General features: G+C 53.4%; 1 protein-coding gene across 3 annotated transcripts; it reads right to left on the bottom strand.

The window, feature by feature from the left end:
* Nucleotides 1-9,957: 9,957 nt before the first annotated feature.
* SHF (Src homology 2 domain containing F) lies at nt 9,958-84,058 on the bottom strand. 3 transcript variants are annotated; one of them, XM_084641454.1, is made up of 7 exons: nt 83,499-84,054; nt 54,570-54,699; nt 40,897-41,115; nt 37,315-37,452; nt 26,175-26,328; nt 24,579-24,698; nt 9,958-11,060 (listed from the first exon to the last, which is right to left on the bottom strand). In XM_084641454.1, exons 1-7 carry the CDS (start codon nt 83,919-83,921, stop codon nt 10,874-10,876), a joined length of 1,371 nt encoding a protein of 456 aa, XP_084497580.1. In that variant the 5' UTR covers nt 83,922-84,054; the 3' UTR covers nt 9,958-10,873. The 3 variants fall into 3 exon arrangements, with proteins under 3 accessions (XP_084497580.1, XP_084497582.1, XP_084497581.1); XM_084641456.1 differs by lacking the exon at nt 40,897-41,115 and having other exon boundaries at nt 83,499-84,058; XM_084641455.1 differs by lacking the exon at nt 37,315-37,452 and having other exon boundaries at nt 83,499-84,057.
* Between the last annotated feature and the right edge of the window lie 37,838 nt (nt 84,059-121,896).

Raw genomic sequence — 121,896 nt, 5'->3', positions numbered from 1 at the left:
GTGGGGACGGGGATTTTATGAGAGAGCTGGTCTCTGGGACCAGTGTCCCCTGGAACTAGCTCAGATTTGATTTAGTTTATTTACCTAGAAATTACCTGAGATCTGGATGGCCAGCTGCTTGGCCAGATCCTCTTCCAGCCTACACAGCCCTTCCTGCCTCGCCCCAGTCACATTTCCTCCTTTGCTCGACCATGACCGTTCCTGCAGCCCCATCTACCTTGGCCCCCTACCCTGACACCTGTCTAAGAGGGACAGTGCAGAAGGATCCCAGCAACACGATCTGGGTTCTGCCCGCCATATCTGTTGTCACAGAGTCACAGGGTCTGGTCTATGCCCCAGTCTGTCACCAGTCTCCTGATAGTGACCCCTCTAGCCCTATGGTTCCACCAGGGCAGGCTGGTGGCCTCCAAGACTGGGCCTTCAGCACCAGCATTCCCTGCAGCGAATCCAGCCAAGCCAGACCCCTGCGGGAGACATGTACGGTCCCCCTTCAGGGGGTGATATATTCTCAGGGAGTATTTACAGCAACACAGGAAGCTTTTGCAAAATATGGGAACAATTTATCAGTCACCTAGCCAGAGAATCTGATGGCCCTTGGGTTAGCAGAAAGAGGCAGAAGTTAAGCCACAGTCCAGCCTGGTCAAACCAGTGCCATGATGGGCCATCCAAGCTGTGATGGACTCCAGGTCTGGTTCGCTCTCTTTGTTCTCCCCTTTGTCTTCCAACTCCGGGACACCCTTCTTGGGGGATGATATCCCTGGGGCGTGGCTGTGCGACCCCTGCTGAGCACCGCTCCCTGCCACCCTGGGATATTTAACTGATGGGAAATGCCACCCTGGTGCGCAAAGAGCCAGACCTGGCACCCTGTCCTGTTCATAACCCGCACATCCGCAACAGGAGCAGATAAGAAGCGTCAGCTGTTCCATAATGGCCCTGAGCTGGCATGAGGCAGATATGTTGTGTCCAAGGAGTGTATGTCCCAGTCTCCACTTCCATACAACTCAAGCCACAGCAATGGAGTGGCTAAGGAATTCAAGGAGAGATGGAGAAGCAATTTCCAGCGTATTTGTCTCTCCTGCTGAGCCCAACCCAGTGCACCACAGAAATCTCCCCATACCCTTCCCTCTGACACCCTGTCTGTAACGTGGTAATAGTGGGGGGAAGAACACAGAGACACACTTTTTGGATGAGAGCCCACAGCTGATTGGCCCAGTTTTGCATTGGCCTGCACAGCACTTTGTGACCCTGCACGCTCTGTCCTGGCCTTGCTTGCACAGGTAGGAGCTCGTTGGATCCAGGGTGCTGGACGGCTGGCTCCCAGTCTGCAGTGTTCTTTGCATGTGAAAATGCAAGGATTGTGCATACACAAAACTCTGCATGCTCAGACATGCAAGCATAGGCTTAGAGGTGGGGCTGGGACTCTGGGCCAAAGCGTGGCCAGCTGGGACTCCGGCTAGGCACACAGTGAAGGAGTAGCTCATGCAAGCAGGAGCTGTTGTTACTGGTGAGGAGCTTAAAGATACTCGGTGGAAACTGAGGAATGCCCTTGTCCCCACAGCAGCCCCACGGGCCACTCCCCCATCACCTGCCAAGAGAAGGCCCGCTGAGTTCCTTCCTCTTCATTTCCCCGTCCCTCTCCAGGGAGCCGGAGCCGGAGCCGTTCTGTAGGAGAGAGGGATTCAATTGCCAGAGTCCAGGGAGTTCAGAATGAAGCTTGCCATGCGCGGGTGGCGCGTGGCTCCGGCACTTGGGGAGGCTGGCCCGAGGGCTCGAAGCTCCCCCCGCGCCCGCACTGCGGCCCCGCCCTATGCTCCCCCCGGGGCCCTGCCCCCACTCAGCCTCTTCCCCCCGAGGCCCTGCCCCCACTCCACCCCCGCTTCGCCCCAGGCCGCATCTACACGCGGCCCCCCCTCGCCACATCCCTCCTCCCCTCCAACCCCTCCCGCAAAGGCCCCCTCGCATGCCGAATCGCTCCCCCCCCCCGCCCCGCAAGGCCGCAACTGCCCGCTCGCCACATCCCTCCCCTCCTCCCCCCGCTCCCCCCCCCGCCCGCTGAATTGCTCCAACCCCTGCACCCCCGAGACCCCCCCGGCACCTGCTGCTAACCGCATCTCCCCTCCCCCCCCCGAGCCCCCAGTGGAGGAGAGGAGCGACTCGGCAAGCGGCGGGGGCCTCAGCGGAGGTGGGGAGCAGGGCTGGGCATTGGGGGGGGCGGGGGGCTGGGGGTGAAGCGCGGGCAGGGCCACCGCAGCCCAGGCGCCCATGAGCTCAAAAGCAGCGGGGCGGCGGCGGGGCCACAGGGGAGGCTTCGCCGCCCCTCTCCTCTTATACCGGCCACCTTGCCATAGCAATATGACCCGTGCCCCTTGCGCGGCCCCGCTCGGGCGGGGGCTCCTTACCCAGCACGGGGCTCCGTCACCGGCTCCCAAGCGCCGACCCTGTTTGCTGAAGGGGGCTCAACGCTCCAGGCCGGCAGAGCCGCGGCAGCCGCTGTCCCGGGAGCGCGGGCGCCGGGCCGGGGGCGCCGGGCGTGCGTGTCGCTTCGTCGCGAAAGCAGCCGACACGCTTCCTCAGCGGGATGGGCCGGGCCGTCCCCGCGCCCAGGAGCAACCCAGGGGCGCGCTCGGACTGCGGGGGAGAAACGGGCCAGGCCAGCTGCAGCCCCCCCCCCCCCCTTCACTGCACTTCACCGGGGACCGAGAATGCTTTGAATCGGCCCTGGGGCCCCAACTCAGCCCTGGGAGCAGGGAAAAGACCGCTGCCAACCCCAGCTGTGGCGGGGGGGAGCTCAATGGTTGGAGCATTGGCCTGCTAAACCCAGGGTTGCGAGTTCAATCCCTGAGGGGGTCATTTAGGGATCTGGGGCAAAAATTGGGGGTCGGCCCTGCTTTGAGCAGGGGGTTGGACTAGATGACCGCCTGAGGTCCCTTCCAACCCTGAGATTCCAGGATTCTGTGATTCTGTCCAGTCCAAGCGGCGCATCCCTGTGTGCCCACACCCTGCACCCCGGGGCTGGGTAGCTTCATGGCCACAGCGCCACCTATCCGTGAAGCTGCGCAGTGAAGTTGACGGGCCAGCCCGGCCCGTGGGAGTTTGGCTGGGCTCCAGTTCAGCTCCCTTTGACCTCAAGGCTAAGAGGTCCTGTTCGGTCCTTTAGGTGGGATGAAAGCAGCTCGCCTCACACTGGTGGCCATGCGCAACTGCAGCGCGATTCTGGGGGAAGACCCGGAGAGGCCAAGAGTGTCCTTGGCAGGGCTGGCCATGGAGGAGCTCAGAGAGCCTTGACTCAGAGGGCTCCCCACTCCTGCGAAGAATCCCCCTGATGAAGCACTTTGTCCCATTGGCAGCCATCAGGGAAGAAGCAGGCAGGCTGGGGCTCGTCAGCTGTCAGGGAGGGTTTGCTACTCATCTGAAGGGCCCTGGCAGGTGCAGGGCCTTTTCTTTTCAGATTGACGCACTAACCAGTGTGGACCCCCGTGCCCCCAACCCTGTCCCCAGCAGAAGCTGCAGGGCTGCAGGGGAAGCCCCCACACCCGACCCCGCTCTCCAACAGAAGCACTGGGGATGGCAGGGGAAGCCCCAGCACCCACACCCCCGCTGTGGCCCCAGGACTGGAGGATCTTTCTCTACCTGCAGCAGCTTCAGGGCTGGGGGAGATCTCAATCCGTGCTGCAGCCTGGGGTCGTGGCGGGGGGTGGGGTGGGGACAGAACTTCTATGGTCTTGGGGCCACAGTGAGGGGGGGCAGAATGGGGGGGACACTGGGTGGAATAGGGGCAGGCCCCAGAAAGGGGCAGAAAGGGGTGGGGCCATGGGTGGGGCCACAGGCAGAAAGGGTGGAATGGGGGCCTGACCATAGGCTGAAGGGGTGGGGAGGGGCCAGGGGCTCTGGCCCAGGGCCACAGGAAACCATAATCCACCTCTGTGTGTGGCTGAGGCTGGGATCTGCCCCAGGAAGGCAGAAGGGCCCTGGTGCCACCAGAGGGCTGCTCTGAGAGTTGTTACATACTGGGGTGCCTGCTGGTCCCCTGGCCCCATGGCAGGCCCTAGCACAAACCCTGCTACACCTGACCTCTCCCTGTGCAGCCTCCAAAATGCTATGGCAGCTCCTGTGGCTCAGACTGCACCTGGCTGGGTGGGCAAAAGCCATTTCCCTGGGCCCCCAAGGGATTTTGGCCCCAAAGCATCTGTCTGTCCATGCTCCCTGAAGGAAGTGGGGGTTGTTACAGCATTCTGCAGGCACCCAGGGTGGAGCCCTAGGCTGACCACTTTGCATTGCAAGGACCCATCACCACCCCCAAGATCCTGCTGTCCTGATGAATGAGTTTACAGTTACTCATAGAACCCCCTGGGATTCCTTCTTCCCCGCCCCTTGCTCAGTGTCTGCAGCTCTGACCCCCAGTCTCTACCCAGCACCCAGAGCCCTCACACACACACACACCGCGCCAAGCCCGTGGCCCCCTTCACGTCCATGCATGGCAGCTGGGGTGCTCAGTGTGATTCATCCACATGCTGGTTTTGTGTTGGCTCCTTGGCTCTTTGCCATCAGATCAGCTTCCGTTCCTGGGAGGGTGTGGGTCCTGGGGCGGGGAGGTTGACTCATCCCAGTGAGGTCAGCCTCTCTTCCCTGCAATTGCAGCAAATCCACCCGCTAGCTGCTGCCTTGATTGTGGCGATCACAGAGTGGCCCCCTTATGTTACTCCCAAAGCCAGACCCCATCCCATGCGTGCACCAGTACCCAATCCAACACTCAGGTCTGAACCCATAGGGGACACCCAGCGATTCATGGATGGCTCATGGCCCATTCCTCCTTGTGCCTCCCTGTCTACCCAAATTCAAGACCTTGCCCCCTGGATCAGCAGCACGAGCTTTGGCCACAAGCCACCAAGTTATTCTCACACTCAGGGGTCAGTGTGTTCGGGTGGTCGGTAGGAAACCCAGGTTCAAATCTGCTAGTCTACAGCAGGCAGAGGACGGAATTACACCTGTGGCTTCACATGTGAGGTAAGTGCTCTAAGTATGGGGCTAAAGGCTCCCAAGGAGGCCACTACCTGGCAAAACATGTTCTCAAGGCCCAAACTATGCAGCAAATTTGCCAACAGTTTGAGAGAGCCACAGATGCATTTTTCAGTGACTAATTATTTTTCTGAAAAAGTGTTGCCCAGCTGTAGCGGGGCCCCTGCTGGCATGCTCCCTGAGCCTCTCCCTGCAGGTTGGGTGCATTCACCAACCCATGCCCCTCCAATGCCACAGCCATGGCAGGGACAGTGCACCCTGGCAGCTGGAGTCCACTGCCCTTTAAGAGCCAACTGTTCACTCTTTATCCCACACATGGTTTGTTATTGTAAGGTTGCTGATGATCTCTAAGCTGCACATACAGGTTTGTTATTGTAGGGATGCTGAGGAGCCCTAGGTTGTGCACGCAGGTTTGTTATTGTAGGGTTGCTGATGAGCACTGAGGTTTCGCCCTGATTTCATTTTACAAGAAGACTAGAAGTGTGTGCTGAGGGCAAATGCTACGTTAATGAAGGACAATGCGGGAGAATGGGCAGGCTTGCCCTTTGAGCTGGCAGCATCTCCAGCTGGGTGTTTTGTGAGCAGTGCCCAGCCTCTAGACAGCACCTGAGACCAGCATCTGTCATGCAGCTCCAGGGACTGGCTTGGCCAAAACACTGCGCTCTGGGGCTGGTGATGGCTCAGCCTCTCTGGAATGGCCTGGCTGGTGACCCTTATGCTGCTGGGACACCTGGCACTGGCTGGCCCCCCAGGGAAGGCCAGGGCAGTAGCACAGCCCACTCAGTATCAGCTAGTAAATCCAGGTACTGGTGTCAGGAACGGTATTTGCATATTGGTTCAGGCGATAGCTTGTGTCCCAACATTGCCATCTGTTGGGCTCTCCCGCAGCGACACCCCCAGACTCCCACCAGAGAGCAAAGGGAACCATCAGTCTCCACAGCTGGGGCATTCTGTTAGCCTGGCCCATGGCCCTGCACACCCAAGGTATGTCTACACTGCAGTTCAAAACTCATGGCTGGCCCGTGCCAGCTGACTTGGGTGGTTCAGGCTAAGGGGGCTGGTTCATTGCCGAGTTCAGTCCCGGGCGCTAGGATCCTGCGAGGTGGGAGAGTCCCAGAGCTCGGCCTGCAGCCCAAGTGGGAACATTTATACAGCAATTAAACAGCTTCTTAGCCTGGGCCAGCCATGGGTGTCTAATGCCAGGCAGATCAGCAAGATTTGCTTGTGGGGTTCTGCAGCTGCCTGGCCCAGCTGTGAGCGTGTGTGGCGGGAGTGGGAGTGGGTCAGCAAGTCAGTGACTTGGTGGAGGGAGTGTCAGTAACTGGGTGGCCCTGGCTGGGGGGAGAATCAGGGACTGACTAGCCTAGGTTGGCGGGGGGGAGGAGAGGATCAGGGACTAACTGGCCCACATGGGGGTGGGGAGGGAGGGAAATCAGGGACTAACTGGCCTAGGTTGAGGGTGGGGGGTCAGGGACTGACTGGCCTGGGAGTTTGCATTTCTGTCCCGGTGTCCTGCCCCCCACCCCATGTGCTGGGCACCCAGCAGGGGGGGTCAGCGGGGGCTGTGACTGCCGCTTGTATTTCTGCTTGTCTTCCCCCGTGGCACCCTCACCAGAGCAGGACTCTGTGCACGGGACATGGAGCAGAACTCCACCATGCAGTGCGCCTGCCATGGACACTTGCCCTGCTCACACACTACAGCCCGTTCGCAGGCAGAACACCAGCAGCTGCCCCGCCCCATGTCCCTAACGGATTTCTGAGCACAGATGAGGTTGGCTGCTTCCTCACGTAGCTGTTGCTATGCTGCCATGAGTATTCACTAATGCCCGCACAGCTCCACAACGCATGGTCGCGGGAGGGGGCTCATGAACATTGCCTGGGATTCTCTGCCATTTTCTTTCCTAGATACCAAGGCCAGAAAGCCCAGTGTGATCATCTAGGCTGTGCCCAGCACAAGCCAGAGACTCTCCCCAGAGATTCCTACATCCCCCCAAGTGCTAAAAAGAAGCCCAGTCTTCACTGAGCACCCCCACATGATGGAGACTCCCAGTGTCCCTAGAGGAGCTGCTCCAGTGTTTAATTCTCCTCCCTGTTCAACATTTGGGCCTTGTTTCCTGTTCAAGTCCATCCAGCTTCACCTCCCAGCCGCTGGCCCTCACTCTGTCTCTGGCCATGAGATTAAAGAGCCCTCAGCTGCTAGAAAGCTTCCCTATGTGGGTACATGCCTCTGCTGAGCTAACCCACTGGCGCTTCATTAGTCCCTCCTATCCAATCTGGTTTCCCACCACCTCTCAGTCCCATGGCTCCCTCAGCAATTTGTCCCAGTGCTCTTTGAAGTGCCACATGGAGCTGCATGGAGGTTGGCATCAAAATGTTCTCTCGTTGGGAAATGGTGATTCGTCAAAACCAACTTTCTGTTTCAACCAAACTTTCTCAGGGCTAGGGTGGAATTTGTGGGCAAAACCAGAGAGATGCACCGCAGATGAGCCAACAGCTCTGCCTGACTTGGAGTAAGGCCTTCAACCTGGGGCTCCCATGTCCCAGGCAAGTACTGGGCTGCAGAATCATTTGCTTGCTGCCTTTTGCTTGTGGCCAATGACTATAGAGTGATTTACACAGGAAACAGCTTCAACAAGAAAGATTTGGCTCTATAGCCTGGGGGTGCATGCACTCACCTGGGATATGGAAGATGCAGGTTTAAATCGCTCCTCTGCCTGATTCAAGGGTGTTCACGGGGCTAGTGGCCATGCTGTGGTTTTTGTTTTGTTTTTTTTTTTGTTTGCTGTGACAAATTCTGAAAGGGCTGCTTCATTCTGATGCAGAACAAAACCTCAATGTGTTTTGTGAAGCAGCGGTCTTATTTTCCAAGCAGCCCGCCCCAATACTGGTCTCCCTAACCCCTTGGTTGGAGGCCACACCAGCTCCCTGCTGGTGTTCAGCATTCCCTTGTTAGTGCAGCCAGCTTTCCCGGCAGTGGGAGCTCATGTTCAGCTGTTTGCAACAATGGCTCTTTTCCATTGTCCCTCGTGACTGGGCTACAGGCCCCCATTCTGCAGGGATGGCTGGTGTTCCTAGATGGATGACCTGGCATTTGGCCCTATTGAGACACATTTGCGTCCCGCTTGCTGGGCTCAGTAGAACTGGCTAGCTGTTGCTGTTATTTATCACCTCGGCATCAGCTGCGCCCTTTGCCAGCAATGAGTTGGTGTTTCCTTCCAGACCATCGATGAAGATATTGAATAGCACTGGGCTGAGAACACATCCCTGGGAGGCACCACCAGAAACATCCCGGCTGACGATTCCCCATTGGCCACGTTTGGGGATCTCTCAGCTGGCTTTTATTCCAGGTAACATGGGCTACAATGTTTGGAGTCAGCTGCTTCAGCAGGCAGTCGTGCATGCTCCGTCCCACAAACTTTAGTTGCTCCTGGACAGTAAGTGAAGAAGGATGCAGGCCCTGTGGCAGGCCTGGTGATGATGGACCAGCTGTCCCTGTGGGCTCATAGTAGTGGATGTGGGTGTGCCCCTGGCCACACGGTCTCTGTCCGGTCCTTGCACAGCAGTTAGATGAATGCTTGTGTTCAGAAACAATCATCGGCTTTACTGCTTGCTGTACCAGTGATGAGCAAGCTGCCCATCTTGACTGTGTAGCTATCGGAGCATGGTCCATCAGCCAGACAGTTTCATTGCTGTTCATCAGCTTCCTACGCAGGGAGCACTAGCTGAGCGGGGCGGTGAGGAAGAGCCTGGAGAGCACTGTGAGGGCTAACTCGTTGCCCTGTGGGGGGTGGCTGCAGGATGGGGGTGGGGTGGGCAGAGAACCCCCTGACCCAGCACAGGGCTCTGGCAGGGCAGGGGTCAGTACCAGACAGCCCCTCCTGGACCCCTGCACTGCCCGTGACTTTGCATGCAGAGTCAAGCTTGCAGTGGCGAGGAGACTGGCAGCAGTGCAACAGCCAGGAGACCCCTGATGTATCCAGCCCTGGGATCTGCCAGCCCAGGAATGCCCGGCCCAGGAGACAGGCCAGAAACCCCCTTGCATCTCCCAGACCCAGAGACTGAGTGGGTTCCCTTCTGAGTTCACCCCCAACTGTCCCTAGCCTCCCAGTGCACCCCCATTTGTGCCATCTTGACCCTGGCTGGACATGGGGTGGGAAGCCCATCTTGAGGGGTGTCTGGAGGTGCAGTGCTGCAAGGGATGGGGAGTGGGACCCTTGAGCCAGCAGATGCAAGGAGGTCTCAGTTGTTGCAAAGCTTGGGCTCAGCCCCCCAACCTCCAGCCCTGAGAACTCACTGGGGGCTGTCTGTAGAGGTCAGGCTGATGTGGTCAGGTGCTTCCACAGCAGCCAGCAGGTTGGGCCCTGTCTCCCCAGGCCAGGCTGGGCACACACCCAGGGCAAATCCTGCACCAGATGCACATACCTGCAGTTCTGCCCCATGCTTGGGGGTTGCTCCTCAGCATGGACCTGGCTGGAGTCTGGCTCGGCCCAAGGTTGGAGTTAGCTCCTGCTCAATCCCACTGACAGGCTGCAAGGTGTCCAGGCTGCCTCCTGTCCAGAGTTGGGTCTCCTAGCCAACAGCCTGTTGGCTCCTCTCCATCCTCACAACGGGAACAGCTGGAGGAGCTTGGCCATCGGTCCTGGGGAGGAGGACCCTCAACACTACGGGGCCGAGTGTGCACTGACGGTGACCCAGGCCTTTCCACCCTCCAAAGGGAAGGGCTGGCAGCCTCCCTCTTGGCCAGGTGATGCTGCAGGAATAAATCCCCCCCAGCCCCAAACTGGGGGAACAGACGGCCACGCAATGTCAGGGGGAGGGGTAGCAACCTTCTCACAGGTGTCCCCTCCCAGCCCAGCTCCCCGGGAAGCCCCATCATTTGAGACCCCATGAGCTGTAGCTGCATAGGTGCATGCGAGCACCGCGTCTCACAGGGAGGGTGGCTGACAGCTTTGCATGACTTTATTGGGTGCTGGTACGGCACACTCAGTGTGTACATTTGGCCAAGGAGGGTAGCGGATTGTCCTGGGCCCATGGACCCAGCTCTGCAGTGAGCTGTGCCAATTAGCCACCTGGCCTGTCCCGCGGCGTGGTCCTCTTCCAACAACCTCTTCCATGGTGAAACAGTCTCACAGCAGCAGCCCAGCAGGCTCAATCCGGTTTTCACTGCCCCCTCTAATGCAATGGGGGCCGGGGTCAGGTCAGGAGCAGGCCTAGCACCCCCCGCCCCTGGTCTTATTCCTGCTGTGGAAAAATGTGTTAGGAATTTTCTGTGATATCGGGGTGTGGGTGTGTGTAGGCATACACAATGGGCACATCCCCTCAGTTTCTTCACACTGCCTATGGGCAGGCCAGCACTGCCAGGGGTCTCGGCACTTCTGGAAAGGGGCCACTTACCTGCCTTAGCAATAAATTATCTCCCAATTCCCCCCTTGGTCCCTGGGACTCCACCAGGCCCCTGTTCTTTTCCCAGCCCTGGCAACGGGAACCATGGGAGCCAGCTGGGCCAGGCCTGCAGGCAGGAGACCAGCGAGGAGGCGGTGGACACAGTGGTAGTCGGACCTGGGTCTTTCCATGGGGGTATGTACACAAGCTGGTCCCAGAGAAGGGGCGCATCCCCTAGGGTTTGGGAAGCGTCCTACTGTGTTGGCAAGAAGCCAGAGTGCAGCTAGTGGTCCGGCCACTCCCAGCGCCGGGCCCAGAGCCAGCTGTACCAGTGAGTCTGTACTTTGGCCAGCTGTCCGGAGCCCTTCCCTGGCTCTGCCCCAGCCAGGACTGATGGTGGGCCTCCCTGGGAGAGCTGCGCACATGCCAGGCCCAGGCTGGGTGCTCCATGGACACCTCCCTGCTGCGCAGCAGGCTATAGGGTTCGGATAGCCACTGGGTAGAGCAGGGACATGTGCTCAGCCCCCTTGATGGGCAACTTGTGGCTGGTGTAGTGGTGGATGATCTTGGGCACGCTGTCAAACAGGGGGCTGTTCTGGCCCAGCACGTATTTGTTCTCTTGGGTGCGGGAGAGTTTCATGTGCATGAAACCCTGGCTGCTCCTGTCAGGAGAAAGAGACAAAGCCAGGATTAGAGAGGTGCAGTGCCACCCCCCTGCTCTGCCCAGCGCCGGTGCAGCATGCCCTCCACACAGCTCACTAGTGCCACCAGCCAGCTGGCCCTGCCCTCCAGCATGGGACCGTAGTGCAAGGGGGTGCCGAGCTCCACACACCAGGCTGCTTCAGCCCTGGCCGGCTGCTACACCTGCAGCCCCCACGCAGCACTAAACTAATGCAGAAAACAAACATCCCAGTTATCGGGAGCTCCTGCCTGCTGGCCCCCTGCAGCAGGGTCCTGGGTTCAAGTAAGGGCCACTCCTCATTCGTGCCAGGCCTGCTGAGCAGCTGTCTGAGCGAAGGGTGCCTTAGTGCGCCAAAGGCACTAAACAGGACTTTTGGGTTCAGGCACAATCTGCACAGCCTGGCGGCCAGGCAGCCCCAGCAGGTGCTGGGGAGCAGGGCTTTGCCAGGAACACAGGGCTAGCAGCTCTTTGGAAAGCGGCAAATCCCCTTGTCTGGATCCCCGGGGCGGGGGGGGGGGGGAGGAAATCTAAGATCTCCTGGCACCTTCCCACAACCCTCTGCTCCCCCCCCCCCCGTTGGTGATTGGATTACAGTAGCTCTCAGAGGCCCCACTGAGGACCAGGCCCTGGGCACTGGCCAGACACCACTCCCTGTTGTGAGAAGGGCTCCGCAGACCCACGGGCAGTTGTATGGCCCAGCGGCAGAACCACTGGGTCCTGACTTGCTGTGGGACAGCTCGCTGACGGGCACACGCTCTCTTAGCATTCAGGGAGCTCTCTGCGAGCTCGTTCACCTGCTGCCCACGACCCGCCCGGTAGGAGTGGGGAGCGCGCAGTCTGTCACTGCCAGCCTCAGACCCGCATGCCAGGAACACCTTGCCCATTCCAGGGCAGCAGCTTCTTCTCTTTGGGCCTCAGCCTGACCCAGAAAGCAGGTCCCGTCCCGACTCCGCTTCCTGCCTAGGCCTGTGCAAAATCCCATCAGCCTCCCTCAGGAGCAGCGAGGCCCAGCGCCGGCTGAGCCGCATGGGAAGATAATGCCACAGCCGCTGATTCCAAGTGACGGGCTAATGGCCCTGTTGCTATTAATTTGTGTCTCCGAGGAGCGCCACAGCCTGTCTGCAGCATCTGGAATGCACATTACCACAAAATATTGATAGCTTACGAGCAGCCTCGGCAGCTAGGCTGAGCCATCTCCAGCTCTGCGCTGCGGCCAGTCCCCTCCCCCCTGCCGCTGCCGTGCAGCAGCTGCGACTCAAGCGGAGGCCGTGCCCGCGATGGATTGATGGCTGCATTAGTGGAATGGGTTTCAAATCCATTTGCGAGCTCAGGAGCTGAGCCATTCTGGGGTGGGGGCTGTGCTGCTGCAGAGACTGAGCTGAGGCAGGCAGCTCCCAGCGAGGGGAGGCAGGAAGGGCCTGAGGTGAAGCCCAGCTCTGTACCATGTGCTGGGCCAGCTGGGGCTGCACCAGTCCTGCAGGAAACACTAATGCCCAGCCTCTACTCTGCCCGCTTGTGGATCATTACAGTGCTCCAGGCACTGATTGCCTGTCCACATTCGCAGTGCCTTCAGCTGATGCTAGCTGCTCTCTGCCCAGCCCCAGTCAGCCTGGGGGCTGCTCTGAGCTGTGCCAGCTAGGCATGGCCCCGAGGGACTGCGTGCCAGCTGGGGACTGCCGCAGTCCTTTGTGGGCAGGGGTTGTGAGGAGGGAGGTGGGGAAGCAGAGCCTGCCACCTGGGGACTCACCCATGCTGCAGGGCAGAGCAGAGCCACTCTTCCTAGCCAGGCTCTTAGACCATGCAAAGCACCATGGGAGGTGTCTGGGCATCACTGGGAAACCCAACCCCATGCACCTGGCAAGCCACTCTCCTGCAAACCACTGGTGCTGCGGCAGGGCAGGGTAGTGGGAGTGTAGCAGCAAGAGCCTCGTGTGAACACACTGAGCATGCCCAGCAGCAGCCCAGCAGTGTGGTGGAAGGTGCTAAGTCCCAGCCCCTGCCCGCCAGCAGGGGATGCTCGGTTTGCAAAGGGGTATTTTGCCACTCTCCTGCAGGTCAGAACAGCTGCAGCTTCCAACCAATGCTGCTCGGAGCCGAGCCTGGACAACATCAGCCTGAAAGGCGAGTATGGGAATTTTACCCACGACAGAGCCCAAAGCACAGCCATAACTGCAGAATCGCTGGTGCTCCCTCCAGGAGCCGGCAGCAGCAATCCCTGCCCTAATAGCTCCTCGCAGCCAGGATCCACCCTGACCAGGAAACTGACCCCGGAGCAGAATAGTGACTTGTGCCAGGTCACATGGTGGCAAAGGGCAGGCTCTTGGCCGCCCACCCTCCCTCCAGAATGGACCTTCCTCTTCCTTGGGAGGCTCCCAGAGGCAGACAATAAAACCCACTTGTAGAGGTGAAATGGTTCCCATTACAGCAGCCCAACTCCAGCCCGGGTGTGTGGGAGACACTCCTACTAACACCTACGGCAGCTGGAACCGATTCCTAGATGTTAAGGCCAGAAGCGACCATTGTGACCAACCAGAGACTGTCCCCAGCGAGCCCTGCATCCAGCCCAGAATGCCTGGCTCAGCAAAGACATTACCCCAACCACCGTCCGCTCATGCCTGGATCCCTGCTGGCAAACGTGGCACAGAGGGTCCCCAGGACATGGGCAGGCAGCACCAATGCCTACCTCTGGCACGGGGTGGGGGTGGAGAGAGAGAGAGAGAGAGAGAGAGAGAGTGAGTGAGTGAGTGAGTGAGTGAGTGTGTGTGTGTGAGAGAGAGAGAGAGAGAGAGAGAGAGAGATAGAATATGGGCTCCTGCTAACCACAAGGTTTATTCCAAATGGCTCATACAAACTGCTTGCTTAATTCCTGATGGAGGAGAGAGGGGAATGGAAGGCAATGGATTAGCCCTGCAGGCAGCCATCCCACGCAATGACTACCAGATACCTCCGTGGGGACTGACAAAGGGAGCAAAGAGCAGGGCTCAGGCACTGGCTGCTGAGCAGGGGGAGCATTCCTGGTGATCCCTTGCATGGGGGCACATGGAGGAATGCCCCGGGGTCAGGACTAGAGACCATTTAATTGGTCACAAGAGCAACTTCCCATCTCTCCCACTGCCAGAAGACCCTCACCAGCCCCGCTGTCCCTAGCCAGGCTCTGCAGAGACTCACTGCCCAGGTAGGGGCCCGCTCAGCTAGCCTGCCACTGACCCCAGAGCCAGAGGGGAGAAGGAAATCCAAGCACCGAATGCCCCGGGGCTCCAGGCAAGAGTCAGGCCAGAGGAGAGGAGTGGTGCACCTGGAAAGCAGGTGGCCAGAGTCCATGGCCTTGATCCTGGACAGCGCTGAGCACCGGGGTCTCTATACAGCCATAGGCACTCCAGGCAGGAGGAAAGGGATTTCACTGGGCAGGCAGGGAGCCACAGCCAGATGTTGAAGGGTAACACATCCAGGGCACACACTGGAGACTGCTTCTGATACTCAGGGCACCGAGCTAGAGGAAGAGGCACCCAGCCCTGCAGCGACGGGCCTGTGTTGACCGGATGACATGGGCATTCAGGCAGAGATCCCGAACGAGGCCTGCTGGGAGGAACTAGAGGGGGCCCCAGGTGGCTCAGACTCAGCAATTCCAAGGCCAGCAAGCACCATTGTGACCACCTTATCCGAGCCCTGCCCAATACAGGCCACAGGGCCTGCCCCAAATCCATTCTTGGAGCAGATCTGGGCCCTTCTCTAGGGCATGCCACAGCCCTGCTGCTGCCAATCATGCTGACTCACCAAAGCAAGCAGATCAGAACGACACCAGAGTCCTCCTGGTATGTGGGCACACTGTGGCCAGCTCTGATGCTCCAAGCAGCCGAGCAGGGAGGGAGTGACCTGGAGTTCAACCCCTCTGGGGAGCTCCTTCCCCTGCCTGCCCCGCAACAGCCAGAACAGAACGATGCAGCTTGGCAGGGTGGCTTTATTCTGCTCCCCAGCCTGCATTATGTCACCATCCCCCAGCATTGGATGGGGCTGGGCAGGCCTGCAGCCTTCCTGACGCTAACCAGCTCCGCTCCCACCCCAATTCACTCCCCGCTCGCAGGACCACGCCGGGCCTGGAGGAGCAGCGGGGTGAGTGCCTGGGGAGCTGCGCTGCCCCATGCAAATATCGGAGGTAGCCCCCGCACCCTTTGATTGGCTTCAGGCTCAGGAGGCCACAATTGGCGGGTCTTTCGGGGCTGCCTGTGCTCGGTGCCATTTGCTCACACTCAGACCCCGTATCTAGGGCCTTCCTTACCCATCCACAAACTACGCAGCTGCATAGGGCACCAAATGGCCCCAAATTTCCTGGTGCCCTATGCAGCTGTGTACTGCTCCAGCAGCCAGCGCCATCACCCAGCTGGCTGAGCAGGCCAGGAAAGCTGCCCCTGCCCCTGCTCTGCCCCCGCCCCGCCTCTTCCCATCCCTGCTCTGCCCCAGCCCTGCCCCGCTCCACCCCTTCCCCTAAGCTACATCCCGGGGGCCTGCAGCAGGGGTTGGGCACGTCCTGCACTCACTGAAGTGGAGTGCAACCCAGCTCCAGCATGCTCCGCTCCGCTGGCTCCCAGTCGCAGCCGGTGAGTCGGGGGGGGGAGGGGGTGGTTCCCCCCTGCCTCCCAAGTCCCAAGGCTGGGAGCCAGGGGAGCAGAGTGGGCTGCGGCCGGGTCACTCCACTTCCCACCGCCTCATGAGCGTGGGGTCGGGCCCGCCCTGCAATCACCGGGCAGCAGGAAGTGGAGTGACCCGGCACCATCCCGCTCTGCTCTGCCGGCTCGTGCTGGGGGGTGGTTTCCCCCCTGCCCCCCAAGCCTGCTCCTGCCCCTCACAGACCTAGGGTGCAGCCCCCTTCTCCCCTGCGGAGGCCTGGGGCCAGCCCCCTCCCTGGTGCTGCGTAGGGCACTAAAATGTCTAGGGATGGCCCAGCCCGTATCCCTCATTCAGCAGGAGCTGGGAGTTTCCCCTGACTTGGGGCACTGAGGCAGTATGAGAAGCAGGCAATCTTGCAGGAGCTGGCAGCACTAGCCCTGCAGCGTATTGCCAATGGCACAGTGCATGGGGCCCAATAGACACTGCATGCGGAGTCCCTCGCCTCACACATGAGGCCCCCTAGCTCTGTCATGCTCCCATCACCACACTGGTCCCACCTGCCCTACGAGTACAGTCATAGATCTAAGGCTAAAAGGAACCATTGTGATCATCTAGTCTGACCTGTACAACACAGGCCAGAGACCAGTCCCAAAATAATTCCTAGAGCAGAGCTTTGAGAACAGCCAGTCTTGTTTGAAAAATTGCCCATGATGGAGAATCCACCACAACCCTCAGTAAGTTGTTCCAGTGGTTAATGACTCTCACTGTTAAAAATTTACGCCTTATTTCCAGTCTGAATTTGTCTAGCCAACTTCCAGCCATTGGATGGTGTTAGATCTTTCTCTGCTAGATCGGACTACCATTATTAAATATTTGTTTTCCATGTAAGTAGTTATAGACTGTAATCAAGCCACCCCTTAATCTTCTCTTTGTTAAACTAAAGAGATTAAGATCCTTGTATCTACAGAAGGCAGGTTTTCTAATCCTTTAATTATTCTCATGTTTCTTCTCTGAACCCTTCTTCAATTTATCAACATCCTTCTTGAATTGTGGGCATCAGAATGCACGCAGGATGCCATCAGTGGTCACACCAGTGCCAAATACAGAGGTAAAATAGCTTCTCAACTCTTACTCAAGATTCCCAGTTTTGCACATCCCAGGATTGCATCGGATCTTTTGGCCACAGCGCCGCACTGGGAGCTCATGTCCTGCTGATTATCCACCACACCCCCAGATCTTTTTCAGAGTCACTGCTTCCCAGAATAGAATCCTCCACCCTGTAAGGATGGCCTGCATTCTTTGTTCCTAGATGAATCCTTTTACATTTAGCTGTATTAAAACACATCATTTGTTGATACCTGGTTTAACAAGCAATGTAGATCGCTCTGTATCAGTGACCTGTCCTCTTCATTATTTACCACTCCCCCAATTTTTGTCCCATCTGCAAACTTTATCAGTGAGGATTTTGTGTGTTCTTCCAGGTCATTGATAACTATGTTAAACAGCATAGGGCCAAGAACTGATCCCTGTAGGACCCCACTGGAAACACATCTGCTCGATAATTTCCCGTTTACAGTTACATTTTGAGATCTATCAGTTAGCCAGTTTTTAATCCATTTAATGTGTCCTGTTAATTTTATATCATTCTAGATTTTAAATCAAAATGTTATGCAGCCACAAGTCATACGTCCCACAGAAATCTAAATATATTATGTCAACTTTAATATCTTTATCAACCAAACTTGTAATCTCATCAAAAAGAGACATCAAGTTAATTTGACAGGATCTATTTTCCATAAACCCATATTGATTTGCATTAATTACATTACCCTTCTTTAGTTCATTATTAATCAAGTCCCGTATCAGTCACATCATTATCTTCTCCAGGATCAATTCAGACTCTCAGACCTGTAATTACCTGGGTCATCCTGTTTACCCTTTTTAATAATTGGCACAACATCAGCTTACTGCCCTATGCTCCAAGATTTATTGCAAATCAACATTAAACATCCAGCAACCTCCTGAATCAGCTCTTTTCAAACTCTTGGATACACAGTATCTGGACCTGCTGATTTAAAAATGTCTTACTTTAGTAGCTGCTGTTTAACATTCTCCAGAGATACTAGTGGAATGGAAAGAGTGTTCTCACCACCACATTATGAGACTATATCATGTTTTTTCCCCAGATACAGAACAGAAATATTTATTGAACACCTCAGCCTTTTCTGCATTATTATTGATAATTCTACCATTTCCACCTAGTCATGGACTAATATCATTGTCAGGCTATTACAAGCAGGAGAGTGGGGTGGGAGGAGGTATTGTTTCATGGTCTCTGTGTATATAATGTCTTCTGCAGTTTCCACAGTATGCATGTGATGAAGTGAGCTGTACCTCACGAAAGCTCATGCTCAAATAAATTGGTTAGTCTCTAAGGTTCCACAAGTACTCCTTTTCTTTTTGCGAATACAGACTAACACGGCTGTTACTCTGAAAATTGTCAGGATTCTTTTTGTTCCGAATATTGTTTTAAAACAACCTCTTTCTTATTGTCCTTAACTCTTCTGGCCATAGATTTTTCCTTGCGTCTCTTGGCTTCCCTTATCAATTTTCTATAATTCCTAACTTCTGATTTATATTCATTACTATCAACTACTCCTTTCTTCCATTTGTTTTTTTTTATATAGGCAGTTGTAAAATATTTTTAATTTTTTACAGCTGCCTTCACTTTCCCTCTAAACTGGGTTATTTTTTAAACCAGTTCAGCCTTCTGTCCTCAGTTGTGAGATTGTGGCTTTTGGAGCATCTAGTCAGGTGTTTTTAAATGATTCTCAATTATCAGTCATATTTTTCTGACTAAATTCTTCCTCCCAGCTGATTCAGCTCATAATTGTTTTCAGCTCTGTGAAACTGACCCTATTAAAGCACCAAATATATATATCACTTGTCTGGACTTTATTTGGCTTATCATTATAAACGTGATCAAGTCACGGTCATTTACACCTAAGCTACCATTAAGTCTCAGTTCTGTGATCAGTTTGTCTTGAATTGTCAAGATGAGGTTTAATACAGAATTCCCCCCTGTTGGCTTTAATAATTTCTGAGTTAAGAAATTATCATCTATAATGTTTAGACATTCCAAGGATGTTTTAGTACTGGGACCATGAAACCTCCAGTATTTGTCACTCAAACTGAAGTCCCCCATGATCAGCAAGTGCTATTCCTACACATTGTAGATAAGTACATAAGGAGCTGGTCCTCTTGTTCTCTAGTGTGATTTGGTGGTCTGTAGCAGACACCAACTAACATCGCATCTTGTGCTTTATCTGTTAGGACATTGATCCATACGCATTTAAGATAATTTTCTTCCAAGTCATCAGTGACTCGGAAACAGATAATACCATTTTTGACAGAGTGTCCCTTCCCCTCCCCTTTTGCCCACTTGATTCGTCTTGTATAGGTTATAACTGTTGATTTTTAACATTCCAATTGTGTGACTCATCCCACCCGGTCTCAGTAATACCAACTAAACTCAAAGTTATGCTCATAAATGAGCAATTCCAATGTCTCCTGTTTGTTTGCTCTTTGGTAGACCGGTCCAGTGCTGCTCTGCTCTCTCTGCTGTCCACCCGGCAGAACTCTCAGTCCCACTGCTTTCCCTGACATGAGGCACAGCAGCCATGGGTCGGGGAGGCAGGTCGTGGAGCCAGAGCTACTTTGCACGGTGCCACGAGGTTGCGAAACAGGAATTTCCCTACACCCCCCTATGGGGGTGTTTACCCCTCCTGAATTCCCCCCCCCTCAGTTTTGTGAACTAGTTACATGCAGTGTTGCCAATTTAGTGATTGTTTGGAAATCTGAATTGAAATTGAAACATTAATACACACTTTAAAAGCATATACAGTGTATGATAAAATACATGTATCTGAAAAAGTGTAATAGATTTGAAAAGTATGAACATCGATTAGCTTCCTTGTACAGCAGTTTATGACAATGTCAGTGCATTCATTTCGGTGATGTTGGCCAACCTAATAATTTCAAATTATGATTTGTAAGCAAAGTCTAAATGAGCTCTCCCTGACAGTTAGTGATGAGCTGGGGGTTGGGGGGGAAAAGGCTTCAGGACCAGATTGTATTTACATTCACACCTAATCTACCTAGGTATCCAGCAAACAGAGCTGTGTTGCCCAAGTGATAGATTTTGGCTGGGGTTGGGTTACAAATCACTTGAATGCGGGGTGGGGGTGGGGGGAGGGTAACGAAATGTTGTTATTCTTATTGTACGAGTAAAGGACAGCAGAACTGTACTTAGCCTGTGCTGATGGAGGGCATCGAGAGAGAGAGAGAGAGGGTGGGGACAGGTGTTTTGCTTGATGGTCTGCCTGAGTCACAAGTACTATTAAACCTGCCCCTCTCCACTGTTTAAAGACAGAGCTGATTAGGATCCATAGATAGTCTTTGTTCTGTTAAGTGACCACTACAGCTGAAATCACTGATCATGACCTGCTGTGGGACAGTGTTTCTGTGGCAGAGATGGCCCAGTCTGCACAAGCAGCGAGGTTCCCCCACTGAGAGCTCAGCTGAAATCACTGAGAGCTGCTGGAACCTCAAGAGACCAACTCGCAGAGGTCACAGTGGCAGGTGGCAGCAGAAGGTGACGTTGCAGGGCCATTGGCAACAGATCAATGGAGTGAACGGCAGCACAACGAACAACAGTGGCCAGAGCGAACAGTGAACAGCTGGAGGAACGAGCAAGGTGCTTTCTTGCCCCCCACCTGGGAGATGAACTCATGCGAAAGCACCTCTGACCTCTGAGTCTCCACTGACCAAGGACAACACCGGTGAGTGTTAATGAGGCTGTTGAGAATGTTGGAGACACAACACAGTTCATGTGAACAAACATGGCCGTGGCATCGTACTTTCTGTTTAAGCAAGAGATACCACACACTACAAACTGGAGGCCAATGTTAAGTCCATTGTCACTTGTTCATCCTGAAGTTGAACACTGGTTCCGAACAAGACCAGCAAATGCTCACTAGCTTTCTGCAAGAAACTCAACTGACTGGCTAGACACATGTAGTGCAACAGTGAAAGTCTCGACAGTTGAAAAAGTGAAGAACTCTCCCACCACATTCAAAAAATGTGCATACATCGCTGATGAATGCACCAATGCAAATGGGCATCAAGTATTAAGTCATTGTGTACGTTATCTTGATGTCAGTGGTAGGCCAGTGGATGCATTTCTAGATGGTCAAGTTATAGAAGACAGATTGGCTGCATCTGTGACAACCCACATCTTAGAAGAGTTAAATGCATGTCAATGGGACCCCAAACAGAGGGCTGCTTGTGCATTTGATGGAGCTGCAAACTTCTCTGGAAGACATGGTGGAGCACAGTCTTTACTCAGCGAAAAGCGTAACCCTAATCTCTCCTATACACACTGCAGAGGCCATCTACTCCAACTAGCGCTAGTACGAGCTGCAGACTCTTCAAAAGACATTAAAAAGCTATACATTTAATGTCTTCATTATATTCTTTTTTCAGCAAGAGTCCAAAAAGACTGAATATCTTGGAAAATATAGAAGATACACTGGGACTGAAGTTCAAATTAGTCCAACCTGGGAAAACCCTCTAGCTTTCTCATGAGTGATCCTTGGCTGTTGTCTTAAAATTACTCCAGCCGTTATTACTGGCTTTGGAAAGTATCTACCAAGATGGGATGGATCTAAGTAGTGAGGCTGGTGGATTACTTTTGCTACTATGTTCAGAGAAGACTATTGCCATTCTCTCTCTTGTAAGTCTACTGTTGAAACCACTTGGGTCATTAAACAATGCCATCCAGGTATCTGCTACAACAGTAGTAGATCTTTGTCCAGAAATAGAAGCTACATTTGGATCAATCAGAGAGCTATCCATTGAAAAAGTACTGGAAGACGCAAAGATTTGAGTCCAGAAGTTGACTAATGAAGGCATTTATACTGAATCCTTACGTGAAGTGGACAAGAAGTGTTAGTTAAGACAACTGAAAAAGTACACACTTGAGTCTTAAAAACCTACAACAGCGACTTCTAGATTCTACTCAATCTCTATGTAGCTTTTACAGATCCCTGTCCTATAAAACAGCAACAGTTGAGTGGAGTGAGGCACTACCAGCAATGAGGCTGCCATGGGATCAGGACAGAATAGAGAATTTGAACACAGAGTGGAATATCCTACAACAAATGAATGAATGAAGATTTGACTTCAACTTCTTTTTTATCATCACTAGTGGCTTGAATGGATCTTTGTGTTTATGTTTCCTGGGCTGAAAGAAGTAGGAATTCATCTCTTGCTACTCCCAGTCACAACAGCTACAGCTGAGCATTCTTTTTCATCATTGAATAGAATTTTGCATTTTGAAAGAAGTCACCTTCTGCCTGATCATGTGAATGAACTAATGAGCATATCAATTGAAGGAATGGAAGTACTGGACATACAAGAAGCCACCAAAGATGAATGCATTGCATTCAAGAAGTTCATTAACAGAGTTGTGCAAAATTATAACAAGAAACCAAGAAGGATGTAGATGTAGTGCTTCATAGAAGGCTTGAGTAGCCAACTTTAATTCGTGTGATGATTTTAAAATCAAATAAAATGGTCATGAAACATTTTTCAGTTTTTACTATGGTCCCATACAGCCCACCTTCACCCTCACAGTCTCACCCCTCATCGGCCCTGACCCCCACGCCCCGCTGTAAATTTGAACACCCCCCTAATCTCAATTCCTGGGGAAAACACTGTTGCGAAAGCACCTGCTGTAGAGATGGGGAGCGAGGCTGGGCAGGGAGCCCTCCCCAAGGGAGCCAGTACTGTGCTTCAGATTACCCTGCCCAGACTCCATCATGGCTGGTGGCACCAGAGACCCTGATCCAAGCAGCAAAGCCAGCCCACAGGCAGGGATGCTGGCGTGGAAATAGGAAGCCCAAACACGGACGGCAGTGAGTTACTTCTGGAAGCACCCCCTTCAGTCCCCCGTGAGGCCAAGGGGTGCAACAGACCATGTGCTGGCCACTCTGCCCTGGGCTGCATGCAAGGGAGGGAACTGAGCACTTCAGAGACGTGCTGTTAAAATACCACAGCCAGCTGTCATAAGAGTGGGTCAGACCAATGGTCCATCCAGCCCAGTGCCCTGTCTTCTGACAGTGCCCCATGCCAGGTCCCCCAGAGGAAATGAACAGAACAGGTAATTATCAAGTGATCCATCCCCTGTTGCCCATTCCCAGCATCCGGCAGTCACCCAGCACATGGTTTTGCATCCCTGACCATCTAGGCTAATAGCCATTGATGGACCTAGCCTCTGTGAACTTACTGAGTTCTTTTTTGAATTCAGTAATAGTTTTCGCAAAAAGAAAAGGAGGACTTGTGGCACCTTAGAGACTAACAAATTTATTTGAGCATTAGTCTCTAAGGTGCCACAAGTCCTCCTTTTTGCAAATGCAGACTAACACGGCTGCTACTCTGAAACCAGTAATAGTTTTGGCTTTCACAACATCCTCTAGCAAGGAGTTCCACAGGGTGACTGTGCGCTGAGTGAAGAAGTACTTCCTTTTTTTGTTTTAACCCTGCTGCCTATTAATTTTACTGGGTGACCCCTGGTTTGTGTGTCATGTGAAGGGGTAAATAACACTTCCTCATGCACTTTCTCCACCCCATTCATGGAGTGCGTGTTGCGTGTGATTGGTCCAGTCACAAGGGAACTCAGCAAGCCCCCTAAGCAGGCAGATCCAGAGAGCTGTTTTAGCCCTGGCTGTCTTGTCGGAGGCCCTGCCCGGATCCCAACGTCATTAGAGTGGAAATAAGGGGTACATTTTTAACAGTGAGAATAATTAATCATCGGAACAACTTACCAAGGGGTGTGGTGGATTCTCCATCACTGACAACTTTTCAATCACGACTGGATGTTTTTCTAAAAGCCACCTGGCATGGCCCCCTCTCCACCCAGCACAGGGCTGAGCTCACTGCCCCTCAGGATGGCTAAAGCCGGGGTGGGTGGAGGGGGCCATTATAACTGAAAGGCCCGAGGAAGGCGGGGGAGGGATGCCAGGGATGGTTAAAAAAGCTGTCTGTGTGTGCACATCCATGTGTCTATGCGTGTGTGCATGCGTATCCGTGCGTGTCTCCATGTGGAACTACGTGTCAATAACAACAATACACGCTCATTCATTCGTGCCTCCTGCTTTACTGAGTGTGTCATTCTCTGATCCCTCCCTACTCTTTACACCCATACCTCCATCTGTTCTGGGGCTTCCTTCACTCCCCAGAGCAGCAGCGTTCCCAACCTAGGAAGCAGTATCCCGGGGGGTGTGCATGTGTGTAACAAAGTGGGAATGTTCTTAATGTCTTCTTTGAATACTGTGTGCGTGCCTCAGTTTCCCCTATGTGTTACTCAAGTGTTTAGGTGGTGGGATGAGAGTGTGTGATCATTGCAGAGGCAGGTGTGACTGCTGGCTTGCCAGAGGCGCTAGGTGCCGCTGGCGGTATTTGTGCAGAAAGGCCCATCCTGCAGGCATGAAGCAGCAACTGTCCTGGGAGCTCACTGAGCCACATGCTGACAGCACTGCTCTCACGTGTCTCCACACACCCAGCCACTTGGGAGACAGCGCCACCCTGGGGACAGCTGCCAGCAAAGGGCAAGGACATCATCACGGGAAAGGGAAACAACAGCCTCGCTTCCCCTCCCCTCCCGCAGCCCTCAGCCTGCTGCCTCCCCGCACAGGGGACGGATGCAGCCTGGTACACACAGCAGCAGCCTGGCCAGCCACTGGTCCTGCAGCCTCCCACCCCCGCCCGTGCCCTGCCCCAGCACTTCCAGTGGGGGAAGGCCCTGCCCGATGGCCTGGCCAAGCACACTCACTTGAGGGAGAGAGAGAAGTCGTTCTTGCTGGTCTCGCTGTTGCGCACCAGGTAGCTGGCCTCCTTGCACAGCCTCAGCAGGGTCTCAGCGTCCGTCCGGCTGATTGCCCCATGGTACCAGCTGTCAGGGGAGACAGAGGCTGGCTCAGGGGCACTGCCCGGGCATGGAGCATCAAGCGGCAACGTCTATCCAGAGAGGAGCGAGCAGGAGGCATCAGCCAGCAGTGATGGCAGGCGAGCCAAAGCCACAGCAAGTAGCAGGAACAATTTGCTGCAGAACACTGTGGTTCTCTGCGTGGAACTTGCAGCAGCCATGTCAGTGAGTGTCCTGGTGGGTTCTCAAGCATGCTGATGCCCAGGCCCCGTGTAGTGAGCTGCGCAAAGGAGAGGAGAGCTGGGGGGGCAGCGGACTGGGAAAGGCTAGGGAGAGTGCTGCAGAGCTCCAGGAAGGATGGATGGGTGGCTGGCAGCGGGATTCTCTAGACTCACAACAGGCTGAGGGAGGCAGAAGGGAAGGACGCATGGAAGGGGACAGGCTGTGAAGAGGGGTGAAGGAGACTGCTGGGGTTCCCAGAAATAGAGAAGAACATGGAGTGGGGCTGGGCGTGAAAGGAAGTGAAGGGACTATGGAAAGACATTGGAGGGGAAGCAGAGCAGGGCAGTGGGACATAGGGGGGAAGCAGGGCAGGGCGGTGGGAAGTGGGGTAAGGCAGCGGGAGGTGGGGGGGACCAGGGCAGGACGGTGGGATGAGCCGGGGGAGCAGGGCAGGGCAGTGGGACGTAGAGGGGAAGCAGGGCAGGGCAGTGGGAAGCGGGATAAGGCAGCGGAAGGTGGGGGGAGCAGGGCAGGACAGCGGGATGAGTGGGGGGAGCAGGGCAGGGCAGCAGGACAGAAGCAGGGCAGGGTGGCTGGACGTGGCGGGGGAGCAGGGCAGGGCGGCAGGATGCAGGGGGTGAGTGGGGCAGGGCGGCAGGAGTGCCAGCACGGTCGGGCAGTGGGGGGGAACAGGGCAGGGCCGGGGGAATGGGGCAGGAAGCAGGGCAGGACGGTGGGGGGGAGCATGGCAGGGCAGGAGCAGGGCAGAGTGGTGGGGTGGAGTGGGGCAGTGCAGCGGGACACGGGGGGGGGAGCAGGGCAGGGCGGTGGGAGGAACAGGGCAGGTAAGCTGGACGCAGGGGGGGAAGCAGGGCAGAGTGTGGGATGCAGCAGGGGAGCAGGGCAGGGTGGCAGGATGCAGCGGGGGAGCAAAGCAGGGTTGTGGGCTGCAGGGGGGGAAAACAGGGCAGGGTGCTGGGATGCTGCGGGGGAAGCAAGGCAGGGCGGCAGGATGTGGTGGGGAGCATGGCAGGGTGGCGGGGGAAGCGGGGCAGGAAGGAAGCAGGGCAGGGCGGCTGGACACAGGGGGCAGGGGAGGTTATGGAGCATGGTGGAAGGGCACTGTTATGGTTCCCTTGTGCTCAGTCATGGTCCCATGGCCTGGGGCACTAGGGGCAGTGTGATGGATTAATGGCCTGGCCAGTACCCACAGGCCAGGCCCGCAGGATGAGCAGGGCTGGTTGGGGGGCTGGTGGCGTCCCTGACCGGTACAGGACTCACCACTGGCTCTCCAGAGGCAGGGTGGGGTTGATCCTCTCCCCGAGGGCCGGGCTGGGCTCTGTCTTGGGGTTCCCACTCACGTGTCTGTTCGCAGTTCGGGCCTTCTCCTCCCTGCTGGGCGACGAGTGGCCGTGCCCTGGCCCCTCACAATGGCCTGGGAGAGACAGACACAGTGTCAAGGGGCAGCTGGCAGGCACTGGGTACTGCTCCCCTCCCGCGTCCTGCTGCCCTGCCCAGCTTCCCCCCCATTGCGTCCCGCTGCCCTGCCCAGCTTCCCCCCCATTGCGTCCCGCCACCCTGCCCGGCTTCCCCACAGCTGGGGCACTGAGCCAGCCTGCCAGTTCTGGCTCACAGGCCCCAGTGGGGACAGCGTTGCTGGGCGTCCCCTACACACCAAGTGCTGCACTGGGCCTGGGGGCACGAACCCCACACAGGCCTTGGGGCGCATGCATGCCAGTTCCCATGGAGATGTGCTGTGGAGGTAGGGTGACCAGACAGCAAATGTGAAAAATCGGGACAGGGGGTGGGGGGGTAATAGGCACCTATATAAGACAAAGCCCCAAATATCGGGACTGTCCCTATAAAATCGGGACATCTGCTCCCCTTGTCTGGGGTGGAGGGACCTGCTGCCATTATCAGCCTCCCTGCAGGCACAGGGGAGACACAGACCCTGCACAGCGCACCACTGAGGGGGTGCAGTGCAGCTGCCCCCCGTGCCAGGCCAGGCGTGCCCTTGCTCTGGTTTCACACTGCGCCCACATCGCAGTTTGCACTGGAGCGAGGGAGTGAGCTCCCGCAGCCTGAGCGGTGCCGTGTCAGCACGTGGGCAGCATGGCACAGTGCGGCGTGCCAAGGAATATCGCTGCTGAGAGGCTGCAGTCTGAGGGGCATCGGCTCCACGCAGCCCGGCTCCAGCAGGCAGAGGGCAGGCGCAGCGTGGGGTGCAGGGGAACGCAGGCTGTTGAGCAGGGAGATCAGTGCTCGCGCTGCCTGGGCTGGGTGGTGAGCTCAAACCAGGGCTCAGAAGGCGGAAAGAGTGTGGCTGGCTCAGGAGAGGGGGCATGGGAGGGAGTGTGGCAGATGGATTGGGGCACAGAGGCAATATTTCCCAGGGTCCCACGAGGCCTCACTGGGGCGCCTGGCTGCGGAACACAGGAAATAGTCCCAATACAATCATTAAAACTCTCCAGTGCTCTTCAGGGAGGTTTCCTGCCCATTGCAAGGCCCACCCAAGTGGCAACAGGGCAACCTGGGCAGTCTGCAACTCACCCCCCTCAGAGCACAGGCTCCCTGGCCCTGGGCACAGACAGCAAGAACCAGGATCTGGACCAGCGTCCCAACGTCGGAATCTCCCTGCCCAGTGCTGCCCACAACCCCAGGGGCTACGCATGAGCAGCGCTCTGCCCTCCCGGCCTCTTAACACGGTCACACCCAGAACAGTGCATCCTGGCTGAGCTCCATGCAGCCTCACCGGGACGCCCACCCATCCCCACGGCCAGCTGAGCTCCACACAGCCCCACAGCAACACCCGCCTAGCCCACGGCCAGCTGAGCTCCACGCAGCCCCACAGCAACACCCGCCTAGCCCACAGCCAGCTGAGCTCCACTCAGCCCCACAGCAACACCCGCCTAGCCCCACGGCCAGCTGAGCTCCACGCAGCCCCACAGCAACACCCGCCTAGCCCCACGGCCAGCTGAGCTCCACGCAGCGCCCCGGCGACACCCGCCCAGCTGAGCTCCACGCAGCCCCATGGCAATGCCCACCAGGCCCCACAGAGAGGTCTGCCATGGGGCTTGTCTATATGGGACACTCAGGCAAGTTGAGCGGCATTGCCTGGTGATGTGCAGTCAGGGCACAGTAACCCTGGGGGGTGCTCTCTGCCAGCAGTCGGCAGCCATAATTTGCTGTAGCATCCACACAGGGTTGAGGCGCGGTCACCGCACCAGAAGCTAATTTGCCCTCACACCCCTGAGTGTCCCATGCCGGGCTCTGACGAAGCCAGTGTGCAGAACAGACCTGTGGCCAGGGCTGGCGCAGCCCCCACAGCACAGAGCAGGGCATGGCGATAGCACAACACTGTAGGGATCTGCAGCTGCCAGAGCCATCAGCCCCCCTCCCCTGAAATGTTCACTAGCTCCCTGCCTGGGACACACTGGGACACACTGAGCCCCCCATCACCCCCCTAAATGGAGGGGGGGAGGGTAGCTCCATTTTATGGACACCCAGCCAGCCATAAAATCCCTGTTAGTGGCTGTTCTCTACTTGCTTTACCTGTAAAGGGTTAAAAAAGGCCATAGGTAAAAGGAAGGGAGTGGGCACCTGACCAAAAGAGCCAATGGGAAGGCTAGAACTTTTAAAAATTGGGAAAAAACTTCCCCTTTGTCTGTTTTTCTCCAGAGAGAGGGGACAGAGCAGAGACAGGGCTGGAGCGATGCTGTAAAAAGCTGTGGGCCAGGTATGAAATCACCAGATCATACCTAGAAACTACTCATTTGAAACCCCAGGTATGTAAGTAGATCAGGAAATGTCTAGGAAGACGCAAATAGGTATATCTCTTTTATTTCTTTATGGCTTGTGGACTCCTCTGTGCTAACCCCAGGTGCTTCTGTTTTGCTTGTAACCTTTAAGCTGGACCTCAAGAGAGCTATCGTGATGCTTAATCCTTGTAATTGTTTTTTTAAAACCGAGCAAAAAGTCTAAGTTCCAAATGTATTTTCTTTCCTTTTTGTTTTAAATAAAATTTACGTAACAGGTTTATGCATATGTTGTTTAATTAGCTGATGGCAACAGCTGATTTCCTTTGTTTTCTTTCTCAGCTCTTCCCCGGAGGGGGGTGAAAGGGCTTGAGGGTACCCCACAGGAAGGAATTCCCAAGTGCGCCTTCCTGGGTTCTAAAAGGGTTTCTTTGCACTTGGGTGGTGGCAGCATCTACCCATCCAAGGTCAGAGAGAAGCTGTAACCTTGGGAGTTTAATACAAGCCTGGAGTGGCCAGTATTAATTTTTAGAATTCTTGCAGGCCCCCACCTCCTGCACTCGGAGTGCCAGAGTGGGGTATTGGTCTTGACAGCTTCCCCAGAACAGTTCAATTCCACAGCCCCCTCCAGCCGTGCTCAGCCCCCATGGCTCATCCTCCCCACAGCCCCCTCCAGCCATATTTGCCCACACAGCCCCCTTGAGCCGTGCTCACCCCCCACAGTCCCCTCCAGCCACGCTCAATGCCACAGCTCACTGCCTCCATGAGCCATGCTTACCCCCCCACAGCCCCCTCCAGCTGCGTACACACCCCCCGTAGCTCCCTCCAACTGTGCTCACTCCCCACGGCTCATCCTCTCCACAGCCCCCTCCAGCCACACTCACCCCACACAGGCCCCTCGAGCCGTGCTCACCCCCCACAGCTCCCTCCAGCCACACTCAATGCCACAGCTCAGCCCCCACTCCCCGCGGCCTCACTCACTCCCCCCCCACATGCAACTTTGCCCTTCCCATAGCCATTCCAAATGCCCCCGCAAAGATCATTTCCCAGCCTGTCGTTTGACCCATCTTTGCATCCCTCCACGGGCTGCCCCTTCTCTATCGCATGAAAAATAAGCTACTGGTCTTCACTTTCAAGGCCCTGCACCACCTAAAGGTCTCATTCTCTAGCAAGATGTCAGCTCCTGCTTCCATGATGCCAGGCTTCATCGCACCACTTGTTACATTTTCACACAAGCCTCTTGGTGCCCCTCTTTCTTTGGAGTTTGTGATGGAATTGCACCCCCGTGTTCACAACAATACAATGATCTTTGCACATGGTAGCATTTGAAAACTCATTTCCTGGTAACTATCACTCCAATAAAATGTGTGTGGCAACATTGTATGTGATGTTCTAAGATTCCCCAGTGTGATGTTCAAAACTCACGCAGCACCAAACTGGTCACGCAGGCCTGTCTTGGCCAGAGGAGTGTGTGTTTGCCTTAATTTGCATTTAAACAGAGTCACCAAGCAGGAAGGGAAAGCAAAGCAAGGCAAGCTCAAAACAGGTGAAAAAGAAACAGGGAACATCCTTCCGACTCCGTCTTCTAGTGCCCAGCTGGAAATGTTTTTTCAAGAGAGGGACTGAATCTATTAAAAGATGGGGCAAACATCCGAAGAGACCCCTCCCACTCCCTGCCCATTGCATTCTCTGCACCTGAGAAGACAAAAGGAAACAGCCATTCGACTTGGAGGCGGGTGGTTTCTGACTTAAAGAGTTTGGTCGGTAACCTTGATGGAAGCATGTGGTGAGAAATTTTGCTTGAATTTAATATAGTTTGTTAAATTAGGGCCTAGGAAGCATTTTATCTTTATTTTTCTTGTACAACTTCTGATTGTTGTGCCTCATGACTTGTTCTCACTTAAAATCTCTCTTTGTAGTTAACAAACTTGTGTTACTGTTTTATCTAATCCAGTGTGTTTAAACTGAAGTATGTGGGTAACACTATTTAAAATAATAAACTGATATATTATTCCCTTAAAGGAATAACAGACTTGAAATATGTATACTGTCTAGCAGAGGGCTGGGCAATACAGGACATATATTTCTGGGGGGAAATCTGGGACTGGGGGTGGGGTGTGTTGTGCTGCAGTTACACACAGGCACTCAGGGTGTGGCTTGCACGCTGAAAGGCTGTTTGAGTGGCCCAGGTGGAAGCCACTTCAGCAAGGCACCCCAGGTTGCAGGGCAGGGGTGACACAGCCTCCCACTAGTCTGGCTGTCACAGAGTAGCTCCCCATAAACATCCCCCAAAGCTCCCTCATTATCCACCTTCAAATCCCTCCTGAAAACTCTCCTTTGCCGTATGCCTACAGAAAACTAAACAACAGCCAGGCCATGGTGTGCTGAGCTCACTGCCCATTGTGCTGACCAATACAATCTCACTGTTTCTTTGTGCTCCCTCATTGGTCTGTTAGTATCCAAAGTAAGTGGGGGGAAATGGACAGCAATCCATATCAATTAGAAATCAGCAATGGCAGAAAATTAGTAATTGAAGCTAAGGGCATTAGGGAAAAATTCATGGCTGGCAGGGGTAAGGACAATAAGTTTTTAAACTATACTAGCAACAATGAAATCCTAGCATTGGTATGGGCCCATTGTTAGCTGGAGATGGGAACATTCTTTATAATGATGCAGAAAAGGCAGAAGCTTTCCACAAATATTGCTGCTCTCTCTCTTTGGAAAGAAGCAGAATCACCAAATACTTTCTAGTCCATTAGTAATCTAGGAGGATGTTAGAGAATATCTACATAGTCCTGCCTTGAGTGCCGGGGACTGGACTAGAAGACCTCTTGAGGTCCCTTCCAGTGCTACGATTCTACTAGGGATAAACATTATTACACTAGCAGGTCTGGATCACTTGAACCCCAGAGTTCCAAAAGATCTGGCTGAGGGGATCTCTGGCCAGCTGATAATTTTTAATAAATTTTGGAATACTGAGGAAATTCCAGAAAACTAGAAGAGTGCTAATGTTCCAATATTCAAAAATGGCAAGCAGGATGAGCCAGGTAACTATGGGATGATTAATATTGCTGAATGAAAGTTATATATCAAAGAACAATGAGTGCAGGCCATGCCTACAGAATGGGGGACTATATCCTAGAAAGCAGTGATTCTGGAAAGGATTTAGAGATCGTAGTGGACAATAACTGAATGTGAGCTCCCAGTGTGATTCTGTGGCAAAAAGAGTGAATGAGATCCTGGGATGTATAAACAGGGGAGTAGTAAGCATGAGTAGGGCAGTGATTTTTACCTCCATATGCAGCATTAGTCAGACAGACACTGGAATACAGCATCCAGTTCTAGAGCCCACATCTGAAAAATGGGAGAAAAGAGCCACAAAAGGGATGGAGAAAATGCTCTTCAAGGAGAGACTTAAAGATCCCAATCTTCTTATCAAAAAGAAGATTGAGAGGTGACTTGATTATGGTGTATAAGTACCTTCCTGGGGAGAAAAGACTGGATATTCTGGCCCTAGAATCTAGCAGACAAAGGCAGAAAAAGAACCAATAGCTGGAAGCTACCAGACCAATTCAAATCAGAAATCAGACACAAATTGCTAACAGGGAGAGTGATTAGCCACTGGAACAAACCAGCACAGGAATGTTGGTGTCTCTATCTCTTGAGGTCTCTAGATCCGGACTGGGGCCTCTGGGAGATGCTTTAGCCCAACACAAGTTATGGGGTTCAATACAGGGGGAAATGTAATGGCTGGTGTTACACAGCAGGTCAGTCTAGCTATTGGATGGTCCCTTCTGGCCTTAAATGCTATGAATCCACAAATCCGTCACCTCCTGTCTTAGTCTGTAACTGTGCAGGATAGGGACCATCTTTTCCTACTTTCACAGCATCTCAGGGATCATTAGACTGTCGAGTCTGACCTGCTGTATAACACACAGAAAGTTACCCCTGTACTGAGCCCAAGAACTATAGTTAGATCGAAACATTTCAGCCCTCTGGAGACTCAACGGTTGTGAGCCACAGGCAGAGAACAGGAGTGCTGAGGTGAAACAGTGCCTAAGACCCCTGCAATGGCATGAAATTGGTTAGGCGGGATATGCTCAGATGATACTACACCCCATGCAGCAGAGGAGAGCAAAACCCCTCCAAAGTCTCTTGCAATCTGACCTGGGGGGAAATTCCTTCCTGACCCTAATCTGATCACCCTGAGCATGTGAGCAAGACCCGCTATCTTCTAAGAAAGAAGATTCTCTGTGACACCTCAGAATGCTGGTCCACCCCATCCTGTGCCCCATCTCCAGCTGTGGCCAATCTCTGGTGCTTCAGAAGAAAGTGAAATAAAATCCAGAATACATGGAGCCAATTGTGCATGTGGGGAAAATATTCCTTCCTCACCCCTGGCAGTGACTGGCTGAAGCCCTGAAGTGTGAGACCGGGTTACAGAAAGTAGCACAACGAGGTCTTGGCCCGTGACTGGCACTAGGGCAACACAAATCAGAACGATAACTTTTCCCTGCCAGCACATTGCCACTACAAGTGATGTAGTGGTGGGAGTCTGCTATAGACCACCGGACCAGGGGGATGAGGTGGATGAGGCTTTCTTCCGGCAGCTCACGGAAGCTACTAGATCGCATGCCCTGATTCTCATGGGTGACTTTAATTTTCCTGATATCTGCTGGGAGAGCAATACAGCGGTGCATAGACAATCCAGGAAGTTTTTGGAAAGCGTAGGGGACAATTTCCTGGCGCAAGTGCTAGAGGAGCCAACTAGGGGGGGCGCTTTTCTTGACCTGCTGCTCACAAACCGGGTAGAATTAGTGGGGGAAACAAAAGTGGATGGGAATCTGGGAGGCAGTGACCATGAGTTGGTTGAGTTCAGGATCCTGACGCAGGGAAGAAAGGTAAGCAGCAGGATACGGACCCTGGACTTCAGGAAAGCAGACTTCGACTCCTTCAGGGAACGGATGGCCAGGATCCCCTGGGGGACTAACTTGAAGGGGAAAGGAGTCCAGGAGAGCTGGCTGTATTTCAAGGAATCCCTGTTGAGGTTACAGGGACAAACCATCCCGATGAGTCGAAAGAATAGTAAATATGGCAGACGACCAGCTTGGCTTAATGGTGAAATCCTAGCGGATCTTAAACATAAAAAAGAAGCTTACAAGAAGTGGAAGGTTGGACATATGACCAGGGAAGAGTATAAAAATATTGCTCGGGCATGTAGGAATGTTATCAGGAGGGCCAAATCGCACCTGGAGCTGCAGCTAGCCAGAGATGTCAAGAGTAACAAGAGGGGTTTCTTCAGGTATGTTGGCAACAAGAAGAAAGCCAAGGAATGTGTGGGCCCCTTACTGAATGAGGGAGGCAACCTAGTGACAGAGGATGTGGAAAAAGCTAATGTATACTCAATGCTTTTTTTGCCTCTGTTTTCACTAACAAGGTCAGCTCCCAGACTGCTGCGCTGGGCATCACAAAATGCGGAAGAGATGGCCAGCCCTCTGTGGAGATAGAGGCGGTTAGGGACTATTTAGAAAAGCTGGACGTGCACAAGTCCATGGGGCCGGACGAGTTGCATCCGAGAGTGCTGAAGGAATTGGCGGCTGTGATTGCAGAGCCACTGGCCATTATCTTTGAAAACTCATGGCGAACCGGGGAAGTCCCGGATGACTGGAAAAAGGCTAATGTAGTGCCAATCTTTAAAAAAGGGAAGAAGGAAGATCCTGGGAACTACAGGCCAGTCAGCCTCACCTCAGTCCCTGGAAAAATCATGGAGCAGGTCCTCAAAGAATCAATCCTGAAGCACTTGCATTAGAGGAAAGTGATCAGGAACAGCCAGCATGGATTCACCAAGGGAAGGTCATGCCTGACTAATCTAATCGCCTTTTATGATGAGATTACTGGTTCTGTGGATGAAGGGAAAGCAGTGGATGTATTGTTTCTTGACTTTAGCAAAGCTTTTGACACGGTCTCCCATAGTATTCTTGTCAGCAAGTTAAGGAAGTATGGGCTGGATGAATGCACTATAAGGTGGGTAGAAAGCTGGCTAAATTGTCGGGCTCAACGGGTAGTGATCAATGGCTCCATGTCTAGTTGGCAGCCGGTATCAAGTGGAGTGCCCCAAGGGTCGGTCCTGGGGCCGGTTTTATTCAATATCTTCATAAATGATCTGGAGGATGGTGTGGATTGCACTCTCAGCAAATTTGCGGATGATACTAAACTGGGAGGAGTGGTAGATACGCTGGAGGGGAGGGATAGGATACTGAAGGACCTAGACCAATTGGAAGATTGGGCCAAAAGGAATCTGATGAGGTTCAATAAGGATAAGTGCAGGGTCCTGCACTTAGGACGGAAGAACCCAATGCACAGCTACAGACTAGGGACCGAATGGCTAGGCAGCAGTTCTGCGGAAAAGGACCTAGGGGTGACAGTGGACGAGAAGCTGGATATGAGTCAGCAGTGTGCCCTTGTTGCCAAGAAGGCCAATGGCATTTTGGGATGTATAAGTAGGGGCATAGCGAGCAGATCGAGGGACGTGATCGTTCCCCTCTATTCGACATTGGTGAGGCCTCATCTGGAGTACTGTGTCCAGTTTTGGGCCCCACACTTCAAGAAGGATGTGGATAAATTGGAGAGAGTCCAGCGAAGGGCAACAAAAATGATTAGGGGACTGGAACACATGAGTTATGAGGAGAGGCTGAGGGAACTGGGATTGTTTAGCCTGCAGAAGAGAAGAATGAGGGGGGATTTGATAGCTGCTTTCAACTACCTGAAAGGGGGTTCCAAAGAGGATGGCTCTAGACTGTTCTCAGTGGTAGCAGATGACAGAACGAGGAGTAATGGTCTCAAGTTGCAGTGGGGGAGGTTTAGATTGGATATTAGGAAAAACTTTTTCACTAAGAGGGTGGTGAAACACTGGAATGCGTTACCTAGGGAGGTGGTAGAATCTCCTTCCTTAGAGGTTTTTAAGGTCAGGCTTGACAAAGCCCTGGCTGGGATGATTTAACTGGGAATTGGTCCTGCTTTGAGCAGGGGGTTGGACTAGATGACCTTCTGGGGTCCCTTCCAACCCTGATATTCTATGATTCTATGACTTGTGTGTGTGTGTGTGGGGGGGGGGGGGTGGGTACAGCAGCTGTTCTGCACCCACTGCCCCATGCAGCCCAAAGCCAGCTTTTTGCCTACTTTTCTGACAGCCCCACTGGGCATCAGAGAGGCAGGAATGAGCTTAGAGCCACCTCAGAGATCGGCCTGCTGGTGGATATTATTTCCTCACAGGATGATTCTTGCTTCCCTCTCCTCCTGAGGGTTCATTATCGTTACTCAGCAGCACAGCCCTGCTGCACAAGTGCCCTGCTGATCACCCAGCCATGGCAAGATTCCCCTTTGTGCTGTCCTGACACACTGGTCCTGGCAGCCGCACCAGTGGTGCAGAGCAACAGGAAGTGGGACTGCTCACAGGATTAGCCTCCTCCACCACCACTCGGAGCAGGGTTTGGGAAGCCTGCTCCATCACTGCCATCCTCCAGCACAGCACGGCAGGTTCCCCACACCCCCCTGCAGGAACTAACCCCCGCTTCCTGCCTTTCTGCTGGGGCATTGGACAAACACTGCCCCTGTCCACACTGCCTAGCGCGACCGGGGTTCACTCTGCACCAGCCCGCCTCATTCATGGCAGGGCCCTGCAGCCACGCTCAAGCTGCCCTAATCCATCTCCGCTGCCATGCCCTCTGGGTACCGACCCCATAGTTCCCAGCACAGCTACCAGAACAGTGCATTCTGGGGGATTCGGACAGTGCATTTTGAGGAAGCCCGGACGAGGCAGGTCCTGGCCTGGCTGATTGCGCCATTCCCAAGGGACCAGCCCTGGCTGTGCTGCCGGCTCAGCCCGGAAGACAAGGTCGCCTCCCAGCAGGGCCAGTGAGTGTGGCCAGGAGGCAGGGCTTGGGGGAGTGGGTTTGTGGGAAATCTGGGGGGGGGGTGCTGGGCTGTGAAGGGGCAGGGAGGATCTGTGTGCATTGGGGCACTAGGGAATGGGGGTTCTGTGGGGTGCTGGGCAGCTGTGGTGGGGCTGTGGGCAGGGGTGGTGTTGTGCAGAGTGCTGTGCATTTGTGGGTGGAGCTGTGGGGTGCTCGGCATAGTGGATCCAGGGGGTCTCTGGCCATAGGGAGTCGGGGGGTGTTGGGCAGGGGAGAGGGGGGCTGTGTGGTGTGGCAGGGCCTGCCCCAGAGGGGAAGTGGCATGCTGGCAGCACAGGGCTGGGTAGGCCACTGTGCGTCTGGCAACTGCCAGTTTATAAATAGTGCCCTTGCATTGGGCAGAGCAGGGCCGCCCCTGCCATGCATGTCCCATTGCCTCTGGCTGGCCCCTTGCTCTGGGGACCTCCCCGTGCCATGCTCCACTGCCTCCATGGGGGCCTACAAATATGCTTGGCACCAGGCCCACAAAAGATTAATCCGGCCCTGCTCTTGCTGGCACCATTAAGGACGTCCAGCGAGCCCCTATGCCAGGCAGCTGCTGCCGCTCAGCCCCTGAGAATGGGTATGTGTTAGGGGAACCCACACAGCTGCCCATGTGGGGCAGGGAGCCATGCGCTGCACTGGCTGGAGCTTCCCAGCAGCCCCCCAGGTTGTGGGAGCGTGTGGCCCTGGGCACAGTTGAGGGCGACTCACCGTTCATGTCTTCGTGGTTGTGTTGGGGCTGGCTGGGGTGCGCAGGGGCATGGGCCTCGCCATCGGGGGGGCTTGTACCGCTGTCGAGCTGTCCCACAGGGGGAGGCCACGGCAAGTCTTTGATCACTTTGATCTCAACTGGACAGAAGCAGCAGAGGCGGGGAGGTGGGGGGGAGAGAGAGAGAGAGAGCACGCGCACGTGAGCTGGCTGAAGCTGTCCCGGCACCCAGGGTCCAGAGGAGGTAGGCAGGAAGTGGTGTGGGGAGAGCGGAGGATGGGGGGAGATGCTGAGTCCCCACGTGCCCAGCCCCACACTTGGTTTCCAGCTCCTCTCTGCAGGCTGGCACTCCCAGGCTGGTCAAGGCTGCAAACCAGCACCTGCCCTAGATGCCAGTGTGCAGGGCAGTGCCCAGATGGGGCAGGGTGAGAGGCACAAGGTGAGTCACGGGAAATACCTGGATCTTCCTGCTGCACCGTGGGGCCGGGGCCCAGGCAGTTGTTAGGGCAGCGCTACACACGAGAGGAGCTCTGCTGGGGGCACAGCCCTCAGCAAACAGCCCTGCTGCACCCACAGCCTGGCAGCAGCTGCCCCACTACAGACCAGCGCAGGGGGCTGCCTGGGCCAGGGAAGAGACAGGGACAGATCGTCAGCATCCCAGCACACCATACGTCTGGCTCTCGCAGCACTGTGGCCCCTGGGCGGGAGCGTCTGGCCACCCAGACTCAGTGCTCCCAGCTGTGCCCCCGCATCCACCCGGGCTCTTGCCAGAGAGCAGGGGACACCCAGACCTAAAGCCCATTCTGGATAGCCCCAGTGCTGCACCCACCCCTCCCAATCACCCCGTCCTCGTTGGCAGGTGCTCTCCAGCTCCCCATGACAGCCTTGTGACCTCTCCCGGAGCTCTGCACAGACTCCCACAAGCCCACTCTCCTCCCACCTGGCTGGCACCCATCCACATTCCTACCATGCTCCCCCTCCTGGGGTCCTGCCCCCTCCACAGCTCAGTAGCTCCCAATTCTGCCAGCCCCTGAAGCACCCCTGTCTGCCCCTCCTGCCTGCAGCCCAGGCTGGTCCCTGGCTCCTAGCTGAGAGGAAAGGGGGGGCACCTGACTCCCTGGGCTCCCTCTCCTTGGCCTGTCCCGCTCAATTCCATCTCAGCACCTCTTGAATCCTACCTCAGAGCATGGCCATGTCCCCCTCTCCTCAATCTCCTGGCTGGTCTCCCTTTTTCCCAGGCTCTTCCTACCCCAGCACTCCCAGATGGCCAAGGGGGATTGTGCTGTGGTGCTCATGGCTGGTGCATGGCTGCTGCGGGCCAGCAGAGTGGGCAGCAGAATTCGCTGCACCCCAGGCCCGAATGGTGCCCCGCCTCCAGAGACAGCGCAGTGGCCCAGGAAATGGGGCCATGCCCGTGGGATGGCTCGGGGTTAGTGCCAAGCCCTCAGCTCCATGGGGGTGCAGAGCCTGGTGCTAAGGGAGTGAGCACGGAGCAAGCGTTATCACACACACCGAACTCAGCTGAGTGAGCAGAGCCCCGGGGGACTCTGCATAGCACGGGACCAATCCCCTCCTGCCACCCCAGGGTGCTGTTACAATGTGCCATGCCAGCCCCACATCACTCCTCCAGATAATCAGGGACAGCAGCAAGCCAGCCCATGCCCAGGAGGCCAGCCCCTGCACAGCCTGTGCACAGGGGAAACCGCCCACCTCTTCTACTGACATCTCTGCAGGGGGCTTTCCTGGGGGGGGTACTGCTCCAGGACACTGGGGCTTGGGTGTACAGTCCTGGGCTGACAGGACTGCGGGGAGCGGTGGCGTGCACTCGCCCAGCCCCCTGGCTGCAGCTGACATGATGAGCAAGGGACATGGAGGCCACACCCAGCTCCACTGCCATGGCTGGCTGGTCGGGAGGGAGAGGCCCCATGTCCCCCACCCCGACGCAGTGCACAGGAAGAGGTGCTTGCAGGAAGTGCCTGACTTGGGGTGTGGGATTGGGCAGGACAGGCACTAGGTTATATCCTCAGTAGCAGGCCAGCCTTCCCCCTCCCCCTACTTGTGGGACTCAACCCCTGATGCCCCTCTTAACAATACCTATAAGAAAGCACCTGCCTGAGGAGTGAGATCCCGGCCTTGACCGCATGTTAACTGTGGTGCTTAACAATGGCCACTCAGACACTGCCTGTGGGATGCTTCACTGCTGGTCACATGCTCCCAGGATTGATTTATTAAGCACTGGTACCAGCTTGGTGAGGTTGGGCCCTGCCCCACGGACGCATGCTGCCTGATGGAAAGATGGCGAGACAGGGCTTTGAGACCACCCAGGCAGAGCTGGGAGGTAGAGCGGGAGCCCAGAGCTGTGACAGCAGAGGGCTGTGATTGCTGGGCACCAGCAGAGCAGATCCCCACCCCAAGCAGGAGCCAGGAGCTCCAGGGTAGGGCATGCAGCGAGGCACCTGTTCTGCCCCATGCTATGGGGAGTGGGAAGGGTGCAAGCCCAGTGCTAATGGGAGGGCGTTGCCCCAAGGTCTGGACAAAGAATGGGTATCCACCAGGGAGATGGGCTGTGTGGACCCAGAGGGAAGGGGATGGGGTTCTCAGGCAAACCCAAGGAAGCTGGGGAGCCTCCAGCGAAGCCGAGGAATCAGGAATCAGTGAGGCTGGTGCTGAGCCCCAACCCTGGCTCATGCCCGATGCCACTGGCACCCTGCAGCAGAGACGGGTGCCCAGGCCCAGGCAGCCTCGGTCCCCATCACTCACTCACATGACCTGGCACAGCTGAGCTATTGCAATTAAACTGCAGCTAAGATAAGAGTTGGGCAATTAGCGAGCGCTGCTGGGGGAGCCAGGCGCTAATGTGCTGCATGGATTTCCCCATTAGCCAGCCCAAACGTGATCAATCCCCAGCAGGGAGATAAATGGTTGGGGGGAAGGGGGCTGGGACTCCCAAGCCGAAGGCCCAGAGACAGCCAAGGGCAGCGGCTCCAGGGCAGGGAAGCCCAGGAGGTGGAGCAGTGGAGGTCTTGTCCCTGGGGCAGGAGCACTATGCAGGGAAGAAGGGAACAATAACATGGCAGTCAGCAGGGCCCTAGGGATCTGCCATCCCCCCCGACCCCCAACACCAGGGGCTGAAACTCTGGGGTCCACGATCAGCCAGGCAGAACAGACAGGAGTTGGTTCCCAGGGAGGCGCAGAGCAGACGGGCAGCTTCACCGCAGAGACTGACAAAAAGTTTCCTTGCCAGGGCCCAAGTCCAGAATTCCCATGTGAGCGGCATGGGTGCCCATGCCCCACCGCTGGAGGGCTCAGAGCCACACCAGGAAGCCTGGACACTGAGTCAGGCAGCAGAAGGCAATGAGTGCGCATGTGAGCCCAGGGGCGGGGCAGGGCAGGGAAGGCTGGAACTGCCCCATGCCACATGGAAGGGGGGGCCACAGGGAGCCCCTAAGAATGGGGTTCCTGGAGCATGAGACCCAGGGGGGTACTGGCAATGTGAGGCCTTTCCAGGCTGACCCAGCAAGGCTGCCCCTGCCAGGCCAAAGCAGCTGAACGCTATGCCAGGACCCTGCCCCTGCCACCCTCACCTGCAAAGGCCTTGGAGATGCGCTCCTTCTTCCACTCCCAGGGCTGGTCATACTCCTCGGGTGGGCGCTCATCGTCCTGGGGCAGCCGCGACTCCCTGGGCCGGGCACAGGATGGGCGCTCGCTGTCTGGGGGTAGCCCATTGGGCACCGGCTCATAAGGTGTGTCGTACAGGGGCAGCGGCTGGGCAGGGGCCTCGAGGGAGCCCTTCAGGCGGATCTCTGGCAGGAGGGAGAAGGGAGAACACCATGAGCTCTTTTCCAAATCCTGACCATGTCACTGAGCGGCTGAGCCCCCTGCCCCGCATGGCTCAGGGCTCCGTCACCAGCTGCAGTCACAGCTTGCCAAGCTCCCTCCACGCTGGGCCAGGGCTGCCACCTGCAGTGCCAGGGCTGGGGCTGGATACAGAGACCCAGGCGGCGTGAGAGGCTCTCTGGAGCATTGGAGACGTTTCGCTAAACAAGACTGAGTGCCAGAACATAAGAGAGTTACCTGTGATGTGTCGGGCTTGGGCCCCACCTAGTGGGATGCCCAGAATATCCCTGTGCCCTGCATCCCAGCCCCTGATCCCAGGGTTCCCATGCTCCAACTCTGCTTCCCATAATCCCCAGCCTGCAAGGTAAAGAACCCTGTACACACCTTCCAGAGAAGCCAGGAACCGTAGAGAGGAACGACTGGCCCTGGAAGAAGATACAGGGTTTTTCCCCCATAGATTCTAAGGCCAGAAGGGACCACTGTGATCATCTAGTCTGATCTCCTGTATAGCACAGGCCAGAGACCTGCCCCATCATAGTTCCTAGGGCACATCTTGTAGAAGAACATCCAGTCTTGACTGAAAAATTGACAATGATGGAGAATCTACCACGACCCTTGGTAAATTGTTCCAATGGGTAATGACTCTCACTGATAAAAATTTACACCTTATTTTCAATCTGAATTTGTCTAGCTTCAACTTCCATCCATTGGATGGTGTTAGACCTTTCTCTGCTAGATAGAAGAGCCCACTATTAAATATTTGTTCCCCATGTAGATACTTATAGACTGTGATCAAGTCATCCCTTGGCTAAGCTAATCAGTTTGAGCTCCTTCCATCTATCACTAGAAGGCAGGTTTCTAATTCTGTAATCATTCTCCCGGCTCTTCTCTAACCCCTCTCCAATTTATCAACATCCTCCTTGAATTGCGGGCACCAGAACTGGACCCAGGATCCCAGCAGCAGTCACACCAGTGCCAAACACAGAGGCAAAATAACCCCTCTGCTCCTACCTGAGATTTCCATTTCTGCATCCAAGAAGGACATTAGTCCTTTTGGCCACAGCATCATGCTGGGAGCTCATGTTCAGCGGATTATCCACCACACCCTCCAGATCTTTTTCAGTCACTGTTTCCCAGGATAGAGGCCCCATCACATAAATATGACCCACATTCTTTGCTCCCAGATGTATCTATTTACATTTAGCCCTATTAAATGCATATTGTTTGCTAGCATCCAATTTACCAAGCAACCCAGATTCCTCTGTATCAGTGACCTGTCCTCTCTTATTTACCACTCCCCCAACGTGCGTGTCATCTGCAAACTTGATCCATGATGATTTTATGTTTTCTTCCAGGTTATTGATAACGATGATAAATAGTGTAGGGCCAAGGGCCACGAACCAATCCCTGAGGGACCCTATTAGAAACACACCCAACTGATGACGATTCCCCGTTTACAGTTACTTTTTCAGACCTATCAGTTGGCCAGCTTTTAATTCATTCAATGTGTGCCATATTATTTTATAGCTTCCTAATCCAAAGGTCGTGTGATGTCAAGTCAAACACCTTATGGAAGTCTAAGCACGTTAACGTCAACACTGGCACCTTCATCAACCAAATTTATGATCTTATAAAAAAAAAAGATATCAAGCTAGTATGACAGGGATCTATTTCCCATAAACCCATGTTATATTACCCGGTGAGCAATCCCCAGCCCTCGCCAGTGTCAGTGAATCGGAACCTGGCTCTCCAGGCGGAAGCATGGGACAGCCCTGGCGTCACTCCATGCAGAATGACACACTCGTGTCAGAGCGTGCCACCTGTCTGTGGCGCTGGGAACAGGGCCAGGGGCACAGCTCGAGCTCCAGCATCTGCCTGCGACACAGGGCAAATGCTAGCTACCGGGGTTTGAAATACACTTGTGGCCCTTGGCCCTAGTTCTCTCCCTGAGGCCAGAGATGGCACATGCACCCACTATGGAGTGTGGGCAGCCGCGGGGTGGGCAGGCATAGCCGTGCTGAGCAAAGTGCACCTCTGCCTTTCCCTACCCCGCGCTAGACCCAGGAGCAGCTGCAGGTTCAAACAGGGAGGAAACTCTGGACCTGCCAGCAACACAGCAAGGCCTCAGACTGCAGAGCAAAAGTCCCCGTGTAGAGGCTGCCCCCATCTCCAGGGCATCTGGGGCACAGTGACCCAGGAGCAAACAGTGCCAAGCAGGCCCCCAGCCCAGGCTGCTCAGCACAGCGCAAAGGGGCAAAGGGGCAGAGCTCTGCCAGGGAGGAGGAGAGGGGCCTATGTCCCCAGCGCGCTTGCAGTTGCCGGAGCAACTTCACCCCAGTGGAACCAGGAGTGCGTCTGGGCTGCAGGAGACAGGCTGAGTAAGGGCAGCAGGTGAGAAAAGGCCTGTGTGTACAAGTGAGAGGGACCCAATGAACACGGAGCAGCAGTTTCCATCGCCAGCCAGGCAGTTCCCCAAATGCAGCTCCCTCCCCTGGTTCCCTACCCGAGCACTGCGGGCGAAGGCAACAGTCGAGTTTGCCCCACATGTCACCAGGCAGCGCTGACTGACCATGTCCCCAATAAAAATTGCTGATGAAGTTGCCCTGATTTATTAAGTTAGTGGTAATTTGTCTTATGAATTAAAGGAGTAAATGAGATGGGTTTGTTTCAAAATCATAATGCGCTGTTACAGGGCTGCTTGTTAGACAAGTATTCAACAGTCTCTGTGCTGTTTCCTCTAATTGCTTAGTAGACGGATGTATCATTGTTCTTTGTATGAGTGAGGTATGCAAGGGTGTGAGTAAATAAGAGAGGCCAGCTGAGCAGATGGGCCTAATCGCAAAAAGAAGGGAGTGAGAAAATAAGATGCCAGTCCCGGTGTATTGCCTTATTCCCTTTTTAAAAAGATTTGGTGTGCTTCCTGTAAGCATAACAACCAGGGCTACCCATGGAATGGGGTTCCCTCATTGCCGCACCATTCTGGTACATCGCAATGCAGCGTATCGGTCCATGGGGCCCTGTGACGAAGTGGGAATGTTCTTAATGTTTTCTCTGAATCCTGCGTGTGCCTCAGTTTCCCCTATGTATTACTCAAGTATCTGTGGTGGGATAAGGGGGTGTGATCCTTGCAGAGACCCCAAGAGAGCAGGTGTGATGCTGACTGGCTGCCTGGGCACAGAGAATGGCCAACACTGTGTATCCTGGCAACTAATGGCCCGCCCCCTCCTCTGCAAGGAGCCAGCGGAAGGTGTTGGAGAACAAAAAGACCAGGTGACCTGGTGTGACGATGTGACTCAGCAGGGAGGGGGGAGTGTTGACCTGGGAATGTGCCCTGGGGATGGGAGACCTGAGAGCCTGTCACCTGAGCCGGGAGGGGGAGGGGGAGGTAACACCTCTGCCCAGGAATGTGAACAGAGGCTGCAGCAGGGAACCTGCTGGGTGGGTTTAGTTTCAGTTTGGGGCTGGGGAGAGGAACACAGGGAACCCCAGGGCTGGGGTCTAAGCTCCCTGCTCCCCCAGAAGGACGTGATTGAGGGGTCCTGGTTGTACCCACAAGCTCTGTTGTGGACTGTGTTCCTGTTGTCCAATAAACCCTCTGTTTTACTGGCTGGCTGAGAGTCTCAGTGGATCCCGGAAAGAGGGGTGCAGGGCCTGGACTCCCCCACACTCCGTGACAACTGGTGGCAGCGGTGGGATGTACTGCACCCCGTGAACGGCGCTTCCTGCAGTAAGTGACTGGGGAACAGTAAAACGAAGGGGAATTGACAGGGACCAGGCGTGCTGAAGATTCAGAGAGAGACGGTTTCGGGGGGCGGTTAACCCCTGGGAATGTGTGACCAGAGAGAAGGACTTTTGCAGTAACAGGGTCCCCCGGGGGATTGCAGCGAGCGGTCCCAGGGGCGGAGGAGTCTGCAGCTTGACCCTGGCAAAGAGGTGGCGACCTCAAGAAGGACTGGCACACTAAGGGCTTTTCCTGGAAACTGTGGGAAGCTGCCCGGCCTGCGAGTGGCCAGCAGGGAGATGTACGCTAAACGCCTTAAGAGCGACCTGGTGGAGCTGTGCAGGCAGAGGGGGCTGCGCATCGGGAGGTCCACCAAGGAACAGCTGATTGCCCAGTTGGAGGAGAGGGATCGCTTGGATGACCCGATCCCTGTCCATGAGGGAAGCCGCCCGGCAGACGCAGCATGGGCCCTGGGGCCTGACCGGGCTGGGAGGGGTCAGACTGCTGCCGAGGACATCCCGAGACCCTTCCTACCTATGCCTGGGGAAGGGGTTGGGGGAAGCCCAGTGAATACCGAGGGCACCCTGACCCCGGCACCCAGCAGGGGATCCTTCCGGCGGAGCTCCCCATCCCTGGAGCGGATGCAGCTGGAATGGGAGAGGGAGATGAAAATGAGGGAGCTGGAGGATCATGAAAAACAGCGTCAACATGAGGAGAAACAACGTCAACATGAGCAGGAGGAGAAACAACGTCAACATGAGCAGGAGGAGAAGGAGAGGGAGCATCAGGAGAAGGAGAGGGAGCGTCAGGAGAAGGAGAAACAGAGACAGCATGAACTGGAGCTGGCCAGGCTGAGGAGCAGTGGGGCCCCGGCTGTGGTGAGTGCGGGGGGACCCAAGACTGCAAGGAGCTTTGATAAGTGATTTCTGGCCCAGCGGAAGGAGGGGGAGGACATAGATAGCTTCCTGACGGCCTTTGAGAATGCCTGTGAGCTGCACAGGGTTGACCCTGCAGACAGGCTCCAGTTCCTCACCCCCTTACTGGACCCCAAAGCCGTGGAGGTGTACAGCCGGATGACAGGGCCGGAGGCAGGGGACTATGAACTGTTCAAACAGGCCCTGCTCCGTGAGTTTGGGCTGACCCCCGAGATGTACCGGAGAAGGTTCCGGAGTCAGCGTAAAACGCCTGAGGTCACCTACCTACAACTGGTCAACCGGATGCAGGGGTATGCCCGCAAGTGGACAGCTGGGGCCCGAGCTAAAGAGGACCTGCTTGACCTAATCGTACTGGAGCAACTGTATGAACAGTGCCCTTCCGACCTGAGGCTGTGGTTGGTGGACAAAAAGCTAGAGAACCCCCAGCATGCAGGGCAGCTGGCTGACGAGTTTGTGAACAGTCGGTCAGGGGGTAGCCGGGAGGAGCCCCAAAAGAACAGGCCCCCCCCCGATGCAGAGAGAGAGTCACCAGGGGGCCTCCCAGCGGGGAAATAGGGAGAACCCCCTCCCACGGGGAACGCCTGGCGTCGGGCCCCTCCGACCTGCTCGAGGGGACCAACGTGACCTGAGCTGCTATCACTGTGGCCAGAGAGGCCACGTACGGTCCCAGTGCCCCAGGCTCAGGGACAGACTGAGCAGACCCAACCTACCCAGGGTTAACTGGGTAGGGACCCAGCTGGACGAGGGGCAGATGACCCAGAAAAGGGGGGCTGCCAGTTTACCACCTGCTCAGGAGGGAAGAGTACCCCAGGCCAACTCCGCCAGAGGGCTGGAGGCTCTGGACTCAGGGTGCTCGGTTTACAGGGTGGGCGCGGGGCTGTCCCTCCGGAGAGAGTGCCTTGTTCCCCTGGAGGTGGATGGGAGGAAGGTCAATGGATACTGGGATACGGGCGCGGAGGTGACGCTGGCCCGGCCTGAGGTGGTGGCCCCAGATCGGGTGGTGCCCAACACCTACCTGACCCTGACAGGGGTGGGTGGGACCCCATTTAAGGTGCCCGTGGCAAGGGTACACCTGAAATGGGGGGCCAAGGAGGGCCCCAAGGATGTGGGGGTATACCACCATTTGCCCACTGAGGTTTTGATGGGGGGAGACCTAGAGGACTGGCCAAGCAAGCCCCAGACCGCCCTGGTTGTGACGCGTAGCCAGAGCCGGCGAGGGGCACTGCTCCCTGACCTCGGGGAGGGTACCACACCGGAGGCGCAGGACCCTACCCTGGTGGGGAGGGAGTGCCGAGGGGCACGGCTCAGAGAGGCTGAGGCCTCAGACCTGGCCACTGAGGGGGAAACGGTCCCCATCCCTTCCCCAGCCGCTGAGTTCCAGGCCGAGTTGAGGAAAGATCCCTCCTTGCGGAAGCTCAGGGATCTGGCTGACCTCAGTGTGGTACGGACCATGAGGAGAGGCTGTCAGGAGAGGTTCCTGTGGGAGAAGGGGTTCCTGTACCGAGAATGGGCTCCCACAAGGGAAGTAGAGTCCTGTGGGATCAGGAGGCAGCTGGTGGTCCCCCAGAAGTATCGCCGCAAGCTCCTGTACCTGGCCCATGACATCCCCCTCGCAGGGCACCAGGGAATCCGGCGCACCCGGCAGAGGTTGCTACAGAACTTTTACTGGCCCGGGGTCTTTACCACGGTCCGGCAGTATTGCCGATCCTGTGACCCCTGTCAGAGGGTGGGGAAGGCCCGGGACAAGGGGAAAGCGGCTTTGAGACCTTTGCCCATCATAGAGGAGCCTTTCCAGAAGGTGGCCATGGACATCGTGGGGCCTCTCAGCAGGACGACCCGGTCGGGGAAGAAATACATTCTGGTCGTGGTAGATTTTGCCACCCGCTACCCCGAGGCAGTGCCCTTAGCTTCCATTGAAGCAGACACCGTGGCCGATGCACTCCTGACCATTTTCAGCCGAGTGGGGTTCCCCAAGGAAGTCTTGACAGACCAAGGCTCCAACTTCATGTCGGCCCTGCTCCGGTGCTTGTGGGAGAAATGTGGGGTCCGGCACGACTGGGCATCAGCTTATCACCCACAGTCCAACGGGCTGGTGGAGAGGTTTAACGGGACGCTAAAGATGATGCTGAAAACCTTTATGGACCAGCACCCGCAGGATTGGGACAAGTACTTACCTCACCTGCTGTTCGCGTACAGGGAGGTGCCCCAGGAGTCTACCGGATTTTCGCCTTTCGAACTGTTGTATGGAAGGAGGGTGAGGGGCCCCCTGGACCTGATAAGAGATGAGTGGGAGGGGAAGGCCACTCCCGATGGAGAGTCAGTGGTGGAGTATGTCCTGATCTTCCGAGAGAGACTGGCTGAACTCATGGGCCTGGCCAGGGAGAATCTGGCCAGAGCCCAGAGGAAGCAGAAGGTCTGGTATGACCGCACGGCGCGGGCCCGTGCCTACGCCACCGGGGATCCGGTGATGGTTCTCATCCCAGTGAGAAAGAACAAACTACAGGCCGCCTGGGAGGGCCCTTTCAAGGTCGTCAAGCAGCTCAATGAGGTAAACTATGTGGTGGAGCTGTTGAACCGGGCGCACCACCGCCGGGTGTACCATGTGAATATGATGAAGCCATATTATGCCAGGGGGAATGTGGTGTTGGCCGTGTGTGGACAGTGGGAAGAGCAGGGAGATGACCCTTTAGTAGATCTATTCCCTGGGACCAGAGCTGGTTCCCCGCTGGAAACAATTCCCCTCTCGGATCAGCTAACCCCTGCCCAGCAAGCTGAGGTCAGGGAGGTGCTGCATCCGTACCGACAGCTGTTTTCCAACCAGCCTGGACGCACTAATCTGACTGTCCACCGGGTGCAGACAGGGTCGCACCCGCCGATAAGATGCTCCCCCTTCCGAGTCACAGGGAAAACTGCTCAGGACCTGGAAAGAGAGGTCCGGGACATGCTGGCTTTGGGGGTGATCCAGCCATCTGCCAGCCCTTGGGCCTCGCCGGTGGTGCTGGTCCCCAAAAAGGACGGGTCGGTCCGGTTCTGTGTGGACTATCGGAAGCTCAATGCCATCACTGTATCTGATGCCTACCCCATGCCCAGGCCGGACGAGCTCCTAGACAAGCTGGGAGGAGCTCGGTACCTTACCACCATGGACCTTACAAAGGGCTACTGGCAAGTGCCGCTGGATGCAGATGCCCGACTGAAATCGGCCTTTATCACCCCTCTGGGGCTCTATGAGTTCCTGACCCTGCCTTTTGGCCTCAAGGGAGCGCCGGCCACCTTCCAGCGCCTGGTGGACCAGCTACTGAGGGGGATGGAGAGTTTTGCCGTGGCGTATATTGATGACATCTGTGTCTTTAGCCAGACCTGGGAGGACCACGTGTCTCAGGTTAGACAAGTGCTGGACCGACTCCAGGGGGCTGGGCTGACTGTAAAAGCGGAGAAGTGCAAGGTGGGGATGGCGGAAGTATCTTACCTGGGCCATCGGGTGGGGAGCGGCCGCCTAAAGCCGGAACCAGCCAAGGTGGAGGTGATCAGAGACTGGCCCGCTCCCCACACCAAAAAGCAGGTCCAAGCCTTTATTGGGATGGCAGGATACTACCGAAGATTTGTGCCCCACTTTAGCGCCATAGCCACCCCCATCACTGAGCTATGCAAGAAGGGGAAGCCAGACAAGGTGGTCTGGACCGAGCAGTGCCAGGTGGCTTTCCGGGCGCTGAAGGAGGCTCTGGTCAGTGGCCCAGTTCTGGCAAACCCAGACTTTGACAAGCCCTTTGTGGTGTTCACCGACACCTCCGACACGGGACTGGGGGCGGTGTTAATGCAGGAGGATGAAAAGGGGGAGAGACACCCCATCGTGTACCTGAGCAAGAAGTTGCTACCCCGGGAGCAACACTACGCGGCCATCGAGAAGGAGTGCCTGGCCATGGTGTGGGCCCTCAAGAAACTAGAGCCCTATCTCTTCGGGCGACACTTCACCGTCTACACCGACCACTCTCCCCTGACCTGGCTGCACCAGATGAAAGGAGCCAACGCCAAACTCCTGAGATGGAGCCTGCTCCTGCAGGATTACGACATGGACGTGGTCCACGTGAAGGGAAGTGCCAACCTGATAGCGGATGCGCTGTCCCGGAGAGGGGGCCCCGAACTTCCCCAGGTCACTGGTCAGCGTGACCCCGCTCAGTTCAGTCTCGAAGGGGGGAGAGATGTGACGATGTGACTCAGCAGGGAGGGGGGAGTGTTGACCTGGGAATGTGCCCTGGGGATGGGAGACCTGAGAGCCTGTCACCTGAGCCGGGAGGGGGAGGGGGAGGTAACACCTCTGCCCAGGAATGTGAACAGAGGCTGCAGCAGGGAACCTGCTGGGTGGGTTTAGTTTCAGTTTGGGGCTGGGGAGAGGAACACAGGGAACCCCAGGGCTGGGGTCTAAGCTCCCTGCTCCCCCAGAAGGACGTGATTGAGGGGTCCTGGTTGTACCCACAAGCTCTGTTGTGGACTGTGTTCCTGTTGTCCAATAAACCCTCTGTTTTACTGGCTGGCTGAGAGTCTCAGTGGATCCCGGGAAGAGGGGTGCAGGGCCTGGACTCCCCCACACTCCGTGACACCTGGCTGCCCTGGAAAGAGACAAAGGATGAAGGCGGGGCAGCGGGGCATGACTGAGGCTGGGCTGGTGGAAACTGGTCAGTCTGATTTCTGTGCTAAAAAGATCTGTTCTACGCTGTGTTCCCATCAACTAATAAACCTTCTGTTTTACAACACTGGCTGAGTGTCACTGCTGACTGTGACATTGGGAACACCTGGTCCAAAAGGGACCTGGGAAGCTCTGGTGAGCACCTCCAACTGGGCTGTTAAAAGTCCGTTTGGTGCTGCTATGGTGCGAAGGCAGGCCAGTCCCAACCTCCAGCTTCGGCTCTGTGCTGCACCCTGGAAGGGTCCAGCAGGTCCGGCTCATAGGTGTGGGAGCCACGAGGCTGTCCCTGCCCTGAGCACCGGCTCCGCACTCCTATTGGCCAGTTCCCGGAGTGGGGAAGGCAGCGAAGCAGTGAACAATCCCAGAAGATGGCAAAGAGGGCAGAAGACCAGAGGAAAGGGCTCATGGGACCAGACAGGCACGAGTGACAGATGGACGGGGGACCAAGGTGGAGGGCCAGGCAGGGGTGAACAGGGACGTGCCAGAAAGGACATTGGAAGTGACCCAGACAGACCCATTTGCTGGAGGACACGGGGCTCTCTGATCTGGCCCCAGCCCCCAAAACAAGCCAGCTGCTACAAAGCGCAGTGGGTACCAGGTGCCCCTGGTCACTCCCACAACCACACAGGGCAGACAGTGCCCCCCATCCAACGCCGCAAGGACAATTAGAACCCAAACACCCCCATGTTGTGGCATGTTGCTGCTCTGAAGGTGGCACGCTCCCAGCCATTGGCTGAACAGAGCTGGCTGGGAGGGCAGGAGAGAGCAAATTCTCTTCTTCCTTTTTGCCAGAGCATCGGTCACGCCAACGGTGCAGGAGGCATCACGGGAGCACCAGGAGAGCGCTGGTTCTCTGCACAGCTTGGATCTGACCCAGTGAAATAGCCGACGATGCTGCTCTTTCAGCCTGCGTCCGCTTGGTTCCCACTCAAGAGGCGCCCGCTCTGCCTGAACCTCAAGGGCGATCTGTGCAAACGAGACCGCTCGAGGAGCCCTAGTCACTGCCTGTGTTGGCATGCGGTCCCATTTCCTGAAAAGCTAGGGCCAACGCTTTGGAAACAGAGAACGCGAGCAGACGGCGCTTCCCTGGAGGAACATATGCTGGGGCGCTTGCCAAGAAGAGAATTCCCCCTCTAGGTCCCATCCTTGCACCCCCGCTGCATCTCGCCAGCGCTAGTACAAAACAATTTCCCCTCCCAGGAGCAGCTCAACTGTTCCCAATCTGGGGGGGGCCAGGAAGCCACCTGACTGCAGTGCAGTGAGGAGGGCTGGAATATACTCTGGTGCGCAGGCCCAGCATGTGATGAGCACTGTCCATAAGGGGTCTCACACCCACTGGCCTCTCCTGAACCCTGCTCTCAAACTATAAGCCTCCCTGAACCTTGTTCCTGGGGGTCTGGTGGCCCCTCTTCTGGCTGTTCAGAAGGAGCAGGAGGGTCCATCCACCTCCAACCCCAGCCAGCAGTGGCCCGTGACTGTGGGACTCAGGGTCAAACTGCCATTATTCCTCCTGCTGCACCTCGTCCTTCAGTCTCTGCTGAGCACCCGTCCCTCGCCAGTCCAAAGGAGATGCTGCCACTGCCAGCGGGGCAGCATCGGGTGGGACACACCCAGTGCCAGTCACACAGGGCAGAACTCTTGGAGGTCTCCAGCTGTGACGAGACACCTTCACTTTCCTTTCAGATACCTCTCCCTCGCCAGCAATTCTGCAGCTCTGCAGGTCCCTTCACAGCGCCTTCTCCTGGCCACACGAGGGGCCCTATCCGGTGGAAGCGACCACAGCTGGAACCACGACACCATTAATGTCCACGGGAACGTCCACTGCCCTTTCTCATGGCATGAAGCAGGTGAGTTTTTGAGCTCCTGGCATCAGGGGCCAAATGCATGTTAATGACCCTGCCCAGGCAACCTGCCACGCCTGGTAGGACATGGAGCAACACCCCTTTCTGTAAATGAACTCCAAAGCCTGGAGGGGGAGAAAATAACATGCATCTGGGTCCCAGCAATGGCCCCGTGTGACACTTGTCAGGGTTACTTCAGATCTGAGGTGAACTGCTACCATCTGCTCATAGCAGGAGGGAGCCCGTCTGTGCCCCCCACAAGGAAACTCTCCCCAGCCATTGGCTGTGGTCAACACAGGCACTTCTCTCCAGGCTCTGCTAACCCCGACTCTTTCTGTCTGCAGGCTAGCAATATACACCTGCTCTCGCTCTGTTACACTCGCGTGGCCAGTCCCCCTTCTTCTGGACGCCCGCAAGGTACACCGACCCGCTGTCTCCGCAGAAGCAGTGCACCCCACTTCACCAACTTCAGCTCAGTTCAACGTCTCCTCAGCATGAGGGACTCAGACATGTCTCTAGTGACATTTGCTTAAGAGAGCTCCAAGTGCAGATTCAAAATAAAGGCGAGGAAAAGATCTGGACAAATCAGGTTCCAAGTAAAAGAAAAATGTAAGACACACACTAGCGCCTCCTCTTATTAACAAGTTCCTTTCCTGTATACTCCGGGATTTCTCACCCCAACCGGTTCTAAACAGCGCTTGTCCGGCGAGGAGGCTGGGAGCCACCGTTCCTGAGATGGCCCTCGCTGCCACAGTCACCTCAATGGATACCGCCTTGTGCTCTTTGTCTCCTCTGACACAGTGACGGACCATTGTCCTTCAACCCGAGGTCGACTGGGGAGATATTCTACGTTACATACCTCTAAAATTGTTGTAGCTTTCAGCAGAGACCCCATCCAGCCCCTTCAGTCACACACTGAAAACACAGCTAGATCCGGGGGTAATATACCCGCCTGGGCAGGTCTGTGTCACTCCCCTACACATGTTGGGAACCCCAAGAGCTCACAGCTGCCACCCTCCTGTGCATTGCTTGGGCAGCAGCCCATGCTCCCCGCCAGCAGCCCCGATACCTGTTTTACCAACATCAAAGCAATTGGCTACTGACCAGGAGCAACTGGGAGCTGGGGCTTCATCACGGTAACAGCCATGCGCAGCCCCTCACAGAGGAGGACCCTTGTGTTGATGCCTGGAGCTGCAGCTCCGAGGCGGGGTGGGGTGGGGCGGGGCGGGGCAAGGGACACTGCACAGCACAGCCGTGCAGGGCAGTGGCCTTCTGCAGCCCCTGCTGCTCATCCCAGCTCTGCCCCATGAGCCCCCCCACCCTGCCCCTGCTGCTCATCCCAGCTCTGCCCCCATGAGCCCTCCCCGCCCCGCCCCTGCTGCTCATCCCAGCTCTGCCCCCATGAGCCCGCCCCGCTCCTGCTGCTCATCCCAGCTCTGCCCCCATGAGTCCGCCCTGCCCCTGCTGCTCATCCCAGCTCTGCCCCATGAGCCTGCCAAGCCCGCCCCTACTTGTCACCCAGGCCAAGAAACATTGCTCCACCAACTGCAGCTGGTCTAGGAATACATCAAGGAGCATCTGCCTGGGTGCATGTGTCTCCCCTGGGGGTAGCTGCCTGGGGTGGCACCGTCATGGTGATCGACAATCTCACCCTATGCCACCCAGCTACAGATTGGCAGGAGTCAGCATCCCAGTGCCCAGCAGAGACTCCTGTGTGCTGCTTGCAGCTGTTTGAACATGGCCTGGGCTGCTGGGAACCAGAAGAATGATGGGATGCAGCAGGAGGAACAATGGGAGTTTGTCTCAGAGTCCCAGACAGCGCCGGCAAGCACCCCCGAATGTGTGAAAACCACCCAGAACGCACAGCCTGGAAGCAGCCTCCTGCGCCCCCCCCACTCCGAGTGCCCTGTGCCCCTACCAAACCAGCACCGCACTGCATGGACACAGCAGTCCCTGTGCAGAGTAGCTGAGCAGGGCATGCCTGGCAGCACGGGCTCTGCCCATCAGGCTAGATATAGCCATGATAGGAAAGCCGTGCGCTAGACCAGTGCAGCCCTCGCTGCACAGCCAGGCCTACGTCCCTGCAGCGAGGGCCAAAGTCTATGCAATGCCAAGGACCCTTCTCCCCTACAGCCCAGCACAGGCCCTTGTCCCAGGCTGCGTGAAGAGAGGTCAGCGGGGACAGCCTGCAGCCAGCAAAGCTCAGCAGCACTGCTCCAGTGTTACAAAACACTGCCCTTACCGGCCATCATCTTCTGGGCCTCATAGGGCTCCATGTACCCATCGTTTTCTGCCACCTTCTCCTGCCCTGGCTGGCAGCTGGCTGCTTGCTTGGCATCGAAGGGATCCGCATAGTCCTCAAGGACAATCACCTGCCAGCAGGGAGAAGACAAGAAGGGTTAGAGACCAGGACTCTGCAACAGCCTGCTCCACTCTACCTAGCATGGACACTCCCCAAGGAGAGGCCAGGTGGGGTTTACCCTCAGGCTGGGTAAACTCTCTACGCCTGCACAGGTCACAGAATACACTCATAGGCCACTGGTCAGCAAGCTGCTGAAATGTCCAAGTCAGTTCCGGGCAGCTAGGCAGCTGCCCTCTCCTGCTCCATTCCAGCTGCCTGGCATTTCTCTGTTGAAGATCGCAACCTGCCCCTCCCCCTCAAGCCCACAGGGTCTCCTGACCGCCATGGGAACCGAGCAGGGTGGGGCAGTATGTGCAGTGTAGGATGAGAGATGCTGCCAGCAGTGGTTCATACCAGCCCTGCTGACGGTACATGGGATCAGGCAGCTAGCTGCCGGGGGAGGGCCCCTGGGAAGGGGGAGGGATAGGGGCTGGCCTCTAAATGGTCAGTATCCAGCAGAGTGAACCTCCTCCCTGCAGTATCTCAGTGCCCACAGGGGGATGGGGACAGAGGAAAAGCCTTGGAACATCCTGTCTCATGAACATTAATGTGTATGTCTCTCTCCATCCCTGCAAATCCAGCGAGCTTCTACCCAAGGGCTTGGGTCGCTCCCACTGGCTCTGCCGCCCCTGTGCCAGTGATGTGGGGAGCCGTGCTTGAAAGAGGCCCTGGCTCACACCACTAGCCACGATCCTGGCCCCAAGGAAGTCACTGGCCAAATGCCCAGAGTGTCCCTAAGCCCTACTTGGAGCAGACTGAACCTCTGCCCAGCAAGGAGTGAGCTGGTGAATGAAAGGTGGTAGGGGGCCTGGGCAGGGATGCATGGCCTGGAGAATGGCCAGCAAAGTGCTCAGCGCATCAGGGAGCTAACAGGTCACAGATCAGGAACTGTTGAGAACACAGGTACATTTGTGGGCAGAATACGCCTATCACCCACTGATCTGGGCAAATGGGGCGCTCCCACCTGTCTCTGGCTCTGAGCCAGGAGCCGGGCTGGCTCCATGAACCAAGCGGCAGGGCAGATCAGGACACCTTGTAGCCAGACTGCATTCCCAGATGCCAGCCAGAGGCCCCACCCATGGGAACCATCCAGTCTTTGTCCCTCAGCATTCGGACTTGGGAGTCCAAACAGATTAAGGCACTTTTATTAATCAGATGCTCACTAATGATATAACTGTCAATCATACAGCACCAGCACTGGGCTTTCCCGAGCACACTCGCTACAGCGCTTACCTGCCTGGGGGTGCACAAGGCTGGGTTACTGACTGACCTACCATGGGGGGCTGCAGCACCAGGAGCTGGGCAAGTTGCTTCCCAGGGACTACCCAGAGTTATTATGTGCAACTTATCATATGCAAACGCACCTTGCTGCTGCCCCACAACTGACACAGAGCACACTCCTCTTGCACACACTGTGGGACAGGCAGCTCCAAAACAAGAATACTGTAAACACCGGTTAGGAGAGGTGGCAGGTCAACAATGTTCTCACTGGGTATTTTCTAGGGCTCCCTCCAGATCAGCTATGAATATCCCAGCATTTGCACCATTTTGGGACAAGTAGGTATGAATAGGCCTCATGACAAAGGCAGCAGAGCCCATGAATGTGTTTTTATTTGCGTCCCTGGGCAGCAAGAAGGTGGGAGATGTGGGAGCTCCCAGACCCCGAGTTCTGGATAACACAGACCAGAGAGCCCACAAGGGGAGGTATTCACAAAGACAGTCCGAGAGTTTTATCAGCAACAGAAGAGATGGCGAGACACCCAGGAGCCAAATTACAGGGACAGAGCCAAAGAACCAGATAGACAGAGCCTGGCCAAAGAGCACTGCTAGCAGTACCTGAAGGGCAAAAACAGCCAAGAGATAGGGTAATTACAAGGGGGTTAACTGGGACTAATGGGATGGATCTGAAGCTGGGAACCTTTAGACTAATTAGCAAGGGGCGCTCTGTGCCAGGAGGCTGCAGACAAACTGCTCTAGGCAAGTAATGGAAGCCCCAAGGCTTGGGATTCTTAAACTCAGACAAGCCAGTGTGCTGTGAGGACGGATTCTGCCCTGGGCTCTGGCCAGCTCAGGCATCACCTGCTACTCAGAGCAGGCTCCACCGCACTAGCCCCTCAGGCAGCTGTGGAACACGGCCAGCCACCGCTTGTCGCTTGCACAACAAAACCAATAGCTGCCAAGCCCAGGCAGAGCTGAGGGCGTGGGGGCCACAAGCCTCGCTCCTGGATGCAGAGACAGGGGAGATGCTATGTTAGTGTGAGGAAGGGGACAGGAGCCTGAGCCCCAGCATTATTCCTGGCTGGGGCTGAAAGCCCTGGCTGTCCCCTCCGCTCTCCTACAGGCGAGGCTCTCGCAGAGCTCCGCTGAACACTGCACCTGATGGGAGGGACGCTGCACAGAGCAGACAGAGGAATCCGTGCCTTGGCACATGCAGCCTGGGTTGGGGCAGGGAAACCCCGAGCTGAATGAGGGGCTGCAGACATGCGGTTCTGCTCCAGACACTGCAGGCTGCAGACCCCCCATCTCCCTCTCCTCACAGGCTGGCAGAACCCGCCGCCCAGCGCACACAAGACAGGATCCCCCCTGCCAAGGTCTGTCGGCAAACTGCTGCATGGAGCAACAGGCCCACTGGGAACTCCCCCGCCACAGAGGCCTTTGCCAAGAGACAGAACTGGGGGGGGGGAGGGGGGCTACAGGGTGGAGGGCAGGGCCCAGGCCCTGGGCCCTAAGGACCACAGGGGCAGGCACAGCCAAGAAGCGAGTTGGAGCAGCCCTGGATGGGAAGGCGGATTCATCCGCTTAGCCCCTGCACATGGGGCCTGAGCAGCAGCCACACCCTCTTGGGCTATAGCCTCAGTGGGTGTGGCTGAGCCCAGAGCAGAATCCAATATCTGTGGCGCATCCAGACTGGCACTGAAAATGGTGTTAGGCAACTCAACTACACCCCTCCGCCAAACTCTAGCCTAGCCAGGCTGAAGCCAAGCCCTGACAATGAACTGGGCTGGGCTGTGGAATCACCACCACCACCCTGCCGCCCAGGAAAGGGTTGAAGCCCCCACCCAGGTCCCCAGCACAGGAGACCTGCAGTGACACATTGTAAGGACCAGGCCTGCCCAGGACCCAGGGTGGGAGCTGATGGGTCTATTCCAACTCTGGTTCTTCAGCCTGTATCCACCCTGGGCTGGCAGTGCCAGCCAGTGCCCCCAGACTTGGCGCGCAGTCCCCCCTCCTCAGACACCTGACACTGGGATCTTCCATCGTCCCAGGCAGAGGCTGGATACAGGGGTCACACCTGTCCACACACGATGCTGCATTGGCTCGTTCCAGGGCTGAGCACAGGCCAGGGCTCTGTGCTCAGAGTCCCATTTCCTGCAGAGCCTTCCTTCAGTCAGAAGCCCACGCTCAGCACTGTCAGGACCATGGCCCCTTTTGTCCCATGACCAGATGCCTCTGAAGAGCCCAACATAAAGTGACCAGTCCCAGGGCCAAAGGGCCACACAATCCTGAGCCCAGATAGCCCCAACATCAGTTTGAAACCCCACCCTGACCCAAACCTGCCTCATCTTCCCACACCATGAATACGACTTGTCCTCCCTCTCTAGAAGATCAAACCCCATCGCCTCCCACCTCAGGGACTGTGCCCCCATCCTTCCAGATTCCCTGATTCTCCATTGTCCCCTGCGAGCTGTGCAGAGCAGTATCTGACCTGCCTTGCCACCTCCACTGGTCCCCCGAGCATGATGTGCTTCATTTCCACTTCTCATCTTCATCTCCAGGTGCAGCACACACTGGATCTCCTACAGTATCACCACTGCACAGTCACCCCAGCCCCACAGCGCTCACTGGATCTTCTGCGGTATAAGCTCTGTGCTGTCATCCCAGACCCGCAGTGCTCACTGGATCTCCAGCAGTATCAGCACTGTGCAGTCACCCCTGCCCCTTGTGTGCAGTGTCATATTTGTTCCAGCATTTCGACTTCAGACAGTTCTCTCCCTAGGGACCAATGCTGCATTCAGAGGATGCATGTGGATGAGGCCCCTGGGTGCTACAGCGCCATCCCACAGTCACTTACTGCATGACAGTCCATTCATTATAATCTGTTTAAAACAAACCCTTTCCCTCCTTCCTGTCCTGTGAACCAAGCAACAATAGCCAGAGCCTAGGAACACAGCAGGAAAGTGAGCAGGGCCCCGCAGATGGGAATACCTCCCATGCTGTCCATTCTGAGCCATGCAGCTCCTACCCTCCTCACAAAGGGCCCCCAGCTCACCATGGGATTCACCCGCCCCAGAGCGCATGGGGACATCCACATTAGTGCAGGAAATGAGTTTTCTGTCAGTGCAGGAATATTTACATGCAAACATGTTCTGTCCGTGATGTGGCAAAACACAACAAAAAGAAGACTGACAATTAACTATGATTATAAACAATATCTTACATTTCTCTAGTGTTTTCCCTGCCAGACAATCCTAAAGCCCTTTACAGAGAACAGTAAGGAATCATTCTACTCGCAGCTATCATTGCTGCAATGCAGCCGTGCCTGGGGAGGAGCACAGCCACTCTTTAGCAGCGCACAACACTTCTGAATAATTGGCCACACGTACATCAGAATGGAAGCTTGTGGCTCAGCCGCATGGCCAAAAGTGGTCGGATGGAACTGCAGCTGCGACAGGCTCTGGATCTAGAGCATCCGTGACTCACTCTGTCTCTATCCAGAGAAGCAACATTGGCAGGAAGAACCCCCATTGTTTGCTGGTGGACTGAAGTGGCGATTTCACTTCAAAACTCTTGGGTGAATAACATCTGGTCCTGGTGACTTATCACTGTTTAATTTACCAATTTGTTCCAAAATCTCCTCTAATGACACCTCAATCTGGGACAGTTCCTCAGATTTGTCACCTAAATAGAATGGCTCAGGTGTAGGAATCTCCCTCATATCCTCTGCAGTGAAGACCAATGCGAAGAATCCATTTAGCTTCCCTGCAATGGCCTTGGGTTTCTTTAGCATCTCGATTGTCCATTGGCCCCCATGATTGGTTTGGCAGGCTTTCTGCTTCTGACGTACTTAAAAAATTTTGCTGTTAGTTTTTGTCTTTTGCTAGTTGCTCTTCAAATTCTTTTTTGGCCTGCCTAATTATACTTGCCAGTTTATGTTCCTTCCTATTTTCCTCAGTAGGATTTGACTTCCATGTGACAGGTTATGCCCCTTAGGAAGCCATCTGATGTGCTGAGATAGCACTGAGTCTACCTGTTCTTCCAGCATGGACCCCCTTTAACCTGTCTTGCTGAGCCAGGCTATTAAAGCCTCCTCTAACACACACGCAACCCAGCTGCAGATCAGCTCCAGGAAGACTCAGCTTAAGGGACTTACTAAGTGTCCACCTCCCTTGGAGTGCAGACCCAAAGGTATATTATGAAATCTGCCTCCTCCCTCAATGTGAAGGAAGGGTATGCACAATTTTTCCCCTCCTCCCCCTCCCCCAGTTAGAAATTAAAGAAACTGGGTTATATTATAAACAAAACAAATTTTATTAACTATAAAAGGCAGATGTTAAGTGGTAAAAGGGGTAGAAAACAGAATAAAGCAGATTACTAAGCAAATGAAACCAAACCCACAAACTAAGCTAGTTTCACTAAAGAAATTGGTTATAAATAGTATTTCTCACCCTAGATATTGTTGCAGGCAGATTACAGAAGGTCCTGAAAGGCAGCTGCACTGGTCTCCCTCTTGAGACCTCAGATATTATTATTCACAAGCTAGATGCCCTTCCACCTTGGGTTCAACCCTTCACCCCTCAGTTCAGTTTTTGCTTCCAGGTCTTTTTCAGTGTCTTTTTGGATGAGGAAGCAGAGAAGAACCACGATGATGTCACTCCCCTGCCTTATATAACTCTTGTGTAAGGTGGGAACCCCTTGTCTTCTAGTGGAAAACCACTGGCATTCCAAAAGGGGAGGAGGGGTATCCAGTACCAGGTGACTTGGACCCTGGTCTCTGAATGGCCGTGGCAGCCATTGCTCGTAGACTGTCTCCAGCGTCCACAGGAAGACTAAGCTCTTTCACAGTCCATTGTCTCTGCTAATGGCACATTAGCCCAGTCTGGCTTTCCATTGTTGTACCTGAAGGGCTGGTTGGGGTTGACACCCAAAGTAACACATTTGAAATACTGATATGTAGTTAATATTCCTAAGTTCAGATACAGAAATGATACAGGCTGGATAATTGGATAATCACATTCAGTAAATCATAACCTTTCCAAGGATACCTTACATGAGCCATCTTGCATGAAGTATATCTCAGTTATGTCATTCATATCATAACCATATTTACATAAGGAATGTCACATTCCAATTTGTAAAGCATGGCTTTTTGCCTCTAACCATCTCTTTCATGCTGTTATTTAGCCATGGTGGCATTTTTTCAGTCCTCTTACTGTTTTTTCTTTTATTTGAGGTAAACATTTAATTTAAGCCTCTATTATGGTGTTTTTAAAATGTTTCCATGCAGCTTGCAGGCATTTCGCTCTTGTGACTGTTCCTTTTAATTTCCATTTAACTAGCCATTTGTGGTGGGCTTCTTTGGTATTTCCCCTTGCCCAAAGATGTTAAATTTAATTACATTATGATCACCATTACCTAGTAGTTCGGCTTTGTTCACTTCTCTGCCATGACAACTTGGACCGAGATCCAGTTTGTCTCAAGCTTTTTGGCATGAAAATCCTCTGCATACCACCTCCAAACAGATGGACACAGAGAGAAACCAGCACTAGAGCAATACCTAACGTGCTTTATCAACTGCCATCAAGATAACTGGTTCTCCCTCCTGCTTTGTACCGAGTTCTCATACAACAATGCTGACAAGGCCTCCAAGGAGCAGAACAGTCGTCATCTTCTTTTTATTTTATTTTGCAAATTACAGATTCCACTATGGCTTCCGCCCGGCCTTGCCAGAAGCCTCCCCGAACCTAGCAGCCACCAACTGGATCCAATGAATTCATCATATTCAGGTGCTTATGGACAACCTCGAAGATGCGAAAAAGGACTACAAGCAGTAGGTGAACCGTTAACACCGGGAAGGCCCTTACAGTGGGCTGTTTGCAGCCAAACACTGGCCTACAAACAGGCCATCATGCAAACTAGACCACCTGTTCCTCGCACCATTCTGGATCTGTCAACAAATCAACACTGTCACCTTCAAACTGCAGCTCCTTCGGTTCCTTAAGCTACATCCTGCTTTTCATGTATTCCTTCTGAAGCCTTACATGGAGGATTCCTTTCCCAGCTGGTTCCAACAGCCACCCCTGCCATACTATGTCCAAGGGCATGAGGAACATAGTCCATACTATGCTAGACTCTAAACTGCAGAGAGGGAGACTACTACCTCATCCCTTGGGAGGGATGAAGAGTGAAGAGTGCTCTTGGGAACCTGCTGCCCATGTCCATGCACCGGACCTGGTAAAAAGGTTTTATCAAGACCATCTGGCGAAACCAGGCCTGGGACCAACCCAGAGGAAAGGCAACCCTGAAGGGAGTGAGTAAAGCAAGGATCTGTGAGACTAGAACCCGGGTCTTCCGAACCTGGCAGAGCTGATGTTCCCACATCACCACGAGGAAGCCATGAAGAGCCGCATCCAAGGAGTGCTGTGATATTAGGCGCTGCAGGAAGTACTGCCCAAAGAATCCAGAGGGATAGCACCATGTGGCATTCCGATTGGCCCATACTCACTATTTAACGCGGGGGGGGGGAGAGGGAGGGGGAGGAAACGACTTGTCTGGGCATCCATGCAGACTTCTAGTCTGCAGCAATGCCAGACCTCACCTCACTTTCAGATATCCAGCTCTGACCCTGGCCTGACTCTTGCCTATTGATTCTGGCTCTAGCAATTACCAGCTTGTTTACTGCCACCTCGTGATGGCCTTCGACTTGTGGACACCAGCCCAGCTGTGCCTACTAGGCCAGACTGCCTATGCCCCAGTCCCTTACACAAGCAAAGCCAGGGAGTGGGGTGTGAGCAGGCATCCAGTGAAGGGATGCTTTGCGTCAGCATCAGGGCCACCGCACTTGGGAGCAACAGCCGAGACAGCATGAGAGTAAAGAGGGTTATAGGTGCTCGGCAGGGCAGTTGCCTGTTGCCTTCAACACTAGCGGAGGGGCAAGCCAAAGGCAGAGCAATCCTCACACCCGCCACTGCAGGGCGCCTCCTGTCTAGGCCCACGGGGCTCCATTTGCCCTGGGCAGTGCCTGCACAAGCCAGGCTATGAACCCCAGATGCACCAAGGGTCCCTGGGGCGGGGGCACCACAGCAGCTGCTCTACTGGGGAGCCTGAAGCTAGGCCGAGCAGGCAGGACCAGGCCAGGAGGGAAGGGGCAGGTTGAGTGCCTGAGGAGCTGAGGCTGATCTCAAAGCTGCCCCCCTGCCTCAAGGCAAACACCCTGCCTGGCACAGGCCACCCGGGTGCCAGGAAGTGGAAGTGACTGACCCCCAGGCCCTGCAGCCCTCCAAGAGCCTGACTGGAAACAAAGCAGTAGGGGTGCAACTTACCATGGAGCCTCACCCAGCCTCTCCCCCAAGGAGGGAGCTGGACTGTCCAGGTGGAGCTACCCAGCAGTCCTCAGAGCAAAGCAGCCACAAGCCCGAGGGGAAGGGACTCCACCTGCCCAGGGAGCCACCCCATGTTCAGACACCAGCACTTCCCAGCCCCCTTTGTGCCTGGCCCATCACCCACTCCCCCAGTGACAGAGACAAGCAGACACAGCTACCAAGGCCAGTCAGTCAGTTCTGGGGCTGAGAGCAACTTTGCTGGGAGGAGAGGGGAAGGGGAAATCTCCAGCAGCTTGCACCTCCTGGTCCTGAGCACACAGGGCCCTCTGCAGGGGGAATAAAAATCAATGATTTTAAAAAAAAATTAAATCAGATTTTTTTATTTTGTCATTTAAATGCTAATAATTTTTTCTTTTTAAAAATAAACCTGTTTAAAATGAAATCAGAATTTAATACAAAATATGGTTTGGCCTGAACTTCTTATAACCCCTTAAAACATGTAATTAAAAAAAAAACAAAAACGAATCCATGAGCCTCTATGAAAACACTGAGTTGAAAGCTGCTTTTCTATATAAAGAAAGAATTGGGGGGAAACACCTCACTTTTGAGGTCAAGCTTCATAAACAGGGCGCATAGGTCAGCCTACATAACTTTGCAGTCTGTCTCATTTTCAAGAGACTTTGATGAGACTAGGAATTTAAGCTCCAGTCACTTTCACTCTGGCATATTTGAACATTTGCCCAGGCTGACCTCAATTAATCAGTTTAATTCACTGACTACAGTTAACCCCTCTGTTTCATAAATCATTTAGTTGTAAATGTGAAACATGTTTTGATAAGAGAAGTCCATGTATCCAAAACACTGAAGGTTGTTTTACTTAAAAATACATTTTATATGCTGTGTTGTGTGTTTAATTAAATTCCAGTTACCATGCTAATGCAGCTAGATGTGATATCATGAGCAAAAAGTTCATTATCTAGTAAATAAGCAATATACCATTTCCTAACATACTAAAAAATAACTAAAAAAGTTAATAAGAATGAAAATATGAAGCTATATAATTGCTTAAATAAATGTATATAGTTATAGTGTACTCCCCTACGTAGTAAAAAGCTGTATCAAATCTAGCGTAAAGGCTCTATTTTGCTGTAAGTCAACACATTTGGAGAGTTACAGCAACCATTGAGCATGCACCGTTCTTTAGAAAATAACTTTATTCAAGTAACTGATGCACAAATGGAAACAATGATTTAAATCAATCCAGCCTGGCCCTCTGCCAGCAAGCTGAGCTAGCTCTCCAAGAACAGCCAGCCTCTGGCTTGCATCAGGAGGCAGGAAATTTGCTATCATTGTTCTCTGGCAGCTCAAAGCCATCCTAGGAACAAGCAGCGTACGGCGCTTCCTAGCACAGCGCCTGCCCAGCCACGCTCTATTTACAGCCATTTCCTAAACGCTGGGCTCCCAGCTGGCTAACCAGCACAGAGCTGAGCACAGCCCACAGAGCTGAGCAGCACACAGCTCAAAGCAACATAGGGAGGAAACCCATGGCTCAGCTTGCCACTAAGAAGACACCGGGTTTACCACAGCTGCTGGGCCCTGGGACCATAGCCACAGACTCACCACAGTCAGAGCTGGAGTAGGGCCCACTGTTAGCTTATGGGGGCAGGGCAGAAATGGGCCGTAGGGCGCATTCCCCAGCCAAACTAGAAACTGCTAGAGTCAAGCAGCTTCCAGCCACTGCACAGGAAGCACCATGGGTACTCAGCAGTGCCTAGAACCCAGGGCAAAGGGAACTGTGTCCAGACAGAGGAGCCTGCGTGTCCCTGCCTCTGCTCCACAGACAAGGGGTGGCCTGAGGTGGTGCTGGTTCTTTCGCAGTCAGCAGGACAAAGCCCGGTGCTGGTCAGACTTTGACCCCTGGAGGCCAAAGCCCAAGTCACTAGCATGAGGTGGGGAGACCTGCCAGCCACACAGGATGCGTGAGCACAGATCCTTAAAGAACACGCAGGGGCTGATCCACCCTCTCACCATCAGGGGCCAGTGAGACAAGCATGGGGGCAGGTTACCCCACATCTGGTGCACTCCCTCTGCAGCTGCTGGCGCAGGCCACCGAGCTAGATGGACCTCGGGTCGGATCCAGTCTGGCAATTCCTGTAGCCCTAGAAACAGGGCTGAGATTCAGGGGTGGGGAGTTATATCTTATAAACGTGCATCCCGTTCAAATCAGATGTGCAAATACACAGAGACCCAGACACAATCCCCCTCCCTCTGTTACACACACACACGAGATGTCTACCCGTGCTGTAATCATGCACCCCGATTGCAGTGTGCACACACTCACGCACACGCTCTAACAGGCAGGCATACGTGTGGACATGAACAGACATACAGACATGTGCACACCACACAGGTGGCCAGGGACAAACACAGACACGCCCAGAAGCAAGCGTTTACACACAACCCGCACTCTGCCTGTGCTCCTAGAGAGTGAATCTTCCCTGATCAGCCTTCGGGAGGAAGCCCAGGGCTGGGGTTTCCCAGCGCCCTGGGGGCTCTGAAGCACAGGCATTGCATTTGCTTTGTGGGAGATGCTCAGGCTGTCTGGCTCACCCAGGCCACAGCAGCACCTCAGAGCTCTTTATGGTGGCAGTAAAGTTACAGCCAATACGGCAGCTTCCTAGCAGGGAGAGGAGCCACATCTGTTTTCTTGAAAGTTCAAAGCCTTTCCTTTCACCATGAGCTGGGTCACCACGAGCTGGGCTGCGAAAGCCAGGAAGGCAGGCCAGGGGCTTAGCTGTGAGCAGGGTGGGGGAGGGGATGCAGTGTCTAGGCAGGCAGGCTCCAGGCCCACCTAAAAGCAATAAGGTTCAGAACCCCCATCCCCTCAGGGATGTCCTGGACAGCTGCTCTGAACAGGCCCACCAGCCTCAAACCCATCATGAGCATCGAGTGTCACTGGCAAATGCAAACCACAGCAGACTCGGAGGTACACAGATTCAAAGGCCAGAATTACTCTCCCTGTTAAAAATTTACACCTTATTTCCAGTCCAAATTAGTCTAATGTCAACTTCCAGTGATTGGATGGTGTTAGATCTTTCCTTACTAGACTGAAGGGCCCACTAGTAAATATTTGTTGCCCTTGGAGGTACTTATAGACTTTGATCCAGTCACCCCTTAACCTTCTCTTTGTTAAGCTAAATAGATTGAGCTGCTGGAGTCTCTCTCGAGAAGGCAGGTTTTCTAATCCACTAATCATAGTCATGGCTCTTCTCTGAACCTCTCTCCAATTTATCAACATCCTTCTTGAATTGTGGGCACCAAAACTGGACTCAGCATTCCAGCAGCAGTCCCACCAGTGCAAAATACAGAGGTAAAATAACCGCACTACTCCACCTCAAGATTCCCCTGTTTATACATCCCAGGACGCCTTAGCTCTTTTGGCCGCAGGGTCACACTGGGAGCTCATGTTCAGCTGATTCTCCACCACGACCCTCAAGTCTGTTTCATAGTCACTGAAACAGGACAGAGCTTCCATCCTGTAAGTATGACCAACATTCTTTGTTGCTAGATGTATCCATTTACATTTAGCTGTATTAAAACGCACATTGGTTGCTTGTGCCTAGTTGATCAAGCAATCCAGATCGCTCTGAATCAGAGACCTGTCCTCTTCATTATTTACCACTCCCCCAATTTTTGTGTTATCTGCAAACTTTACCAGTTTTCTTCCAGGTCATTGATAAAAACGTTAAATAGCACAGGACCAAGAACCAATCCTGTGGGACCCCACCAGAAACACAAAGGCTCGTTGACAATTCCCCATTTCCAGTTACGTTTTGAACCCTATCCATTAGCCAGTTTTTAATCCACTTAATGTGTGCCGTGTTAATTTTATATCGTTCTAGCTCTTTTAATTAGAACGTCATGTGGGACCAAGTCAAACGCCTCACAGAAGTCTAAATCTATTACGTCAACACTGTTATCTTTATCAACCAAACCTCATTAAAAAAAAAAAAAGATATTGAGTTAGTTTGACAGAATTTATTTTCCATAAACCCATGTTGATTTGCATTAATTACATCACCCTCCTTTAGCTCACCATTAATCGACCCTACCGCATCATTATCTTGCCCAGGATCAGCATCAGGTTGATAGGCCAACAGTTACCTGGGTCATCCTGTTTACCCTTTTAAAACCCTGGCACATCATCAGCTTTCTTCCAGGACACCATCTTGTGCTTTACCTGTCAGGGCATTGATCCATAGACATTCAAGATCGTTTTTTTTTCAAGTTATCACTGACTTGGAAACGGTGATGCCACTTTTGACACAGAGTGCCACTCCCCCTCCCCTTTTGTCCACTTGATCCTTCATAAATAGGTTATAAGCATTGATTTGACCATTCCAATTGTGCGAATCATCCTGCCAGGTTTCAGCAATACCAACTCGATTGAATTTATGCTCATAAATGAGCAATTCCAATTTCTCTTGTTTGTTACCCAGGCTCCTGGCATTGGCATACACACAATTCAAGAATTTCTTCTCTTTGTGTCCTTTGGTTCCTTAATTATGTTCTCAACATCTTGATTTTGTGCTGAGTGCCCATTTCTTCCCTCTTTTATCCTCCCCTTTTGCTATTAGTTTAATCCACACCTGACTACTCTAGATAGCCTGCCTCTTAGGAGATTGGTCCCGCTTCTACTGAGGTGGAGGCCATCCAACCTATACAGCCTCCTTCCCCTAGAAAGTGGGTCAATTCCCACACACCCGAAGTCCTTCACCCTGCACCACTCACCCGGCCAGCGATTCACTTCCAGAATCTTCAGACACAGCAACCGTGGCATGATACTCCCCATCCGCCCCAGAACCTCAACAGCAGGGAGACATAAATATAAGGAGAAAGACCGTGGCTTCCTCACCCCCTTTGAGGGCACACTCCAGCCCTTCCACTTCATCCCCAATGGCAATCCGGACCCCATCTTCTGCACACTGTCACTCCAAGGTAAAACTGTAGCAGCGCCCTCAGCAGCAGGAGAAAGAATTACTTCCCCACCGCACAGACGGTGGGGCAGTCGGTCGATATCATTGACAGGACAGCACACGAAGTCACTGCTGAAGTTAAGTGTGACTAGAGGAGTGGCCGTCTAACACTTTCACTGTAAATACTCCTCAGGCAGTATTTTTGAACACCTCTGATGCCTCCATGGCTATGAAATTCAGCAGAGGGATAGCCCTGGGGTCAGGGAGGTGCCATTTGCTGAGCCCACCTAAATCCAAACAGATTGGACTGAGTTACCAGCTGCTGAAAATAACCATTTCTCATCTGCACTGTGCCCACTGTAACTTGGACTTGGCTTGCGGCCAAAACCCCTGGACGCTATAACCCCGCACACATACGCACACCTGTGCACACACACGGTCACTGAGCTGCACAGAGCACCTCCGGAGCTCTTCATAACCCTTATAATTGAGCAAAGTCTTCATAGGCCACTGAGCAGTTACCAAGCTGGGAAGAGAGTCCAGGAGTCTAATACAGCAGCCCACTCTCTGCGGCTTAACCACCCTGTGTCTCAGACAGCAAATCTAAGGGCGGGGCTATGTTGCAGGTAAAAGAGGGCTACTTGTGCAGATGTAACCCAGTCAATGTGTTGTGCACCTCCCCTGAAGCGGCTGATCCACAGAGGATAACAGTCTACTCCTGCGTCCAGCTACTGGAGTCCGTGCTGTATCTCCAGTGGTAAGAAGTCTATGCTGAAGGTCCAGAAGGACCAGCCTTACTGATGGGAGCAGGAATTACAGCTGCAACAGAAACTGATTTGGTTTTGGGGGGGATTTTTTTTTTAAACTAGGAAATTACTCACAAAATCTGTTATTTAAATTGCAAAGCCAAGCATTCGCAGTTAGGAAATGCCAGAATGTAGGTTGCCCATTGAACTTTAATTCAAAAGCCTTGCTTGCATGCATTATGACACCCTGTAATTACATGATCACAGACTATTCTTTGCAGAGGCCCCCTGCCTCATTCACTACGCAGGCTGGAGCTGCTGTGGGGATGAATCAGGGCTGTGTCGTGAAGGAGGCTGTGTCCTGTAGGACCCCTGCCACATCTGTTGCAGAAGTTGCAAGGCATGTAGTGAACCAAGTGCGGGATTGAAGAAGAGAAAGGATGGCCTCATGGCTGTGGCAGATGAATGCTAATGAGAACTGGACCACATCCCTGCCTCTGCCACAGAGCTCCTGTGCGATGCTGGGCAAGTCACTTGCACCAAACTTTTCACAGGTGATCACTAGTTGTGTGCAGGTGTGGCAGAAGGTCCCTAAAAGTGGAGGGGGCACTGGCATCCAAACTGTGGCCCTGGCCCCCACATTGCCCCTTCCCCTGAGGTCCCGTGCTTACACTGCCCTGAGGCCCTGCCCACGTGCTGCCCCTTTTCCCTAAGCCCCTACCCTAGCATCACCCCTTCTCCCGGGGCCCTGCGCCCATGCCACCTCTTCCCCTCAAGACCCCGCTCCCCGCTCATTCCTCTCTGTCCCCTCCCCAGCATCGCTCACTCTTATGGCCAGTAAAAGTGTGTGGGGACCATGACCCCCTGGTTCCCACTGTTTTAGCACCCCTGGTTGTGTGCGCCTCATTTATGGGCATCCAGCTCAAGACACCTGGGAGGTCTGCAGGAACAAGCACAGAGCTTGGAGTCAGGAGGCCCCAAGTTCGAATCCTACCTCTCACTGGCCTGTTCTGTGGCCTCATGCACTCGACTCTGCCTATCTATCCGCACCCCCTCTCTCAAATGAAGATGGCCCTTCCTCACCTGCCTCTGGGGATGCGAGGGTTAATTAGTCTCTGCCTATATAGGGCGTGGAACTGCTCACTGCTCTGACACCAGGCCCTCAATGCCACCCATTGGGTACTCAGTCACTGAGGGTCCCAAATTTAGTGAAAACGTGCATCTGAATCTCCCTCTGCCAGTGTCCCATCTGGAGGAATCCAAACCCACCCCCCCTTTGTGTGCGCGTGCACGCACCCACACACGCGCACACGGGTGTTGAGAAGTTACATCCACTAACACCTGAGCTCCTCCGATCCTTCACAGATGAGCAGCAACCCAGAGAAGCCCAGGAGACAATGGATGACAATCCCCCATTCTATGCAGGGTTCACAGGGGGTGCAGTACACAAAGCAGGGGTCTTATGTCACATGTCAAGGATCCAAAGAAATCCTGAGCTGCAGCCCCATTCCTTGAGAGCCGCCCATCCTGTGTGCTGGATGAGGTAGGGGTCCCACCAGTTACAGACCATATCACAACTCTGACACACAAGGGGGTCAAAGGAAGGTTGCCTGGATAACTGCAAAACTGGCATTTTCCCTAGGGCTTTGTGCCTGGCAGGGCGTTCTTTCCTGCATGCGGCACTGCTGGCGTGTAAGACATCATGCAGACACGAAGAACTGGAGCGGAGCTGTCACTCCACTGACCAGCCGCGCAGGATGGCAGAGGTCCAGATAGCTCAGCTCCCAAGTGGCCACCGCACTCGACTACCTCCTGTTATTGGTACATGGTGGCATGAGGCTCAGCTCCTGTTGGTGCTGGGATGCTGTCTTGGCCCAAGAAGCTCCCATGATTTGGAGTACGCTGAGGAGGCTCTGTGGGAGTTCACAAAAGCCCCAGCCCTTCCCCAACACAACACATGGTTAGAACAGTCCCATGCTCCTCTTTGAGCCCAGCCCTGCCACTATTCAGGGAGCGTGTCCAGAGCTGGCCCGGCCACGGAGCTCCTGGGCTAAGGGACAGGGCTGGCCCCAGGACGGCACGGCTGCAGGCAGAGCTAAGACAGTCATTGAGCGGCAGGGACATGGGAGCTGCTCAAAGCTGCACAAGGGCAACATGATGCCCTCACACCCAATCCGGCTCCCAGCCAAGCAGGGAGAACACCGGGTTCTGGGCGGCGCGCAGGATTTGCCCCTCCCTGATGTAGACAGGACCAAGAAGGTGACGACCGCTCTCCACAGAACCCCTTGGGTCTCAGGATTGTTTACTGGCACGTTTATTGGGATTAAGGCCGAGGGTGCGCTTAAAGCACACTGGCTTTTCCAGGACAGCCCCATGTGCAGACAAGCCCGCAGGGTACCACAGGACAAGTAGCTGGGCTCCTATGTCATTCAGGCACTTTCTAAACAACACACACAGTCTATGTTATGGTGTATAAACGTGCGTGTGCTCAGCTCCGTTAGCACAACGGGCAGCCTCGTCTTGCTGGGGTACTTTATGATCACCGTGTGCAAGAACAAACCAAACCAGATGGAGAGAGACGAGACTGAACATTAAATGTGTATCTCACACACACACATGCACCCTGACACAAATGCACAGGCTCACACTACCACACACACACACTGGGCCGGTGCACATGACAACGCAGACATCCCGTCACCCTAACACACACAAGCAGGCTGGTTTGTGCATGTGACGGGCACTATTTTCATCAATACCTGGGAATTGAACTAGGAACCTCCAGAGCTGCTACAGCTTGAGCTGGAGAACTGGTCTCCTGAGCTGGGGCTTTAATAACTCACATCCTGTGTGGATCGGCACAGAGCAAGATATGGACCATGCGTTCACCAGGCGGTTACAGGCACAATCCAACCCAAACACACCGGTACATGTATACTGTAGCACCCTAATGTGCGTGTGCACACACACACACACACTACATTCAACACACACCAGGGTTGTGCACATACCCCGACATACAAACTTATGCAAACGCTCAAATAAAAGAATCTCATTAATTGTGAACAAGTGGTCTGTGTGAAAGTCTGGCCTGCAGAGGGGATACGGAGCAGTGGGCTGAAGAGCGCCAGCGTGCAGTGGCTGCAGATCATGCAGGGGTGCACGGGACTGCAGCTGTCTTGAGTAGGGGCCTTTGTGTCCTAGCGGCAGAGGTCAGAGGTAAGGTTGCTTGTAGAATCTGAACTACAAATGTTCTAACTGCCGGCTCTCTGAGGAATTATTGATACCTCCAAAAGTCCGTGCCAGTTCCCTGATAGACAGTCACCCACCTGGCGCCCAGTCCAGGCAGCCCCGGATACAGTCACGCTTCGCATGGAAAGCAGGATTTTGTTTTAAGGACACTGGCCAGCAGGGTGGGCAGTCAGATTTGTAATGTCAGGGGATCAGCACACAGCACTAACCACCAAGCAACTCCCACAGCTTTATATCCCTGGGGAACGGGCAAGAGTGCCCTCGGCTCTTCAGAACTGTCTCCGACACTTCCTTTTTGGGGCTGACATTTGTCACTGTCAGCCTTAGCCCAAAGGGGAACCACGGGGGCAAGTCGGAAGAGAAGCCGCTGAGCTTTTCAGAGCTGGGGAAACGTAAGCCCAAGCTGCTGTCTGCTCCAAAGGCCATGTCTCTAGCAGTGGTCCCCCTGGAGCAGTTAGTGTTCCTGCGTGTGCTATGCGATCACATAGTGAACACACGCTTAGGGCAGGGGAGCCATAGGAACTGCAGCTTTTCACTTTTGGGGGCAGGTAAAGCTCAGCTGTGAAGGAGGCCAGAGGCCAGCTGTCATAAATTTACAGCTAAGGGTAGCATAAAATCCCTCCTTTACCTGTAAAGGGTTAATCAGTTCCATTAACCTAGTTGGCACCTGACCAGAAGGACCAATGGGGAAAGAAGATACTTTGAAATGGGGGGGGTGTTGTTTGGGCGTTTGTTGTTCTCTCCGGAGACAAAGAGAGAGACCAAGCAAGTAATCAAGCTCCTACTGAATGATACATCTAAAATTACAGAAATAGTAAGTAATAGCAAGGAAATGCATTACAGTATCTTTTGTTTTAGCTTGTGAATTTTCCCTATGCTTAGAGGAAGGTTTATTCCTGTTTTTTTGTAACTTTAAAGTTTTGCCAAGAGGGGAATCCTCTGTGTTTTAAATCTTATTACCCTGTAAAATTATCTTCCATCCTGATTTTACAGAGGTGTTTCTTTTACTTTTTTTTTCTTTATAATAAAAGCTCTGTTTTTAAGAATCTGACCGGGGTTTTTAGTGTCCTAAAACCCCAAAGTTCTGGTCTGTGCTCACCTTGTTTACTCTCAAGCCTCCCCAGGAAAGTGGGTGAAGGGACTTGGGGGGATATTTTTGGGAACAGGAACTCCAAGTGGTCCTTTTCCTAAATCTTTGTCTAATTCACTTGGTGGTAGCAGCGATACCATTCCAAAGACAAGGAAGAATTTGTGCCTTTGGGAAGTTTTTAACCTAAGCTGGTAGAAATAAGCTTAGGGGGTCTTTCATGCAGGTCCCCACATCTGTACCCTAGAGTTCAGAGTGGGGAGGTAACCCTGACACCGGCTTTTCCACACAACACGGCTTCTAGAGCGGAAGGGTGCAGAGGAGCATTGGCCTGGTACCATTACCACAAGTCACAGGTGGGGCTCAGCTATCAGCCGATGAAGTCACATGAGCCTATCGGTTAAAATGAAGCCGCCACAGAAGTGGGTACGGGTGGAATGGAGTGATGACCTGGCAGGTCCCTATGACTGGGCCTGGGTCTTCCCCAAGCAGGTCCTTCACAGCACACTGTTGTCATCCCTGCATACCCAGTCACAAGGATCCCTGCACAGCTGGGCCTCACTCCAGCTGTTCACCTGTGGCACCCATGGGCCCCGGGGCAACACAAGAGAGACTGGCCGGACAGCCAGAGGCCCTTATCCCCCTCCCTCTCTGCATGGCTCCAGGACCAGTCCTGGCCCCTCTGCTAGGGGCTGAGCTCAGTGAGGTGACCAGGGCAAATCCAGCCAGCCAAGTTCCCCAGCAGGGGCAGAAAGGGAGCAGCACTGTAGTGAGCTCTGCTCCAAGCCAAGAACAGAGGGGAATGTGTGCTCATCCCCCCAGCACCAGAGTCCTAATGCAGACAGGGCTCTAGCAGCCGCCAGAGCACTCTCTAAGCTTGCTCAGCACCGGTCTGCACAACGCAGTGTGAGAGATGCCAGCCCCTTGTCTACAAGAGCGTTCCCACCCTTGCTACCTCCAGGGAGCTGCCCTCAGGGAAGACCTCACAGAAATAGGTCTAGTGGAGACAAGCCTGGGAGGGCCCCGCTCCCCAAGGGCAGGCATCCCCAGTGCTCAGCGGGGTATCGAGACTTAGCTTCTCCAACAGAGCCACCAGACCACAAGCCATCAAGGGAAACAGAATAGACCAATGCTAGGAGAAGGAGTCAGGACTCCTGGGTGCTATCCCCACTTGTTCCAGTGACTCACTGTGTAACCCTGGGTGCAGCACTTCACTCCTTTGTGCCTCAGTTTCCTCATCTGTACAAAGGGGCCCATGACGTTGGCCCCATAGCACGATGAGATTGCAGGAACGCTTGCAATGCACTTTGAGATCCTCAGTGGGGCGGGGCTAGAGACAAGCAGAATAAACCTGTCCCTGCAGACAGGCAGAGTCGTCCCCTGTGGGCAGCACCAAGAAGCCAAGCTGCTATTCACAGCCTACCAGGGCAGCTGCTGTCAGCAGCCCAGCAAGCACCCAAGGAAGCCAGCATCTCAAAGGCCTCATGTGTTTCTGAGAAAAATTTCCCCCTCTGTTACTGGAGCTGGGCCGAGCCAGGCCCCCTGCTCCCCCTCCCCATTGCATGGAAGGTGTCTCTGGCAGACCATGCAGAGCTGAGGGAGGGTGAGGGCCTGCTCCGAGCTGCAGAGCAGGAAGCAGCCTGCAAAGCCCGCCCTGCAGCTCAGAGGACAGGCTGCATCCCACACAAGCACAGAGTCCTACCGGTAATTCTGCATTATGCAGGGAGGCGAGGCGGCTCGCCTGGGGACAGGAAACTGCACCCTGCTCCCAGCTCACCAGGCAGAGTGGGCGAGCTACCGCATTCCCTGGAAAAGCACATGCTGGGCACAGAGAGGCTGCCACGCTGGTGCCCTCTCCCCATCAACCTCCACAGGGAAGCAGATACCTTAAGGCCCAAGAAGCCTCTCTATAACCACTACCAACTACACACCTTCCAGCCAAATCTCTGCCACCTCCAGCACTGGGGGTGCCAGCCCTGCCCTGCAGACACAACCCCCTGGCCCCACGCACATCCCGAACAGTAACTTTTCCAGTTCCCTCTCTTCCCTTCGCCCTGTGGCTCCTGGGAAGCCCCTAACCCGAGTGCTTAATTTGTGCCAGCACTGAGCCTCAGCACCTCTGGGCTTGCTGCATATTATCCATGTAAAAAAACTGCTTGAGCCCCGGCACCTCTTCCATTACAAATTAAGCACTGCCTGACCCCAAGGGCTGATGGGCATAGCTGTTGCTGATGCACACACACGCCATCACTAGTGACCCACAGAGTGACTCACTAGCTAGCGACACACGGCGCTCCTGAGCTGTTCTGTCCCTCCCCACCAGCACTTCCTGCTCATGGCCCCTAGGGTGGCACAGTGCGCCCTATGCAATCACAGCCGAGCCAGTGCTGCCAAAGTGCTCTCACCAACCTGCCCAAGGCACAGCTCCCAGACCACGTAGGCCTCTTCCTGCAGCCCCAGCACTGCAAGCGGCTGCACTGGCCATGCTTAGCCAGGCCTCTCAGCCCCGCTCCCACCTGTGCTTGTGATTATCACTCCCTACACGCAGCCCAGCTTCCTCCTCAGGTCCCTTCCCGTCCTCCCTGCTCAGCAGACCTGTGAATTTCATTACCGAGCAGCTCGCGCTGTCGAATCCTTAACAAACACGCCCCAAGCGAGCTCCATGCGACCTCTGCAGCAGCTCGCCCCAAGTGAATGCCAAGCATTGCCTTTAGCACCGTGCTGGCTTCATCCCACCTCTAAGCTTGCAGGCCAGCTGATTGGACTCCATCTGCCAGAGCAGCTCTTCTCAGCCTGTTCCTGCTCCCTCGCCTCTGAGCCAAAGTCCTGGAGCCAGACACAGCACTGACCGTTCAGGACACCAAGGAACACTTCCATTGGCAGACAAGGAGGATGGACCAGTGCACTGCCCTGGGACACAGGAGCCCTGGGTTCAGTTCACAGCTCTGCCACAGACATCATGCATGACCTGGGGCAAGTCACTTAGTCTCTCTGGGGCTCAGTTCCCATCTGTGAAATGGGAACTCCAGCCTTGGGAGGAAGGGCAGCGTTATACAATGGTAAATGCATAAAGACTGTGCACAGCTCAGACACTTTGAGAATGAGGGCAGATAAATACCTTCCAGAAACAGAAAGCCCAGAGCCTTCACTACATCAATTCCAAGACAGATCCTGCCACTGCCTCCACCCCCACCCAGGATTACAGTCACACTGATCTGAGCCTGCCTGCTGACCAGAGGGCAAAGCCCTATCAGTCCAGGGAGAAGCTGAGAGGAGGAACGTGGTCCCAGGATCCATGCCAAGGCCCCATCCCCTGCTGGCTTCCCATTTCCCTTATTCCTGCTGGTCTGCCTGGTGTCTCACATGGCTTTACAGCGTCTTCTCCCTGTAGAGGAGAGAGCTGGGGTCAGAGCCCTGGGCAGTGGGCTCAGCTGTGCAGGGGATCGACCCACACCAAAGCATATTCCGTGGTCTTGCCTTGGTGAGAAGCTGCTGTGCTGGACAGGTACCCAAGTGACCAAGTCTAGTGAGAGGATCTGGAGTGACCCTCCAGGGATTCCTGTCTGGTCTTGCTGGCACTCACAGAGCTCTGTGTGGCTACAAACCCAGCTGGCCCTGCAGAGTCAACAGCTTTTCACTGTAAAGGTCTTGGAGCTGGTTCTTGGTGTCTGGCACTGGATCTCAGCAAAGGCAGCGCCTTCCGTGGGCACTGCCTTCTGCTGCCCTACGTGTCCCCAAGAAAGCCGCACAGGCAGCTGTAACTTAGAAAACAAATCGGGGAGGAGGGAAGGGGGCTATGTTGCATTTCAGGACCCCCTTGACCAAACAACCCCAATTCACATGGCTCCCTGTCCCAGCCCTCGGGCTCCCACACCAACTTGCTAACTGAAGCTGACATGCAACATCAGATTGGAAGTGGGGAGAAAATTGGGCTTTCAGCGGAAACGTTGCTGCCTCCTTTCCTGCCATGTCGCCACTGCTCCTCCTTAATAAACGAACCAGCCTGGGAAGGATGGGATTTCATTTTCATTAATGCATGGAGGAGACTTTTCCACTCCAATCTTCCAGCTGGTTTCTGGGTTTATCTACCCAGGAAACGTAGACAAATGGACCTCGTCCTAGCCTATCATCAGGGACTCCCCTCTCATCCCCACAAGCAGAGGAGCCCTACATGTTGCAGCAAGACTCTGCAGCGCTCTGGGGTACCAGGCCAGGGAGCCTGTGGCAGGTTCATTTAAATCAAAGTGCCAGGTTTTAATTAAATAGGAGGGTGAATAATGCAATCAGCAGAGCACTCTCTCATGTTATTTGGATATTAAATTGAATGCTTCTTACCCTGTGTCTCCCCATCCTCCAAACACACACACACATTCATACTGCACAGCCTAACTACTCCGCAGCAATTGTCATGGGGTAACCAGGGAGGAAATTTAGCTGAATGTTTCTGCTACAATGACCAGCACTAAAATAGTTAATGTTGACAATTAATTTGTCATCTTTAGGATAGAGACTTAAACTATCTAGAGACATGAAGCAGCTCCCCCGTCTCAGAGCGATTGTGTCAGGCTCTCTACAAAGTCAGGCAGATGTTACTGAACACGTAGCACTCAGGGTACCTTGTCAAGGTTCTCTTCACAACCAGGACTAAAAAGGGTTAGTTTATTAAAAAGAAAGCTCAGATTCAGGAGAACAACCTGTGATACCTGCAGTCCGAGCAACACTGCAGCCATGCCGTCATGTGATACACTCCTGCACGCGCTGGCCTCCGGGCAACACTGCAGCCATGCCGTCACGTGATACAGTCCTGCACACGCTGGCCTCCGGGCAATGCTGCAGCCATGCCGTCACGTGATACACTCCTGCACGCGCTGGCCTCCGGGCAACGCTGCAGCCATGCCGTCACGTGATACACTCCTGCACGCGCTGGCCTCCGGGCAACGCTGCAGCCATGCCGTCACATGATACACTCCTGCACGCGCTGGCCTCCGGGCAACACTGCAGCCATGCCGTCACGTGATACAGTCCTGCACACGCTGGCCTCCGGGCAATGCTGCAGCCATGCCGTCACGTGATACACTCCTGCACGCGCTGGCCTCCGGGCAACGCTGCAGCCATGCCGTCACGTGATACAGTCCTGCACGCGCTGGCCTCCGGGCAACGCTGCAGCCATGCCGTCACGTGATACAGTCCTGCACGCGCTGGCCTCCGGGCAACGCTGCAGCCATGCCGTCACATGATACACTCCTGCACGCGCTGGCCTCCGGGCAACGCTGCAGCCATGCCGTCACATGATACACTCCTGCACGCGCTGGCCTCCGGGCAACGCTGCAGCCATGCCGTCACATGATACACTCCTGCACGCGCTGGCCTCCGGGCAACGCTGCAGCCATGCCGTCACGTGATACACTCCTGCACGCGCTGGCCTCCGGGGAACACTGCAGCCATGCCGTCACGTGATACACTCCTGCACGCGCTGGCCTCCGGGCAACACTGCAGCCATGCCGTCATGTGATACAGTCCTGCGTGCGCTGGCCTCCGGGCAACACTGCAGCCATGCCGTCACGTGATACAGTCCTGCACACGCTGGCCTCCGGGCAATGCTGCAGCCATGCCGTCACGTGATACACTCCTGCACGCGCTGGCCTCCGGGCAATGCTGCAGCCATGCCGTCACGTGATACACTCCTGCACGCGCTGGCCTCCGGGCAACGCTGCAGCCATGCCGTCACATGATACACTCCTGCACGCGCTGGCCTCCGGGCAACGCTGCAGCCATGCCGTCACATGATACACTCCTGCACGCGCTGGCCTCCGGGCAACGCTGCAGCCATGCCGTCACATGATACACTCCTGCACGCGCTGGCCTCCGGGCAACGCTGCAGCCATGCCGTCACGTGATACACTCCTGCACGCGCTGGCCTCCGGGGAACACTGCAGCCATGCCGTCACGTGATACACTCCTGCACGCGCTGGCCTCCGGGCAACACTGCAGCCATGCCGTCACGTGATACAGTCCTGCACGCGCTGGCCTCCGGGCAATGCTGCAGCCATGCCGTCACGTGATACACTCCTGCACGCGCTGGCCTCCGGGCAACGCTGCAGCCATGCCGTCACATGATACACTCCTGCACGCGCTGGCCTCCGGGCAACGCTGCAGCCATGCCGTCACGTGATACAGTCCTGCACGCGCTGGCCTCCGGGCAACGCTGCAGCCATGCCGTCACGTGATACACTCCTGCACGCGCTGGCCTCCGGGCAACGCTGCAGCCATGCCGTCACGTGATACACTCCTGCACGCGCTGGCCTCCGGGGAACGCTGCAGCCATGCCGTCATGTGATACACTCCTGCACGCGCTGGCCTCCGGGCAACGCTGCAGCCATGCCGTCACGTGATACACTCCTGCACGCGCTGGCCTCCGGGCAACGCTGCAGCCATGCCGTCACGTGATACACTCCTGCACGCGCTGGCCTCCGGGCAACACTGCAGCCATGCCGTCACGTGATACAGTCCTACATGCGCTGGCCTCTGGGCAACGCTGCAGCCATGCCGTCACGTGATACACTCCTGCACGCGCTGGCCTCCGGGGAACACTGCAGCCATGCCGTCACGTGATACAGTCCTACATGCGCTGGCCTCCGGGCAACGCTGCAGCCATGCCGTCACGTGATACAGTCCTGCACGCGCTGGCCTTCGAGCACAGCCACAGCGGCAGTCTGAAACATCTCTGATCATTCACTCTGACTTCCTGCATCGAGAGGCCAGACAACCTCACCCAGTGAACCCTGTATCAAGCTCAACAGCTGGTGGGTGAGTGACAGTAGATCTTTTAGCAAGAGACACCCAAACCTGCTGTAAAGACTCCAAGTGATCGAGAATCCACCACAACCCTGCTCCCATGGTTAATTATACTCACCACTAAAAATATGCACTGTATTTTCAGTCTGACATTGTCCAGCTTCAACTCCCAGCCTTGCTCTGCCTCTGGCTGCTAGATTAAAGAGCCCTTTGCTAGTGAAAGTCTCCTCCTCGCACAGGTGCTTATAGACCATGAGTTAATCATCTCATACCCTTATCTTTGACAAGACAGACTGCGCTTTAGTCTTGCTTTATAAGGCAGATATTCTTTGCTGAACGTTCTCCAATTTTTCAACTTTTCTTTGTGAAGTGTAGCTCCTAGAACCAGAATACAGTAATGGTCTCACTAGTGCCACATACAGAGGCGATCTCTTCTCAGTATTCTGTTAAAAAAATCCACCCCTCTCCCCACAGATTCACATGGCGAGCTCATGTTCAGTTGTTTATCTACAATGACCCCTAAGTCCTTTCCAGAGTCCCTGCTTTCCAGGATACAGTCCCCATCCTGTTGGTATATGGCCTGCACCCCTTTGTCCTAGAAGCCCGATCTTGCATTAGGCTGGATTATAATGCATGCTGTTTGACTGCACCCTGCTTTACTAAGCAATCCAAATGGTTCTGTCACAGGGACTGGTCCCCTTTGTCATTTACCACCCAACCAAACTTTGTGTGTCTGCAAACTTCCCCAGCAATGATAATTGATAAAGAAATTGAACAGCCCCAGGCCAAGAACACACCCCTGCAGGGACCCACAAGAAACTTCGCACTCATTGCTGATTGTTCGTTAACAACCAATTAGAGAGATCTATCAATTAGCCAGTTTTATTCCATTTAAAATACACCCTCTGGATTTCGTAGAGTGCTTGTTTAATCCAAATGGCATGTGGTGCTAAACCCAAGCATGTTATTACATCCACACAGTTACCTCTATCAACCATACTTGTCATCCTGTCAAAGGGAGATATCAAGTTCATTTGACAAAAGCTATCTCCCGTGAAGCTGTGCTGATTGGCTTTAGTTCCGTTTACTGGGGGAAATCCCGTGTGAGCGGTTCCACTCTGTAGCCCAGGACTGGTGGCAGGCTGGCCCAGCTCCTGTCCCATTTACCCTTCTTAAATACTGGCATGACTGTGGCCAGTCTCAGCAAGTCTCCTCCCGTGCTCTCCCAGGAGTTTGAGGCTCTCTCTTCCCCAGCCTGGGATTATTTCTCCCACACCCAGCCTCTCTGCTCCCTCCCATGTTACCCCAAGAGTTATTCTGTTGCTCCTGCTGTGGCACAAGATGGCTCTGCACTAAGCTCCTGCTGAGCACCATGGTGCAGAGCAGGGTGAAAATGATGGAAGCCTGGGCAGTCCCTGCAAGATCAGAAATAGATGAGGCTGCCCTCTGGGCAGTGGCAACACACTGCTGGGGAGCGTATGTAGAAGGAGGCAGAGTGAAGAGGGTGGGATAGTGGTGACGTCCTGCCTAATTCCAGTCCCTGAGGAACTGGCACAAATGCCATGAAGTACAACACAGGACAATGTAGCGAATGAGGCTGTCCATTGCTTCGCGCCCCTGACACCCTGCCTGGACAGAGCACTAACGCACCCTCCCGGTCAGGATCAAACATGGCCCCACAGCACCGGCAGATGGGGCATGACACAGACAAAACAGGGAAGCTCTTGTGCTACCGAGCAGAGATTAAAGGAAAACCAAAGTGTGACAGGCCACTTGGCTCGCTGCATGGGACAATGCTAACAGAGCGAACCATGCGGCGCTGAGCCTGCTTAGGGTGGAAACCAACACTCAGGCAGGGACAGTGCCTGTCCTTACACTGAGCACACTGCCGGAAACAAACAAGAATACAGTGGGGCTGGTAAAGGGGACCAGCACATGCAAAAATCGAGGCTTCGTCTGCCACCGCACTAAGCAAGGGGGCCACGGGCCCAAGGCACTTGCATTTCATCCAGCACACTTACCCTTCTGGGGAATCTACCCGTTTAAGGCGAGGAGGTGGTGGAGGCTGCCAGAGCCGCTTCTGCCTCACACAGGGAGCTGCTGTTTGACATTTGAGTGGCATGTTCTTGCTGTCAGGACAATGGATGGAAGGCGTGACACTTCCAGCCCTAGCTCACACATAATCTGTGAGCTATTTCGGCACAAGTGCAGCTCTTAATGAGATCTCAAACAATGGGAGGTAGTATCCCTCTGGGGAAAGGCAGCTCTCAGCTTGCCAAAAGGAACCCCACTTGGCCAGGAGAAGGCTCTCTGCCAGGGCAACAGCCCTCAGGTCAGCAGCTGAAAGAGACAAAGCCATGCCCCCTTCCACCACCTCCCTGTACTCCAGGCTGCGCTCAGCAGCACCCAGCAGGCACAGGGGGCTCTGGCAGCTCGAAAAGTTACTTTCACAGAGTGCCCATGAGAAAACAGGGCTGACCTCAAAGAAAATGAAGAGGTGTGACTGGTCAGCAACTATGGAGTTAAGCTGATAAGGAGGGGCTGTTGCAATCCCTTCTCGGACCCACCTCCACGGGCAGACCCGTGCATCACTTCCAACCACCAAGCCCACATGTCATCAAGCAATGACTCACTCTCAGCCCCTATTTGGCAAAGCCCCTCTGTGCAAGATCAGCTGCAGGCTGCGGTATCAAGTAGCCATTAATGGCTTACCCATGTGTGGCACCTATCCCACTCTGCCCCTGCCAGAAGACCTGAGTCCCTGGCGGAGCCTGGCTCCAGGACGGGCACATAGGGGCTGGAACTGGGGGTGCAGCCACACACCCTGGCTTGAAGTGGTTTCCAGCATATACAGGGTTCACAGTTTGGGTCAATGGCTCTCAGCACCCCCACTAGACAAACTGCTCCAGCGCCCTGGGCGGGCACGCTAGGAGCACCTGGCAGGTCGGTGGAGCTCCTAGGTCTTTGCTTCAGAGCGGCTCTGCCTGGCGAGCAAAGGGTTAAGCAATCCTGCCGCTGCTGCAGTCTCTGACGGGACCCCGCCGCCCGGCAGTGCCGGAGCAGGAGCGGAGTAAACAAACGCGCAGAGCAACATGTGGCCTAGCCCGTGCCCCCCGCTCGGCCTCCTTCCCGCAGCTCCCCGCCGGCCGCTCGCTCGGGCCGGATCCCGCTGCAGGGACTCTCCGTCCCTGGGCAGGGCGCCGCGAGGGGCTCACTCCCCCGGCACCGCAGGCTGGCTGCGGGAAGCCACGGGCGCCGCGCCCCCACGAGCCTGGCCCCTGGCCAGGGGCGCCGAGCCAGCGAGCCCCGCTCCCGCACTCAGCGGCGAGCCAGCCGGGGACGGGACGATCCTGGGCAGGGCGCGGGGCTCTCACCTGCTCCGGGGCGGGCTCCTCCGGCGCCTTCTCCGCCGCGTCCACCTTGATGAGCCGGTGCTTGGGCGAGCCGTAGCGGGCGTCGGGCGCGAGGCCCCCCGGGCCAGCCCCCGTGTAGGGGTCCTCGAAGTCCCGGTCCCGCTGCAGCTTGTAGGCGGCCAGGATGTCGGGCTGGGCCGCGGCCGGGCAGAGCGGGGCGGCGGGGGCGCCCCCCGGCGGCGGCGGCGGCGGCTGGGGCAGGCCCGCCCGGTAGTCGGGCTTGGGCGGCGCGGGCGGCGCGGGCTTGGCGCTGCGGAAGCCCAGGTGCTCCCGGAGCCAGCGGGCCATGCTGCCCACGCACTGCGGGGCCCCCCCGGGTCCGGGTCCGTGTCCGGGCCCGGGCCCGGCGCGCTCCGAGCCGGCCGCGGCTCCGCTCAGCAGCATCGGGACGGGCGGACTGAGAGCGCCGAGGCGGTGGCGGCGGAGCCCGGAGCCCGGCGCCGGCCGGGGAGGGGGAAGAGCGGGGGAGGCGGCCAAGGGGAGGCGGCCAGTGCCACCTGCCGGAGCCGTGGCGCCTGCTGCACCGACCTGCGCTGCGCCCTCGTATCCCGCACAGCCCTTCCTGCGTCCCCAGGCTCCTGCGCCCCCCAGTGCCTCCCGCGCGCTCCTCTGCTGCACCCTTAACACCTCCCCTCTCCTGTGCTCCCACACCCCGGTACTTCCCTGCACCTCCGTACTGTACCCCCAGGCTCACCTGTGCCCCACACTGGTCCCTGCATGCCATACACCCCAATGCACTCTCCTGCCCCCTCCCCAAGTTTCTGGGTGTGTCCTATCTATACAACACCCATTTCTCGCACTACCACCTCTGACCTATAACCCTCTCGTCCCCGTGTACCCTGCTGTGCCCCATCCTTGCACCCGCCAACACCCGGCTTCTTGTACCCCCCTACATGCTCTGTACTCAAATACTGCTCTGTGTGCCCCCTGCCTGAATCCAAGTACACTGGGCACCCTGGCGCCCCCTCCACATCTCCCCTCAACCCAAAGCACCCCATCTAAACAATGATTGGTGCAGCCCTGGCACAAGGGTCACTGGCTACCCAGGGCCACACAGGGTCAAGGACAGTGCTAGGGGGTGGGGTGCAATCACTCACAGTGTTAGAAATGCTCCCTCCGCCACAACAGCCCTCCCACTGTGTGCCCCATGCAGGGCAGCTGGCACCGGAGCTGCTATCTAAGGGTCCTGGTTCTGGCTGGGCCACTCCTCTGTCCCCTGCCCCGGAGGTGGTCACTGTTACTCCAGGTGCTGTTGCCTTGGGGAGCTGGCAGGGCTGGTGACTCAGACAAGACATGACGCTGTTCCCTAATCCTTGGGAAAACACCTAACTTGCCCAACATGCTGGTGAGTGAGGGACCAAGAATGTAGGTCTCTGAATCACACTCAGTTTTCACTTGGAAGGGCTTCTGTAACTGCTCCAGTGATGCCTACCTGAGTCTGCCAACAGCCTAGCAAGCGCTGTCAGTCACCTTGATGGGTGTTTATTCTGAAACCTAATGATGGAGATGTCAACCGAGTTAACTAGCAGTTCGCTGCTGAACACTACAGCAGAACATGCTTCTCCCACAACCCCAAACAGCCTCCCAGGGCCGCCCCCTGTACCATGCTGCACCTCAATGTATAAATCTGCCACACATTGAAAATGTGGGAGCAGCATCAAAATAATTGGCCTTGCATATCAGATTACACCAGGGAAGTCTCATGACTGCATCAGTCACTTGCATATTTAGTTCGACCACAACGTGCAGCTGTGGACTTGCCCAAAGCTGCATGCCATTTGCTGCTCGGGAGCACCACAGAATATAGACTCCAAGGGTCCCACTACAGAAGTCACATTGGCCACAGAGTACAGGGTCCCTGTCTCTCCTTCAGTTCTAGAATGCAGGAGTTATGGAGCATGCATGCACACACACAGACACAATAGCTAACTGCTTTGAAATGGGTTCTGTGGCCACCTGCCAAGGCACACAGTCTTGCGGTGGGGCTCTGCAGAGGCACTGGCTTGCAGCAGAACTCCCTTGGGTGTGCCTCTCCGGAGAGCTGCCTTAAAAGTGCTTCTCGAGACGCAATTGAAAATCAGTTTGATGGCATCCTTCTGCTTGGTGTCTGCAAGAATACCATTGTTTGCCACCAGTGGCACATGGCGTCTTCCCACAAGGGAAACCCAGAACTGAAACAGCAGATGTTGCAGAAGATGGGGCATCAGCAGCATTTTAGGGTTGCAAGGGGGGGGCTGTGGGGGAGGTTTGAGGGGCATTGGCGGAGCTGAGGGGGAGCCCAGGGCTGGAATAATAGAGGGGGTGTGGATCTGGATTGAGGAGCACTGGCAGAGCTGGATGGATGGGAGCCTAGGGCTGGAGTAGGAGGGCAGGCAATGCATACAGGGCAGAGATTAAAAGAATTGGCTCAGGAGTGAGGCGCTGCTATTACAGACCCTCCAGGGAAACTCCTCCTTTGAGTCCCCTTCCCTGGTCACTGTCCCAGTGGAGGAGCTGGACTGAGTAGAGCTATTCCAGGGTAGTTTGCACAGCCAGAGCCCCCTGATTCTCAGGAGAGGGGCTCGCAGCTCGAGTCAGGATCATACTGGAGGTGGCTAGCCCCTCCCACCAGCTGTGCCGCAGCAGCTACGCTTCTATTTTTAGTGTGCCCCCTCCATCAAAGCCAGGGCCGGATTAACTTTTTGTGGGCCCGGTGCCAAACATATTTGTGGGCCTTCATGGGGCAAGGTGCAGGGGGGGTGGGATGGTCGGTCTCCAGAGTGAAGGGCGGGCTGGGGGCAATGAAGCACAGCGCAGCGGGAGCAGCCCCGCTCTGCGCAGCCCAGCAGGAGGGCACGGTTTACAAATCTGCAGCTGCCAGAGGCACACTGGTCTGCCCAGCCCTGTGCTACCAGCAAGCCCCTTCCCCTTGAGGGCAGGCCCGCACCACACCTCCCCTGTGCCCAGTGCCCCACCCTTAGCCCAGTGCCTCCTCGCCCAGAGACCTCCACCACAGATCTCTATGCCCAGCCCCCACCCCTCCCAGAGACCTCCCCCGCTGGCCTCCCACCACAACTGCTCAGCACCCTGCACACCACACCGCTCGCCCAGAGCCCCCCACCCATAGACCTTCCCACCACCTTCCTCACAGTCCCGCCATCACAGCTGCACAATACCCCATATTCCTGAGGGGATTCTGCACCAAAAAATTAAAAATACTGTGCACAATATTTTAAAATTCTGCACATTTTATTTGTCAATAAATAAATGTGGAGGCTCCCCCATGGCAGTGGGGAGCACAGGCCACTGGTTGCATGGAGGTGGGAGATCACCCTGCAGCTTCCCCCAACCCTACCCTGGGACAGGGACTCGGCAGTGAGGCTGCACTCAACCCTGACACAGTGCAAGGGCCAGGCCTGCCCCAGAAACACCCTGGGGCCCTGCCCCCCTATGCCAGGCGCACCAGGTGTGGGTGAGCAGGCTCAGCCCGGGAGCAGGATCCAAGTGCAGAGGGACTTCATGTGGGGGGATCCAGGTGGGGGTAAGAGAGTTCTCTGTGGGGCAATCTGGGTGCGGGCGGCTCAGTGGGAGATCTGGATGCACAGAAGCTCATTGCGGGGTTCCAGGTGCAGGGGCAATGGGACTCTGCAGGGGATCCAGGTTAAGGTGTTTGGGGCTCAGTGGGGGGGAGGGGGTCAAGAGGCAGGGGAGGTGGGGTTCATTTGGGTGGGGGTCCAGGTGCAGGTGGTTAGGGCTCAGTGGGGAGGGTGTCTGGGGGGGTCTCATCAGGATCGTACAGATGCAGGGGTGGTGGGGCTTGTCAGGGTGAGGGTTCGATGGGCCTGCTTAACAGGGGAGCCCCAGCTTCTGCCAAGGAGATGCTGCATGCTGGGCTCCAGTGTCCCCCCTGCCCCTGCTTCCCCTATCCCCTGCTCTTCCCCATCCTATGCCCCTTCCCCACTGCTCCATCTCTTCCCCATCCCATCCTCTTCCTTCCCCCCTGCCCGTGCTTCCCCTGTCCCCTTCTCTTCCCCATCCCATGCCCGTTCCCCACCCTCCATCTCCTCCCCATCCCACCCTCTTCCTTCCCCACTGCCTCTTTCCCCCGAGCCCCAGCCCTTCCCCACCATAGGCACTCACTGTTGTACAGAAAACAGGATGGTTCCCAGCACACAGAAGGGGAGCTCAACCAGCACTAGGACCCAGAAAGTGGCATTTTCTGAGCAGCACCCTCTTTCTTTCAGCTGCTTGCAGAAAGCGGGGGAGGCAGTGGCATGTGACTCCATGTGCCCCCATGCCTTGCTTCTGTTCGAGGGCACTGCCCCCCAAACTAAGCTCACGGGCGTTCTCAGCTGCCATCCCCATCCCTTTGCTTCTCCGTCACTTTTGAAAGGGAAGCAAAGAAATCTGCAGGGGATCTGTTTTCATTCCCCCAGGAGTACCCCACTACGCAGTGCCCCTTCCGCCCCCACAGACCCTCCAGAGACCCGCTCCCCCACACCCTTCCTGCCACCCAGCCACACTCACTGGCCTGCTGGAAGCGACTACTTGAGCCTGCAGCACTGCTAGGGCCGGTCACGGATCCCTCTGGCCCCTCAGAAGCGGCTCAATGAACCAGGACAGAGCGGGAGCCCGGCCTGCCCCAGCCAGGCTCCCTCAGGACCCACATGCCTGGAGGGGCCTGGTCCAGGCTCAGCCCACCACTCACACCCCAGGGGTTACGTGGGAGAGAGAGGGATGAAGAGGAGTGAGTGGTGGGTGGGGCCTTGTCTGGGCAGAACCCAGGCAGAGCGGGTTGGAGAGGTGGGACCAAAGTCCGGACACTGGGGCCACTTCTGAGTGTGGGCCTGGCGCCATGGAGCCACGGTAAACCTGGTACTGATCAAAGCTAGTGGGTATATCTACTTGAGCTGGAAATTACACCTCCACCTTGAAGCCTAACCATACTGGCCTGGTCTGCACTAGAAAATTGAATGAAACTATGTCACTGGGATGTGAAAAATCCACACCCCTGAGTTAATTAAACCAACCTAATCCCTAGTGTAGACAGCGCTAGTCAACAGAAGAGTTCTTCCATCCACCTAGCTACGGTCTCTCAGTGAAGTGCCTTACCTATGCCAATGGGAGAGCCCCTCCTGTCAGCCAAGATACTGTCTACACTGAAGCATTTCAAGAGTTACTAGCCCACCCTGAGACAGACCCAAGAGGTGCAAGGAAACCCCGTGTGCAGGTGACATTGTCACACTGCCACCTTTTGGCCAATTTTACTCAGCCCAGAGGGACTGTATTGACTGCAAAGCAAACTAGACAAGTGCCGCCAAAGCAAGAGACCCTCTGTCAGCCTCCGCTACCCCATTTGGTCATTTGCTGCCCTCGGAGGCTGATCCCCAGCCCAGGTGTCACTGGCCCCTGTCCTTCACCAGGCAGCAGGTGACCCCTAGTGCAGCACCACATGCCAAGGCTGGATGCAGCTTTTCCTGCTCCCTCTTTACTGAGACATCTTGCAGTGCCTTGCGTTGGGATGCTGTCTCGGTCTCAGTGGCCCTGCCTGCGCAGTGGCTCCCCGGGCCTGTGCTGCACTTTGTGTCTCCCTCTCCCACCTCTGGGGTATCCCTGAGTCTGTATCTGGTGAGTGCCATCCTCCGTTCTGCCCATCACTGGGGCAAGGTGACAGCTCTGAGTAGTGACCTGGTGCCGGTCACTGCTTTGGATTTGTCCTGAGTGACTCCTGCGTGGATGGTTGAGGTACTGGCTTGGCCTGGCCTGGCCTGGCAGGCGCCTTTTGGTGTTGCTTGCTTGCATCCTGGCTGGGGCCTGTGGGACACAGGAAGCAATCAGCGATGATACAGGAATGGGTCACTCAGTTTCTGATCCCCTGGTGGGAACTTTGTGGTGGAGGGGATGCGTGCAGCTCTGGCTGAGGCGGTCCCAGGAGAGTTGATATGGCACAAACCCCACGTCATCCTACTCCCGAATTCCCTCTCTGCTTTGCTTTTCCCTCCCTCTTTCCCAGCTGGGTATCCGAGCCCCCCTCCCACTCATGGGGACAGCTGGGTATCTGAGCCTGCCTCCCCCTCAGGGGGACAGCTGGGTGAGCCCACAGAAGGGGCGGGGACAGCCGGGTATCTGAGCCTATGGGGTGGGGGTGACTAGATATCTGAGCCCCTGTGGGGAGTCCGAGGGGCCCCACAGTGGCCACCTTTTGCTGGGGAGGGTGACCGTTGGCACCAAGCAGTAGGCATCGCTGCTCAGTGAGACTGGTGGAGCTGGGGTTGGTGCGGGGTTGATAACAGGTTTCCCCGTTTGATAACGGGTTTGATAGCCTGGATTCCAATGCCCTCCCCACCTGGCTGGATACTCAGGGGCACGATTCCCAATGCCAGGGCAGTACAATTTCACCAGAAGGGGGAGGTGCTGCTGGCAGTGGTTCATTCCCCTGGAGGGGGCTCAGCTCTCAGGCATCTGGGATAGGCTGCAATAGCTCCCACTAACAGACTTGGCTGGGGGGAGACAGTCTCCGCACCAGGCTTGGAGCAGAAGGGAATCCGGAAGGGCCTGTGGGGCAAGGTGGAGCGGCATGGGCCGGGTAATCAGGGACTAGGAGGAGGCTGCCTGTGCTCCCTGCCTGACTGAGGAGCACTAATGCCCCAATCAGATGGAGGGACCAGACTGCACTGACTGCAGAACCTACTTCCATTCTCTGCCAGGTCCAGGCATCCTTATTTGCACCTGCCCCAGCCCAGGCAGAGGGCAGCTTGGTGCAGAGACTTTCCCCTGGGACCTGCCACGCACCACCCAGCCCTGCATGGTTATGGTCAGGGACTGTGCTTATGCATTGATGAAGCTAGCACCTCCACAGCCTGAGCAGAGAGAAGCCCTGAGTCAGCCGGCTCCACATGGGCACAGCCTGCTCCAGCACAGGACCTGGTGTGTGGCCATGAGCCAGGAGAAGGCAGTGAGGGGGCCAGAATTGATGTCCTCTCAAGGTCCCTTCCAGCCCTCTGTTTCTATGAATCTATGATTCTAGATGCTGAGAGGACATGCTCATTCCAATGCCAGCAGTGGGGGTGCAAAGAGAGAGAAAACCACGCTCCAGGCAGCTGGTGAGCCCTGTCTCCCCAGGCTCAGCACCCCAGGATAGGTAAGACTATGAAGGTCTCTGGAGCTTGGCTGGGAGGGAGGAACGCGGGAACAAGGATTTGCAGGGCCCCAGGAGGCATGTATGTGGGTAAGGGAGCACTCCTACCTTCCTGTTACGGCACCTCCCCCTCATCTTCCCATGCTCACACCACCCCCATCCCTTGAGAGACAGGCATCATTCAGCACATAGCCAAGAACACAGCCCGGCTCACACGGGGCAAACCCACTGCCGTGTGTTCTCCCCAGAGCAACTGCAGCAAAAGATGGGGGCATACTTGACATTTTGATTTAAAAAACTAGAATATAAAATTAATAGCACCCACTGAATGGATTAAAAACTGGATAACTGATGGTCTCAAAATGTAACAGGGAATTGTCATCTAATGGGTCTGTTTTTAGTGGCCCTGTGCTACTTAACATTTTTATCAATGACTTGGAAGAAAACAAAATCATCACTGATAAAGTTCGTAGATGACACAAAAATTGGGGCAGTGGGAATTAGAGAAGAGGACAGGATCTGGATCAGTTGGTAAATTGGGCACAAGCAAAGAATATGCATTTTAACACAGCCAAATGTAAATGTATACATCTGGGAACAATGTAGGCCATACTTATAGGATGGGGGACTCTATCCTGGGAAGCAGGGACTCTGAAAAAGATTAAAGGGGAGTGGTGGATAATCAGCTGAACATGAGCTCACACTGTGATGCTGTTGTCAGAAGAGCTAATGGGATCCTGGGATGCATAAACAGGGGAATCTTGAGTAGGAATAAAGAGGTTATTTTACTTCCATATTTTTTCTCTGGTGTGACAGCTGCTGGAATAGCGTGTTCAGGTCTGGTGCCCACAATTCAAGAAGTATGTTAACAAATTGGAGAGGGTTCAGGGAAGAACCATGGGAATGGTTAAAGGATTTGAAAACCTGCCTTGTAGTGATAGATTCAAGGAGCTCAGTCTGTTTTTGCTTAACACAGAGAAGGTTCAGGGGTGTCTTGATCACAGTCTAAGTATCCACATGGGGAACAAATATTTAATAATGGGCTCTTCCATCTAGCAGACAAAGGTCTAACACCATCCAGTGGGTGGAAGCTGAAGTTAGACAAATTCAGACTAGATATAAGGTGTACATTTTTTTAACAGCGAGAGTCATTAACCATTGGAGTAAATTACTGAGAGTAGTGGTAGAGTCTCCATCACTGACAATTTTTCAATCAAGACTGGATGTTTTTCTCAGAGATCTGCTCTTGGAATTATCTGGGGGCAGGTCTCTGGCCTGTGTTATACAGGAGGTTAGACTAGATGATCACAATGGTCCCTCCCGGCCTTAGAATCTGTGACTCTATGCCCATGGCTGAGGAATTCTGCATGGGCACACTGTCCCCCAGGGCCAGATGGGCTTTCCCTGGGCTCTGCCGCTTCTTCTCCCATTCAGAGTTCTGCTGCTTGCTTCCCCTCCCACCCACTGAGACAGACCCACTGCGCACACACTGTCCCTCTGGAACAGCATGGCACACACCTGCCACAAGCATCCCTTCTCATCACGTGTATCTGCAGTCTTTAAACCAGTCCCCACCCTGGTCTCAGGCTATACCCCCAGGGCTTCATCCCAGGAGGCAGTGGTTTCACCCTCTTAGTCCATTCTGGCCCCAGCTCTCCAGCTGGGCCTCCTGACGGTTTCATTCCCTTCACAGGGGTGGAGAGGGTGTTGGTTACTACTGTCCAGTTGTAGGCCCTTCCCCAAAGGCCTATGGCCAGGGGGGAAATCCAGGCCTGCCCACTCCTCTGAGTCCCAGCCTAGGGACCCTAATAATAGCAGCTGTGCACCACCATGTCCACCTAGCAAAACTGTCTTCAGTTCCCTGGGCAGCTTCCGCATAGGCCCAGCCTTCACTGATGCCCTACCCTTAACTCAGGGCTTTTCTAAGCTCAGGCCCAGCAGCCAGCCAGGCACTCCCTCCCTCCCTCCCTCTTCACTCCCCTGGTCCCTACTAGCACTGAGCTGTCCATTGTGCTGCAGTTCCCTATAGCCAGCCAGGAGCACCAGCTGTACTCCTCTAGCTCTAGCAAGGAACTGATCTTATGCTAGCCCTGCAGCTCCCTTTCATAGGGCCCTCCTGGGCCCTGACTGGCTGCTCCCTGCAGCCTTTCTGATTAGTTGCTTCCTCTGCAGCCACTCTAGGCTGCCTGGAGGACTTCCCCTTTGCTCTTTTCTGGGGCAGGGTGAGGCAGGCCCCCACTCCAGCAGGGTTCTCTGGACCTAGTCCACCCCATCACACTCACCCACCAAACCACTAGGCTACTGCCTGCTTCACCAGCCAGCCAGCCACCCAATCCCTCTTTCACACACACCCCCCCCCGTATCTTTCCAAGAGCTAATGGGTGCCCTGACGTGGGCCTGATGAACGAGGTTTATAAATAATGACACACAAGAAAGCGTAGATGGCACCAGGGGGCCTCAATGCTGCACTGGAGTGACCAGGCTGCCAGGGCTCTGGACATGTGGGAGTTGAACAGGGCAGGGATGGCTCCAGACTTGCTGGAGGAAAATGCACGTGTCCCGATTCTCCACAGTGACCAAACCAGAGTGGAGAGTGGCACCCCCAGGTGGCGGCTTGAGCAGGTGCCATCTAGTCATCTCCTTTGAAAGGGTATGGATTCCCTCTGGCTGCAGAGGGACAGAAGGGACGTGGGAGTGTTGGACCAAACTGCCACAGTGGGCCAGGCCAGGGGTGCCAATCCAACCTCCTGACTAGGACAGCACCCCGCATAGGGCCAAGTGTGCCATAGCCTGCTGTGGAGACAGAAAAGGGGGAAGGGGCGCTCTCGCCAGCTCCACAGCTGCCACCATTGTCCTCAGGTAGTGGGCATGCCCCATGGAGTGCTCTTGCTTCATTGCTCTCTTCTGCCTCTGCCCCATGGTCAGGCTTGGTTGCCTCCTGCCTACTCTGCTCCTCCCCCACCTCAGGGCCAGAATCAGAGTAGGATGCTTCTGGTGGGATCCCCCCAGGGTAATCCACCCCACTAGTGGGAGTCCAGTGACTCCTGGCCCTGCCTCCTGGTGACTGTGACTACAATCTCCTTCCCTGACTCTGTTCTCTGGCTTGGGGTCAAAGTGGCACAGCCTGAGCATGTTCCAGTGGACCATTGTCTCCGGCCTAGCTGCAGCCTCTGCTCGGGTCCTGCATACCGGCCATTTAAGGTAGGGATCCCACAGACAGCGTGCGGTTTGTGGCCCCAGGCTGCACACAATTTGGAGCGCTTCTGCTGCTTGAATAGGATCCGATCCCCCAGTGCCTATGGCCCGGCTCCAGCATGTCTGTCATAGCTCTGTTTCTGTCTGTCTCGGGCTTGGCCCACATTAGTGGCTAAGATCTGGTCTGGCTCACAAAGGCATTGGTGATCCCCATGGACCTATTCTGGGGCCCCTGGACTCTGGTTCCCTACAGTCCCCAGTTAGATGCCCAGGGTGATGTCTATCAGCAGCCAGCCTTGCTTGCCAAATCTCAGGAAGTAGCAGCTGTATTTAGTGGCGGAGTGCACCATACACGTAGGTCAGCTCCAGCAGGTAGGAAGGCCTGTATCTCTGCTGCATCTCTGACAGAGTTGTTGGCCCCACTAACAGTGTCTGGTTGGCTTGCTCATTGCCTTGTGGGTGGTAGGCTGTTGTCCCTAGCTTGGGGCTACCATGCAGACAGCACAATTCTTTGAACATCTGTGACTTGAAAGGCGTGCCTTGGTCTGTGGGGCAGCTGTAGGACTGGAGAAACTAACGCCAGAAGTCTTCTGTGGTTGCTCTGGCTGTGATCTCCCTGAGGGGTGCGGTGACCTGCTTGTCCTGACCTGAATTTTTTCCTATTTTCCTTCTTTCCTCCTTCTCACTTCCCAGTCCCCTACATTTTATTCTCCTCTTCTTTTATTTTACCACCTCACCTCCTACCCAGCCTCCTGTTCCCCTGCTAGCTCAGCATCTCGATTCTTCTCCTTCTCAAACAGCTTTTTCCAGCTGCCCCTTCGAGTGGATTCCAAGTGCCCTCAGCTCGAGCTGCCCTCTCCTTGGCCATCTCTCTCCCCAGGACAGCATTCTGTGCTGCTGCATCACAGCTGCAGCAGGTGCTAGTGCTACAGGGGACTGCCCCACCCTGGATCTCTAGGCTCAGCCTTTCCCATTCAATGGCTGCCCCATCCCAACTTTTGAATTTCCAGGCCCAGCTTTTTGGTCACTGACTGCCCCATCCTAGGAGCTCCAGGCCTTTCCCTGTCACAGACTGCCCAGTTCTGGGGCTTCAGGCCCAGTCTCAGGCACCTGCAGGGTTGCCAGTTGTCCAGTTTTCAATCGGAACATCTGGTCAAAAAGGGGCCCAGGCGGCTCCAGTCAGCAGTGCTGACAGGGCCGTTAAAAGTTCGGTCAGTGCCAAAGCAGGGCTAAGGCAGGATCCCTGCCTGCTGTGGCTCCGTGTGGCTTCCAGAAGCAGCAGCATGTCCCCTCTCTGGCTCCTACATGTAGGGACAGCCAGGGGGCTCTGCACGCTGCCCCCGCCCCTAGCGCTGACTCCGCAGCTCCCTTTGGCCAGGAACCACAGTCAATGGTAGCTGCTGGGGTGGCACCTGCAGATGGAGCAGTGCGCAGAGCCACCTGGCTGCACCTCTGTGTAGGAGCCGGAAGGGGGACATGCTGCTGCTTCCGGGAGCTGCTTGAGGTAAGCGCCGCCCAGAGCCTGCACCCACTCCCATGCCCCAACCACTTTCCCTAGTCCTGATCCCCCTCCCCTCTTACACCCCAAACCCCTCATCCCCAGCTCCATGCCAGAATCTGCACCCCCAGCCAGAGCCCTCACACACCCCTGCATCTCTGCCCCAGCCCAGAGCCCTCTCCTGCACCCTGAACCTCTCAGCCCCAGCCCAGAGCCCCCTCCTGCACCCCAAATCCCTCATCCCTCGCACCACACCAGAGTCCACACCTGCATCTGGAGCCCTCACCCCCCCACACCCCAACCTCCAGCTCAGAGCCCCCTCCCACACCCTGAACCCCTCATTTCTTGCCCCACCACAAACCCACAACCCCAGCCCAGAGCCCGTACCCCCTCCTACACCCCAACCCCCTGCCTCAGCCTGGAGCCCGCTCCCATACTCTGAACCCCTTGGCTTCACCTCCCAGCCCGGAGCTCCCTCCTGCACCCCAAAACCCTCATCCCTGGCCCCACCCTAGAGCCAGCACCCCCAGCCAGAGCCCTCACCCCCTCCCACACCCCAAATCCCTGAGCCAGACCAGTGAAAATGATCAAGTGAGTGAGGGTGGGGAGAACGAGCAACAGAGGGAGGGGGGATGGGGTGAGCGGGGGGCAGGGCCTCAGAGAAGGGGCGGGGCAGGGGCGAGGCAAGGGTGTTCCGTTTTGTGGGAGTAGAAAGTTGGCAATCCTAGGCACCGGTTATCTGAAAGATGGGGAAGGACTGGCATTGTGCCATCCCCAGCCCTGCAGACTTAGAACTACAAGTTACTGGTATTTGCAATTTACGGCTGTGCTATGTGCGTTCTAGCCGCAATTCTGTGAGAATGACATCCCTGGGTCAGAGGGCAGCATGAGGCCTGTGTACAGGACAGGTATATTCCTAAGTGGAGCATGGGTTCTGGTCCAAGAGGTGCATATAGCTGTACCACTCAGTAATTTCAACCATAATGTAATATCCTTGTAGGTGGAAAAGGCCAAAGAAGCCCACCACAGTAGCATTTAATGTCAAAAAGGGGAACTGCACAAAAATGAGGAAGCTTAGTTAAATGGAAATTTAAGGGAACAGGCACAAAGGTGGAATGCCTGCAGGTGGCCCGGAGTCTATGTAAAAACACCATAATAGAGGCTCAAACTAAATGTATCACCCAAATGAAAAAAAAACAATCAGTAAGAGGACCAAAGAAATGCCACCATGGCTAAAGAATAAAAGAGGAGGCTAGAGGCAAAAATGTGTCCTTTAAAAATTGGAAGTCCAATCCCACTGAGGAAACTAGAAAAGAACATGAACTCTGGCAAGTCAAGTGTCACGGTATAATAAGGCAGGTCAAGAAAGAATGTGAAGAGCTATTAGGCAAAGGCACAAACTAACAGCAAAAAATAATTAAAAAAAAAAAAATTAAGTACATCAGAAGCAGAAAACCTGCCAAAGTGTCAGTGGGGCTATTGGACAATGGAGGTGATCAAGGAGCACTCAGGGAAGACAGTCAATAGAAGGGGGACACCAGGACACACAACAGAGACTACATAGTGCTCTTTCTATAATCATTACTTTCATTAGTCAACCACACACTGCAAGCTGGCAAAGGAGAGTGAGACCAATACAGAAAGCACAGTATTTGCATTACTCACACCACGCCTTGCAGAAAAACCTGAAGTCTTAGTCATCATTCTCACCACCACTGGTTGTCACCCTGGCATCATCCCTCCCAAGGCACACAGGCTGGGATACAGATTTGATAATGTGTTATGCTGATGCCTTTTCCTTATTTGAACTTCTTACACCCCACTGCTTTTGGGGTGCTCTGTTTTTCATAGGCTAACTCATTAATTCTCCTTATACTCAGTAACATTTACCTTCCCTTATCATCATAGTAATAGGCAGTTACCTCGAGGAAGTCTCCAACTTTTCACCCCATCTGCAAAGGTCATCTTATGGTGTCTACTGATCTCTAGTAGACATTATTACCCAAACTCAGCAGCTGTTTTCAAACTATCAACCTGTCACAAACAGCCATGCTTAGCAGATATTAATTTAATTTATATTTATAATATAGCTAATTTAGCCTAATCCTAAAGCCTAATTTGGCTAAACTAAATATTTTACAGGACTAAGACCTCTAGGCCCTGTGTTACAACATGAATTAATACTTATATTTCACCTCTATATCCTCCATATACCTGATCTTTTATCCTTGGCTACAAGTTGTCCCCTTTGATGGGCTGATTAGCTATAAAAAACCCCATCACACATGACTATATTAAGTGCTGGTTGTTTCGTGAGGGACAAATGGAAGCATAGGGATATACATGATAAATATGTATGTGTGTGTGTATATATATAAAAATTACTTTGAGTTGTTTTTAGTGCTGTCAATTAATCACAGTTAACTCATGCAATTAACTCAAAAAAATTAATCGTGGTTTAAAAAATTAATTGCAATTAATTGCACTGTTAAACAATAGAATACCAATTGAAATTTATTAAATATTTTTGGATTTTTTCTACATTTTCAAATATATTGATTTCAATTGCAACGCAGAATACAAAGTGTACAGTGAACACTTTATATTATTATTATTTATTACAAATATTTGCACTGTAAAAATGATAAACAAAAGAAATAGTATTTTTTCAATTCACTTCATACAAGTATTGTAGTGCAATCTCTTTATTATGCAAGTGCAATTTACAAATGTAGATTTTTTTTGTTACATAACTGCACTCCAAAACAAAACAATGTAAAACTTCAGAGCCTACAAGCCCACTCAGTCCTACTTCTTGTTCAGCCAATCACAAAGACAAATAAATGTGTTTATATTTATAGGAGAAAATGCTACCCACTACTTACTTACAATGTCACCTGAAAGTGAGAACAGGTTTTCGTGTGGCAATTTGGTAGTCGGCATTGCAAGGTATTTACGTGCCAGATATGCTAAACATTCGTATGCCCCTTTATGCTTCGGCCACTATTCCAGAGGACATGCTTCCATGCTGATGATGCTTGTTAAAAAAATAATGCATTAATTAAATTTGTGACTAAACTCCTTGGGGGAGAATTGTTTGTCTCCTGCTCCATTTTACCCACATTCTGCCATATATTTCATGTTATAGCAATCTTGGATGATGACCCAGCACATGTTGTTCATTTTAAGATCACCTTCACCGCAGATTTGACAAAACACAAAGAAGGTTCCAATATCAGATTTCTAAAGACAGCTACAGCACTCGACCCAAGGTTTAAGAATTTGAAGTGCCTTCCAAAATCTGAGAGGGACGAGTGTGGAGCATGCTTTAAGAAGTCTTAAAAAAGCAACACTCCGATGTGGAAACTACAGAGTCCGAACCACCAAAAAAGAAAATCAACCTTCTGCTGATGGCATCTGACTCAGATGATGAAAATGAACATCCGTCGGTCCGTATTGGTTTGGATCGTTATTGAGCAAAACCCATCATCAGCATGGACGCATCTCCAGGACATCTAGGATTCTGCAGAGGAGGAACAATGTCACAAGGCACTTTTTGCTGTGACCCAATTCTGACTTTGGCCTCCTCAGAGTACCTTGGATTGTTGTTAGAGACCTGCAAAGACCTTTTTCCTGGTATAACTTTAGTTAATTAGCATGGTAGATTTTATCCAGCTCTCTTTTCCCACCTGTTCTTCTGAATGTATACACTGAGGAAATGAGTTTATTTATGATGTGGTAAAGCCCTCTCCATCGGTTACATAGCCATGCTTTGGCACTAATGTGATAAAAGCATGACTAGATCTCCAACTCCTCACTGGTTTTTTATCAAAGAAGGAGTTTGACTCTCTTGGATTTTCACAATTTTAAACAGCTACATACCAATGCACATTGTACGCCCCCTTGTGTGAGGATTACAAGTATGTATCCATTTTCTTAATTTGGACATCACTGATTTGCCATAATTCCATTTTTTTGGGGGGTCGTCACCTCAAAAAGGTGATCGGCCAAGTGAGGCAGCAGGAGTTACTCTAAAAGCCATTAAAATGACAGGAATTCCAACACCCTAAATTGCCATGGGCATTTATCAGCTTTCAATTTGATAATTGGATTTGTTCTTTCAACTATCTCTGAAAACTGTTGGTGATAAGGGAAGTAGAACTTTTGTTAAATGATATTCTAACCAATTAAGTGGGGAGGGTTTTTTTTTCTTTGATGTTATATTTGATGAGACACCTCAGAGAGAAAACACCAGAGCCTTAGCAGTGGCAGAAGTTGGGTTAACCTTTAAGGGAAAAGTTTTTACCCACTTTGAAAAAGAGATACATTCTTGCATACCTTTTGTGTAAGAGATAGTGGTCCTACAAAATCAGTTTGGAGGATTTAATAAGTTCCCTGGTGTTTTTCAAAAGGAATATCTACACCGAGAGTTTTAACCGCTGAATTGGTTTTACAATATTTTTATTTTCTTTTGCAGGGCTTTCAGATCAGGGACTAAGTCCTTTTGACTTCCGTTAATCAAAGACATTGAACTGGGAGTGATAGGCTGGCTCACAAATGTGAGAGCCTGTTTATGTCACACCTCCTACATCCCTTTCTGGGAGCTAAATTAGCTTTATTTTTTGGCCGTGTAGGCCCTGTGTTAAGACATTAGTTAATGTTCTAGTTCACCTCTGTCTCCTAAATATACCTGATACCGTTGGCCTTGTAGCCAAGGCCAAAATTATAACTGGGTGTGACAAAGTGGGAATTTTTTGTAATATTTTTATGAATCCTATGCGTGCCTTATTTTCTTCCCATTACTTTGCATTGCTACCCAGTGTGGGAAAAAAGGATTACATTTGCTCTCCTGGCAGACTAAGGCTTTGTCTACACTACCAAGTTTTGTTGCCAAAAACTGCCTTTTGGTGACAAAACAGTGAATGCATACACACTGCGATGCAACTTTTGTTGGGAAAAATGCCCGGTTTCAGCGACAAAATACTTCCACCCCTATGAGAGACATTTTTCTTTTCCCTTCCCTTAATGTTGACAAAGAACCAGTGTAGACACCACACCTGCTTTAATCACTTTATTTGGCCTCCAGGAAGTGTCCCACAATGCCCATCCTGACTGCTCTGGTCAGCAGTTTGAACTCCGCTGCCCTGCAGCCAGGTAAACAACAATCCACCCCTCCCCCTTGCAAGCCCTGGGAATTTTAAATTCCATTTCCTGCTTGCTGTCTCGGCATGGGAAGATCTCATCGTGTCTTTCCAGATGACCACGGCACCAAACGCTCTCCTGCCTGGACCACCGTTGAGCTGCTGGATCTGATCAGTGTATGGGGAGAGGAGTCTGTGCAGTCCCAGCTGCACTTGACCCATAGGAACTGGGATACCTATGGACACATTTCTTGAGGCTTGTGCGAAAAGGGCTATGATTGGGACACAGTGCAGTGCAGAGCGAAGATAAAGGAGCTGAGGCAGGTGTACCATAAGGCAAGGGAGGCAAACCGTCGCTCCGGTGCTGCACCTAAGACCTGCCATTACTATAGGGAGCTGGATGGTGTAGTTGGTGGTGACCCCACCTCCACCACCAAGAGCCTCGTGGATACTTCGGCGGGCCTGGAGGTGGCAGAAAGAGGACCTAACCTGGAGGATGAAGTTATTGATGAAGAGGTGGAGCTAGACAAGGATGTGGAGCTCCTGGTGGGATCGCCCGGTGGGGCAGGCAGCCAGGAACTGTTCTCCATTTCAGAGGTGCCCAACCAGTCTCAGCAGTTGCTCTCCGGTGAGCAAGAAGCAGGAGAGGAGACACCTGTTAAGTGGCTGTGGCTTGTGTAGTGCAGAGGTGGGTTCAGGGCATAGAAATGTGAGAGCCTGGCTGTGTTTCTGTGAGCTGGACATTTCCCTGTGTAGCTAATTGGTATGACGAAACAGGGTGTTGATGCATGCTGAGATCTCACGGGAATCCTCCAGAGAGATCTCCAGGAAACTTTCCTGAAAGTACTTGGTAATTCTCCGCCGCAGGTTGCATGGCAGTGCAGTTTTGTTCCTTCCCCCATTGTAGGATGCTGTCCCATGCCATTCAGCAATCACTTGTGCAAGGACCAAAGCGGCACATAGGTTAGCTGCATATAGAGCGGGACGGAAGCCACAAACATGCAGTAGATATACTCTGGTTTCCTTGCTTACCCCCAGCAGTGAGATGTCTGCTAGAATGATCCCTGCCTGTGGAAAAGTGTGGGATAATTTTAAAATTATTTCCCTGTAAAGCTGCACTGCAACCCCTGCAAAAACCACCACAACACCTGTATGTTCTTCTGTCCGGGTCCAGACCCCTTTCCTCCCTCCCCTGGCCAACACTCACTAGGTTTTGAGTGCTTGCAGAGATATGTGCCTGGCAAGGGTCCATGAGAAAGTGATTGGTATGTTGCAAAAGGTGCATATAAGTGAAACGTTTCAATGATGTGCTTGAATTTAACAATCCTACTTCTGTGCATTGTCCCCTGTGCATCACCAGATGTGGCCTTGAAGAACACCTCACGCACCCCTGCCGAGCGTCTCCGCCAGATAAGAGAGAGGCCAAGATGCAGCAAAGAAGACATGTTCCAGGAGGTGCTGCAGTGCTCCAGTACAGAGAAAAGGGAACGAAAGGAGTGCTGGGAAGCCAAAAAGCAGGACAGAAAAGACAATCAAGCATTTGCTAGGGACACAACTGAGCAGATGATAAAAGTAATGAGGAGCAAACAGAAATGTTCAAGTCTTTAAAAATGCTGCAGAGTGAGCAGGTCTGGACTCGGCCTCCACTGCAGCACATGCACAATTTTTTACCAGCCCCCACCCCCCCAGTCCACCTGCACATTCCTTTCCACTTTCTGGGACTCCTCAGTTTCCCCTTCACTACTTTCACAATGATAGCTGGACCTACACACAGTTGTGAGGGCCTGTTCTTTCCCAATTCCTCCTTTCCCAGCAAGTATCTGTGTTTTGGTGAATGTCACTGTGCTTTTTTTTTATCAATAAAGGCAAAGTTTTATAATGATAAATCATCTTTATTTTATTTTCTACAAATTCACATTGCAATCACTACGAGTACATGCACAGGCATTTTAATCATTTTCTTACTGGGATATGCGGCCCCAAATGTCAGCATAGCCTCCTAGGAAAAAAACATGGAATGCACCATGGAAGCTACTCTAAGAAAGATATACTTTACTGCTGCTCATTGTCAAAGTGCTTCCACAAAGCGTCCCTGATTTCAATTGCCACCCTCTGGGCTTCTCTGACAGCCCTGGTATCTGGCTGCTCAAGCCCAGCAGGCAAGTGCTCTGCCTCAGCGCTCCACTCCTGAGCAAACATTTCATCCTTAGATTCACAGACATTATGCAAAGTGCAGCGTGTGGTTATAACTATGGGAATATTCTCCTCATTAAGGTCTAACCTGCCATAAAGGCAGCGCCAGCGTGCCTTTAATCTGCCAAAGGCACATTCAGCTGTCATCCGGCACCTATTCAGCCTGTTGTTGAAATGCTCCTTACTGCTGTCCAGTAAGGTTTCATGAACCATAGCTGTAAGAGGTAAGCTGGGTCTCCCAGGATCACTATGGGCATTTCTACATCCCCCACTGTAATCTTGTGGTCTGGAAAGAAAGTCCCCGCTTGCAGCTTTCTGTACAGGCCGGTGTTCCTGAAGATGCATGTGCCATGCACCTATCTAGACCACCTCGCATTGATGTCTGTGAAATGCCCACGATAATCCACAAGCACCTGCAACACCATGGAGAAGTACGCTTCCTACTGATGTACTCTATTGCAAGGTGGTCTGGTGCTAAAATTGGAATATGTGTGTGAGAGAAGCATGGCTAGAAAGGGCTAAACATCCTGCAAAATAAATAACCCTCAAAAGATATGTGGGGAGATAATGTTTGTTTTTGTGTATTTACATATGTATGAGTAGGGTCGACAGTGTAATCAACAGTCCCTGTCTATGCTGTATTCTGATAATTCAGAGGTCACAAGAACATCCTATCATTTAAATGAATTGTAAACATGGGATATCTTGGTATTCTTCTCTCTTTGAAATGTATTGTGAATGGTGGAGGAACAAGCAAATGGCCGTATGTTAATTCGTATAGCTAAGTAGGAGTGATGGATCTCCTTCAGAGTCGTCCTAATTACCTTTTGTTCCCTGAGGAATTTCAACTTGTCAAAAGACATGAAATTGTATAAAAGATCCTTAAGTCCTGAGTCTGTCATCTCAGACTGCTTAGACTTCATCAGGGGAAGTTTGAGTTGCAAGACTGAGGTCCCGGTTATGCTGGTACACCCTGAATATGAGATTTGGACATTGGACTATGACCTATGAACTGAATTCTAAAGGAACTCTTTGCAACTACAAAGCTCATCATCTGTAATGTGAATATGAACCTCAGTCAACTGAACTCATGTCTGTGTGTATATTGATCTTTTAACCATACACTCTCACTTTTGTTTTTTAATAACATTTATTTTAGTTAATAAGAATTGGCTATAGCACGTATTTGGGTAAAATCTGAAACATTCATTAATCTGGGATGTAATGTGTCCGATCCTTTGGGATTGGTAGAACCTTTTCTTTTATATGATGAAATAAGATTTACAGAAATTTTCATCATGTTTGACGTGGATACCTGTATGGAGGCCCGAGGCTGGATCACTTTAAGGGAACTGTGTTGTTTGGACTTCTGAGTAACCAGTAATGTAATAAAGAAGCTGTTTTATGCTGGCTTGGTGAATCTAAGTATTGGAATATCCACCAGCTTTATGGGGATTGTGTGCCCCATTCTTTGCAGTTCACCCTAATTGAGTGACCACAGCTGGCTCCCCACTAGGACCCCAGTCACATCTATTGTGCCATCTATTGCCCCTCCCCAGTTAGGGAAATCCATCTCTGCAAAGCCGTCTACTGGCACAAAAGAAAGTCAGAAGCCAATGGAGGGCTGAGACACAAAGCAATGCATGATGGGACATTTAGCACGGTTCCAAGATGTGCTGCAATCCACTCCGCCTTCCCACAACATTTAGCGACAGAAGGTGTCACCCTGCACTGTGGGATACATACCCACAGTGCATTACTCACACTGTTGATGATGGTGCCCCCAATGTGAACGTGATCTGTCGCCAGAGGGGGTAGTGTGAACAAGCTTTTCCGATTTTTATTAAGTCGACTTTTGGGTGTCGATATAAGTGTAGTCGACAAAACTTGGTAGTGTAGACAAAGTCTCAGAGGTGTGTGGGGGGGTGTCACCTGCCTCCCTGACTGGGTGGAATGAAGAGAGTCATTAAAGAACTGGCTGAAATCAACCAAGATCAACAAGTGGTCCAGAGAGACAATGCAACCTCCAATGACTCATGAATCAACACTCAACAGCGGGATGCTCTGGCCAAGGGGGGTTGTGAACTCAGCATGGCCTTGCCTGGAGAGCAAAGGGCAGATGTGTCCAGCAGTGAAAACATGGGTTCTGGAAGAAATAGGTTGCTCTTTTTTGGACTGACTAAGGAAGTCAGAGAGAGACACAGAACTTGAAAATGGAGTTCACTACAGCTGCTGGTGACTTGCTCTGGTTTGACCAGAACGGCTTATGCTTTAACCTTCATTTCTCTATCCTAACCTAAGGACTTCCAGTGCCATGTTCCAGCGGACTAATAAATCCTACTCTGATTTGAAAATGGTGTTTGAGTGTCACTGAAAATACTGGCTGGGTGCGTTAGCAGGGCAGGCTCTGGGCATCAGCGAACCAAGCAGGTGCCTGGGGCGGAAAATGTAAAGGGGAGGCAGGAGTTCGGGCTCTGGGGCGGCAATCCTCCCTCGGCGGCAGCGGGAATTTGGCGGCCACACCATCACTTCGCCTCCGTGTTCGGTGGCAAGGTTTTTTTGTTTTGTTTTTTTTTGTTGCTTGAGGCGGCAAAAACACTGGAGCGGGCCCTGGGTGTTAGTCCCAGTGCTTAATTTGTAACGAAAGAGGTGCTGGGGCTCAAGCAAGTTTTTTTACTTTCATAACTGATGTGGCAAGCCCAAAGGCAAGCGCAAATTCTAGAGGTCCCAGGGCTAGGAACTGCCAAGCTTAGAGGTCCCAGGGCTAAGCCCTGGCACAAATTAAGCCCTGAAGAGTGTACAAGACTCTACCAGAAGTCTGTCTCAGCTGGACTTGCTGAACAGAGTTCATGGCATGAAGCAGGGATGCTGGAGCCCTATAGCAAAGTCTAGAAGGCAGGGGTGGCCTACCGTGAAGGAAGTGTGAGACTCCTTGGCACACTAAAGGGGTTCCTCCCAGAGGCTGTTTAAAATCTGGGCATAGCACAGATCCTGTGCATTCATGACATTGGGTTCAACAAAGAAATAGAGCAGTTCATGGAGGATAAGTCCATCAATGGCTAATAGGCAAGGTGATTAGGGCCATGCTGCAGATGTCCCTAAAACTTCCCACTAGTGGAAGTTGGGGCTGGACAACATGGATGGATTTCTCAAAATTGCCGTGTTCTATTAATTCCCTCTGAAGCGTCAGGCACTGGCCACTGTCAGAAGACAGGATTCTGGGCTAGATGGATCACTGGTCTCACCCAGTACAACCATTCTTATGTCTGGGCTGTTCCAGGGGACAGAACAAAACCCTCAAAGTTCTCAGCTTAATCGGTCAGTTTGTACTGAAGCTAAACAAGGAAAAGTGTGTTTTCTACCTATACCAAATCGAGCTTTTAGGACAGACAATAAACAAATATGGAATTAGTCGTAGCCCCCAAGAAAGTTAAAGCAATTTGAGAATTGAATGCACCAACGAATATACCAGAACTGAGACAAGTAGTGGGGATGGTAAATTACATTGGTCAATATCTACAAGAACTTACTACAGTGACAAAAATCACTGAATGATCTGTTGAAGTCCAGCGCATCATGGCTATGGGGGCCAAAGGAAAAATTTGTCTTCAAAAAGGTAAAAGAAATGATTTAAACAGCTCCAGTTCTCAAGTACAATGATGTGAACAAACCCACAATTGTTGGTGTGGATGCAAGCAGCTATGGCCTAGGTGGTGTATTGTTGCAACAACATGGATCTGAGTGGAAGTTAGTTGCATTTTGCTCCCGCACGCGCTCAGAAACAGAAATACAACATGCACAGGTTGAAAAGGAGTGCCTGTCAAGCACAGGGCATACATTCCTTTTGACAGATATCTGTATGAACTGGATTCCTTTACACTGACAACAGACCATAAACTGCTTATCACCTTCATCAATGGAAAGCAGTGCTTGAGCCACGTCCTAAGATGCCCATGTCTATCAATAAGGTTAATGTGATTTAACCCAATTGCTAAATATGTTCCTGGGGAAAATATGGTAATAGCAGACATTGTCACAGAGCCCAACATTGCACTCAATTACCTGTGAGCTCGAAGATGACATGAAGACACGTGGCTGCTGTAGGTGCATCCAGACTAGTGTCACAAAAGACACTACACCAGCTACAATAACTCCCCACTTAACGTCTTCTCACTTAACGTTGTTTCCATCTTATGTCCCTGCTCCATTACAGAACATGCAATGTTCCCCTATAATGTCATTTGGCTGCCAGCTTTGTCCCTGGCTGGCAGCCCCCACGTGCCCCACCCCCAGCGCCTCCCACCCAGCGGCAGACCCCGCAGATCAGCGCCTTCCCCTTGCTCCTCCTGCCTCCTGCCTGCGGCAATCAGCTGTCTTGCAGCGTTGGGGAGGCTGGCGGAACGAGCGAGGACGTGGAGCACAGCCTCCCCCATCCCTCCCCAGCTTCCTGAACACCGCAAATCAGCTGATTGCCATGGGCGGGAGGCAGGGGGGAGGCTGCACGCCACGTCCTCACTCCTCCCCCCAGCCTCCCCAATGCCGCAAGACAGCTGATTGCCACGGGCAGGAGGTGTGGGGAGCAGGGGGAAGGCACTGATCCACGGGGTCCGCCGGCGGGCAGGAGGCGTTGGGGGGGCATTGGGGAACTGATAGGGGGGCTGCCAGCCTGTTTAATACCTGTATTAAATTGCTTGTTTAAAATGTATATAATGTCTTTTGTCTGGCAAAAAAAAATTTCCCTGGAACCTAACCCCCCCTATTTACATTAATTCTTATGGGGAAATTGGATTCACTTAACATTGTTTCACTTAAAGTCGCATTTTTCAGGAACATAACTACAACGTTAAGTGAGGAGTTACTGTACAACAAACAACCTTGACACACAACTTCAAGAAGTTCTAAGTTACATTAGAGCCGCGTGGCCCAAGTATCTCAGGAAGTGACAATTGCGGTACATGGACAATTAAGCAAGTCAAATGGACTCATGATTAAAGGCAAGTGCCTCATAAATTTCAAAATTAAATGAGAAATCCTAAACGTCTTCCATGAAGGACATCAAGGACTAACTGACTGCTGTGAACAGGCCATTCTGTCAGTGTGGTGGCCAGGCATCAGCAAGGACATAAAGAATCTGCAGGTGAACATTGCAGAACTAACAAATCAACATAATACGAAGAACCTTTAAAAACAACACCTTTACCAGACAGATGTTGGAAGAGACCAACTGCAGATGTAAGTGAATTCAGAGGACATCATTACCTGAACACATTGGTCTGTTTTTCCAGGTATATAGCAATAATGTACTTGAAACACACAACACATCACTGTGTTATAGAGAAACTGAAGTGCACTTCTGCTCACTTCGGCATTCCTCAACAACTAGTGACGGACAATGGACCACAATTCCCTGCAGTGGAATTTAAGTAATTCCAAATGAAATATGATTTTGATCATATTATTAGCAGCCCACATTAACCACAAGCAAATGGAGAGGCTGAGAGAGGTATACAGACAACCAAGAAAATCCTACGACAGGAAGAGCCATTCCTTGCTCTTCTGAGCTACAGATCAACACCGATAACAGCTACTGAGTATAGTTCAGCACAGTTCCTGATGGGAAGACAGCTCAGAACTACTGTTCCGATTTGGGACAAGAACCTATCTCCAAAGTGGCCAGACACGAAGAGTGTAGCCAAATTGGATAAAAAGGCAAAAATTGCATATGAACACTTTTACAACAGACGTCAGTCAGAGGGCTGCCGGGTCTAGAACCTGGTGACTGTGTTCATGTCAAATTGGACGGAGAAATGGAGGGAGAACACCAGCTTTGTCACAACAAAAAAGAATTCATCATCCAGATCATATGTGATTGAGACCAAGAGTGGAGAATTCAGCAGAAACTGTCCACATCTACAGTTTGTTCCTCAGAAAGAACCATCAGAGCAAACTCTACAGATGATGGATGCAGAAGAAGAAGATTCAAAGATTCCAAAATGACCACAGCCCATCGTTGCAACTAATGGTCAGCCAGATGACAAAGTTGTTACACTTTCTGGTTGTGTAATTAGAAAACCAGTATGATTCAGAGACACTTAATAGACTGATACATACTGAACTTCAAAGATAGCATGAGTGTACATTTTGAAAAATTTTGTAAATTGTAGGAATCATGGGCAGCAGGTGGGACATGGCAAGCAGTGGGGCCTCATGGAGGAAGGGGATGGAGGAGAGTAGGGACTCAGTGAGCAGCAGAGCCTCGCGGGGGAGGGGGATGGAGGAGAGGAGGGATGCGGCAAGCAGCGGGGACCTCGAAAGGTGAGGGGTAGGGTGGAGTGGAGGAGAGGAGGGACTCAGCCAGGCAGCGGGGGGTCCTTGGGAAGGGGCGAAGCAGGGACGGGAAGAGGCGGAGTGCAGGCAGAGCCACCATGGTCCAGGTGACTGGCAGCGGGTCGGCAGCAGGTACATGAGGGGATGCTTAGCCTCCCTTGTCCTATTATACCTGCCACCTATGGCAGTAATGTAAAACTTAAGGGGGAGGATGTAATGACACGCTAAACTGTATAATACCATTCGCCACTAGGTGGTGCCCTGTGTAGCATTCCTTATCTGAGCTGCTCAGAGCTAGAGCCCGCAGTGTATTAAAGAGCTCTTAAAGAGAACACACCTTCATGAATCTTTCTCTGGGGTGGAAGCTCTGTTACCAGCCCACATGACAACCTGCATTCGGCTTCACTCTTTGTTAATGAAATATGGTGGCAGCATCTCAGCAGCGAGTTCTCAGCAGTGCAGCAGAAGAAAACATGAGGCAGGGAATTCGGTGTAAAGCCCCCTGGACCGGACCCCTGGATTTTGCAGACACAAACCTAGCCCAGCAATGGTGGAGCCAGGGGAAGGAGCAGTTTGAGCCATGCACTCCTATGACCAGGCAGGAGGACAACCACATGGTGGGAATGTGGCTGACAAAGCCCCATTAGCCAGATTTCCTCTGGCAACAAAGCATGCAGGCTTTGCTGTAATTGCTGCTAAACCTGGCTCATGCATGCAGGGATAACTGCTCTCTGCAAACCAATGAAGGAAGCTTAATGCCATTCCTTGAGGCGCAAGATGATGGTTATAATTTGGATTAATTGATAATAAACAGAGAGCTTCATTAATCACACTAGATCCATGGAGAGGTGACACATTGATCCCCTAAACTGCGGGCATTGATTGGAGGTGTTCAGCTCTCTGCTTCCCATTAATTTCTCTCTCAGGGCACCTGCAAACAAATCTGCCTACAGCTAATCTCTGTCTTCCGTGGAGAACTGTGGGATTTGGAAGGGTCTCTTTACTCCTGTGTTCTGACAGTTACAAAGCCCTCACTCTGATCCATACAGCAGAGTAGTTAGGAAATTGTGAGTTTTACAGTATTCTGAGCTCCATAATCATTGCCACAGAGATTCACTGGCTCACATCAGGCTGGAAGGAAGCAGAGCTTATCCAGGCATTTTGATGTAATGTGCCGAGACTACCAGGCTAATTGCTATGGAGTTCTTTGGGGATCCAGGATGAAGGCTCCTACAAAGGGAGAAACCTGTGTGACGGGTTGGATCACAGAAACCCCCTTGGGGCTGCCAACTGATGTGCCAAGACTACTTCTGCCCCTGCTTTCTCTGCCAGCTTGGGCCTCCAGGACCCTGTCTTGCTGAGCCAAACACGCCAGTCTGCTCCAACACAGACCCAGGGTCTGAACCACATGCCCCAAAGCTGCAGACTTAACTGAAAGCAACTTAAGAAGTGTTCCTGCCTTGAACACTCAGATGCCCAACTCCCAGTGGGGTTCAAACCCCAAATAAACCCGTTTTACCCTGTTTAAAGCTTATACTCAAAAATTGTTCACTCTCTGTAACACTGATAGAGAGATATGCACAGGTGTTTGCCCCTGCAGGTATTAATACATACTCTGGGTTAATTAATAAATGAAAAGTGATTTTATTAAATACAGAAAGTAGGATTTAAGTGGTTCCAAGTAGTAACAGACAGAACAAAGTGAATTACCAAGCAAAATAAAATAAAACATGCAAGTCTAAGTCTAGTACTGTAATAAAACTGAATACAGATAAAATCTCACCCTCAGAGATGTTTCAATAAGTTTCTTTCACAGACTGGACACCTTCCTAGTCTGGGCACAATCCTTTCCCCTGGTACAACCCTTGTTCCAGCTCAGGTGGTAGCTAGGGGATTTCTCATGATGGCCGCCCCATTTGTTCTGTTCCACCCACTTATATATCTTTTGCACAAGGAGGGAATCCTTTGTCCCTCTGTTCCCACCCCTCCTTCTCAATGGAAAAACACCAGGTTAAAGATGGATTCCAGTTCAGGTGACATGATCACATGTCGCTGTAGGACCCCAAGCCTTCATTTCTCCCAGCCTGACTCACAGGGAGGCCTGCCTGCAAACAGAGCCAACCACAGTCAATTGTCCTGGTTGATGGGAGCCATCAAGATTCCAAACCACCATTAATGGCCCACACTTTGCATAATTGCAATAGGCCTTCAGAGTTATATTTCATATTTCTAGTTTCAGATACAAGAGTGATACATTTATACAAATAGGATGACCACACTCAGATTATAAGCTTTGTAATGACACCTTACAAGAGACCTTTTGCATGAAGCATATTTTAGTTACATTATATTCACACTCATCAGCATACTTTCATAAAATCATATAGAGTGCAACGTCACAACCTGGAGCTGCATCTCCTTTCACTGCTGTCCTTGTTGGTGTGGGTTGAACATGTGGGGAATACTCTAGGATAAGCAACATGGAGGCCATTCACAGAGAGCTCCTGGACAGCAGATTAGGGTGAGCTGTTGAGCTATTGTGCTAAGCTGAGCATGAGGGGCCGGGAGGTGCATTAGGGAGAGCACATGGGCAGAAGTACTGCAATCAGGTGAGCATGTGAGGAATTGTCCAGGGGGAGCCTCAAGGGACCAGTCTTGGGAGAGCACATGGGGAAGAGTTTAGAGTGAGCACTGACCAAGGGGGGTTAGGAGGTGTGGGAAGGGTCTGGAGAGAATGCAAGGGGCAGATCAGCATGAACGGAGGGGGCACTCTGTGGATGGTGAGCTGTGGGAGCACAGTGAAGGGTGAGGAGCTATTCAGCGTGTGTGTGTGGTGTGGTGGTGGTGGGGATGTAACAGGGCAGGTCCTCATAGACTTTGAGACTAGAAGGGACCCATCATGATCATCTAGTCTGAGCTCCTACACATTGCAGGCCACAGACCCTCACCTTCCCACTCCTTTAATAGACCTCTAACCTCTGGAGAGTTACGGAAGGCCTCAAATCATATGTAATGGGGTGCACTGACCTCTCACGAGCGCCCCCTTTCTCAGTGCGTGTGCCTGCACTCTTGCTCTGTTTGTGGTGGGTCTTCACTGACTCAGCCCTCCCCAGCCAAGGCATACACAGTCTGTCAGTGAGGTAAATGCAAAGCAAACCCCCTCCAGCGTACAAGTTCAATAGGGGCCTCTCTCAGTGCCCTCTAATGTCTCTCTCAAGTTGTCCCTGCTCCAGTATAGAGCGGTGCCCCACGGCTCCGTCCCTGGAGGCAATGTCTTCACCCTCTCAGGGCCTTTCTGGCCCCATCTCTTCAGCAGGGCCACTACAGTTCAGTTCCTCTTCTGGGGTATATCAAAGTCCCAGCCACTTTCCCAGTGACCTGGGGGGAAGGGGGACCCAGGCCTGCCCTCTACTCCAGGTCCCAGCCCAAGGATCCTATAGATAGCAGCCATGCCATGTCCCTTTATGTAAGACGCACCCACTGCTCTAATTCCCTGGGCCACTTCCCCGTGGCTCCAGCACATTCTTCACCCTTCCCTTAGGGCAGGGCTCAGCAACATGTGGCTCTGGAACTGCATGCGGCTTATAGGCTGCCCCCTTGCAGCTCTTCACAGGCTCTACCTGCATGCCATGGCCCCATGCCGCTCCCAGAAGTGGCCAGCTGCTGGCACGTCTCTGCACACCCCTGGCAGGGGGGACGCAGCTCCATGAGCTGCCCCCAGCACCATCCTCACAGCTCCCATTGGCTGGTCCCTGGCCAATGGGAGCTGCGGGGGCAGTGCTTGCGGAAGCAGGCAGCACACAGAGACCCGCTGCCCTCTTCCCCCCCAAGGAGCACGCCAAGACATGCCAGCAGCCAGATGCTTCCGGGAGCAGTGTAGGGCCACAGCATGCAGGCAGCCTGCCTGAGCCCTGCTGCACGACCCACCGGGAGCCGCTTATGGTAAATGACTCCCAGCCAGGGCCTGCAACTCTCACCCAATCCTGCACCCCAACCCCCAGACCCAGGTCAGAACCCCCTCCTGCACCCAAACTCCCTCCCAGACCCCACACACCCTCCTGCACCCCAATCCCCTGCCACAGCCCAGAGCCCCCTCCTGTACCAATCTCCCTCCCAGAGCCCACACCCCTCACACCCTCCTGCACCCCAATCCTCTGCACCAGCCCAGAGCCCCCTCCTGTACCAAACTTCCTCCCAGAGGCCAGTTTATTTCATCACCTATTTTGTTTATTTAAGTCAGAATTTGTTTGTCCCTTGCAGTATATCTGCTATCTTTGTGTATGTGTACAAGTAGTTTTGTGTCTGATGCGGATCTCAAAATATTTTGGTCAAAGACACACACACACACACACAAAAAAATGGCTCTTCTTCTTTGAAAGGTTGCCAACCCCTCAGGGTTTAGGGCCTTGTCCTGGTGCAATCCCAACAGCCAGCCCGGAACGCCTTCCCATTCCCCGGGCCTCTACCAGCACTGCTCTGTCCAAGGTCCTGTAGCTCCCTCAGCCGGCCAAGCACACTATCCACTCTTCTCCAGGTCCAGCAAGGAACTGATCTCACCGAGTCTGCAGCTCTTCTCATACTAGCCAGGTGGGCCCCAATTGGCTGCTGCCTGCTGGGGCGGAGTGTGGCAGGGCCGTGAAGTCCCCAGCAGGGGCCTCTGGACCTAGCCGGCTTGGTGACATCATGGTTTAAAGGCTTCAAGTCACAGAGAGTCCACCATTTACACTAGTGAAAACCTGCAAGTGACCCGTGTCTCACACTGCAGAGGAAGGCAAAAATCCCAACAGTCCCTGCCAATCTGACCCAGGAGGAAATTTCTTCCCAACCCCAAATATGGTGATCAGTTAGACTCTGAGCATATGGGCAAGACCCAGCAGCGAGACACCTAGGAAAGATTTCTGTGTAGTAACTCAGAGCCCTCCCCATCAACTGTCCCATCACTGGCCATTGGGGATATTTGCTACCATCAGTTGCAGATGGGCCACATGCCATTGTAGGCAGTCCCATCCTACCTCCATGCCTTTGTCTTCTGTGCATGCACAGACCACCCAGAGACTGTCTACTGTGGTTTACTTACCGTTCCCTGCCGCCTTTGCAGCTGTGTGCAGCGCTTTATCTACAGTAGGACATAATTCCTGTCCCCTTAGACCAAGGAGAGGAGTGGAAGGAGCCCTCTCCTGGGACTAGCTCTGAGATAATGAGTCTCGCAGCTCACTCCAGCCCATCCCCACCCTGTCAATTAAGCACAACCGTCATCCTCAGGTTTAATCCCAGGCAGGGGTGTTAGAAGTTTCCTAAAAGTGGGGGGGTCACTGGCACCTGAACTGAGGCCACACCCCCTGTGTCTCCCCTTCTCCAAAGGCCCCACCCTTGCTCTGCCTCTTCCCCCAAGACCCCACCCCCACTCTCTCCTCTCTGCTCCCTTCCCCCATTGCTCGCCCTTAAGACTGGTAAAAAGTGGGAGGGCCATGGCCCCCGCTATTCTGACGCCCTTGCTTCCAGGCCCTGTCACTGGAGCTGTGGTGAGCGTGCTGGTTCAGCTGCAGCTATCCAGCCCTCTGCCACAGGCGAGCTTTTCTAGTGAGCACGAGACAGAGCCCTAAAGTCACGCGTGTAGGGCAAGGATTAGGGTGAGCCCCAGTGTCACATGGGGACCAATGCTGTGAGGAGCTGTTTCAGGGAGCGTGGGGAAGGTCCATGGGTGAACATGTAGGATGGGGTTTGGGGTGTGTTATGTCACACAGTGGGCCAGTGCAGAATGTGTACAGGCAGTGGTTTATCCTGAGCATGTAAGTAGCAGGTTGGGTGGGTATGAGGTATGAGGCACAGGTGAGGCTGCACTATTGGGATGTGGTGCTGAGGGGCCTGTGGGGGAGCAGAGCTGGTCAGAACAGGGAGTGCTCTTGGGAGCAGCAGAGGATGTCTGTGGGGTGAGGTGTCTAGGGGAGCATGGGGCAGAGCTAGGAGCATGGGGAGCAGCTGATGAAGACCACTGGGACAGCAGTGTCAGGTGTGTGTGTGGGGGAGCAGGGCAGTGAGCATCTGGAAAGCTGAGGTAATGGAAGGATGCATGGATCATGTGGGGTGAGAATTGGGGAGCCCTTAGCCCCTCCCCAAAGGCTGCAGCTCAGCCAAGAGCTGCTGATCTGATTGCTCAGCCCTGCCCCACAGCCCCCAGATTTACTCCTCACTTGAGATTGTGACATACAGCATCGCTTCTCAAATACGATCTAGTCCCCTATGGAACCCCCACTTCTCTGGCCTGGGAGGACTCCACAACTCATGGAACAGGCATGGGTCAGAGGAAACCAGCAAAGCAAGAATTCTCCACAAACTTATGGGCAAATAACTTTGAATAATGAGTCAATCTGAGAAAGTCCTAAGGTGTCCTGGGCTATTCCTGAGCAGAAAGAGGTGAAATCCATCAGCGGCACCTAGACAGATCCAGCCTGACCTGGCTGTGTGAGCAGGGGAGGTGATGTTACCTTCATATGCAGCACTGGGGAGACCATTGCTGCAATACTGCATCCCATTCTGGTGTGTCCACAAAACAAGAAGGAGGCTGGGAAAATTGGAAAGGCTGCAGCAAACAGCCACAAGACTGAGTGGAGGGCTGGAAAAACAGCCTGCCAGGGAAAGACCAAAGAAGCTCAATCTATTTAACTTACCCAAGACAGGGTTAGGAGGTGACTTGATCTCCATCTGTAAGTAACTACACAAGGATAGGAATCCTGACAGTAGTCGGCTCTTTTAATTTAACAGATTAAAGCATAACAAGACCCAAAGGCTGGAAGCTAAAGTGAGACAAACAGAGCTCGGAAATTAGGTGCACATCTTTAACAATAAGAATAATTAACCATTGGAATGATTTACCTAGGAGTGTGGGTGTCAAGGTTCCTTCCCCACTCTGAACTCTAGGGTACAGATGTGGGGACCTGCATGAAAGACCCCAAAGCTTATTCTTACCAGCTTAGGTTAAAAACTTCCTCAAGGTACAAACTTTGCCTTGTCCTTGAACCCTATGCTGCCACCACCAAGCGTGTTAAATAAAGAACAGGGAAAGAGCCCACTTGGAGACGTCTTCCCCCCAGAATATCCCCCCAAGCCCTACACCCCCTTTCCTGGGGAAGGCTTGATAAAAATCCTCACCAATCTGCATAGCTGAACACAGACCCAAACCCTGGGATCTTAAGAACAATGAAAAAGCAATCAGGTTCTTAAAAGAAGAATTTTAATTAAAGAAAAAGTAAAAGAATCACCTCTGTAAAATCAGGATGGTAAATACCTTACAGGGTAATCAGATTCAAAACATAGAGAATCCCTCTAGGCAATACCTTAAGTTACAAAAAGACAATAAAACAGGAATATACATTCCATTCAGCACAGCTATTTTACCAGCCATTAAACAAAAGGAAATCTAATGCATTTCTAGCTAGATTACTTACTAATTTAAGGAGTTATGAAGAGCATTCCTGATCTGTTCCCGGCAAAAGCATCCCACAGACAGACAGATCCTTTGTTCCCCCCCTCCCCTCCAGCTTTGAAAGTATCTTGTCTCGTCATTGGTCCTTTTTGTCAGGTGCCAGTGAGGTTATCTTAGCTTCTTAACGCTTTACAGGTGAAAGGGTTTTGCCTCTGGCCAGGAGGGATTTTATAGTTCTGTATACAGAAAGGTGGTATACCTTCCCTTTATATTTATGACAGTGAGGAAGTCTCTGTCTTTAGCTCAAGACTGGATGAAAAAAGAGCATATTCTCATTCAACCAGGAGTTATGGGTTCGATGCAGGATTTACTGGGTGAGATTCTCAGGCCCATGTGATGCAAAAGATCAGGCTGGATGACCATCATAGAATCATAGAATATTAGGGTTGGAAGAGACCTCAAGAGGTCATCTAGTCCAATCCCCTGCTCAAAGCAGGACCAGCACCAACTAAATCATCCCAGCCAGAGCTTTGTCAAGCCGGACCTCAAAAACCAATAAGGGCTTGGCTACACTTCCATATGTAGAGTGCCAGGAGTTAAACCAGGCCTCGGAGACTGCAGCAGGGAAAACGCTGCCGTGTGTTCACACTGTCAGCTGCAAGCGCACAGAGAGCAGTGCATTGTGGTAGGTATCCCAGTGTGCAAATGGCTGCAGTGTGCTTTTCAAATCGGGGGGGTGGCGTGTGACAGGAAGTGTGCTGTGTGTATGTGGGGGGAGAGAATGTGTTTTGGGGGGCAGATTGTGTCAGCAGGCTGTCTTGTAAATTCAGACAGCGACAGAGGGAAGGGGGAAACCCCGACATCAGCCCCCACCCCACCCCTCTCTCTCACATATACACGCACAAATGCCTGCCTCTGCAGCAGGAGCATTCCACAGTAATGGCTGCTTTGTCCCAGAGCGGAGAAGCAGCTGGCTATCAGAAATGGAGCTTTGAAAGGGGATATCCGCATGCCTGCAGCCGAGTTCAAAACAATGACCAGTGTGGCCACTTGACTTCAAGGGATTATGGGACATTTCTGGAGGCCAATCACAGCACAGTAATGCAACACATCGTTCACACTGACACCCGGGCATTTCAGCCAGGGCGCAGCAAGCTTTATGCTTCTCATGGAGGTGGATTACCAGGAGCGCTCCAGCTGCACAGTCCAGGTGCTCTACGTGCCTTGCCAGTGTGGACACCTCAGAAGATAGGTTGTCCGGGGCTGAGTTAATGGGCTCTAACTTGCAAGTGTAGCCAAGGCCTAAGGATGGAGATTCCACCACCTCCCTAGGTAACATTCCAGTGCTTCACCACCCTCCTAGTGAAATAGTGTTTCCTAATATCCAACCTAGATCCTGCTCCACTGCAACTTGAGACCATTGCTTCTTGTTCTGTCATCTGCCACCACTGAGAACAAACTAGTTCCATCCTCTTTGGAATCGCCCTTCAGGTAGTTGAAGGCTGCTATCAAATTTCCCCCCACTCTTCTCTTCTGAAGACTAAATAACCTCAGTTCCCTTAGCCTCTCTTTGTAAGTCGGGTGCCCCAGCCCCCTAATCATTTTCATTGCCCTCTGCTGGACTCTCTCCAATTTGTCCACATCCCTTCTGTAGTGGGGGGACCAAAACACACAATACTCCAGGTGTGGCCTCACTAGTGCCAAATAGAGGGGAATAATCACTTCCCTTGATCTGCTGGCAATGCTCCTACTAATACAGCCCAATATGCCATTGGCCTTCTTGGCAACAGGGGCACACTGCTGACTCATATCCAGCTTCTCACCCACTGTAATCCCCAGGTCCTTTTCTGCAGAACTGTTGCTCAGCTAGTCGGTCTCCAGCCTGTAGCGGTACATGGGATTCTTCCTTCCTAAGTGCAGGTCTCTGCACTTGTCCTTGTTGAATCTCGTCAGATTTCTTTTGGCCCAATCCTCCAATTTGTCTAAATCACTCTGGACCCTATCCCTACCTTCCAGCGTACCTACCTCTCCCCACAGCTTAGTGTCATCTGTGAACCTGCTGAGGGTTCAATTAATCCCATCATCCAGATCATTAATAAAGATGTTGAACAAAACCAGCCCCAGGACCAATCCCTGGGGCACTCCGCTTGATACCGGCTGCCAACTAGACATTGAGTTGTTGATCACTACTCGTTGAGCCCGACAATCTAGCCAGCTTTCTATCCACCTTATAGTCCATTCATCTAATCCATACTTCTTTAACTTGCTGGCAAGAATACTGTGGGAGATCGTGTCAAAAGCTTTGCTAAAGTCAAGATATATCCTATCTGCTGCTTTCCCAATATCCACAGAGCCAGTTATCTCATCATGGAAGGCAATCAGGTTGGTCAGGCATGACTTGCCCTTGGTGAATCCACGTTGACTGTTCCTGATCACCTTCCTCTCCTCCAAGTGCTTCAGAATGGATTCCTTGAGGACCTGCTCCATGATTTTGTCAAGGACTGAAGTGAGGCTGACCGGTCTTTAGTTCCCCAGGTTCTCTTTCTTCCCTTTTTAAAATATGGGCACTATATTTGCCTTTTTTCAGTCATCCAGGACCTCCCCCAATCGCCATGAATTTTCAAAGCTAATGGCCAATGGCTCTGCAATCACATCAGCCAACTCCCTCAACACCCTCGGATGCATTACATCTGGACCCATGGACTTGTGCATGTCCAGCTTTTTTCCTTCTGGCCTTGGAATCTGACTCTGCTTGACAAACAGTTGGTGACCCTTTGTCTGAAGGAAGCTGTATAAAAGCAAAGTGCTTCATCACAACCCATAGCCATGTGCCAGAGCAGCCAATTGCCAGGTCCTGGCTAGCCCAACTCACGACAACAGCCCCCTTAAACTCAGTATGGATGAGAGCTAGGGGAATGATGCACAGTCATTGATTTATTATTGCTTGAACTCAGCCTGTTTCTCTGCACACACAATCTCCACAAAACTGATCACAGCACTCTACCAGTTAGTTAGTTACTGATTCTTTTAACTGGGGGATAATTGTGGTGAGTTCTGTGGCTATTTAAACTTCAAACTTTGAGCGATATGGATTACCTGTAATTGATTCTCTGTGATATGCTAAACGGTGTGTCCTTCTCCCCTGACTGGGGCCTGATCTACATGTAAAAATTAGATTGACCTAGCTACAGTGCTCAGGGCTGTGAAAATGTTTGCACGCTGAGCTCTGTAGTTTTGTCGACCTAACCCCCGGTGTAGACATGGCACAGCTGCTTCAGAGGCTGTAGTGTAGACATGGCCTGAGCGAGCAAGCAAACACTTCCCCATGAATATGAGCAGGTGTTTCACCGCCCATTCCAAGGATACTTGCATACACAGCTTGGGAATGTGCTTTCCCCAAGGATTTGGGCCAAGCCGATTCCACTGTTCCCAGGAAAGGGAACCCAAATAAGAGGCAGTCATACCTGAAGCACATTTATTTAAAAATTCAGGCAAATTCTTGTGGACATTTTTGACAGTCTTCTTCCCTTCCTGTCAACAGAGCTCATCACCCGTTTGAGCAAAATGATGCTAATCCCCGGACTGTAGACATGACAAATCATCAAAAGACATCGGCTTGTTCTGAGCCAGACACACAGCTCCTCATCCCAGCCTCTTGGAACAACATCTGAGGAAGTGAGCTGTAGCTCACGAAAGCTTATGCTCTAATAAATTGGTTAGTCTCTAAGGTGCCACAAGTCCTCCTTTTCTTTTTGCGAATACAGACTAACACGGCTGTTACTCTGAAAACTTTCCACCTTGTTCTCCTCTCAGCACTACAGAATCAGTCGCTGTGGCCATGACCCTGAGCTTCAGAGTGACTGCAGGTGCTGATCCATCATTTCATTAGTATCTGATGAGGTGTGTCGAACTGCAGAGAACTTCATTTCCAGCCTAGTAATGCTGTTCTGGAAAACGGTTGGTCTGCATGCCCGCAAAGCAGGGATGACAGCTATGTAGCCACGACAGAATATGATGTTTCTGTTTTTATAAATGTGACGTGTAACATCAAGGGTTACTTTTAAGCATGTTTTCCATTTTTATCTATTTGAATTTTCACCATTATTGGGAATTATGGGAGATTAAACAATATTTATGTAAAGACAGTAGATGTTGCAATTCAAAAAGTTCAAATTTTCTAACCTTTAAAACACAAATTGCCGACATCACATGTCCAATTATATACTGTAAATATTCTTAAATGAAACTCTAGTAAGTTCTCAAGCAGCATTTATCTTCCTTTGCCTAGCTATGAATTTCAATGATTATCGATGGAAATATTTTGTCATTGGTTTGTGTGTGTTTGGTGAAATCGGTGTTTACTGACATTGCCCGATAAAAACTGAATCCTTCCAGGCCTCCTGATACAACTAGGAATCTGAGCAGGGCTGACACAAATAACAGGGAAAGGCCTGTTTCTCCATCACACCAGCGATGTCAGTTTTGCCAGAGAGACATTTAGCTTATGAGTTCTGGAGAATTTCAGAGGATTTGAGTCTGCGCTGTTGGAAGGGGAAGAAGGGCTGCAAGATGTCAAGAGTAACAAGAAGGGTTTCTTCAGGTATGTTGGCAACAAGAAGAAAGCCAAGGAATGTGTGGGCCCCTTACTGAATGAGGGAGGCAACCTAGTGACAGAGGATGTGGAAAAAGCTAATGTACTCAATGCTTTTTTTGCCTCTGTTTTCACTAACAAGGTCAGCTCCCAGACTGCTGCGCTGGGCATCACAAAATGCGGAAGAGATGGCCAGCCCTCTGTGGAGATAGAGGCGGTTAGGGACTATTTAGAAAAGCTGGACGTGCACAAGTCCATGGGGCCGGACGAGTTGCATCCGAGAGTGCTGAAGGAATTGGCGGCTGTGATTGCAGAGCCACTGGCCATTATCTTTGAAAACTCGTGGCGAACCGGGGAAGTCCCGGATGACTGGAAAAAGGCTAATGTAGTGCCAATCTTTAAAAAAGGGAAGAAGGAAGATCCTGGGAACTACAGGCCAGTCAGCCTCACCTCAGTCCCTGGAAAAATCATGGAGCAGGTCCTCAAAGAATCAATCCTGAAGCACTTGCATGAGAGGAAAGTGATCAGGAACAGCCAGCATGGATTCACCAAGGGAAGGTCATGCCTGACTAATCTAATCGCCTTTTATGATGAGATTACTGGTTCTGTGGATGAAGGGAAAGCAGTGGATGTATTGTTTCTTGACTTTAGCAAAGCTTTTGACACGGTCTCCCATAGTATTCTTGTCAGCAAGTTAAGGAAGTATGGGCTGGATGAATGCACTATAAGGTGGGTAGAAAGCTGGCTAAATTGTCGGGCTCAACGGGTAGTGATCAATGGCTCCATGTCTAGTTGGCAGCCGGTATCAAGTGGAGTGCCCCAAGGGTCGGTCCTGGGGCCGGTTTTATTCAATATCTTCATAAATGATCTGGAG

The sequence above is a fragment of the Lepidochelys olivacea genome (genome assembly GCF_965140295.1).
Source record: "Lepidochelys olivacea isolate rLepOli2 genome assembly, chromosome: 10".
NCBI lineage: Eukaryota > Metazoa > Chordata > Testudines > Cheloniidae > Lepidochelys > Lepidochelys olivacea.
Note: the sequence above shows the minus strand (reverse complement) of the source record. Positions and strands in the feature narration are given on the sequence as shown.

Bases quoted from the DNA above. Each gene is read 5' to 3' on its own strand.
- SHF (XM_084641454.1), bottom strand. From the start codon at position 83,921: ATGCTGCTGAGCGGAGCCGCGGCCGGCTCGGAGCGCGCCGGGCCCGGG. The intron at 41,116-54,569 runs GTAAGGGCAGTG...CCCTCCTGCCAG, and splicing joins GGCCCAGAAGATGATGGCCG to AGATCCGCCTGAAGGGCTCC. The intron at 24,699-26,174 runs GTGAGTCCTGTA...CTCCCCTGACAG, and splicing joins CTGCCTCTGGAGAGCCAGTG to CTGGTACCATGGGGCAATCA.